At 33.0% G+C, this 144,179-nt stretch overlaps 11 protein-coding genes across 22 annotated transcripts; 4 read left to right on the forward strand and 7 right to left on the reverse strand.

Moving 5' to 3' along the window:
* Positions 1-6,505: 6,505 nt before the first annotated feature.
* On the reverse strand, positions 6,506-37,567 carry LOC148626056 (cohesin subunit SA-1-like). Of its 5 annotated transcripts, none has more exons than XM_088569669.1 (33): positions 37,466-37,567; positions 36,576-36,674; positions 34,309-34,390; positions 33,924-34,052; positions 33,202-33,375; positions 32,302-32,506; positions 31,291-31,442; positions 31,077-31,150; positions 30,532-30,655; positions 29,990-30,088; positions 29,475-29,554; positions 28,901-29,123; positions 28,162-28,276; positions 27,411-27,514; positions 27,059-27,148; positions 26,274-26,363; positions 25,855-25,914; positions 25,238-25,381; positions 24,745-24,815; positions 24,383-24,470; positions 23,741-23,821; positions 22,896-23,142; positions 22,450-22,583; positions 21,970-22,071; positions 21,571-21,639; positions 20,562-20,638; positions 20,020-20,151; positions 18,970-19,139; positions 18,330-18,495; positions 10,242-10,340; positions 9,864-10,005; positions 9,395-9,443; positions 6,506-7,836 (listed from the first exon to the last, which is right to left on the reverse strand). In XM_088569669.1, the coding sequence occupies exons 2-32, from the start codon at positions 36,650-36,652 to the stop codon at positions 9,408-9,410; spliced, it is 3,636 nt and encodes a 1,211-aa protein (XP_088425795.1). In that variant the 5' UTR covers positions 36,653-36,674; positions 37,466-37,567; the 3' UTR covers positions 6,506-7,836; positions 9,395-9,407. The 5 variants fall into 5 exon arrangements, with proteins under 5 accessions (XP_088425795.1, XP_088425799.1, XP_088425797.1 ...); XM_088569671.1 differs by having other exon boundaries at positions 7,697-7,836; positions 9,395-9,440; XM_088569670.1 differs by having other exon boundaries at positions 7,700-7,836; positions 9,408-9,443.
* A 1,167-nt stretch (positions 37,568-38,734) lies between these two features.
* Positions 38,735-40,002, forward strand: LOC148626057 (lipopolysaccharide-induced tumor necrosis factor-alpha factor homolog). The gene is made up of 3 exons (XM_088571208.1): positions 38,735-38,836; positions 39,122-39,311; positions 39,839-40,002. Exons 1-3 carry the CDS (start codon positions 38,824-38,826, stop codon positions 39,945-39,947), a joined length of 312 nt encoding a protein of 103 aa, XP_088427334.1. The 5' UTR covers positions 38,735-38,823; the 3' UTR covers positions 39,948-40,002.
* Positions 40,003-40,904: 902 nt separating this feature from the next.
* Positions 40,905-49,904, forward strand: LOC148626058 (LITAF domain-containing protein-like). 2 transcript variants are annotated; one of them, XR_015919981.1, is made up of 5 exons: positions 40,905-41,244; positions 42,055-42,104; positions 43,037-43,304; positions 44,191-46,752; positions 49,768-49,904. XR_015919981.1 is itself a non-coding variant. In XM_088569679.1 (3 exons), exons 1-3 carry the CDS (start codon positions 41,232-41,234, stop codon positions 44,321-44,323), a joined length of 414 nt encoding a protein of 137 aa, XP_088425805.1. In that variant the 5' UTR covers positions 41,108-41,231; the 3' UTR covers positions 44,324-44,430. The 2 variants fall into 2 exon arrangements, 1 of the variants encoding a protein (XP_088425805.1); XM_088569679.1 differs by lacking the exons at positions 42,055-42,104; positions 49,768-49,904 and having other exon boundaries at positions 41,108-41,244; positions 44,191-44,430.
* LOC148626059 (uncharacterized) lies at positions 49,898-60,192 on the forward strand. Of its 5 annotated transcripts, none has more exons than XM_088569675.1 (4): positions 49,926-49,958; positions 52,539-52,601; positions 55,468-55,768; positions 56,137-60,192. In XM_088569675.1, exons 2-4 carry the CDS (start codon positions 52,571-52,573, stop codon positions 56,288-56,290), a joined length of 486 nt encoding a protein of 161 aa, XP_088425801.1. In that variant the 5' UTR covers positions 49,926-49,958; positions 52,539-52,570; the 3' UTR covers positions 56,291-60,192. The 5 variants fall into 5 exon arrangements, 3 of the variants coding, with proteins under 3 accessions (XP_088425802.1, XP_088425801.1, XP_088425803.1); XM_088569677.1 differs by having other exon boundaries at positions 55,468-55,725; XR_015919980.1 differs by lacking the exon at positions 49,926-49,958 and adding an exon at positions 52,984-53,172.
* A 9-nt stretch (positions 60,193-60,201) lies between these two features.
* On the reverse strand, positions 60,202-62,488 carry LOC148626060 (LITAF domain-containing protein-like). The gene is made up of 3 exons (XM_088569678.1): positions 62,231-62,488; positions 61,681-61,912; positions 60,202-60,608 (listed from the first exon to the last, which is right to left on the reverse strand). The coding sequence occupies exons 1-3, from the start codon at positions 62,298-62,300 to the stop codon at positions 60,491-60,493; spliced, it is 420 nt and encodes a 139-aa protein (XP_088425804.1). The 5' UTR covers positions 62,301-62,488; the 3' UTR covers positions 60,202-60,490.
* Positions 62,489-62,638: 150 nt separating this feature from the next.
* LOC148626061 (lipopolysaccharide-induced tumor necrosis factor-alpha factor homolog) lies at positions 62,639-66,932 on the reverse strand. Its single transcript, XM_088569682.1, has 3 exons — positions 66,774-66,932; positions 63,336-63,513; positions 62,639-62,952 (listed from the first exon to the last, which is right to left on the reverse strand). Exons 1-3 carry the CDS (start codon positions 66,853-66,855, stop codon positions 62,844-62,846), a joined length of 369 nt encoding a protein of 122 aa, XP_088425808.1. The 5' UTR covers positions 66,856-66,932; the 3' UTR covers positions 62,639-62,843.
* Positions 66,933-68,140: 1,208 nt separating this feature from the next.
* On the reverse strand, positions 68,141-73,767 carry LOC148626062 (LITAF domain-containing protein-like). 2 transcript variants are annotated; one of them, XM_088569681.1, is made up of 4 exons: positions 73,749-73,767; positions 71,940-72,002; positions 69,144-69,387; positions 68,141-68,619 (listed from the first exon to the last, which is right to left on the reverse strand). In XM_088569681.1, exons 2-4 carry the CDS (start codon positions 71,986-71,988, stop codon positions 68,511-68,513), a joined length of 402 nt encoding a protein of 133 aa, XP_088425807.1. In that variant the 5' UTR covers positions 71,989-72,002; positions 73,749-73,767; the 3' UTR covers positions 68,141-68,510. The 2 variants fall into 2 exon arrangements, with proteins under 2 accessions (XP_088425807.1, XP_088425806.1); XM_088569680.1 differs by lacking the exon at positions 73,749-73,767 and having other exon boundaries at positions 71,940-72,068.
* Positions 73,768-77,656: 3,889 nt separating this feature from the next.
* On the reverse strand, positions 77,657-80,641 carry LOC148626063 (lipopolysaccharide-induced tumor necrosis factor-alpha factor homolog). Its single transcript, XM_088569683.1, has 3 exons — positions 80,483-80,641; positions 79,138-79,315; positions 77,657-78,105 (listed from the first exon to the last, which is right to left on the reverse strand). The coding sequence occupies exons 1-3, from the start codon at positions 80,556-80,558 to the stop codon at positions 77,994-77,996; spliced, it is 366 nt and encodes a 121-aa protein (XP_088425809.1). The 5' UTR covers positions 80,559-80,641; the 3' UTR covers positions 77,657-77,993.
* A 6,136-nt stretch (positions 80,642-86,777) lies between these two features.
* On the reverse strand, positions 86,778-88,082 carry LOC148626064 (LITAF domain-containing protein-like). Its single transcript, XM_088571209.1, has 3 exons — positions 87,913-88,082; positions 87,333-87,516; positions 86,778-87,051 (listed from the first exon to the last, which is right to left on the reverse strand). The coding sequence occupies exons 1-3, from the start codon at positions 88,013-88,015 to the stop codon at positions 86,943-86,945; spliced, it is 396 nt and encodes a 131-aa protein (XP_088427335.1). The 5' UTR covers positions 88,016-88,082; the 3' UTR covers positions 86,778-86,942.
* A 10,693-nt stretch (positions 88,083-98,775) lies between these two features.
* LOC148626065 (zinc finger protein ZIC 1-like) lies at positions 98,776-101,639 on the forward strand. The gene is made up of 2 exons (XM_088569685.1): positions 98,776-99,890; positions 100,850-101,639. Exons 1-2 carry the CDS (start codon positions 99,044-99,046, stop codon positions 101,368-101,370), a joined length of 1,368 nt encoding a protein of 455 aa, XP_088425811.1. The 5' UTR covers positions 98,776-99,043; the 3' UTR covers positions 101,371-101,639.
* Positions 101,640-132,195: 30,556 nt separating this feature from the next.
* Positions 132,196-139,720, reverse strand: LOC148626066 (zinc finger protein ZIC 3-like). Of its 2 annotated transcripts, XR_015919982.1 has the most exons (3): positions 138,679-139,720; positions 134,869-135,467; positions 132,196-134,195 (listed from the first exon to the last, which is right to left on the reverse strand). XR_015919982.1 is itself a non-coding variant. In XM_088569686.1 (2 exons), the coding sequence occupies exons 1-2, from the start codon at positions 139,541-139,543 to the stop codon at positions 134,920-134,922; spliced, it is 1,413 nt and encodes a 470-aa protein (XP_088425812.1). In that variant the 5' UTR covers positions 139,544-139,720; the 3' UTR covers positions 134,815-134,919. The 2 variants fall into 2 exon arrangements, 1 of the variants encoding a protein (XP_088425812.1); XM_088569686.1 differs by lacking the exon at positions 132,196-134,195 and having other exon boundaries at positions 134,815-135,467.
* Positions 139,721-144,179: the final 4,459 nt, after the last annotated feature.

Below are 144,179 nucleotides of genomic sequence, written 5' to 3' on the forward strand. Positions count from 1 at the left end.
ATCTTATGTTACTTATGTAATAGCGGTACGTTGTGCGATTCTTTTTAAGATATTTAGATAAACATTGGTTAAAATATTAAGCATGCATATAAATACATCTTCGGTTGAAGACTTTGCACTTTGAAAGAATGATTACAGGTTGAATATAACACATTTCCTTTCTACGACCAGAAAGCTGTAATTTACATGAGTTTCCTTGTTACTGCTGAATCTAATGATTAAATCACGCATTTGATAATTGATTTCAGCTAGCAATTATATTCATAAAGGAAATGCAAGAATTACACAGTTGCCATATTAATCGGTTAAGTAATCTACGTAAACGGACAGTTGTCTGCATGAATTCATTGAACAATAGATGAAGCACGTGAGCCTTACAATATTAGCTCGCTAATACAGAATTTGTAAAAACAGCATATCTGCCATGTCTTACTTTTGATTTTGAAGAATTGTCGTGGATTTTATTACTTTGTTGTTGGGTCTTCCAGAGCTTACGTAAAGATGTGTTTACAATTTGGTAATCTGTGAAAGTATTTACTATTTTGTATTTAGGCAATACGCCGATGCATTTGTTACGTTTCACCATATCCGTTCTTTTCTCTATTGGTTCTGTGTAACCGTAGAGTATACATTTGTTGTTACTGTAAAATCCAATGCTTTTCGGAACAGGGTTATGTTGCTACAAGATTGAAGTCATCATTGCAGAAGTTTTATGGTCGTCATCATGAATTCGTGGATCGTTAAGGTGTATCCATCTGCACCATGAAAACTGATTTATTCAACAGGTCATAGTTTTCCTTTCCTCGTTTGTCTACCCCGGACTTGACTTTTTATGAGCAAGAAAAGCAGAGGACATTTACTCTACCGGTGCACTTGGTCCATGCTCCCGGTTTTTAGTGGAGTCAAGAGTTGCTCATTTGCTTTTGTTACTTTGTATGTATGATTTTAGTTACTTTATGTTCTTCGTTGTGTATGCCTGTTTTCCATTTCTGGTCTTTGTAATTCAAGTAAAAGTAACCCCTTGAAACGACTAATCGAAGAATTCTGCAAAACAAACGAAAACAAAAAACAAAACACACACACACACACACACACACACACACACACACACACACACACACACATTGTTTTGGTTTTGGTCAAACTGTAAGTTTCCCTGTTCAGGTCATGTAGTATGTTAAAAGGTTAATCGAAGTTCTTTTTTTTGCTTATTCCATGCAATCATTTTACCAGAGCAAAACGTGATGTACACAAGCATCAATACTTAATGATAAATCCATCCTATCGAAAAGCAACTTTAATTTTTAGATGACGTTGAGACTTCGGAATAAATGTCTGATGTCTGAACTTCTTGGCGTCTTCTGTTATATCTTTTATATTCGTAATATTAAGTTGCTTTAAATCTAACTGTATATTGTCAAAATCTGGTGATCCCACTTGGTTTGGATTTCCTAATAAAGATAAGTTGAAATAAAATGTCAAGATAGTTTACTACTCAATAAGTACCGATCCATTTAAAATTCAAACAATGCAAATTGTTGAAATGATTATTGGTGCAAATAATCCACCAAAATCTTTTTTTTTCAATCTACTTACGAATTATTTATACGTCACTACAGTCTCTTATGTATAGATCTGTATTTTTAGAAAAACCGTACATTCATCAACCACTTAAATCAACAAAATGAAGAAAGATAACTCAAGGAAAAATGCTAATATCATACACAACCTAAATAAAAGAACCTTAGTGAATGCGTTCACATACCCCACGTGTCCTAATGTTGGATACTCAAGTAAATTTGTTCGTAAGAGAATTACATATAGAAGGACCCGATAAAAAAGGAATAAGAGTGTTTTATAGGCTTTAGACCTTCATCTTCTGACTAAATTCGGTTACTCAGAATGGTAGTTTCAAACTTCAGACTGTGATTTCTTTGGGTTTTAGTTAATCCAAAGTAAATATCATCGCAGCGGAACAAAACGTACACCTGACCTGTAACTTATCATGGTGAACTTATATACCAAAAATCATGTCATAATCTACAAGTAATTAGGAAAAAAAGTCCGAAAAACGGTTATTTTTGAGAATTTTGCTAAGTTCAAGGCCCGTAATTTCAGTAAAAATCATCAGAGAGGAACAAAACGTGAACTTGACTTGTAACTTATCATGGTGAACTTATATACCAAAAAGCATGTCAATATCTACAAGCGTTTAGGAAAAAAAAGTCCGGAAAACTGAAGATGGACTGACGGACGGTATGACAGACGAAATGACGGACGGTCAAAAACAATATACCCTACACAACTTCGTTGCGTGGGGTATAATAAGTATTATCTTTAAAATCCAACAACTCAATGACTAATCAAGACTCGTTGACAAGTTCCAACTTCTCCTGTCTCGTTTTTCTTTTCTCTCAAAAAACCAACCAATCAAAAAATGACTGATAGATCTTATGGTAAAAAAGTCACGGTAAACCATTGATTTTAAAATTGCGATTTCAAAAGATTTGTTACAAAAATAGAAGGTCAATATACTAAATACTCACGGAACTTTAGGTAAGTTGCAACAAAGATTAATATCAATATCACTATACCAAACCCACTTCCAACGGCAATGCCGATTATATCACTACAAAAAAATTAAAAACATAACAAACAAACAAACAAACAAACAAACGTAATGTTGAACATTATACTTTAATACATATAAATAATAACATGAGGAAAGTGAAATTTTCCCGAAGAAACATCTGAATTTTAAACACATAAGTCCTTTCATAATTTTTGTAATCGGTTAAATGTGTAATGATATACGGTTTTTATTATCTTTATGCAATCTCCTATTGTCATGGTCTGAAATATATATGGGCAGAAATGTCCAGCTTTGGTTAGGAATTGTGGGTTGTCATGGTCTGAAATGTCTTTAAGTCGAATTGTCGTATTGATTAGTTTTCGTAAACATTCCGATGCCATGTTTTGACCATTCCTATCTTATCATGCACAAACGGGATACTGATGCTTTTTCTGTCCATAATATGCTGGACCAAGTTGATAATACAGCCATTTACACTTCCATCGGGGGCGTCCAAAAATATGATATATCGTATAATTGCAAATGAGATGGTCATTCATCGATCAACGAACAATTAAACTTCTACAGGTCACCATACGGTCTTCAATGAGCGAAACTCATACCATAAAACAAGCTGGAAAGGGCCCAAAATAAACGGTGTGAAACTATTCAAAAAGACAAAAATCGACCTAATCTACAGAAAACACGTAAAATGCAGTTTACGCGCAAACAATATCCTATTAATATTGCATATATGAAAGATTAATCCCCTACCGGCTACAAAACTGAAGTGAAAGAATTTTTTTGGTGTAAAATATAAACCCATCCGACCATTTTGAACACACTAAACAGGTTGTAAGAGTCATAGGACCACGAGTAGAAAATAAATAACTGGCGATTATCCGATCAGTTTCAACAATGCATATGTGACGTACATAATTATACTCGCATACACAATATCAGCTAAGCAAATGTAAGTATTTTCGCAAAGTTTCTTGTCACAAATTGATACGTCACCTATAGGGGTATCACCCCCCCTTTCTAGTCCAAAGTACACTCCATATTTTGGGTGAAGTCCCAAGTACAATTGTACTTTTTGGTTAAGTTAAAATTCCATGAAATTTGAAGTACAAAGTACGGTTGTTTTGAAATGTTAAGTCCATGGGCTTATGTGCCTAAGTCTAAATGACACTCAAAATCCCAAGTCCAAAAAGGAGGGTGATACCCTCACCTATTCCTACATGCATCCATACAGTATTAAGAAAAGAAAAAAATTAGGTTGCACATAACAAACCGTATACTTTCGTCAAATATCATTAAATTTGAATCAAACGTAAACTTGATATGTAATCTGTAAAGATACACTCAAATATAAAAATATGTTATGTTGCTGTTCCATAGACGACAGTTAAGTTTAAAAAGGACTCCAGACGAAGGCAGAAAAGTAAAGTCAGTAGCTCACATGTACCAAGCTAAAGTCCGTAAAATATATACATATATATACAGCAGGATCTGAAAAATTCCCAACTATGTTAGAACTGTCAAGTTTGCAAATTTTGGTCGTTCCCGCCGCGGGACTCGAACTCGTACTGCTGTGACATCTATGGCAACATGACCCGGCCAGCGAAAGCTATATTTTATATAGCCTAGCTGGCCGAGTGGTCTAGAGCTCTGGACTTTGTGCAGGCGGTGTTGCAATTACTCTGACGTTATATTTAGGAAATATGATAAAGATTTAAGTGGGCTTTAACCACAAGCACAAGACGCTAATCAAGATGGCACACAGCTTGTTCTTTTATTTATCTTTTAAGAAGGTAGACTATAATAAGGACATAATTCTTACAAATCATTGGAACGCTTGTGTAAACCATTTTACATCAATCTCATATAAGCATCAAGGTAACTTAGATTTATTTCATTCAATGTCAAATGAATGGTTGGTAGGTTTGGTTGAAATAGAATATGATGCAAACAAATCATTGATTTCAGGAGTTATGTCCCTTAACCGCAGGTTTACAAACTTATTTATTTTCAGTTTCGACGTTACAAAGAAATTATTTAATTATTACATTGTTTTCATAATTTAGGTAACGCGTTATATGACGCGTGTAAAATAAACTGTTGACAATAAAAAAAATTTAGCCATTACAAAATGAAATGGTTTTAACTAATATCACTATCACAGGTTTCTAATTTCTATGCTGCAGCACAAAAAGTATTGATACTTCAGACGGTCTAGGGGGTATTTTGTTTTTAATTCACGTTACCAGTTGTTTCAGCCATTGGTCGATCGGTTTTCCTTTGATATAAGAATAAACTTACTTTATATCCAGACATGCAGGCCAAGCTCCTCCACAAAACATACCGTTCTTGCAACACCAATTGGTACACGTGAAATATCCCAGAGGACATGACATCTCAGTATATATTGCTTCATAGAAAATTCTCAGATAAAGCAGTGTTTTGTCAATTCATAGCTTTGAACAAATGTACAAACATGTTATAATGAGAAATTTAAGTCCTTATACTGACAGAGTAATCAAACGAACCAAGATTCTAGCGGAAATGAAAAGACAACCCAGGGACAAAGATACAGACAAAAAACAAAATATCAAAAATAATACGTACAAAGAAACAAAAGCAAATGAGCACTTTGAACGCTAATAAAAACTGGAAGAAGTGACCAGTCATCATACTACTTAACCATGTTAAACTTTTGGGATATTCAAAAAATGCCAGAATCAATGTACTACAATGTATTACACGCGGAAAGGAAGGATATTTGAAGAATTAAATGGAAATCGAAAACTCGGTTTTGACTAAAGCAGTCAACTTGATATCCGATGTATTTTTAAAGGTTTACGTGCGATACCTTAGGTCCCCGAGAGTATTCATCAGCCCAGTAGTCGGACTTGTCTAAACACGAAGTATATATCATATTATGTAACAAAATATGCTGTAGCACAAAAACAGTGAGGCTTTGTTCCATGGGCTACACTAATGTGGCTCATTTGACATACTGCGGTAAAGGTAAAAACTTGGCGCTGGAATAGGCTGTTGCGATATTTTTTTTGTGTTGAGTATTTGTATACAAATCTATTAATGCTGCTGAGCGGTTATTCATAAAAAAACATCTACAACATACAAAATTTTGTAATATCTATAGGATTGGTATTGAATTTGTTCCTCTTCTAACAATATTGGATATGGATTTGAGATTAGTAGGCTTTTCTTGACATCAGAAGACGCTATTTTCGATATCAACATATAACGTTCTTTCTTTTTAAGCATTTGAGTGCAGTTTTGATTCCCTTGATTACTCTTTGACACCAGACTACATGTAGATCTCCATTCTTACTTTTATCACTAAGTAAAGGCGCCGCTTCCCATCTGAGTTTTTCCTGAACTCGTAAGTAATTATTAAAGTTTAGGAGAATACACGCTACCTTAGAAATTATAACTTTATTATTTTCATTCTTATGGTTCTTTTTTAATGAACTATTTGCATTAAATAACTACCACTGTCAGTTCCTACCTTGAACATATCATTTCCTCGTGAGATCTAAATGACAATAGTTTTCAAAGAAAGTAAAACATACTGCATTATATATTCATAACATCATAAATTATTCATACTCATACAAAGCTATAATTCTTTAAATCGATGAAGTATCATTTTGACTTTCATAGGTATAACTTAACATTAAAAGTGTCAGATGTAAAATCTAAATGTAGCGACTGACAAGAATTTCTTTTTCTTTGCTTTTGTTATGTTTTGTTTCGTTTGTGTGTGTGTGTGTGTTTTCTTTCTACATGGCTATTTATTTTGTTTTTCTTTAATTTTGTCCATAACTTGCATGTTTGTTCGAACTTGACATCCAAATATTATTGACACTAGAAGTGCACATTAAAGTATTCATTATTTTCAAGGCATCGTATATCATACGTTTTATTTGTAGGAAACAATGTACAACATACAGAAATAAAAACAGCAACATCATATAAAATATAATAAATAAAACTAAACAAATAATTTGTAAAAAATATGACAATAGAAAGTATCACTACCTCATCGCAAGATTCAATTAATTCAAGAACCAGATTTTTCAATTATTGCGATAAAAAGACCGTTTTAAAATTTATTTTATTCTATTTTCGCATAAAAACAACACTTTAAACAAATCTTGAAAAACCCAAGAGAAAATTATGCATGTAATGATGTTCAACTTGCGAACTTGCTAAATCATACGATAGGTCTTTCATAGAGAATAAGTCGCTAGAAGAAATTCCATAATGCTGACTTTAAAATGCATTTAATTAATGTGTTGCATACCCTGAAGGGCTATAAATATTTACCAAACATTATTTAAAAACCGTTATTTACTTAGAGAGGTAAACAAAAACTACAATTGTCACTCACGATTAACATCAATGTGAAAAGGTTAACAGCAGGACTAAAAGTAAAATATTTGCAACCGTTTTTCATTTGATCAAAATTAACATGAAGTTCACCGCATTTTCGTTTAAGGTATACCCCCATTCGTAAAGAAAGTTGATATCGGGCAGCATCCAAAATCGCTTACAATATATGTCCCATTTATATAATATAGAGCCACACATTTCAAATCAATCCAACCATTGGGAGTCGATATAATTGCGACAAAAACGGCAAATGTGATTTCAAAATGCCACCCAATTAAATGGAAGTATAATTTGGCGTATTGGAAAAAAACATGTAAACTTTGTTAAATCATAAATATATAGCACGATTGAAACGGTACCAATAATTTAGACTTTCAAATCATAATTTATACATTAGACCATGACGTCTAAGCCAGAAAAGGCAAAAAAAGGAATTACCATAATTTCTAATAAATTTCATCTTCAAATGAACATTACAAGGTTAACTGTACATAATTATTTAGGAAATAGCTCAATGATCTAAAAAAATACATTATTGTATTTCCGCTTGTTAAAGACAGTAATGTGTAAAAAAAAACAAGTTTAAAAATTCTATAGAAATGGTTTATAGCAATCGAGGCATCCGGAGTTTAATTTTGTACATAGGATATTCGCCTTCCTTAAGAGTATATCGGCAGAATTATTAATACATGTATAATTGAAACAAGTTCAATTGTGATACGACAACGATCATATGTATGCCTCATAAATATAATTACATAAAAGATATGTGCATATTTGAATGTTTCATTCTGTAACCTTATAACTGTGGTGCTTTAATATCCAGGATGGCTGAAGTCGGACTGAAATATAACAATATGTGGTTACTGCAGTAGATTATATTATTGATACGTGACCTATCTTATATTAAGAAACCAATTTCTCCTTTCACTTTACCACAATCTTATTTTACCAATTTATTTGGTAATTTTATGATGGCCGAAAATTGAACATATATTTGGCGCACAAATAAAAGCAACACCAAGTTGAAACAATTGAAACAATACTTTGACTCAAAAAATGCAGGAACACACACACAGTTGGAAACATGTATAAGATAAGATAAACTATTAAATCGAAATTACTGACAATGAAAAATAGATTCATTGAAATTAAAACTAACCAGATGCGAAATAAATTTGAATGGTATTGTCTAAATGTTGTTTTGAATCTAATATATAATTAAACAGACACCAGTTTTCCTTGGTATAAAATTAATTTAAATATTCTCATTAAAACTAAAGGCTCAAGAAAGCCTGATTCTCAGTTGAAAGACAACGTGTCAAAACTGTTTTCCATAAAATTATATGTCTTCTTTGTCCATAATTCATAAGCAGCACATTCCAGTCAGCGAAAATTAATTATTTGAAAAAAATAAAACACGATAAAAAATTAATTCATGTAGGAGTAAAAAGTCCAAGTTACCATTCTAATACAACCACACACTTCATATCAATGGTCTATGACAAAAGGCAAAAAAAAATGGAATGATCTACTTTTTCATGAAAAGTGCAAAAGCTGAACAACTCTATATCATGGTCACATAAAGGCCATCATGGTATTGGATAAACTGCTTAAAAGTGGTACTAAGATCTAAAGCCTAGGTCAAATTGAAGTTATCAAGGTAAGGACAAACTATTTCGAAATGAATACAATACTTGAGTCCTATCAAAATGTTAATTTTGCATAGTCAACTCCTTTTAAGCGAATTCACCGAGCATGATTGTGACAATGTTTTTTTTAATAATTCAATCGCTTGTTTCAGAGATGTTCGCGGGTATATTTATAACTAACAAAGATTTCAAAGCGTTGTTTAACCTGTAAAGACATTTCGTGCCAGAAATATAAAAAGAAAAAACAGATGGATCAGAATTTCCGTTTTCTGAGATATAAGCATTTGAAATTTTGACCGGGAAATGACTTTTCTCGATTTTCCACAGGTTTTGTCTTAGTATATTTTACCTATTAAAAACATTGAAGAAATAACAAAGATTTCATTAAAACTTCCAAGATATCATTTTAAGGTGTATTTTCAAAAGAAAAGTAGGGGTCATTAGGGGGGGATATTAATGGAATGAAATAGACAAATCCGGAAAAATCTGACAAAAATGAGTAAATATGACCAGCGAGTACGTCAACGGACACAAAGTAAGAGGATAAACCCCGATGAACATTCGGTCCCGTTGAACTAACAAAAGCCTAAGCAATATTACACAACATACCCATGCTTCTTGCATGCATGCCAATGAATATACTGATGTTATGTAAAATCCAAGAGGCGTGTGTGGGTTAAAACTAGGACCTAAGCGGTAACACTTGCAAATGGTTAAGAAAAGCGTTTCGTCACTTCAACATACATACATTTGAAAATCACCTATAGTGTTGGCATTTGTTGAGCTGGTTGTTGCTGCTTCAAACAACAAATTATAATTACTATTATTTATTTCTTGAACACTGATAGTTTGCTTAACAATAAGAATCATTCGACATTAATCATAACATAATACAAATATAGAAAAAGAGTCTTAACAATTACCATTACATATCAAAATTTGTTGATCAGAGAGCATCACTTAAGACCTCGTAACTTCGAGTAGCTGTGTATAAAAATGAAGACAAAAACCTTTTTTTTTTCTCTTTTAAATCAACGACTCCTAATGAAAAAGCCAAGAAAATAGACTGATCTGTAAAAAGATTTTTTTCACCTTAGTATTTCACCAAGCTAAGAATATGGTTTCTTTAGTTCGAAACACTATTTTCCAAAACAAGAACTATAAATACAAGTAGACAAAGAAGACTATTCATCAAAATCTTGCTTTAAGATACTTACAGAAGCATCATCAATATTCTGAGAGCCATTATCAAAGTAGCTTTGTTGGAAATGTTGGTATTGTTGTGGAAGAACTTGCTGGGGACTCTCAAACTCACTGATAGCCCTCTCCTCACTACCCTCGCTCTCCATTTGCTGCTGTCTTTAATCGGGGAGAAAACACAGAAAAAAAAGAAAATTGTGAGAAAATTCACAAAAATGACTCCACAAATATATAGCCTTGCTTTCCATCATAGAAAATTGAACTTATCATTATGTATATATTATCAATTTGAATATAAATTTCTGTACAAGCAAGGTTTTCAATAATGAGTGGTGCGTCTCATTTATCTCGACGATTGTTTCAAGCCGTTTTAGTCAATGATACACTACACTTACAAGCTGGCTGCCTGTCTCATTCTTTGAAATGTAGCCTCTAGATGTTCTCTCTTTTGAGCATTTAGCCAAGAAACTTGTGACATCTGCTGCATGTTTCCCCTGAATATAGTTCAATTGAAGTCACTTCAGACATGTTTTATAGTTCAGTTATATTGCAATTAAAAAATATAAAAGCTGTGCCTTAAGCACGAAATACGCCAATCCCAACCAAGAAATCGAACTGACCAAATGTCAGGAACATAAAAAAAATGTTAAAGAACACTGTAATTAACAGTTTGAAGCAATACCAACAAATCGTTATCAAGATATGATGCAATATGTGAAAAACTACCTTTTAAAGTGTACCCCAAAAAGCATACAGATATGATATTCTCATATTACACAACATTGTTAAGTAAAGTAATAAGGATAACATTTTCTCGAGTTATGGTGCAAACCGAACTGATATCACAATTCGTTTGTTTTAAGGTCTAAAACAGAATAATTTTACTGCCTGGATCAGTTTTCAAACGTAAGGCACCAACAGTTCATAAATTCTTAAAAGTTACATACATGGTATGCATTATCCTTTTAGACAAACATTATACATTTTGGGAAGGTATGCCTGAAATCATATAAAATAGATTTGTGGTTTAATATATAAAACAGCATGGGTTTCTGGATAAGATCTGATGTAGTCAAAGAAATCTAAAATCTAAACGCACGGTTATATTCAGCAGGTCATAGAACCCTAATGACTATTTTCAACCAACGCTCCCACTTCAAAATCTAGTTACTGTGGGAAAAAATAAAATTCAACACCTAAATATCAGTTCAAATGAATCAAGAGTCCCTTGTAAGAACGGAAATCAAGACACTGAATACAAAAGTACAAACTAAGGACTATAAGCAGTTAACAGCTCCAGGCAAGTTTAAACCTACAAAAAGTTATGTCCCCATCGTATGATCAAAAATGCTTTTTAAAGTAAACAGAACTTTCATATCATTATAAAGTTATTTCAACCTAATCGCTCATGATGCACAATGTTCTATTTATTTCAAATGTTGAAATCTTTCCGCTAAAATATTGGTACTTAAAAATTTTGTTTTTTTGCATACTATTTCCGTGTAAAAACGTTTTATGACATACATGAAAAGTATATGAAGTTTCATGAAAAGATTCGTGCATTTTGTACCATTTAGGTACATTGCAATGAAGGGTAGTAAGTTTCTGGTAAATTCTATCATCATGAGCTTAGTGGTGAATTACTTGCATGGGCACATGTGCACAATCACGACAAGAAACAAAGAAGTGTCAGCTAATTGTCGAGATCGAGTTGTCGAAAGTGCTTGAATTAAAATTTGATGTTAAGGATTTAAAGGGGCTAGATACGAGAATTTCATGAACCATTATTTTTTTTACCAAATATAGGGAGTTGAATAGAAACTCGTTTAATCTAATGGTGTACTTTTCCTCATTAATCAACACCGAGTTCAAAGGATCCTAAGTAAATAAAATTACTTTGATATTTTTTGGGGGGAGGTGTGTGGGGGTAATTCTCAATTCTATAATTGGACTGAATTCAACGCAAGTTGATATGATAGTAGTTTAGATATTAATGTTAAGAATTTTTTATCCAAGAAAACACATGGCCGCTTTTACGAAAAATGGGATGTAGGTGAGCGGTTCAGGCTCTTTACAGCTTCTAGTTTTAAAATAAATGACCGTTTCTTGTCTTCAATTGAATAATCTAGACTGAAACGAAAAATTTGCTTACATTTGTATTGAGGCCACATCTTCACTCAATATTTTTTAAACATTTACTCCATTTAAATGGGTTTAGAAAGAAGAAACGTAGAACAGATTTGTTATGCTCGTTTTGGTACAAAATTAAAACATTCCTGTGGCGAAAACCATAAAATAAATCCCGACATGTCTTTTCTGATTTTGTCCTTGTATGTATTTACATGTATAGAGACTAATTTATAATTAATTGATCTAATACCGAATGTTTATGGATGACATCACCGCAATAACATCATTCCTCTGAAATTCTTCAGCGGTAACTAAAAATGTTCTAATCATAGCAACTACAGATTTAGTAGATAATTCTGGGATTGAGTAACTAGCATTATATATTATGTATACAGAAACGAGGCTCTTAGTAGATCATCTTCCTAGTGAATTTTCGTTGTATGCACAGTATGTGAAATCAGCCGAACTCCTTATTTAAATTTTACACTCATCAATTATTTTCTTTTGTGTATCAATATGACATGAGCAACTCATTGAATATTTCTAGAAAGGCATAGAATATTAACCATTTTGGTACATCGGGTTCACGCTCTTAACTTTTTATGAAATGATGGTTGTGTGTGTGTATATATATAAGGGTCTGAAAAATTCCCAACGATGTTAGAATTGTCAAATTTGCGAAGCAAATTTTTGTCGTTCCCTCCGCCGGACTCGAACTCGTACCGCTGTGACATCTATGGCAACACCGCCGGCACTAAGTCCAGCGCCCTAGACCACTCGGCCAGCTAAGCTATATAAAAATATAGCTTTCGCTGGCCGGGTGATTCCTCCTCGTAGGATTAATCTAGGGCTGTAACTTAGTACACGATGTATGGTAGTACGGCACAGTTCATCTAGGTGTTATTAATCCTACTAAGTTTACGTTATCTTCCCTATATCAATTTGATCCGATGGAGCAGTGTAGTGAATAGAGTCGTCACATTCTGAGACGTTGTATATATGTATATATACACACACACACACTGTATTTCAATTTAGTCTCATTTTATCGGTTTCAATTTTCTGTTTTGATTTTCGGAATTTCGCTTGCAACAGATTGTTCTTGATGTTACATTGTGCTCAGTATACATTGAAAACAAAACTTAGATTAGCCCCTAAATCCCAACAGAAACGGAGTGTAAACCAGATGCGCCTGAAAGTTAGTCATTTTCAAATCACCTAGACTAATACACCATTTCCTTCCAATTTACGTTATTAATGAGAGTGTCCTCCAGTGACCAAACGGTCTCTTGTTACAGTAAGTATTCTATTAATTGAGATATAGAATTCAACTTGGCTGGTAGACTGAAGAAGGGATCTTGTCACAAGAAATGACAGGCTATTGAGGCTATGTTTAAAGAGAAAAAAAACATCAACATTGCAAATTACTTAATTGTCCTATTTCTATGGTGAATTGCTTATAATTCAGTAATAGGTATCCTCTCTTTTCCTGAAAATGCGGATAATAACTGCGAGAAAATTGTATATTATGGAAAGTTTTAAAATATAAAGCGAAAAAATACTAACAATTATAATAACAAAAACAAAAAAAACAAAACAACACAACAAAAAAACAACTTGATACATAACTAATGTTCAATATAGATCCAAATTGTATACCCAGCATTAGTAATTATTCGTGCTCTCCTCCCTCAGAAACCGAAGAGGAAATCCAAATCATTCAGATTGGGTAAAAAGGAAGTGCAAACTGCCACCCTGCGATATGGGATGGGAGAATGTTTCATTAAATTCCATTCAGCGGTTTCAGAAAAGATGAGGTTGGGAAGATTATCCCCTACGTTAAGTTTTGCATCAGGAATTTCAGATGTAAAAAAAACAAATATAAGGCGCATAATGGCATCGTGTGATAAAGAATTTGTGAAAGTTTCCTTCAGCTTTTTAAGAGTTGTGGATGGGAACTGGGACAGATGGATGAATGGTAGGCATGATCCTTCCACTTTGGACAGACTGACGAAGTCAAGCTGTGAAGACACCTGCTTTCAAAGTCAGTGAGGCAGGTATAAGAGGGAATAAAGTTAGAAGTTCACTATGAATACCAAAGTGAAAACTGAAGTAGTAAGGGAGAATACAGGCCTAATGCTTTAACTTATTGGGCATATTCAAATATGGAAAAGTCTACATTGAATATAATATACCCACCAGTACTATTTAGCCTTATAAAGCCAACAGCAGTGTGTATATTGTTCTACCTCTGATTATGTCAATAGCTGAACTGATGTACCACACCTACCCCATTGATAAAGTCTACAGCAGTACTGTGATACTAATTCAAAAATTCTGATACTAGTATTCCACATCAGTCAACAGCAGTATACTGTACAGGTCTTAATTTTTGCAGTGTTTAAGTTTTGGCTATTTTTACGGTGGACAAATAAGCGTGAAAAATAAGACTCCCACTACCTTCACTCCCCATTAGTTGCTGTCTTCTATCAAAGTTGACCAGAAAGAGAATAAATCATTTTGTTTACTGCTACACAGGACAAAATGTACCATAAACCTTTTTTTTTTAAACTGTAAAAATTGATACAGGCAAATTTGTTCAGCTGACATTATCCAAGACAAATATATCATTCTAGTATAACCTTGATAAAAGTCAACTGGAACGGTTTGTTTACTTATCTCATATATTATTCATGTGTTTTACTGGGCAATACAAAATCCCTATTAAAATCTACCTATAAAAGTTGAACTATTAATGTTATTGTTACAGAAAAAAAGGTCAGCTGGGTAGGTGGAAAGGCAAAAGAAAAACATCAGAACACAAACATATATCAATGATATATTTACTTATCATTTATTTGAATTTTTTTGTTTACATTTATCTGTAATGTCCATTTTTCAAGTGTTTGCAAATCTAGAGGCAGACCTCTACAGATCACAACTCCATGCTTATGAAAGCAGATGAAAAAAGGCACTTAATCCACCTGAGTGAGAGATAGCAAGAAGTCATCCATATAAAATAAAGAATATACAACCTATGGAATCAACACATATACTGTAAACCAACTTATTAAACGTGTTTCAGGATATCAGGTCAAGAAAAAATCTTGTTTCTTGCTGGAAAAAAAAATAGGGTAGGTAGGTTGAGAAATTATTTCAACAGTGCTTGAGCCTAAATGGCCATAAAAATGTTGAAGGAAGTGGAGTAGCATCAAACAGACATTTTTTTTTTAATTTGGGCCTCTGTTCAATTTTGCCTCTACACTCTATAACATGCATTTTAGGTTGAGAAATTATATTATTTTACACAAGCATTTTACATTGAGATAATGGGGAAAATCTACACTTTAACAGTGCTTGAGCCAAAATAGCCAAAAAATGTTTAGGGAAGTGGGGTAGCAGGAAACAGACATTTTTTAACTTTGGGCCTCGGTTCAATTTTGCCAGTAACCATCTTTAACTTATATTACACAATGAAGGGACGTGTTCATAGCTACTTTCTTTCACAATATTTTCCTGCTGGTGAAATCATCAAAAGAAGTGGGTTTACAGTATATAGAATTGGTCATGATTTATTATCTAAATCTATCTATTGTTGGAGAACCTTAAGTAAGAACCGTTTTATTGAAACTAGAATTCTTGACCCAAGTAATCTCCAAAACAGACTACTTTATACTAATTTAGCTATATATAAACAGTATGGGAGTTTTAAGTTTTATCCTAACAACTTGCATTCTCAGTAGATTATAACCTTAGTCATATTTCATTGGCTAAAATCAAAATGTAGTAAAATGAGAAAAATGTATAAAAAATAGAACTTCTGACATAACATAACATTGTTTCATACATGTATATCAATAAAAAGTTGTTAAAACTCATTGTAGTAAAAGTTTCAGATCTGTAATTGCACTCTACTAGTACTATACCATATCTACATACTACACCTAGTATCATAGAAAACTTCAGGAAATTGAGTTGGTCCTCCTTTGAATATTTGACAACTCAACTTGAGTAGTCAACAGGGCAATTAACAAAATTATTTAAACTTCCTATCAGACTTAGATCAATTCTCCAGTTGACTACCTAAGACATGCCATCAGGTAATCATCATTTAATCAAAGTAGGACTTACTATATTACCTGAAATTAACTATATCACTGGCTGTAACATAATAATATTTTATGAACAGTAAATCCTCACAAGAAATCTTAAAATCAGTTTTAAAAATGATTGAAAGATGTATGCCCTAAAACTGTCAACATAACACAAGACCAACTGTCGTTGTTTCCTGACAAGTTCTCTTCCCATCATGCACCGGTCATGATTTATGTAGTTGTGACATTTGATATTGTATGAATCATCGTCAAGTCAACATCACCAAAGTCTATATAAAGAAAAGAAACAAAACAAAAAGAAGCTTTAACTAAAAATAGAAACAAAGCAAAATAATAACATTGAAAGCAAATCAAAGAACACATTTCTCAAAATCAAATGTATCTTTGTCCATAGTAAATTGTACGCAGGAAGTATTAAACCAATCAGAAATAGACCAAAAAAATGAACTAAATAGAAAAACAAATGAATTTCCTCAGGGCTGTACTAGTAAAACACATGAGGGATGGGGGAAAGGCACTTTTATTCTCTGTTTATCGGTGGGTGTTCAGGTCTCTTGACAAGATATAAAGTTTAATACAAAACATCAATAGAATTTCTATGGGTGGCTCCCCTGGTGAAAAAGTGCCTTCCCTGTGTACCTCATATCTTTTTAATGGAACAGCCCTCAGCCATTCACAGCTTTTTACACCTCCTGAAATGTAGGATTTTCTGATGCACCTTCATTATATCAAAAGTATGAAGAAAAAAAATAGAAAGATGGTTTCAATAGTCATTTAACAATAAATTAAGCAAAATGTTGAATACAAAAATTTCAGGATCCATGATAAATGTGTTGAACCAAAATTGATTTGCAAGACACCTGCATTTATATTACATCAACCTGAACAATATGCACAGTGCAACTTAAAAGTAATTTAATTCAGGAGATGTAAAAGATATTGAGTCCAATGATGCAATTTAAACTGAAAAATAGCAAAGTAACAAACTACCAGTCAACTCTGCTGGTAGAATTAAGTAGCAGTCTTTAAAAAAATCCGACAGGAGGTGATTCATGCATATTAAAAACCCACCAAATTCAGTTTTATTTCTTGTTCAAAAATTATTATAGGTCACACAACTAGTCTTAGTTTTTCATTTGGAGGTTTCACTTTTGACATAAAATTTATATAGATTGCACATGCAATTAGCAATTTCCAAGAGTTATCCTTCTTGATTGTTTGATTTGGTTGATTTTAGTGAGAGGTTAAAGTGTATTTTTCTCAAAAGTACAGATCTAAATACTGAAAGGACTCTTGTCACATTAAAATATAGCATATGTAGACTGAAGCATCATCTGATCCATGGGTTTTTCTACACCATCAATCAACTTACCATAGGCTGTGTCTGAATTTTATATGGACTGGTACTTAAGTCCATAGGCTTAAATATGCCAATTAGTCCTCTCTTTTCTTAAAGTAATTATTACATGTCAAACTAAGAAATAAATTAATATTAGCCTGTGGCCATTGTCACAACTGGATTAATTCAATCAATGAAAATACCTCTTGGAATTGCGTTAACACTTCATCATCAATTGAAAATTTTCTCTGTATAAAACAGAAAATAATCAGTATATGAAAGCAATAAAACTATGCAACTAATCATTGAAACATGAAAAAAAACATTGCCTTAAAATAAATAATTCTGCCTGTTTCACATGTACATATAATGTGCATTCAATGTAAATTAAATAGGAATTAAATTTCACAGATGTGTTCACACAAAACTGAGATTACAAAGTGAATTTATTTATATTGTAAGTTAAACTAATGCACATTGTTCAATTCTTATTGGTGGTATGTCTTTCAATAATGCACATTAAGCATTGGAATTCACATTCCACGGTCGTGTGAAAGCAGCATTATCTGCACTAAAATATTGTATCAAAGCTCTGCTGTTAGTGAATTTAAATGGAATGTCTTCATGTGTGAATACTAAGAAAAATTTGAATTAAAATGTGCTTTCAAGATACATTGTGAATGCTAGCAACATTTCTAAACAATAGTCATCTACTGCTGATTAAGCAATGAAAATCAAATGCATGTTACATTGTGAATGCTAGAAACATCCCTAAACTGTAGTCATCTATTGCTGATTAAGCAATAAAAATAAAATGCATGTTACATGTGAACTAGGCTAATTATCAACTAACAACAAATAGATTACATTATCAACCAAACCAACATATCTTTACTTACGATCCTTCAAAGTCTTGTTCTGATCCTGGCTCTGATGCTCCTCCTAGACTTTCCTCATCCATACGCCTTCTCTTGACTGCTGTTGAAGTTAACTGAGGTCCGCCAACACCAGGAGCAGGAGTCATGGCTTCCTGCCAATCTCCTGTGTTGGAATCATGGTCAGAAACTGTCAAGAAAAAAGATAAATGTTGAACATTGTCAGATGATTATTTCTCTAATCCTATTGATTATGAAGAATCTTATCAATTAATATCATGTATGGAGTACATACTGAAAGAGAGTTCTTTTTAACAAAAAATATATATTAACTAAAAAAACTGTAAGCAAAGTTCCCTTACAGAAAGCATTAACTCCCCACCACAGTTATCACAGTCAAAATGTAAACAAAGTCATCAAATAGAAGTTGATCTTGCCTTAGCCTAAAATCAAATCCTTCACTATGGCATGCATACATTATAACAAACAGTACTATCAAAATATCAAGTGGCTGTATTAAGTAGTAGAAGAGAAAGATATTACCAAAAAGTTGTGAACTGTAAGGGCAGAGGGACATCGTCATCAAACTGCGTCCTACAATGTAGGGGATATAAAAAAAAAAAGTTATTTTAATTATTACTTATCTTAAATCATGAAAACCTACCATCCTGTTGTTGTTTTCTCTTGCCGTATCTTCTTGCTGCTGCCTGTTTTAGTGTGACTGGATGGATCTCTCCATCTCCTTGCATCAGACTGTTTCTGTAAGCTATCAGGGACTGTACATCACCAGACTGTATACCACCATCAGGGATATGTTTGTCCAAAAAGGCTAACCTGTTAGGTTAAGCAAATTTAAATAATGCTTAAGTGCCATTCTGTTTAAGAATCAGACAATGGGTGACACATCATTTTTCTCAATTTATTCTTTTTTGCTTCAAATACATTCAATACATCTAGAAAAAATTTAAAAGCTTTTCGAATTTCTCCTGAAGCATATGTGATAAAGAAATTTTTTGACTGCTTAAATATGGAAAAAGTGCCAGAAAATTTTCAACTAAATTTGACCTATCAATAATTTCAAAAGGCAAACTTTACAAGTACTTTGATGGTTATTTCTGGAGGTAATGAGATATAAATACTTAGAGACTTAGAATGCCAAAAAAATCTTCATTTTTTTCTCTTCATGTGCCATACCTTACACACATTTTGCCTGATTCTTAGACAGAGTAGTACTTAAATCAATCCTTCAAAAGCCATATTTAATTACCCTAAAAGGTAAGAACCATGATTTTAAATGATAAAAGGCCTTCTAGTTGTTTTATAATCTATAATTAGATTAAATCTGACTGCATGGATTGTTCATGTAATATTCATAATTCAATTCCCATCATCTACCATAATATGTTTGATATCCTGGCCTGGGTTTCATAAAAAAAAATCTGAAATTGAGATTTTCCTCAAATTTTTTCTAAGTTTTTCAGCAAATCTTCATTTTAAAGTGATTTGATTGGTGGACATTTGAGTTGCGGAAGGATTTGAAAAAAGTCTAAACTTGAGATTCTTAATGAAACCAGACCGTGAATAACTTGTTTTCTCGATCAAGTTAAATGAACACAGAGAATTAGTATGCATTAAAATAAACAAAGGGTTTTTTAACATGTTCCATAAAATACTACAATGATAAAAATAAAACCAATAGTTCCCTGTTACATACACAACCCTCCTATCTGGTTTCATCAGTTTATTAGTGAATTCAGACAGAATTTCCAGAAATGTAAGATATGGTGGTGGTCCTCCCCTATCTCCTGCTTCATCAGGTTTGGATAAACTAAAAAGGATACCTTCCCTGTAAATATAACAGAAAATGCTGCCAAAATATCAAGATAAGTACAAAAGTAATACTATACTATACACAATATTACATAAATCAATTGAAAGCAACTGAAACACAGATGAGAGTTTAAACTGTAAAGATCCTTTACTACAGAAATCGGAAAACATAACGAGTAGAAACCCTAATCTGACATCAAGGAGAACAAGCCTTGAATCCCTTGAAAGATTAAATGGTCTATCGGGTAAAAATTAACCTTATTTTTTATGTTTTTGTCAAGGCAGAAATTGGCAAAATCAGAAGTAAATATACAGTAAAAAAAGAATTATAGGGGTAAAATACAAAACAGAAAAAGCAGAATTCCCTTTCAAAGGATAGGAAAATCATCTCAGCATAAATTCTATATACACTTTCAGAAAACATACTTGTGCATGGCTGCAACTGCTTCTCTGATTCTGACAGCATCCAATCCAAATGACAGGGCAAATCTTCTAGCTAACTCCTGTTAACAATAAATTTATGTTGTTAAGATGAAATAGTTATATTGTAATATAAACAAGCCAACAATAAATATATTCCACTTTAATAAGACTTTAAAACTCGTTTAACTCTTAAGAGTTATAACTGTATCTCTAAACCCTCAAGTATTACTATCTTCACTGGCCGAAATTAATAATCATTATCTTCCTTCTTGCACTTCTACATACAATATGTATGATGCAAAATCTTTTTGTCTAACTGCAGTGAGAAGTTCAGGAAGAATTAGATGAACACAATGTTACCCTTTTATGTACTGCATGCATCTTCTTTCACAGGCATCTAACTTAATGTGCATCTTCATATAATCCCAAACCTTCCTATCAATTCATCAAAAGTTTAGGCACAGATGCAGTTAAGTAAATAACTAAGTAAATAAGTAAAACCCTTTTATTGGAATATCTCCCTAAACAAGCATCTGACAATAACTCTCTCTCTTCATGCACAATTACATATTAAGCTTAACTTTAACAAAATTCATAGAGAGATTTAAGAATAGTTGCACTTTTGAGATATACAGACGGACAGGATAATTTCTTTATACCCCCAAGAACTTTGTTTGCTGGGTATAAAAGACTACCATTAAATTATAATGTCCTAAAATGCAGGTCCTATCAATTTACTGAAATACGTGAATTCAGGAACAAAAAATTATATCCAGATAAGAGAAGCCCCCTTTGCATAACAGAAGAAAGGACAGATGCCCCTATCAATTTATACCCCCTCTCTGCAAGTGGGCATTAAAATTCTGAACATTGCTTACTACAGCAGACTTTAGAAATATAATTATTTTTAGTCTTTCATTTCCATCTGATATTATATAACGTTGATAAACATTTTTGGGGTTCACCAATCATTCCAATCATTGTGCAAATTAAAATTTATTAATAAAATTACCTTAAGCGACTGGAATCCATCAGATGACCTGTCTATTGGTCCTCCTTCTGGAAACATTTCTTTGTATAACTACAATTTTAAAAAAAACATAACATTTAGGCCTATACAAATAGTTTTACTTAAGACTCTGGGCTAATGAACATTTGTTAAATTTACTGTTAAAGTTTTACATAGCCAGCAAATTTTTAGACTACTTAATAAGCAACAGTCTTTTACTTTTTATGCTGGGACCTAAAATTGACCGCGATCAACAAAAACGGAAGTAAACATCACACAATTTAGACAGACAGTTTATAGAGCACATCCAATTTTGTTGCTGCAATGAAATAAAAAATGCCAACATGGGAGTGTTTATGGGGATACAGTGGTGCCTGAGAACCTAGACTATTTTTTTGTTACCTGTGTAAGACTGAGTGCCAATGTTTTAGCAGTTGTTACTTTGTTGATTTCTCTGGCTTTACTCAAGGTTGCTTTGATTATATCTCCGTAATCATTATAAAACTGTAAACAAGGGAAAATGGCAGATTCAATAACATTTGTTTTCTTTGGAAAACAGTAATACCAGCACAACAGATTACTTAAAAGATGTGCAAACTCATTCAAAATAACTTATTACTTTAATATTCAGTCCAAATTATGAATAAACAGCCATGTATGATACATCTTGTGCCCATCCCCCTTTTATTGGGTTTTTTAAAGTCAAATAACTCCGAAATGAAAAATCTGAAAATGATCTAAAATGAAAAGGAGCTTACTTCAATAAGAGTAACGTACCAAAACAAAAATTACTTCTGTTAAAACTGTTTCATTTATTCAGATTGAGTTTGACTATTTAAGAGCAGATACTTCATGTTTAGCTTAAGTTTTTATTGATCATACCTTCATATAATGTTTGAACATATCAGCAGCTACCCGGATTCCAACAACATTATAAACTATCAATTTACAGAAACAAGCTAAGAAATTTCTTCTTTTATGAAGCTCCTCAATTTTCACATTTTCATCAACATCATCTGAAATTTCAGGAACAAAATGACAGGATGTATAATGAAAGTTTTCAGTACATTTCTTTTTCTAAGTATAAATGAGATAATTTTTAACATATTCTGAGTGAGCTATACAACTCATTATGGAAATTCTGAAAACCTTGTTTAATATATTATTGCAATATTTTTTAATTGTTTAAAATGTGACGGACTAAAATCACAATACTTAAAACTGGTATAATGAAATTTTACTATGACAAGTTTGACTCAAAACTGCACTTTGACCTTTAATTGAAAATTCCCAGTAATTTCTGAAACTACAACAGTTATCATGCCTACCATCTTCATCATCAACAAAAACTTTATCACTGAGGAAGTTACTCAGCTGCTGTTGTAAATTCTTATCAGGTTCATACACCAGTGGTTTCATCACCTCGTTAGAGGCCATGTTTTTACTAAACACAATTAACAAGTCACAAATAGTGATAAAAGCTTCCTCATTCACTCTATCTTTAGGGTGATACATCAACTCATGACAGTATTTCAATAAATCACTCAAACGTTTCTTCAAACTTCTCATTTCATCCTAAAATTGAAAAAACAAGAACATTTTGAGTTTTTTTTTATCTTGGGACTGATTTGAATAGGTTTGGTGTAAATATCAAAGAGACAACAACCCCAATGGGATAAAAATGTCTGCCAAAGGCCACCCATTGGTCTCAATGAACAATGAGGAAACCCTAATACCAAAGGACAGGTTGCAGCTGACCCAAAACATCACTAATCACAGGTACAGCAAAAGAGTTGCCTCTATATACACAAGTAACATAAAAATAAACTAACAATGAATACAAAACAAGACATACAGAGGCCGGAAATTCCTGACTTGAGACAAGCGTAAAAAATGTGGCAGGGTTAAAGTACTTTGGTGTGATCACAACCCTCCCCTTTTGAAATCTGGCCACGGTGGAAAAAAAATAGTGTATATATTTCTGATAATTTTTTATTAACTTTCCATTTGTACTACCATTATCAACTCTCAGGAGGATGTCCCATTCAGACTTAATAGCACTAATGATCACCAATTATAAAAATAAAATAAAATCTGGCTAATTAAAAATGAAGTGCTTTTAGGCAGTGGGTCACAAACTGTTGACTACAAACTACTGTCATTGTAGATTTACCTTATTAGGGTTATTTTCATCCAGTTTCTGTAAATACCATAGAACTGACCTGGATGCTGATGCCATAGCTTTACTTACAATCTACAAAAGCAAAAAAAAACATCTTGTTGAAAACATCAGCTTATTTCCATTACATTTCCTATTACAATAATTTCTAAAAAAAAAAAACCCAAAAAAAACCAAACATTTTCCTTTTTGCTAACAATATCTAAAGTTATAGAACTGCAAAGACATAAGAAAATAAGCATTTAATATAAAGAATTTAATATCCTTCAAAGAGAAAATGAATTCATTAAACTCAAAATTTCTTTTTCTTCACAAATGGTGTTCACATACCTACCTCTTTTGGAATAGTTTGAATCGTATTCCCTACCTCTTCAGAAATGGTTTGATTCATTTACCTTACCTCTTCAGAAATGGTTTGATTCATTTACCCTACCTCTTCAGAAATGAATTGATTCATTTACCTTACCTCTCCAAGTTCAAGCATGATTCTCATAACCAATTGCATCAGGAATGGGTGGATTCACATACCATACTGATTCAGAAATGCTTTGATTTTTACACCCTACCTCTTTATGAATGGGTCAATACATGTACCCCACTTCAAATATTCAGAATGAGCTAATTCATATACCCTACCTCTTCTGGAATTGTTTGATTTTCATTTCCATTCTTCACTATATTGAATATGTCATCCCATAAATCCCAACTGGTCAGATCATGGCAACTGAAAGAGGAATATAAATGCAAAATACATTGCTGTAAAAATGAAGTTTTTCTTGTGTATAAAAAAAAATGCAGTCCCACTCTTACAGGCATCCATACAGAATAATCTGTCATGCAGATTTGGTTTTCAAAAGCCAATAAAAGCCAGAAATTGATGCAATCAGAAGTAAACATACAATAAAAGAGATACAGAACGGTAAATTTCAGATTAAAAAAAAAAAAGAAGCCGAAATTCCTTTATGAAGTGCAGTTATGGCTTTAAGGCAGATATTTACCTGTAGAATGCATAAATCCTCTTCAAAGACGCTGTAAGAGCAAAAATCTCATCTTCATCTGGCTCCTCTCCCTGTAATAAATATTCTATACATAATGCAGGCACTATACATGCACAGAGGAGTAAAACATAGCTTTATTCAAAATGAAATCATAATACTTGCCATTGTCTCCCGACTCATAAATGACACGAAGAATTTAATGATTAAGTTCAAATTCACTTATATCCAAGGTTGAGCTATGTATGGGTATGGATTATAATTAAATGGAAAAGACCACTATATATTGATGTATCAGTCTGTTCTCATTCAGCTAATCACTTTTGACAAGGTATGATTCATTGGTTATTTTGCATTCTTGGCTTTTCAATTTTTAGGGGTTTTTTTCTACATGAATATTGCAGCTTTCTATCTCCACAAAGCATGGCAAATGTAAAAGGCCCTTAATTAGCAAACCAGGTATTAAAAGTAATACCATAATAGTAGACATATATACCTCAGCAAAGAAATCCTGCATTGCTTCTTTGAACTTGACAACAAGACTGTCTATTAGGGTCTTTCTGGCAACGTCACATTTACCAGCAATAGCATATTCTTCATAACACAAACATTCATAGCACTTTGAACAAGCTTCTAAGACCTGCAATAGAATAGGCATTACTTTTTTTTATAATACAAAAAAAGGACATGGTTGATTAGCCTAACCTGAAAACATTCAAAGGACAATGGTTAATTCCAAGTTATATTACTTCTCTTTAAAGCATTTATCCAGGATATTGCAGAATGATAACTGCATCAAATGCATGAAAAAAACAAACCAAATGCCTGCACATTGAATTCCCAGATGACAGGAGAATTATTTTATTCTCGACAAGCAGGTGAAGAAGACTTGTTTATGATACTTTTTGGTAATTCATACTCCTTTACTGTACAAATGTATATTATTAAGACGGTCTAGAGAATCTTGACTTCTGTGGTTTTTTAACATAGCTATGGATTGATTCACAATTTGTAGTACATAATTTTCAATCAAAACTCGTAGAAATTACATATTATCTGTGAAAGCAAAAATCCCTGCAAGTGTAGAAGTGAGTTCCACATATTTAAGCTTACCTCAGTGTCAGTGTGCTTTTCCACTACTTCATGTAAATATCGCAGTAATGATTCCAAGTTCTGAAAAAAAGTTAATTGAAATGCTATTATAAGTAAGGGAAGAGTGATTGACTCTCACTGCAAATTTCCCATATTTTAATAACATTTGTTTTATGTGTATCCAGGGAAAAAGTTATGCAGTTAGCTAGTAGCCAATATTACCAATTTTGTTGTTGTTTTCTACACAAAATTTTTTTTTTAAAAATCATTTTGGAACTCAGTACATGTGTACCTGAAAGGTCATGACTACTTAAACATCATTTTTTAACAAGACAAAAAAGTACGCTAGCGTAACCAAACCCATACAAAATGAGAAGAATGGTATATTGATGTAACTCAAACAATACTAATAATTTTATGCTAATGTAATTGTACGTTACCTTTTCCTGTCGACTGGCTGTATAGATATCCAAATCAAAATATTGTGGAATCAATAAAAGGTTAGCTACTTTCTCAGGGTCCATCAAATACTGAAATCAAATCATTTGTTTCTTGAATATTTCCACTAAATTATCTCACATTTTTAAAGACAAAAGAATCATGCATATATTTACAGACATAAAAATCATGTTTACAATATAACAAGATTAATACAGTTTTCACTAATTTGTTTTTGTTCTTTACTGATACATTGATTTTCATAAACAGATGCAGCCAAAGAGTTATTTTTTTAACAATGAAAGAGGTGACTAAATATCCTTCAGTGAATTGAATTTGTAAAATTATTGCAACTCAATTCAAGATTACCCTTAAAAACATCAGTTTTCGTTTGCTGTACCAAACACATGAAAAGATCTATCACACTGGTCAGAGGAAAGAACATGTGAGTTATTTATTTCAATATACCACTTAAAATTTAAAGACCCATTGCATTCTATTACTGATGTATCCTGCGTGTCAGAAATGCATTTATTTTAAACATTCATTTAGCAGCGAATTTTTTAAAATGTGAACATTACATACTTTGATGTCCTTTACTTTCTGAAATAAGTTGGACTTTACAGAAACCTTTCAGTACAAAGGCAAATCCTAAATGCAGTTGTTCTTTTATTACTGCCAGTACAACAAAACTATTCAAGAGTTTCTATATGCCCTAATCAATAACAATGGATATAGTAGGAATATAAGGGAAATCAGTACATCACAAGTTAGATTGGTACCATACCTTTAACAATAACTGTGGTAAGGATGAGATAAAATGTTCTGTTAATCTGGTTTTATCTTCTGTTACACTCTTAGATTCTTTTACTGTTAACTGAAAAAATAATAATACGACAATGAAAAAGCACATCTATTTCAACAAATACATGTCTTGTTTAATTAAAGTACAAGCATACTTAAATAAATTACTACATGTATTTAAGACATCAAAATAATAAAATACAAGAACAACAAAGAACCACTACCACATTTCCTGAAGAAATTCTTAAAACCAAACACACTCATTGAACAACAATGCAATAATTTAAATATTTGAAGATCAGTGCAAAACTATTTAATTTTTTTTAGAGGTATACCTTTTTATTATGTCCCCTTCCAACAGGTGATTCTCCAGTAGCTGCCTGTTTTACACAACATACCATAATTTCAATTAAACTTGTTTCCTGTCTGTCATCAAGAGCTGAAAATAGGACACAATTCAAATAAATATAAGCATCATTTTGATTTATCACATAGGTTTATAAAATTTATGAGACTTTTTACAAATTTTTACCCCCCCCCCTGCTTTGCATGAGACAGTGTCCGTCTGTTCGTCAATAACAGTTTTCTCTGCAACTAATTCCTGGCACCTGATATTTTGACAGAAACTTTTTTAAAGATATGGCATATTGAGGGATTTGATTTAAAACATGCTACGGAAAGGTGAGAAGTTCCTGCTTCTTGCAAGGTATCAGCTGTGATGTTCATTGAAGATCAAGTCCAATGACTTGATGTACTACGTGTATATAATGTCAAGCTTTTCGCTATTTTGATAGAAGCTTTTTTAAAGGTAAGGCAGACTGAGTGGTTTGATTTAAAACTGAAGGGATTGATTGATTGATTATTGGGGTTTAAACTGAAGGAATATCAACTTCCCTTGGACTGACAACTTTATATTTTGAACATATGGTTACTAAGGTGTGGATCTAGTTGTATCCTTTCGTATGCTTTGCTAACAGTGTTTCTGGATTAGTTTGTGTTTCTGGATTAGTTTTAAGTTAAGGACATATAGACTTTATCATTCCTCATATTTTAATTGAATTAGTTCTATAGTAAAAATACACATACGTTCTTCCCCTTTCTGAGGTTCATCCAATAACAAATCAGTCATACAATCCCAATCCTTCATCATATCATTGATATCCCACAAACTGTCCACGAGATAGGCAGCATGTTCATGTAACTGAAATATATATATACGATGTATGAATATTCCACCAACTGTCCAAAAGATAACGGAAATGTATGTAAAAATACGAAACATCTACCATACAAAGATGACGTTTCTCTGAAGATGTTACTTTCTTAAATGTAAGCTGTGTCTCGTTATTATCATAACTGTAAAATGAATTGTAGGAATAGTGTTGAAGATTGGTTTCATATCAGTTCAGTATTCACCAGTCATCATGAAAAAAAGAAGTATTAAAATACAAAAGATTTTTTTAACCTAATTAATATTTTATTCTACCTAGAGATACACTGCAATTTTATTTATGTGTATTTTTGAGATCAATGGTTCTAAAAAATGTTTGCCAGCATATTAAGTTTACATTCTGTTTGAAGTTGCCATATGTGATACACTAAATGTGCATATTCAGGGTACTTGATTTCATGAATAATCACTGACCTTAAAATGACTGAAAATAAGTACAATTACAGTTTATAGGAACCATCAATCATACATGTACATGTATTATGCTGTTAAAATATACATGTAAGTATCTACTGAAAAAAAATTCAAGTAATTGCATAAAAAAGCACAGCATATCTTCATAAATTACACATAACTACACTGACGAAATCTTACTTCACTTTCTATAAAGAACTGAACTAAATCCCTAATCAGTGGTGCATTCAGGCTCTGTTTCTTCCCTTTATGGATCTTCAGTGTTTTTGGCCCTTCATCATCCCTAAGGAAAAGTTTAGTGTTGAGAAATTCTCCTGCTGCCTGTGCCACTTGTCTATTAGATGAGTACACTAATTCATACACATTTTCACAGTCTTTGTCTGATAAAATAGTCTCGTTAAATCTGCCAAAAATAAAATGAAATAATTATTTTTTTTATTATCAAGTTGTATTAATTAAATTGGTTTTCTCACATATCTCTTATAAATTTATTAATCCTAAAAAAAAATCATTTGTTCACATAAAGTTCTGCGTAGTGTATCTGCATGCTAAAACAAAGCAACTTTTCAATGAAGAGTAGAAACTGGGAAGTGTAAAATACCTACATATATGTACATGTTTGTCAGAAAATGCTTGTTGACCCATAACCCATGCTCCACATGAGAACAGAGAAAAAAACACTAATATAGTTGAAAAAACTATGTTAAAGAAAAAACATATTTTTTAACCTACTGATTAATTGAAGTCATTTTACCTGAGAATACTAATGACCAATTTGATTCCTTGCACAGCTACGTCATATTCTTTGTCCAAAGTCATCTCTACTATGCGATCCTAGAAAAAGACCAAAACACTACATTTATAAACATCTACATTGTAAGTTGATGAGACAATCAGGCTATTACATGTATTTGGTTTTAAAATGAATTAAATGGTTTCCATAGTAACATTGAACAATGTCATGTGGGAAGGTATATATCAATAACTTTCAGTGGTTTTTTTTGTGGGATTTTCATAAGTTTTTGGGTTTGTTTTTCTTAAACTTTTCCTACAGAAAAATATTTCTATATCTATAGAAGAGACTTATAATTGGTATAAATGGGAAAAGTGCACTCAAACAGCAGAGAACCCCAAACGCTTAAGAATTCTTACCCAAATAATATAACTCAAGATAAAATCGAGTGTGGCATACATAAATGTGTTCATCAAATCCTTCTTTGAAACATTATTGTTTACTATTGAAAATTATTGTTTACTATTGAAACAAACCTTAAATCTGTTGGTGAACAGTTCTAATTTTGGTGATAAATCCTCTGTTTCATACAATGGATAGAGGGCACGAAGACAACATGATCTTACATCTCCAATCTAGAAATTTGTAAAAAATAATATCTCTAGCAATAAAAAAATCTTAGAAAATATATATTTACATTTACAGTGAAACTTGTCTCAAGTGACCTTCCAAGGGAGAGTAAATTCAAGCTACATAAGACATATGGTCTTCATATAGAATTGTTATCCTGGTCTATAATGACAGGTTATTGCTAAATACAGGTGGTTGCTGGACCAGGTTTCACTGAAACTGTTTATCAAATAAATTGATAATCTTTATGAGCTTGTTAAAATCTTAATTTTAGATGGAGTGGAGAAATAATTTAGATTAAGAATAGACTTGAGAGCCATGAAATTTGACGAAACCTTGGAAAATGTAAAATGACAGGAAAACTCGGAAAATGTCACATGCATTTTTAACCACGGATCAAAATGGAAGAACATTTAAAAAAATTTGCCCTACATTGTTCTATATATACCTTGTCATACAAAGTCCATCCGACATATTTAAGATAAGCATCATCCAAGAACATGTTCGGATACTTTTTCATCCATACACCTATTTCAGTCATACAAATTGAACGAATTTCTGGCTGGGTGTCCCTGAAATAATTACATTTCTCTAAGCCATGCACATTTGATAATTTCTGTAAGAATTAGCTCCCATTAACAGCTAGGAGCTTTTAGTTTTCTCTTGCATATATGGTAAGTTCACTTATTATGTTAAACATAAGCACTGTCCAACAGTAAAACTGCCTTTTTCAGACCTGACCTACATCAGCAAATTTGCAAAATTGGACATCAATATACAGTAAAAGAAAAATAATAACTATAAAATCTGTATTTGAACAAGCAAAATTTCACTTTGAAACAAAAGAAAAGCAGGTCTATTTCTTTGAATTTTGATATAGGCATTTTCTATTTTAAATTTTCTTCTTTAGTGAACATACAAAGAACTATATAGGATAGATTCTAAAAATCTGTCCTCTGCAAAACATGTAGTAAGTATTGAAAAGTTCTATACCTGTATCTGTGTACAAAAACACCTCGAAATATGTAAGTCAACATGTTTCTGATTTCAGCTTGGTTTTCTTCCAACTGTAAATAAACAAGCAGGTGTATAAAACTAGTATTACATAAATTAGTAAGCACTGACACAATTATAGTTACATTGTAAATATGTTTATACATGCCAAAACACACACATTTTCTGACAACATTGTTTTAAAAGATTGTACCTCTTGTCTTCTCGTAAGTAACATATCCAATCTATCATTAGCTCTCTTCATCTGTTGTTTTTGTCTTTCAGATTCATATTGTCTCTGTGTGTTGTCTAAGTTGATACTGAGATTCAGGGCTACATCTACTAAAGCTGTCATCAACTTCATGGCTGCAAAACCAATATATCATTGAATTACAATGTAATTCATTAAAGCAATGTTTACATAACAAGTTAAGTCTTGAATTCCACTATCACCAAGGATTTTCCAGGATCTGTCATAATTTTTAAGTACCTTTTCTCAAGATTTCTCAGTAGCATAAATCACTAACAAAAGCAATCAAATTTATCATTTCATTTCTTAATCTATCCTTTCAACTAGCTCCATACAATGTAGAATTACACTTATCCAACCATCAAATTCTGTGGAGCAAGGGAAGTAATCCAATTTGGGAAAAACTTTCAGGAAGATAAAATTTCAGGGATTATAACCAGACATTTTTTTTTATTCTATGTCTCACAACAATGGATGATACAAAATTCCCAGGGCCTATTTTCCTTTTTTAGAGTGTTATATAATTCTTTTTTCACTTCCTGACAATATTCCTTCAAGCCCAGACAAGTAAGCTCGCATTTTTACAACTGAAATTTAAAATCACCAGACCTGTAGTTCCACATACATGTACACACACAATGTACAATAACTGATTTTTTTTACAAGTACAAAGAAAAGGTTTTAGTGCTGCCTGCAAAATAAAAAGCTATTTATGCTTTCTTTTACAACGAAATCTGTCTAAGCTGAACCCTTCTTTTGGACTGGAGAATTTGTTTGGTTTGCCAAGGTTTAAATACCTCAAAATTGATACATTTGTATAAAAGGACTTCAAAAGTGGTTTGTTTCACTGTATTCAAAACAACAGAATTTACAACTTAGCTCTTTAGTAAAGCCGTTTTTTTGTAATATTAGAATTTCAATTCAGTTAAAGCTGACATTTCATATTATCATCTTTTACATGTACTTATCACCTACCTGCCAATGTACTTGTATGACGGAAGGCTCTGACTTGAGAATCAGTTAATCCTGTCAACAATGATATAATATTATCCATCATGTACTGGTCATATATAATGCTGTACTGGCACTGACGAACTAACACTTGAACAAACTCACAAAAATTGGATCGGAATCTTTTCCAAATCGGTCCTGACATGATTAATGGATAATCTCCACTTTCCTATTAAAGCATAGAAGAAAATAATAAGTTTAAAAGTAGCCATTTATATTTAAGACCTAAAATACTCTCAGGAACAAATGGAGACTTCAGACTTCAGGCCATAAAAAATGACACTCATTGACCAAAGACCAATGATATTGACTGATCAAATTTCTGGAACATTGGAAAGAATATTGGATTACAGATTTTAATTTAGTCTTGGTCTATCACATGGTCTGGCAAAATGACATGAAAATCCTGATTTTCAAAACTAATAGAACAAATACTTTCCAACAAGTCTGATGGGTAGGAGAAATTAATAATTCATCTTCTTCATTACAGTGTTCTCTCCATAATTTTTAAATAACACAGCTCTTTTGGCCTTCATCCAAAATTATAGTACAGTGCTAAGAAATCATAGTGCTGCAAAGCCTGGGAAGAACACTGCAGTGAAAGTTTCTTGCAAAACTCACCAACCAGACCTATTTATGCTACAATATGATATAAATTTTTTTTTTGATACTGTAGAATCATTAATTTTCTTATTTTTAACCAATAACAATATGAAAAGATTCACAATCTATAGTGAGTATGTAGTTGAAATTGGTAGAAACTCTGGAGAACCTCTTATCAACAATCACTATAAAGCTAAAATGAAGACTGATAAAAATAATACATAACCATGAAGATATTTTGATCATGAAAGTAAAATTAACCTCATCAAACTCCTCTGTCATTCTCCTAATGATTTCAGCATGCTCTTGGTTGGCATACATGTACGGAGTTATCTTCCCTTTACAGCCTGACGCTTGAATGAAGAACTGTATCAACTCAAGTAAAGCAGTGTCACGGTCATTTTTGTAACTTTCAATCCAATCATCCACAAGTGTCTGCGAAATATAGAATGTTTCATTAATTTCAATATAATTATTTCAACATATCTAGATGGTTTTAAAAAAGAAAACTTCATAGTAACTACAGTGCAGAAATTTACAGTCAGGAGTCACAAAGACAACATGTAAATCACCCATTAACATAAATCACAATTTTTTTCAAATCACAAATTTAAATACCAAACGAACAATTATTGCAATAATTTCATATAACAATTCTAAAAAATAATTTTCAGAGAATAAAGGACAAAAAATGTGGAAAAAAATGGAAGGAGTGAATGGTGGATGAAATGAAGAACACCAGACTTATATACTTCGCCACCTAGCACCTCAGGCTTTCAAAAGTTCAAAACAAAAAAAATTGATGAAGTAGGCAAAAATGTTTTAGATGTGGTAGTTGACAATTACTACCTACTTTTGAAAACACTGGCCATCATATTAAAAATAAGTATATCATGAATAGCTGAAGTAAAGAACATTATTCTGTCCTTACTCTGATATTCTATAGATGAAAACACCAGCAAAAAAAACAAATGAAGCGAAACCTGTAATGAAGATCTGCCTCCCTTCACCACATCGAACATGGTCCCTGTTAAGTTTTCAAAGTCTTCCTCTCCTCCCCCACTCTTCTTCCGACCTCGTCCTCGACCAGCTCCTCCTCCTCTTTTTGCTCCCTAGAAATGACAGAAACAAGTTTTTAGCTGGCATATGTGATTCTAGCTGCGAAACTTAGCTCTAACTATTTTTTTTGTATTTTCTCAATGTTAGATCACAAAATCAAAAAAAAAAAAAAGATCAAGAGCTACGATTTCCCAGCATATGTGATTCAATAGTGTTTTCAAATGACAATCAAGTTCAATGTTTTATTTATAGACTACATAAAAAATAACATGTGACATGAATTGATTTAGAGTCCAAATCCATACTTACTGGACCATCTCCTCTTTTCTGTCTCTTCCTTCCTTTGGTTACTGGCTGTTCTTCAAAGTCACTGTCTTCATCATTTTCTGGTCTTAAAAATGAAAATAAACATGCCTTTACTACTTTCCAATAAAAAAAAATGGAATATGCTTTTTTTTAAGTTTATATCATGATCTACTTGTTTTATGTTATACACATTAAATGAAGAACTTATTTTCAAGAACAAAAGTTTGAACATTTTACTATTTTTGTGAAACAGTCATATGGACTGGCATACTTTAAGAAAATCAATACATTTGTATGTTCTTTAATTCTGTTAAGGGGGTATCAGATATCTGTAGAGAAATACATTTGTAGAACAGTAAGTGATTCCACATCAAATAATGGTGAAAAAGGAGGATGGTAAATGTTCAAAATGGCCTAACATCAAAACCTTGGATTTTGTGCCGAAAATTGAACATAACTTGTATTAGAGTTAAAAATAGTAGTCTGTCCGTGAGCCCGAGACTGGCTATTTTTTGGCAGGGCTGGCTAATTATAGTAAAAATTTATACAGCCATATAGTAAATATATTGAAAAATTGTATTCAGGGCTGCAGGGCTCATGCTACTGGGCAATTTGGGTGAAATAGTCACCCTGCAGTTGCTCACTTTGCCTTCAGACGACACCAAAAGCGAAGTGAAGTCGCCCTCTCATTTTCAGACATCGCCCATGATTGGGAGTGTACTCTGTCCTTTAGCAGTATTTTGACCAGAGTTATCTCTCTTCTGATAACAATTCAAACAAAAATGGCGCCCGTTTGAGAAAATAAATTGTAAAATTTTTCAAAATCTTTCGAATTATCGGTTACAAGCAAGTATTTTAATCAACTTTTGGTTTCAAACTTTTAAGGCAGGATATGGAATGAACATTCTTCACTTCAGCTTATGATAATTCATGTTTTACCGTTCACATTTCGTTACAAAACATGCAAATTTGTCGTGCAGGTTCTTTGGACTTAAGCTAAATTTATCTCAATTGATAATTCGGTAGAAAACCCCAAAGTGTTTCTTTTGATCTTCATGTTTCAGAACAGAACAGTTAATTCTCCATTTCGATGGAACATTCCTTAAGCTTGAGACGAGTTCGCACCGACCGCTACAATACATGTGTATGTGTCAATAAAGTTTCAGTCTTGACTTGTCAGTAAAAGATGTTTAACATGATTATTGAATATTTATTGATACTGTTGGTCAACTTATATTTATATCAAGAGACTGGATACTTGGAACAAGAAATCATTACGGGTTAAGTGGGATCAGGAAAACAAAAACAACAAAATGAAAATTCCAACAGAATGTCACTGCCTGAAATTTTCTATTCCAATGCTGCTAAAAAGGACAAAATCATTAGGACAATGCAATGCAAGAAGCTTTGCTTTGCTCAATTATATATTAATTTTGCTGTAATAAATTTGGTGAGGGGTACAGGTATAGATTGGAAATTCAATTTCATGAATAATATTATACAGTTAATCATTCAGTCAGCAGGCTGATTTCATTTTGTGCAAAATATTTACTTACATATGTAGCTTAAAGAAAAAAGTAACAATTATCTCAATAAAAGAAAAAGAATATACGAAAATGCTTGCTGATATTGTGTGCATGTAAGCAACAAATAACACATGATTTTAAAAAGCATTAGTAAATGATACACGTACACATTCACTTCACCTTGTTCATCCCCACTTCTCCCTATTTTTTTCAAGTAGCTTGAGCCCTGGGATTGGCTAGAATATGGGTGAGTTTCTTACCCTGCTTGTATTCCAAGGTATCTAACAAATGAGCAAAGTTTGAAGAAAGATCATAGATCTGTTCTCAAGTTATCATCTGGAAACCATAAACGGACAGATATACGGTCACATAACTATTTTATGGGTATCCTGTAATACCTCGCAACCTTGTGTTGTGGGATATATAAATTGTCGAACATTAAATGTTTTTCTCTACTTGAGATAACAACTATCTTCATGTTACATAAACATTTATGGCTCACAGCTTCATGTTTATTTCACTGTCCATGATGTCCAATATCAATTTAACCACAATAATAAACAAACAAATGATTTTATACAGCAGACAAAAAAAGTGTACTTGGCAAAATCAGATTGTGAGCATACAAAAAAAGAAATGGAAACAGTAAAATGATTAAATCTGTCTGAAAGAGCAGAATTATATTTCAAAGCTGAAAAAAAATTACGTCTGAACATATGACATGATGAAGAAATGCAGTCTTACACATTTATTTCTGAAGAAGGCTCTGCCATTGAAATCGACTCTGCTGCAGCCTTGGCTTTTCTCGGCCGTCCAACCATCTTGAATATTCAACTGTGTTACCTGTATTAAATATTCAGCATAATTAATTTATTCTTTACGATATATGTAGGAATCTTAGTAGTGGTGTTTTGATGATTTGATTAAAATCTCAAATTGGTTAGTTTACTTTCTAGATTTCATTAACAGATTGAGGTTTTCAGTAACCGATTACCTGTCAAAAATCATTGGTCAAACTTTATGTTAACTTTGGTTTGTATTTTCCTTCATATAAAACATCAACATTTAGTCACAAATCATTCACCAGGAGTTTTCATCATTACTACTCACTTGATCCAAAAGGGATTTGAAGAGGAAATGTTGATCAATGGAGCGGTGATAAAAAAATTATTATTTACAACACGTTTTATTCTTTTAAAATGAGATTTTAATTGTTCTATTTTCAAATAAACAAAGACACTACAGTACACTAAGAAAACTATATATAATGTAATTCACACTTTATGTACTTCATGTAAATGCTTAACAAGATAATGAACACAAAAATCTTAATCCAGGCAGTGACGTTTGAGTTGTCTCCCTTATGCCATTTATAAACACGTTTCTGAGGCTGTATTTTGGGACTAAATGTGTTACTACCACTACAATGAAGAATATGTAGATGTAGAAACTGCGGAATAACATTAAGAAATTGAAGAACAGTCATTTCAGTGTGTAAACAATGAGTGTCAGTGGAAGGGACAAAGCCATTCACATCGAGAACAAAAGTAGTGAAGATGCCGGTGATTTTGTCGGTGCAAACAGGTTGCATTTGATGCATAGACTAACGCTACTTCGATAAAACTATAACATACCTATTAAAAAGGATGATTTCCAATATATTCCATAGATTTCTTCAGATCTTGGCGGGTTCCCCTCGGTATAAACAGATGTCACGTGACTTATCAGTAATGCGCGAACATGTTCAAAGGGAGACAATTCAATCTACGAGAAATATTCCCGCGGAATTTTGTATTCTAGATAGGTATGGACTGAAAAATATAACATGACGTGTGTTTTGTAGGTAGCGTCAATTGTATTTCTTTAAAAACTTCACGCAGGGAAATGTAGACACACTTTTCATACCTCAAAACTAAACCAAGTAAGGAAATTCATTTAATACACTCCATGAAAACGTTTTTACTTATGTCGGAAAGGGTCCACCGGCATAAAAATCTGACAGCTGGACAATGAAGAACTCGGAAATTTGAAAGAAAGCAAACTTGAGTTTCGAAATGGGAAACTATGAAAACCTATACTGCATCTGACCATGTCAGAAAACTTAACTTTCAGATTGTCAACAAAAATGCAAGGAATGTCCGCATAATCAATTAAATTATTATACACATAATTGATCTTAAAAAGACTAACGGATTTACAATGTGACAAAATGTTTATAAGCTTATCTAGCTGCTAAATAATGCATGTAATGTGTTAACCTATCAATCATCTTTATTTTTTAAAAATAAACTTAATTCTGGTATAACTTTCCAAGGTGTAAATTTAAAAAGTTATTTAAATTGTGTGTACAATAACTAGCGTTAATTTTTCTAGGCATGTACCATGAAATTTGACTCCCCAGTATCCTTTGGGACTAGTTCATTGTATACTGTAACGAATTTTCCTGGCAGATCAAAGAATATCATTATAGTCTGTTTCAGGTTACTCAGTGTTTAGAATTGTGCTTATTTCATATTCGGTTTATCCAAAACTGCCCACACTCACAATACTGTGTGTCTCTTAGAGTTTTCTGTGTGTGTGCTTTACTTATTATTGCATAATTTTATATACTTCGTATATTTCTCATTTTTTTCAATGAATATGCTCATGCATGTGTGTTTTTAAGCATGAGTTCCCGAGAGCTTAAATAAATTGCATTTTTTTCTTGATATGCTACACAATGTTATATCAGCTGGTTTTTTTTCATTGCCCATATATTCATTTTGCAGTCGATTGTACTGCCCTAGTTTTTATCAACTGTAAACTCGTTAAATGTTTCTAAATAATTAAATAAATGTTTTCAGTCTTATTAAAATGTTTTGATTAAATAAAAGCTATTTTCCGAAGATCATTTCTGTCTTTTATTTTACAGACTTAGTGGCGTTTCAATTTGAATCTGCTATAAGTATAAAAGCCAATGGCGTCATTATAGTTATTTCAATAAGGAAGCCAGATGACCAATATGGGTAAGTGTACAACTGAGAAATGTGAATAACTTTAGGCTTCATTTATTCGTTATTATGTCCAATCAAAGTTTATTCAAATGCATACCTTAACTTTCACGAAATTAGGACCTCAATTAAGATTTTTATTATAAAAATACTTCAATTTGACAATATGTAATTTGGCAAATCTACACTAAAACTGTAAACAAAATGCTTATGAACTTTATCTATCTGATACTCTAATAGTCAATATTACATAAAAAAGGTAACGGTTATGTTATAAAGTGGTATATTTTTTATTGGTAGATTATACCAGAAGTTTAATAGACAATCGAAGAACATCTTTCTCTGAACTACCAACTACAGAGTTACTTATATTTTCAAAGTACTCTATCCATACAAAATGTAGATTTTGTCATTCTGAAATCATGACATCTCTAAAATACCAACCTGGGAAATTTTCGTGGCTTTTAGCGACGCTATTTTGTTTTTCGGGGTAAGTATATGTACACCACCTCTGTTAATATTCAATTTCAGTACTTAGAGCATACTAAGTTATCAGTTGTACTAAGAGTTGTTAACCATAACTAAATCAGTATCAAATTAAGAACTAATTTAAACACTCAAAAACAAATCGAAAAAAGAGGAACAAATACACCCACATAATTTGACATTAGAGTTGTATTGTCCATGACCCTCAGGCATTGACCTTGCATTTGTAGGTACTACATGCTGAAAACATGATAATGAAAAAAGTTTTGATAGAATTTTACATCAATTAAGTACAAAATTGTTTCTATCAAATCAAATGGACAGGATATCACTGAATTATAATGGACTATAGAGAGTACAGAGGTGGATCCATGATGTGTAGGGGGGGGGGGTTTGGGGTTGGAACCCCATATTGTAGAAAACTAATGTTAATTCCCTGGAACCTCCACTGGAACCCCCTTTCAGAATCTCTGGATCCGTCCTGAAAGTACAACTTATAAAACTCTATATTGTTCTATATGTGATCTTCAGATTCTGCCTGGGATGCTGCATTATTCCATGCTGTGTGGACGGATTCAAAGATGTAATACACGTATGCCCAGAGTGTAACAATGTGATTGGAAGGTACCGGAAATTATAGCAACTTTTTTGGAATTACTAGCAGTTAATGGGAAAATAGGACCGTAAAACTTATATGAGCGCTGTATTTTGAAAATTGACGTGAATTCAAGCGCATAAAGGCTGGTACATATACCCGCTGGGTACAAGTTCTAAATAAGACATCAGCACGGTTCTTTATTTAAATATTTTCTGTTATTTTGCATACTATTTGTAAGATACTATGTCAATAAACATTGAACTTGAAACACTTGGAATGATTGTAATGTAATATTGACTTTTAACATATTACGCACGAGACAAATAAAACAAGAACAAAAAGGTGCATGTGTGTATGGTGTTCACCAAGAGCTACAGTCAGTTAATGATTTAAGTAACCTTTTTTGCTGATATTAAAAACAGGAACCGCAAAAATTGGTCACGATATATCTTATATTAAAATTTACACACCCAATAGCTTATGACAGTTTACGACTGAAAGATTCAAACATAACCATGTAATAACTGAATCGGCCAATTAACAGAAGTATTTTTAAGGAGCTAAATTGGCGAACAAATAAGAAGATTGATGGCCGTTTATAGGGAATATAATGCGGAAAAGAATGTAGAGTATTAACTATTACTCTAGCTAAAAAAACATGCAAAATGTGATACATGGGTGGAAAGCCTACATATTTTTATTTTTGATATTTTGTTTAAAATGCTATAGTAAACAGAAATTAACATGTGGTTTTCCATATAACGCATGCTCTTAGGAGATAAAAAATTATATAGAATGTACTCTAGAATATAATACAAAATTCAGGGATAAAATAGAAAAGAAACTGTTGGATTTTAATGTAAATTATTTACTATGAAAAGACAGATTGGAATGAATAATTATACATTTCATCATGTACACATATAAGTCGACTTAATAACAACAATAAAAATGTGTAGCCTTTTTTGGGGTGTATCACATATCACAGAATTTGCACGAGTCTTACAAGGACTGATACTTAATATCAAATGAGAATTAAGATGAAAATCGTATGCCTACATATTTATTGTATTTTTATTCATAAGGAGGTGGTTGCAAAGTTGTAAATCGCGAAATGACAATTCATCGACATTGGGATTTTGCAGGCCTCTAAATCACCAATTGACGACTCCTTGGCGTTGGGATTTTTTACGCATTTGAATTTAAATTTTCATCTATTAATAGTTTAAATGTCTATATAATTGGAGTTTAAGGTCTTTGACAAATGGTATTATGTATATGGCCTTGGTGTGAAAAAATTCTCATTTATCTCCAAAGGTTTTCAGTATGTTACAACCAGGTAAGTCAATATATTAATAGAAAAAAACGCATTTTTTTCAATTATTTTCATATACATAAATTTATATCCTGTGTCATTATATGAAACTAATTGAAATTAAGATTAGAAGTTCGTATATTGACATATACCGAAGCCTTTCCTTTTTTTTATGTATTTTTTACATCAATTAAATTGCAGTCATGGCTAATATACATGTGTATATATACAAAAAAATTAAGTAAAATAAAATAGCAATCATATTTGGTGTAAATTTCGGTATGCTGGTGTTACACTTATATGATAAAGTTTAAAAATCAAATGTTTGGTGATGTGACTTTTTTATTTTCAAATACCGTCAATTTAACGTGAGGCGGTTAAATATGAAAATTGAAAAGTTGGAAGACCTAAAAACAATAGAAGAATTATAAACCATATCTGAAATAATGATATCACCACCTTCTATGTTAAACAATCTGCTGTTTGATATACAACAGTACAGAAGTGTTTTAATCATAAGATTTGACAATGTAACAAACAAAGTGAGCCGTTTTGAAAAAAAAAAGTTTCACCAATATCTTGCGTCAATGGACCGTTGTAGTCAATATTTATTTATTTGTTTACATATGAATGTATAATAGAACTACGTTTAATAAGATTTTGATTTAAATTTTGATATATATTTTTATAGGAACTAGGTTAAGTTTGTATATTTAAATTCTTCTCATTTGGCTTGGAATAATATTGAAACTATTTATTAAATTATAATCTTGTATAGTATTGCCTGTATATCAAGTTGATTAATACGTATTACGAATCAATATTTTTCAAAAGGACCATATCAATATTGAATGACAACACGAGAGCATGCAATGTACAGAACGGTAAGCCTGATTTGTAGCATTGCTGCTTATTTGTGTCTGTGTTTTTCAAATTTGATTTCTTCGTGCTGTTTGTCATGTTACCTTCATTTGATTAATTTTGGAGTCGGAGCAGTGATTGAACAATGCTCCACACTGTATATACCACTAGTTGATAACAATATTTACCAAGGATATGAACCGGGTTTCACCATTGGACCAAGGATGCTAGACCTATTGCTTTTATAACAATATCTTCTACTTTATATAACATTCACTTTCAGCTTTTGGAAACAAATGAGAAACACAATTAAATGAACCCCTGAAACACTTGGTAGTACTTCTCGGTGCTGGATTCGGCTTTCTATATCGTTATTATTGGGTTTTAGTATTTCTTGTGCACAATTCATTTTTTGATAATGATCTTTTGCATGTATTGACTTCTAATGTTGCTGATGAGAGGTTATACCTTGAAAAACGTTTACAGCTTACCGAAATTTCTCAATACTTTTAAAAATGGTATTTTGGTATTTATGTGCCTAAAATAGGCTAATCACAAGTATATGGTATACAATACGACAATGTAAATAAAGTCAAACATCCTACTAATCATCACAAGATTTGCTTAGTAGTGAAGTCTACTTGATTGACCAACAGAATATAGGTTCTTTTAGCTTTTGAAGCTTAGTTTTATATCACACAAAACCGCTAATCTACGGGCGTTTTTAAAAGGCACAATTGCTCAATGTTAAGAAAAACATCAGGAACTTTATATATATTGTAAGCAACAAAATCATACTAAGTATAGATGCAGCATAGTGGTGACATGGCGATATCTGCATAAACTGCGTAAAAAACAGGCAGGAAAACAGAAGGAAAAGTAACGTTAGATTCACTGTAGAAAAATCTCAAATCAAACTTGTATTTTTTATATTAATTTTTTTTTATTGGTACAGAATCTAAACACCCACCGAAAAATACCTTTGAAACAGCTAACGTTACCTCAGAACAACCTCACTCGACAAGCCATCACCACCATACCAATCACAGTGATAATGGGCACCATGAACATCACGAACATCATGATCCCTTCAAGATACACATTGCTAATTTTGAGCCGAAAGAAATGACATGTTCACATTGTAAACGTCTTGTGACTACCCAACTGAGATACGACGTTGGAGACAATTCATATTCCTGGTGTTGTTGTTGCATACTCCTCGGGTTGGTTTATTTACTCTACTTAAGGAGGTAGACATCGAGTAATGGACACAATTCTTATAAATCATTGGAACGTTTGTATTCAGTATTTTACATCAATCTTATGTAAGCATCAAAGTAACTAGGACTGATTTTATTCTGTTTCGAATGAAAGCTTGATAGGTTTTGGTGAAATTGAATATGATACAAACATATCACTGATTTCAAGAGTTATGTCCCTTACCCTAGGTCTACTTCCTTAATTAAAATCAGGAAAGCGAGAAAAATGATTTTTAACGATCCTACAAGTTGAATAATAGACCCAGTGCTAACGTGGGATAGTCGATGAGCATGCGCAGAGCATGCTCAATATTCATTTCCGCGAGGAATATTCTTTTGTTCTACCCAAGGCCTACCTCGCGGAAGTGTATATTGAGCATGCTAATCAACGTATCACAAAAGAGTCATTTATTCAAATTAAATTAATTAAATAATATGAGGTATAATTTTGGAAAATTCGATTAAAGATACGTGTTTGTAGTTATCGTTCAGACTTTTTACAACTAGATATCAGTATTGGATTTAACGTGTTGCTTCAAATGCTAAAGAAACTTCGCTCACTTCAAAACTTTATCTTTATCATATATTTCAAACTTTCAGAGTTATTTTTCAAATTATGATCATTTTGTTGTCACTGAAAAGTAAACAAAAAAGGGACAAAATCTGACGTGCAGTTGCAAGATAAATTTGAGTCACTTTTTTTTTTAAATTTGATCATTTTTATTAAATTCAATAGATATTAAAACTACCATTCGGATTTCTAAACTCAGTCACGTGAAATGAAAATTGAGAAACAGGTAACATTAGTAATTTGACTTTACATTAATTGTATTATTTATTTCAATTGCAGATGTGTTTTAGGCTGCTGTCTTCTCCCATTTTGTTTGAATAAATTCAAAGACGTTACCCACATTTGTCCGGATTGTGGTCATGTGATTGCTACTTTTAAACGAAATGACCCAACCAATCATAGACGTATTTAAAGCGCGGCATATATTTTGTCTACGATAAGAGAAAACCTTTGTGAATGTGGTTAAAAAGATGTCAGGTTGTGCAAATTGTGTTTCAAATTTAATGATGGTATCATCAGCTTGTTGCATTTTCAATAATCGTTCCCACCCTGGTGAATTAAACATACAACTCATTATAACAAAGAGTAATCAAGGGAACCAAGGTTATAGTGGTAATCAAAGAGTAATCAAGGGAACCAAGGTTCTAAGGGTAATCAAAAGAATGTAATCCAGGGACAAAGACCAGACATGGAAAACAGACATACACAACAAAGAATATAAAGTAACTAAAATCATACACACAAAGCAACAAAAGCAAATGAGCAACTCGGACTCCACTAAACACTGGGAGCATGGACCAGGTGCACCGGTAGGGTAAGCGTCCTCTACTTTTCTAGAAACACCCGCCGAGTTGCTCATAAAAAGTTGAGTCCGGGGTAGTCGAAAGAGGAATGGAAAACTATGACACGCACATTGAACAAATCAGTTTTCATTGCACAATCACGTGACATGAAGACGTTGTTAAATATGCATTGACTCATGTGAAGAAAATAAATGACGTGTATTATACACAAAAATGCGAGTTTGTTTCATATCCAAAATATTTATTCTGTATTAGACTATCCAAATTAAAAAGTACCAGTCGTATTAATTATGCAAATTTCGGTACGCTCCACAAGTGTTCCATGAAGCAAACTCGAATCATCTGCATTAGAACCAAATACAACAGAAGATCGTGCCTGGACGCATTATGGCAAAACCATCTCTCTTATTTACTTTCTGTTTACCGCTTTTTTTAAAATTTTTGGCAATATAGTTTATAAAGTTTATCTGTTTAGGAAAAAAATCATCTAAACTAAACGGATCACATCTCATATAATACAATTCCTAAGATTACAAAAAAGGGAAAATCCTAGCAACTGATTTCAAGTTTTGAGGTATCCATATATTTCATTATTTTCTAAAAAAATAAAAAAAATAAAAAAAAAATAACAACAACAACAACAACTACTACCATTTTTATTTTCAATATCGTTAAACTGTGCCATGTCTTTTACGACAGAGGCCAAAGAATGGAGAATCAAAATAAAACAGTTTTCACAGAATGTAATTCAGTGAAACAAGCCATCTGAGATATTTAAGTAGTAGTCTTTGTAAGAATCATGCGAATTCTGTAATATGTGGTACAACCTAAAAAGGTTACATTTGTTATTTTTGTTATTAAGTTGCTTAAAAGGTCTTTATGACGAATTTAATAATTATTCATTCCAATCTGTTTGCTCTTAGGAGTTAATTCACATTGAAAATCCAATCGTTTCTTAGATATTTTTATGTATATTTTATGTGTCCTTTACAGAGTTATCTCCCTTAATTTTTAATTAAACAGTGCGTTCTATATAATTTTTACCTCTTATGAATAAGGGATCTATGAAAGACACGTTACCTTCTGTTTACTATGACATTTTAAACAAAATATCAAAAATAAAAAATAAATAGGCTTTCCAACCATGAACTACCAACATTTTGCCTGATTCTTATGTGTAGTGCTATTTAAAATGCTTTACACTTACCTGTTGTATTCTCTACACTGCAGAATGAATTTCAGTGAACGACCAGGAACAATCACACCACAAGGCAGGCCGCATCCGACCTAAACAACGTCATACACAGTTGCAGTGAAATAGTTGCCCTTATATAGACTCCAGAAACATAAAAGTAAACTGAAAGTGAAAACAAAAGAGATACAGAGGCCTGAAATTCTTGACTAGGGACAAATGCAAAACATGCGGTGGGGTTATAGCGTGATCACAACCCTCCTCATTTCATACATGCCAAAAACCCATCAAATCCACATTTGACGGTTACAGACCGCGTAAACAGTTTTAGTTTTTCTTTCGGTAATTGCACTTTACATGAAATCGGAACCTTTCGATAGTTATTGTTCTTGATTTTGGTAGATGAATGAACGACTTTCTCCCAAATAGAGATCTGCAGCACTTTCGTAAGAGTAATATGACGTCACTATACTATGATTTATTATTGCGTCATAATTTACGACTAATTTTACAATTACGATTTTTGTGAAAAGAATTGTATATGTTTAAATGCCAGAAAGTCTCCTTTTTCAGAGGTTTTCTTGCATCTTGTATCATCTCTAATTGGCATTTCATGAATTTTATATGTATTGATACTTTAATTAGGAAGTATGAAAGATATCATCAAAATGTTTTGATCCAGTAAACAGAACGAATACGACTGAGGTTTATACATAACATCAGATAATGAATAACATATCTTTTAATTATCTTTACTGTCATAAATGTATATCAAGCATGCATTGTTTAAAATCTAGATATTGAGTTAGTTTTACAATACATTCACAAAGGATAAGTAGTCATACCGTAAGTTACATATCAATTAAGTTTTCCTGCACAGATTTTGCAGTTACTTTGTTTCTTCCTATTTTTGAAATTCGTTGTAAAATTCGTCGTTTTGTTTTTGTTTTTGTTTTTGTTTTTGTTTTTGTGTGTGGGATAACTTGTTTTCCTCGTGTACAATTTTATATTTAATTCTATGTTATCTCCATCATTGTCTAAGTAAAACGGCTGTGTTTTCTGTTAATGTACTGTAAACATTGGAAATTTTCGCGCCGTCTTTTTTCTCTGTTTCTGATACAAATTTGTTTTCGGACAGTTTTGAATTCGCGATATTTTAATTGTTTGTACTGTAATGTTTTTCGGAAAAAATATTTGCGACAGTGTATATTTTTTACGTTACGGATCTTGGCGTGAAAATAACGAAAACAAAACTACCGCCATAATTTGGCGGTTTACAATACTTGTGATCTGTCCTACTTTTGATTGATTGATTGATTGATTGATTGTTGGCGTGTAACGCCCGAGCAGCAATATTTCAGCTATATTCAGGCGATGAACATGAAATGAATGATAATATGAATATGAAATTGTCCTACATTTGACGCTCCGATATTTATTATCGATATGTTTAGTTTGTGGGGGAGGGGGGAGCAGCTATACATACACCAACTTATGGATTTAACAAAATAAAGGTTATAACAAAAAAAACTTAAGTTTGGCTCGAGAAGCTAGATTTAACACACAAATACAATTCAAGGAAAAACATATCAATGTGTTGGATCTTGCAGCGAGAAATCATAAGTTTGGGAAATAGTATACTATTGTACGACTGTTTGAAAAAAATTCTTACCAAGGGTATTCCTAAATGTGGTGCAATGTAGATATTCCAACATTAAACCATGTTTAGTGGATACTATCTTAACTGTAGTATGTGGTCTTTGAGGATCATATAATATGAATGAGATATTCGCACTTTCTCTTGATATTGTTAACAAAAAAAACCGTAATTTTTGAAAATTATAGATGTCATTCTACATGATACACCACCGACGCACGACAAAAATATTAGTTAAAACACAAGTTTAATATTTAAAAAAATATTCATCAATATCCATTATATTTTTTTTTCACTTATAAAAGTTTCATTTAACTAGACTTGGAAATATGTCGGAGACAAGACGAGGAGGGCAAGTGGTATTTGTAAACTTCCAGTCAAAACAAATGACATGCCCACACTGTAATGATTACATAACAACAAAACTGAATTTTGTCCGAGGAACGACGAACATATTTTATTCAGCCGTGTTAGCTGTACTTGGGTACGATAAAGTGTAGAATAAGTAACAAAATAAATGAGGTAGTTGTAAATTCTAAGATGACAATGCCATGCAGTGAAGTAAGATAATAATCAAGGACATTTTAACAGTTTGGAAATTACTAGGAGTGTTTTCAGTATGGTTTTTGTCTTAAAAACAGGCAGGGTGATTCATCATATCACAAAATAATTAATGAAACTGGTAAAATACATTTGTAACGTCCAAACAAAACCTTTCGTATGTTCATTTCCATGAATCTGATATTATCATATTTCGTGAAATATTTTTTTTACATTGTGAATTTTTTTCCCGTTCTTTTCTGTAGTAGAACGTAACAAATTTGTTTTATCATGTGCACTATTATTTATTAATACATTTTCTATGAGGCCTGCTGAAGAATTTTAAAAAAATGGGGATTAAGAAATGCACGCATCACTAATTACTGGTATTTAGGCAAAGTTGTACTTAAATGTGCAGGACAGTTTCGTTCATTTCTCAGTTATCAAATTGCGTCACATCTCCGATAGTGATGGTAATGCGTAGTGTCCTGGTTACTCCAACTTCGCTTTCGCTGCTAATACCAGTAGCCTGATACCATTTTGCAAGTCTAGTTAAATCCGCATTTCTTTCTCCATTATCTGACATTCTGGACCAACCACTTATTGGTTCATAGGTCAAAATACATATTATTCCCTATATGAGGACTTCGTTCTTTATATATTGAGTCATAAAGGTTTGATTAACTTCTTCGTTATAAGATTGACTCATAATAATCGTCATATGATATCTAACCTGTGCCATGGCAGTAACCTACATGCAACAATGTTGGCTTTTCAGGTACATCGTGTATTTTGTCGCTATTATATGTGAACAAAGTATGTGCTTGTTATTTACTTCTGCGATAAAATAATAAGGAAAAGATAGTATCCCCAAGGTTGATACACAGCAACAATACTTTATACAAACGAACTATATATTTTGCCGAGATTTACATGAATGACAACTATACAGTATTTACACAAAATTTATATAAATCGGAAGCGTTCCACGTTGATGTTACAAAATTACTGCTTCTGAACGGCCAAAACAAACGATGCTTTTGAGATTATTTGGGAGAGGAGAGTCGGTTGTCAATTTCATGCAAGAATATGGTGTCTGATTTTTTTTAAAATTCAGACACCATTTACTTAAAGTAAGCAAATACAACAAGAATGTTAAAATTTAACAATGCAGCATATTGAAACACAAAACACCAATCACATTTATTGCACATTTTGATATAAAAGACTTAGACTTAAAAAGAAATCACACGATAGAGTACAAGCCTTACGTGCTTCTAAAATGGTGAAATCATTGTATATTATCAATATATCAATTTATCCTGAATACGCCAGGAAAGTTTCTAAGAATTGCATCTTAAAAATATGAAGGAAGGAACCCGATCGCATATTAAACTTTAATAGATGTTAAAAACGAAATAGCTCGCGTTTGTGATTGGCGAAGTAACTGCTCAATTTAGGTTTTTACCCCAAAAAATTGAAACAACTGGTTAGGCTGAAAAATCAATGACATGCACAACTATGTCCGTACACTTCTACTAATAAAAGAATGTCTGAAACAGTATTGCAACGCTTCTATTCATTTTAAATGCAATTTCGTGATTATAGAATTTTTTTACGAAATCATCAGTGCATTAATTCAAGCAATTATAGTTTTTTTCCAGTTGTGGCCTTGGATGTTGGTTAATCCCATGCTTCATGGACAGATTTAAGGATGTTATTCATAACTGTCCTAAATGCAACAAGGAAATAGCTAGATACAAAAGAAACGACCCGAGAAACCAAATGACTTCATAGCTTATTACGAAATCATAAACCATCAGTATATAGCAGATACTACGTCATTACTCAGATTGTATGTTTAAATGTACCATTATTAGAATCGTGTGATATAATATATCATATTTTGATTACCGCTATAACCTTGGTTCCCTTGATTACTCTTTGACCTCTACATACACGATTTCTACAACAATAATATAGTATACAATGTTTACATTGGAAGACCCATATGTGCTGGATTTGGCTTCTTACCATTGTTTTGATCACTTCTTGTATATTATTATTTTTTAAATCTGGAACTTCTCAAGTATTTGTTTCTAAGGCTGCTGATGATGACTGTTCATTTCTTAAAAATTGAGAGTACAACATACAGAAATTTGCACTTTTTATATAATTGGTATTTTTAAGCTTTACTTTGCTTGTTCTAGAATCGTCTTGTTATATCATCTTAAATTTTACAACACATTAGACCCCCTTTAACATATTTTTTTTTTGGGGGGGGGATCTTATATTTTGTATCTGTACAAGGAAAAAAAATAAAAATAAAAGCTCACCAATACTGTATACACTCAATAACCTGAAAGTGAAATACACTATACCCTTTCTTGAAAATGAAATACACTGAATTCTGTGGATGAAATATCATTACATGTAAACTTATGATAGGTATAAAGCGCGTATATAGCTGTATCATGTAAACCACACTGTCAAGTGACAGCCATTGCAGCTTTGATCTACATATTTGGAAGGGTATTATAGCCGACCGTGTTACTGAAGACTGTCCCAAAAAAGAAATAAAATACTTGGATGCAAAATTCAACAATAGTGTAAACAAAGAAAAGATTCCCGTTCAACAGTTTTCTTCGTCATCGACATTATCTGGCCCGGGCATATCGACACACGTGCTTTAAAAATAGACATTGTAAAAACCAACATCGACGATACAAGGAACCATACAATCACTGACAATACCTTCAAACTCGCGTTACCTCTGATCCACCCAATCTACTAAAGTTATCTTCTAAAGCCACAAATGGAACTTGTTTAAGGGTTGTTCATATGGAACCTATAAGGACAGTTAGTGCGTTAAAAACCACGAGTCAGTGAAAAAATAGTGTATGAAACATACAAAAAATAAATCAAGTTTTGACGGTTTCGCTATTCGCTTGAATGTTTATTTTTATTATTTTGTCGATTTTTTTTTCGGGTTGATCGTGATACAGACAAGAGAAGCGTTCGTTATCTGAAGTTCAGGGAAAGGTGCGATAGCATAATAATCTAATTCGTTATTATTAAGGTGATTAAGGTGCCTTTCTATTTTAAAAATGGTTTTAAAATGCGGGGAAACAGATTTGTGATCATTGCACACAATACTTACCATTGGTTATGTCGAGTGTTTAAAATAAAGAAGTGCACCATATCTGATAAAAAAAAATTCAAAGATTTTATTTGATGTTGTTCTTACAAAATTAAGTATCTTCAAACTTTTTTCAAATACATTTGTGTTTTATTTTATTTGAGAATAATAACCATAACAACATGTTATTTATCTGTATTTTAAATAGTACAATATGAGGAATATTTGTTGGTATATAAGAATAAAATCAAAGGACTTGAAAACATTTCCAATACCGCTACTTAATCGATTAAAAACCAAAACAATCCTGTTATATAAATATTCCAAACTTCGCTATACTTAAAAACAAAAACAAAAAGAGATACCTCGGTGTAGATCGTAATTAAGCTAAGACAATATAGTATCTGTTCCTCATTATTAATTGTATAAACATTGCTACCTTATTTTTCGTTTCATAAAATTTAATCAATAATTGCATTGAAAAAAAAAAACAAGATCAACATTTTGTATATTAGTATTTCTTTTTTGTGCATTGTGTTATCATATTCTGGTTTTTAGTTTTGCCGCAACTGCGTTTTGATTTTGTATGTTGCAATAGGGTATGCAAGTCTCGTTCTAGTTTCATTTTCTTTACCGGAATTTCTGATGTAGAACGTATTGAAAACCGAAGTATTGTTTACTTCCGGGTACTCGAAACGCTGTAAAACATTATAAAATCTCCCATTTTATGTTTTATCTTCATTCCTTTATCATGTAGAGATAGATATTTGTCATTTTTTATCGGTATTTTTTTTTTACACAAAAAGATGCTTTGTCCTTATAACTTAACTAAATGCTCTCTAAATGGCAAATCTCCATGCTTTTGAATGGCAGACTAGGACCCATTCTAGTGAAATCACGGGGTCACATGACGAGACTTACCTATCCTATTGGTTCAAATGCTAACTTCGATTGTAGTTCAATTTATTATTTAACATAGTCAATTTCATGCAATTATTTGTTTATTTTACTCTTTACTGTATGAGAATATAAGAAACATTTTATTGAGATTGTAAATTTACTTTCTTAACGTACTTAAAAAAAATCGAAGAAGGCTTTGTTTGAGTCCTGACTGTAAAGAAATGTAAGAACCGTGTTCTGGAAGATATGTATAAAGGGCCTGCTTTTTAAGACAGTTGGGAAGATGTCACAATTTAATAACGGTAAGATAATTTTAATCGCCTTAAATCTAAGATCTTGTTGAAATGCTTTCTTTCTTCAATAAGATATATAGATGTATGAAACTACGAATTTCAGAGTTTTGATCCTTCAGTGGGAAAATTAAAAATATGTCAACGGATATAAACCAAAAACATATTGGTAAGTATTTAATTTGTATTTTTCAAACAGTAATACCACCCCCTTATATTTGTATTTATTACGCAAATCCTGGTCGCCGCACTGAACTTTCATTTGATCTTATGAAAAAAAAACATGATTTTCCATACAATAGTGAGATGTTTATGCTAGGAAGTTGTCTACGATCTGATGTTTTTAACTTGTCTAAAATCCTCCACCACATAACCGTCACGAACAAATTTCCTTCGTGTAACAAAGATAAATCCATGCCGATTATTTCACATTCCTATACTTCAGCAATGGCATAAAAAATACAAAAGAGTATTTTTAAGGACATCAATATTGAGTACTTCAAGGCTTAACTACCTGACTGTTCTTGTCACAATTATTCATTCAAATGCAGCATTTACGGTTGCGCCATTAGAGAAGATTTAGACATCGAAGAAAACGAGTCTATCCTTGCTAAAGATCCTAAACAGAATGAATCACTCTCCATATGGAACTTTTAAATTCCTATGGATGTGGCTGTTCCAGAAAATGTATAAAACAAGACCGCAAAGACCTTGACTTGTTGTCAAAATTGATGAAATAGGTGAGCTCTTTAACTTTGAAAAGAATAAGTAGGTCAATGGGTGACAATGATACACCAATTTTTAAAGACCCCGTTAAGGTTGTCTACTATACATGAAAAATATTTTGTTGTACCAGCAAACAAAGCCAAACACAACATTGTTTTTGTATGCAAGACGTAGTACATCAAATGTTTAATATCGGAAGTGGAGGTAGAAAGTACTGGCGGTAGTAAGACATATGCTGCTACCACAGAGAGCGAATAATAGTAATAATAATTTTATAATTGTATAACTCTTTATATGACTACATTTGTCATGACAGCTAATTTTTTAGCAATCTTTTGAGCGCGGAGGTCGGCAATGACATCTTTATACTGATTTCCTTATTCATAAACGTTTTTAAACGTTTCTCATAACTGATAAGGTAATTAGGAGACGATATTATGCAGTGGAGGAAAAAAGCTTTGCGTAATTCGACTCCTATAAATTTTATAGTAGAAAGTTTACTTGCAGGATAAATTATAGACAAAATCCATATAATTAATGAGATAACCAAGTAGTAATCATAGAGAGAACGCTTGAGAATAAGAATCATGCAAAATGTGATTCATGGTTAAAAAGCCTACATATTTTTATTTTGGATATTTTGTTTAAAATGTCATAGTAAACAGATGGTAGCATGTGGTTATTTATATAACCCATGATCTTTAGATATGAAAAATTATACGGGATGTACTGCAGAATTAAAAATTAAGGGAGATAACTCTGTAAATGACCCTAAAAAAGCAATGTACGATAGAAACTATTGGGTTTTCCATTTGGATCAATCCGTAAGAGCTGACAGATTGGAATGAATAATTATACATTTCATCATAAAGATCTATAAAGCAACTTAATAACAGAATTAAAAATATGTAGCTTTTTGGGGGGTGTATCACATTTTGCAGAATTTGCATGATTCAAAAAAAAAGACTGCTACTTATCACGTGCGGGGAACAAGTTTCGCGCATTCGTTGTTATATTTTTGTTATTTACTCTCTCCAATTACAATTCATTCCTGTTATACTCTATTTTCATTGTAACTATCATGTGATTTGGGCTGAAGCAATTACAGTTATTATGTTATAGAAAATATGGTTTTGACTGTCAAGTTATCTCTATATATGCGAAAATAAACACAAATTTTCGCGGGATAGTCTTGCTTCATGAATGGGTCCCTATCCACGAAAAGGGCAGGCATATGTTCATTTTATATTACTTTACGTAAGATGCTATATTTCTTATTTGCTATCTATATTTTGTCTCGTAACAAAAAAAAATTCTTCTATTCGGTCACTTATAAATTTAATTTGATGTATCGCGACACTTTTAATTTTGACTTTCATGCTACGATCATACTAAAACCTAGACAACACATCAGAAGTATTGGATCAATTAAAAGCCTTTCATCAATTGAATTCTGAAAATGGATATTTGTTATCCGAAATACTAGTATTTTTATCATTGTTTAGGAATGTAAAACATTTTAAGACGTGTGTATATGCCCGAGTATTCTATTGTGTTCAAAAATGAACTCTAACATTTTTTTTATTTCTCGAGTACATAATGGACAACAGTTTGCAGTGTTTATTTGTTTATAAAGCCAACCACTTATCTAAAGGAATTTACAAGACATTTACACTTTCTTCAGCTATAATATATTTATTCACACAACGTATTTCCAAAATGCCCTTTTATGCTAACTGTGGGATAGTCGATGAACATGCGTAGAGCATGCTCAATATACACTTCCACGAGTTAAATTCTGTTGTTTTTCCCAAGCCCTACCTTGCGGAATTGAGCATGCTCATCAAGTTACCATAAAAGGGTCTATATTGTTGTAAGCGTAAGAAGATAGTTAACGTTGTTATTTATGTAAACGTCCCAATGTTGTGATGCCATTTTTTCAATGCTATTTTGATTCTACTTAATGTGGGGTATCCATTAGCGTTACCTATTCTTTACCTTTTACTCAAATTTTACTGTGATTTATTTTCGTTTCTTGTGGGGAATGTCTTTTTGTTTTATTTTTTTCCCTTTTGGGTCTAAAAACCTGAAGTTACTTTCACTTTTTTATATATCATATTTTTTAAGTATAATCATTTGCTTTTTTTGTAGAATCATTTATAATAGAATTAGTTTATACTTCCACCTTAAATTTTCGAAAATTTTATGATAATTTTTATCTTCCAAATGCAATATTTACCAAAAATCTAGGCAACTAATACGCTTTTCAAAGAGGAAATTCTGATTTAATATCATTTTCGTTATTATAGATCCAGTTGCCCTTTACAGCTTGTGTGACTTCCGTATACCACACACTATTGAACCACCTCCAGTTGCCAAACAACCAATAACTAATTTCGTTCAGCCTCAACTTAAACCTTTTTGTGTAAACGTTGAAGACAAGACAGAAATACCAGATAACAAAGAACCAGATCCGAAAGAAGATATTAAAAAGAAACGCAAGACAAGAAAGACCGAATGTCCTTCATGTAACAGAGAGATAAAAACAAAAGTAAAGAATGTCCCAAGTGAGTGTGGTCAGGCGTGCTGTGTCTGTTGCATTCTGCTGGGGTAAGCATTTGGCATGATTTTCGAAAATAACACAGTGAAATAATAAATACAGTTTCATGTGTGCATTAATGCTTAAAAGCAGTCTTATTTCATACTCATATAATTACGCAAGGCAACGCAGAATAATTCTTGAAATGAATGCCATAAAAAGTGTAGAACGCATAAGAATAACCTTAGATGGCAGATTATATGTTCATTAAATCATCCAAGATGCTCATATTTAGTCTGCTCCGAAACCATTTTATCAAATAATCAGGACGGTTTGATGATAAGATTTAGATGTTCATGTTTCATAACTTTAGTTTTTCGTGCATTAAATTATTCTGTATTAAAATAAACGACATGACGTGTGTGATTGTCTTTTGCAGTGGTTTTCTTGGCTGCTGTTTGATACCTTACTGTTTCTGTCGCGATTTCATCCATGTTTGCCCAGAGTGCAACCACGTGGTGTACGAAAGGAATGATCCAAAACTTGAAAAAGAAGAAGACGAAAGTCAAAATACTCAGCATCAATACTGTTAATAAACATGTTATAATTATCCTACTTTGGTGAACACTTAAGTACCAATCTGTATTAGAATCGGGCAATTGGTTGCGCATAATTTATTTCACTTTGAATGTATTTTGTCTTAAATATATTCAATATATCTAGAAAACAACAGAAAAGCTTTTAAATTTTTCTTGAAGCATCTGTGGCGTAAATATGTTTTGATTGTTTATATAGGCACAAAGTACGACAACATTTTCTTACCATTTTCCATCGTTCATTTACATTAAATTTGACCCATCAATATCTTAAGAAGGTAAGCTTTTCAAACACATTGATGGTCATTTCTGGAGGTTATGAGGTATGAATACTTGGATAATGCAATAAAATCTCTGCGGTTTTTTTTATGTACTACAGCTTATATACATTTTGCCTACAATTCATAGACAGGGAAGTACTTGAATTTTTGTTCACTAGACTTTATTCAGACTAGTGACCAATCAGATCGTGACCAATGGTAACACTCGAGTGAGTTTTTTTTATCAATTTAGATTGAAGATCAGAATTGATATAACAGTCGCCAGAGCCTTTAGAATTGTAAAGCCTGTTAGCATCTGAAATTATCTTATATAACCGCAAGAAAATAGTCCCACTCTCATACCCCATTAAGGTTCAAATGCAGATAATTACAACAGTGTAGGTCCACTTTATATGTATTTTTATTCTGTCATATTTAATTCTATGCTATTTACGCCATTAAACGAACTCAATAAACAGCGTTTACTGCGAACTAAATATGATGATTAATTTGGTTTGTATTAACAGCGATCCAAATAAAAAATAGTTGACCTCTAACATCACCAGTACCTGTTTTTTTATGCATTTACCAGAATAAAAAACAAATCGTTCATTATATCATATTCAATAAGGCGCCTACAAATACAATACTTTTAGACGCATAATAAACCATTTGATATTTAGAAATAAAAATCCTGCGAGATTATTAATAGCCATCGCTCATAGAAATGAAAAAGAGCAATGGTGAATGTCGATTGGAAGGGTTGTCTTTAAGAAATTTCATGCAGGACCTGGTGGATCCATATACTAGTATTTACAGAAAGGGGGCATTGATTACGATCAAAACACTTATATAAAGAAAGAGGTTCCATGAGGTAGGCAAGGACTACACGCATTTTTAATTTATATTAAATTTTTATTACGGTTACCGCCTCGTAACACTGGAAGTCCAGAGGTGACAAATAAAAATGAAAATTTGCTTATAGATGATGGTACAGGAATTTCGATAATGCATTTCTCAGGAATGGTATTAGTCTGTCGTCTGGTGATATTGGTTTTTTGTAATAATAATTCTGTTTGGCCATGTGTTATAATGATAGAGCTGTAGGTGCTTCAAGGCCTTAAAAGTGCATGGCGAGTGTTTCCTGCACCAGACATAATTGTTGAAATTGTATTCTAAGACTTTGGTGTTTATGTTACTGTACGTGTCTCTGGAACTAGGTGCCCAGAAACTAAGCGCTTTTACATGACACACATGTGTCTGTGCGATAACTTGTGGGACTTGAGCTCTATAGCTTATCAACTGAGAAATGTAGCTAGTTGAGAGGGACGTGTATCTAAGGGCATGGTTTATTTTCAATGATTGTGACTTAAGTTTGAATTATTTGACAGACAGTTTCGACCTGAAAATCTTTAAACTGAATTTCGAATTAAATATTTAGAAACTGGGAAAGGCAAACTAGTAGTTTGTAGTTCAATCAAGCAGTGTGTTGGATGTTTTGTATTAATTCATCTAGGTGTTCCATGTACACCGTCATCGAACCTGAATATTTCGGAAACTAGTAAACTGCATCATACGATGCATCGCGAATTTTGTTGTGCGTTTATTAAATGTCCTTCGTAATCAGAATGGTGAATTTAAAAATAAGTCAAAGAGTTCAATATTAACCATTTAAAACAATAATGATACGTTTGAATTCGATTCCTGTACTTTCCTTTTATCCCTGCTTTTATCCCATATTTTTGCAATTTGACGATTATTTGAGGCGTAAAAATTCAAGCGATCGATATAATTTGATTCAGTACATGAGTACTTTGATTTACATTACATGGCGTTATTGATTCCTTGTTACGTAAAACACATGAATAAACAATCGATCTATAAGTAGTTGTCATGTGACAAATCGATTTCTAAACCACACTAAACTTCTAAAGTTTACTATTAGCTTAATATGTATTATAGTCGATAGCTAAAAGTTATATGGTACATGTATTATTCACCTGTAGATAATTATCGGCTGTAAGGATTTTATTCTTGCACAAGGAAGCTGTGTTTTGCTAAGGCACCAATCCATATGAAATTCAGACATTGCCTTTAATGTTATAAGTATCCTTTATAGGTTAAACTAGGCGTAGAAAAACTCATCGAACACACGATATTTTTACTTAATAATAATCATTTTATATTTTTACGTAACTATAGATTTTCTTCATTTCATGTTTTTAATCTAGCAACCATCATGTTTACTTAGACAAAGATACATTTCTTTTTGTTTACAAAGTCTTAAATATAATGTTTGCTTTTTATATTTGGTTCGCTTATTTTCGCATGTTTTTTTGTTTTTGTTTTTTATCATTTTATGATTTTCAAGTTTACGACCATCTGTTCAACAATTGAATTGAGGTTTCAGTAAATGATGATTTTTAAATTTTTCATTTGATATGAATTGCATATGTATTTGCCTTCGTTATTATTGATGGGACTTCTTATTGACTTATTCTTGACAGAGTGTATATGGAAGTTTCATTATTGCAACTAGTTTAATCAAATGCAATGTGACGGATGCCACTGACTTCCCATTCCGGATCACCAGACGTTGCTTACATTTTTTGTTAGAGTTTATATGAAATGCTAGTGCTTTAAATGTTTATGTGATGTCGGTTTACACATTTATGACATGTAGTTGTATTTTGATTTATCTGATTTGTCCCATTATTGACTTCGGTATTTTTTTTGCCGATATCTTTCCTGAAAACAAATCCGTATTTTGGAGTAAATCATACATTCATCTCCCGCTAATATCAACAAAATCAAGAACAGTAACTCTTGTAATACACCAATACCCTAATCAAGTTATGTTTTTATTGTATCAAAAGGGCAGCACCCGAGTGCCGACTTAAGGAGGTAGACCTAAGGTAAGGGACATAACTCATGAAATCAGTGATATGTTTGTATCATATTCAATTTCACCAAAGCCTCTCACGCTTTCGTTTGATGCAGAATAAAATGAATCCAAGTTAATTAGATGCTTACATAAGATTGATGTAAAATGCTGAATACAAACGTACCAATGATTTTTAAGAGTTGTGTCCTTTATCCTAGGTCTACCTCCTTACGACTGATTATAGGGCATGCAACTTAGTGTCTGACTTAGAAATAGTTGATTTTCTGGGTTTCTGACATGAATGTTTCATATTCTGTCTTATTTTACAAAGACAGCTTCAATAATGAACAGATTTTTTTATTATTGAAATGTGAGGATTCACGACACTTCACAAATCAAAGATATTTTTCAATACTGTTGTATTAGCTTGAAAAAATAAATTTCGAATACTTTCAAAACAAACTGAAGTAGATAATAGGTAAACTTTACCTTAATAAGGAGATGATGTTGAAATAAGAAATCATTGTAAATGTAATACAGTTTTTTTTTTGTCATTAGTAGCCACAATATCAGTTTACAATATCTAGATGTGCTTATGAAGTTGCATGTCCTAAAAGTACCGACTGCATTATTATATTGTCATAAATCCAATGCAATGATATTGTATTTTTCCTTTGCAACTTTATAGTCTTAATTTTATAATGCTATTTTCTTCCGTAGTTCTTGAAACATATTCGTCTTGAAATAAAACATGAAAATACGACTTTAGTAATTATTTAAATATATTTATTTTGATACTTTTTATATAAACCTTTTATGCACATCGACAGATGGTGATAAGAATGACAATTGCATTGGCAATAAAATAGACTAAGTACTGTCTTCCGTCTTCTTGTTAAGTTGCCTTGCTCTTTGTTCGAGAATACAATATAACTGAACAACACATTCATGTCCGAATCAATCTCTTGAATTTTGATAATGTGATGGAACTTGTCGCATCTGGGCTGATGCTTTTCAATGTACGTTTCATATAACTAAGTTACACTGACGTCCTCAATCGTCACCAAGCCGTGAGTATCTTCCAATCTCTGTCTTACATTTTGGGCAACTGTGAACAACGTCTTTACAGCCTTTCAGGCAAAATGGAAGCAAACAGCATCCAAGATACATCCTGAAAACAATATATAACATTTTAGGAGAGTGTTTTTTTGTTTTGTTTTTGCTTATTCTTGTTACATCAATTAAAAATAATTACACTTCCGGTATATTTACGCTTTCTTTGTAAATTGTATTATAAGAGAGAGTAAAGCACCAACGTGTTGTTCTTTTTTAGATTACAGTAATATCGTTTCCATATATTTTATTCCTTTATATTATATAGGGATGGCAAAGAATACACGAGTCCTCGCTCCGAAGACAGAATGTTCGAGTACAATTTCAGTACTCGCTCGGAAGGCCGAATACTCGAGTACAATTTCAGTACTCGCACGGAAGGCCGAGTATACTCGAGTACTATTTATTACTCGCTCTGAAGGCCGAGCACTCGACTACAATTTTAGTATTCGCAGTTATTCATTTGCGTTCAAAACATCTTGATATAGTTTTCCAATAAAGTTCCTTTCGCAAAATGTCCCTTTGTTTTGTTTGTTTGTTTGTTGGGGTTTAACGTCCGAGCAGCAATATTTCAGCTATATTCAGACAATGAACATGAAATGAAAAAAAAAGGATGGGTCACAAGGATAATAGGGTCGACAAATTTTGATTGCCATTGGAAAAAGGGGTGATGGGTAAGGTCGGGTAATTTACCCTCCAGTGGCGGAGCGCAAAGGTTCTTACTCCTATCGAATACCACAGCAGGGTTCTTTAACGTGCGAGGAACGTGGCATCTTTCCCAACACGGTGCACCACTATGGTTTGCGGTCAGGTTTTCCGTATTATAGCCTGACAACCCCAGCATGCAACACGCCAGGGGTACCCCATTCCACCACCTGGGGCACACATCCCAGTTGCTCTGTGGGCAGAGCGCCTAGCCCCCGGCTAGGTTTCTGAGCACTGTTTAGTCGCCTTTTACGACAAGCTTAGCGCTGCTGTAGGCCTATTCTTTTAACACCCGGACCTGCACGGGGCAAAATGTCCCTTTGTAATATTAAATATACATGCATATAAATTTCTTATGAAAAGATCTGAAAAGGGTGATACAATTACCCGGACTTATTTCAAATCAATTTACATTCAAAACTTACCCTATACAGCACATAACAGCTGATGCTAACCATGTTCCAGACCCATTCTTATATTTGGTAGAAGTGACAATATCAGCCTGACAATAAGGACATCTCATTTGCACAGGATCTTCATGTAGCACCCGTTTCAGTAAGACCGTAGGACTGCCATATGTCAATACTTGTGTTGGGGTCAAATTGCCCTTTCCACAGTATTGGTTTTGCAGGTTGGATGGCTCATGACCAGGGTAGGCTGTACATAAAATATGCAAAATAAGCATTTACACAATCAGCATTAAACAGACTTACTACTGAAGGATGTATGTATATTACAAAATATTGTATTGTTGTATTTGTAAGCATACATAATTACAAATGTATATGAAAATACAAAGGTCAAGAACAGCTTACATTAACAAAACGATTAAATCCGTACCGATTAAATTATATAAATATATATAAACAAACATAATGTCAGCCAAATAAAATTATATTTAAATCTGAATTATAATTCTGATTTTATTACTTTTCTCCAAAAAGATGTTCTCTAATGAAAAAAATATGTACTTACGGGGTGGGGGCTCATCGTATAAATCGTTGTCTTTGTTAATATTTCTGTGGTGTAATGCATTAGTGTTCATTGTGAGGAATAAAACTGATTTGCTGGCACTTCGAAATTTATACACTTGCTACGTATTAAGAATGCTCACGAGGTTACGATGCAAATACATTGTACACATCATATGACCATGTATTTCAAAATAACAAATGACCCTGATCTATTTTTGAAATACCCAATACGTCATCAGTACGTAATAAAACCGGGTATTTATAGCTTAATCATATGATCAATCTGTTAAATGACTCTCTTCGTAAATAGACGTGGACAAAATAAATATATCCATGTATACCTACATTCTATGTATAATTTACCTACATTCTGAACTCTTTTTAAAGGGAATATTTAAATCGATACGAATTCATGTTGTTATTAATTTATTTGCAAACCTTAACAAATCCAAGAAATGTCTATGTACAATTACGTATGGTATAACGATACAACAAAATTGCATTACAAATGGTCACGAGATGAAAACATTTATAATATTTGCATATTTTCAGTTATCTTGTTTGTTGTTTATTTATGTGTTTGACTGTCAGTTTCGCTCTAGATACAGTCTACATCACATCCTAGTATAGCGTCCTACCACGTTACCACAACTTGGACAATAGTGTACAACGTCCTTTGCACCCTTTAAACAAAACGGTACCAGACAACAACCTGCCCATAATCTGAAACAAACACCAAATGTTTGCATTACGAATTAGAGAATGTTTGTTTTTTTGTTTTTTTGTTTTTTGTTTTTTTGGTCGGCTTATTACAAGTGTATGAAAAATTGGTAACTGTCGTTTAATATTTAATCATTGGTGTCTTTCAGAATTTCTAACGTATCGGGAAGTTAAGTATAAGTATTAATGACAAACTTTTTTTTAACATTTTTGTTATTGATTAATTTAAAGATTACAATATTAATTCGAAAGCGTTTCGTCAATAGAATAAAATAAAGAGACTAACATACACAACAATAGATACATGTAATTCATGTAGTTTAACTTCTCAAAGTGTAAGAAATATTGTTTGAAAACTTTATTCAATTTTATTTGAAGCAACCAACCCTATTAGACACATTATCCCAGAGGCTAGCCATGTCACTGTGCCTGTCTCATAATCCAACTTCGTTATGATGTTTGCTCCACAAGAGGTACATTTCGTGGACACAGGATCTTCATAAAATCTCTGCTGCAATACGACCACGGGATGGCCAGGGATGTAGGGCTGTGTACCAGGATAAGCTACAATGAAAGACAAGAATAACTATACTTTTATTATTATTGTTGGCGTTTAACGCCCGAGCAGCAATATTCCACCTATATTCAGACGATGAACATGAAATTGATGATAAAATGAACAACTATCCTTTTTAATCACCGCAACATTGATTCGATTATATATTTTGCTATGTAAATAACTAATCCGGAGACAAATACACGCGCTTAGGTGTAATACGCATGATTATGTGACCTTCAGTTCGAATTAGTTATTGTGTATTGAATAATTGATCATGCAGCTTCATAACTTCTTAGGAAAACTCATCTGAATCAATTCAATCTGGATGTACGCATGTTTGTGATTTGACAACTGGATAAAGTTTTGTAAAATAAATAGGTTCAGGTGGTAATAATCTGCGCGTCTACCTAAAATAAAATATACCGCGTGATGTGGTTTGTATTAGAGACGTTTTTTTTTTATGTTTGTCAATAGCTGAATCTTTATTTTTTTTTAATACTTGTATTGAAATTTGTCCGATGTCTTCCTCTCCAGACTATCACGTGAATAGGTTGGTATCTAATTTTACATCTTCTGAAAAATGTTTTGTTCAAGTTTAAATACACAATATAAATGCACCTTTCCGAATCAAAGATTTTTGATAAATAACGTAACAATTAAAAAGATTTTTTTATTTTAATGTCTTCATCGTTATATCATGAAAAGACGCATCAAATATAAATACTTCAATGAAAGCTAAATAAAATTGTGAAACTACATATTTCCTTGAACATAAGTCCACTTAATTGATCATGTAGAAATTCCCCTTAAGTATGAAAATGAATCAGTATAAATTGATTTAACAGTTTTCTTAAAGAAAACAATATGTTAATATGAAATAAGACTGTCATATATTGTATAAATTTTATATAAACCTGTAGTAACTGATTTAGCTCTACCAGGCATCGTGGCAGGGAGAATGTAACTTACCAGGTGTTAGGATTGTGGAAGTGCGGCCTTTGTTTACCCATCCTATTCATATGTACGGAAAGTCTAATATTGGAACTTATTTATATTTATGTAATGCATTTATTTAATCTTTGTTCGAGTTGAAATCATTTTCATTCGTTAAATGAGATGAGTTATTTACACTATTAATCTAACTGTTTTAAGTGTAAGTGTTTGTAAGAATTAGGCTGATTGATTCTGATTGTAGAGATTTAACGTCCGAGCAGCAATATTTCAGCTATATTCAGGCGATGTACATGAAATGGATGATTAAATGAATATGAAATGATGATGATTAAATGAAAAAATTGGATTTGGACACAAAGATAAAAGGGTCGACAAATTTTGATTGCCACTAGAAAAAGGGAGGGATAAGTAGGGTCGGGTAATTTACCCTCCTGTGACAGAGCGCAAAGGTTCCTACTCCTATCGAATACCAAAGCAGGGTTCTTTAACGTGCGAGGAACGAGGCATCTTTCCCAACACGGTGCACCACTATGGTTTGTGATAAGATTTTCCGTATTATAGCCTGACGACCCCAGCATGTAACAACCCAGTTGCTCTGTGGGCAGAGCGCCCTAGCCCCCGACTAGGGTTCTGAGCACTATTTAGTCGCCTTTTACGACAAGCTTAGCACTGCTGCAGGCAAATTCGTAAGAATCAGGCGAAAGGGAAAAATCAGAAACATGCATGTCCAAACCATATGACAATATATTATCACTCAAGGATACTTTCTCTATTTAAAAAAAACATTATTTGACCTTTGCATCACTGGCTTTGCTCAGAAATTGTTCAATAGAATGTTAGAAAAATGAGGTTTTTTACAGAGTTATCTGCCCTTGAAATGTTCATTTTCAGTGCATTCAATGAAATTGTAACTCAAATAGCCAAAATGATATGGAAAATATTATCTTTTTCCTTGATTCTGACGGTGCAAATAGCCAAATTACACTATATTTTTTTTTTTCATTTGGAAAATATTGTCTTTTTTCCTTGATTCTGGCGGTGAAAATAATCAAATTAAACTGTCAAAATGGTGGTTTTTATTCATACCATGTTTCACCCACTGCCTGATCCTTACACATACTGCCACTTAATTCATTAATCCTTTATTTAGTGCGGTCACGATCCATGGTTTTATTCATTAATAATATTTATAACAAATGCAATACTCGTCGTCTCCAGATGATTAATGATTATTAATATTAAATGCCTTGTGTAATGCAAGTACATGTATGCCAGCACTCCTTAAAATGAATATATTTACACAGCTATGATCTATCGACTCAGATAATATTGAAATTTTAAACTTGACATACAATAAAGAACGGAACATTGGAAAATTTAAAAATGGGTCGCATGAGAAATAGAGTATTGACGTTTTTTCACTGTGGATGAATTTCGTACACTGATTCAAAAAACGAATAGGTGGTTCTAAGAAAATCATTGTTGTCACAAACAATGTCTTATTTTAAAAACCTGACTGTCCTCGTCCATGACAGATAAGTTGTTGTTCATGTAGGGTAAAGCAAACAATAACACAATGATGATTGGGCTAACTTCATCAAAACTTAATACAGAATTATGAACGCTAATTGGCTCAGCCCGTGAAGTTTAATTTTCCGAAAGACTTGTTATTAGAGATATTACAGATAAGAGTAGAACTTTGATTCTCACCATTGCTCTCCTTTGGCATAGGAAATAAGTGGAATCGTATAATTAAGTCCTATAACAAGTGCACAAGTTGACGACTTTGACAGTATTGATAAATATCTACTCCTCATTGGTAAAATTTCAGCTGCTCTAGTATAAGTAGTAACAGAGGTGGATCCAGAGATTTTAAAGGGGTTCCCAGACTATGATGTACTCACTTTTGCCCAAATTTTTAACATTTCCAAAACATCCAACCCCAGCAACCCCCATAAATTCGCCACTGGCTTGATAGTATCGTTTAGTGAAGAGTTTGGATAAAACAATGTTTCTTTTTTCAGTTTAAGTAAGAAGTGCAATGTGGCACGATATAAATCAATGCATTACAGTGTATAAACTGTATTAATTATTGAAACATCATATTGATAAAGTATATTAGAGATCTAAATAGTTCTAATTTCCCAAGCAGGCCGAGTAGTACTTCTGCCAGGTATGTGCAACGCTTTCCTGTAAAAAATTGTTGAAAACTGTTAGAATTTTTACTGGATGGTGTAGCATTTACTCTCAGATGTATCAACGGAAACAGTTCGTAAAACTTGCACATAAGTGTCTATATGAACAGCCTTACCGGGAGGAGGTTCGCCGTACGTTGTGTTAATCTGGTTGGTTGTTGTCAAACGGATTTGTTCCTCTGCCGTCTTACTATCCATTGTTTATGATATACATTGAAATAATTTGTGTTACTTAAATATGTGTATAAACCTAGTTTTATCAGATGATATGATCATTACCAAATATTATTTTATCTGGTTATCATTTAATATCTGTAAATAAATATATCTTGCAGTGTTTAGACAACCAACGAACTCAACGCTTAATAGATACAGTGGTGTAGCTCCTGTACACATACGGTTTTTTTGTTTTTTTGTTTCTGTTTCTGTTTTTGTTTTTTTTTTGTTGTTTTTTTTTTGGGGGGGGGGCTACAGAACTGAGTCATATGAACTACAGCGGTGATATTGCAAGTCTTAAATCACACTAGCCGTGTGTAAGGATGTTAAAATTAGACAGAAATACATTTCATCCCCTTTAAAAATCTTAAATAAAGTTCATCTTGTCAGTTTATTTTCGAATGAGTTATTATATGTAATTATCAAGTTCAAGATCAATGGATCAGCGTTTAAATGTTGAACTTTTGTATGTATTAGTTTTTCTAGGTGATTTATTCTCTAACATTTAATTATGGATTTTATTCCAACATTAAATATTCTTTGCATCACGAAACTTTGATGAATTAATTAACATCCCACTTGGAAGTTGCCCCGTTGTTTATGGTAGAATCTCTTTTAAAATCGCATTTACAAAATGTGTCGGAGAGGTACATTTAATATTGTAGCTTGTCTCTTAGAGGATTTTACACACTTGTAATGTTATGGAGCAGAACATGTTTACTCTTCTATAGAACACATGATGTCACTCCAGGTTATTTGTGAGAATTGCTACTACAAGTGTTATGGTTTTTTTTCCTGATCATCAATTTGTGTGTGTAATTTCATTTTATTCTGTTATATGCATTGTGTATGTAATTTGTCTCCGTTTTTCTGTATTCATTGGCTTCCATTTTTGACGCTCCGAAGTTTTTTTTCGATTTTTAGACATTTCAAAATTTGTTTAGAAAACCCTCTCGTGAATTGTTTAACTGCAAACAGTTCGTGATATTCAACATTATTGTTTATATTGCAGATTAAGAGTTGGTAGTTTCATTTTAATTGTTTGGTGTGGGTTATTATTATTATTTTTTTTTTTCTGTTTTTTTTTATTTTCTATGTTGGTATGATTTCATTTATTGCTTTTTTAAAATATTTTTTCTTGTTTTTTGTTGTTGTTGTTTCCACAATGTTTTCCATCTAGGCATTCTTGTGACTGTATGTTTTGTCATAGTTGTCGAAGTTTATAAATTTCTTGGAATATTTCAGACATTATAGCAGATGCAAAAACTATAACAAATGGCACTTTATTTAGTTTACATCGTAAACAGGTTCAGATGAAATAGTTGAGAAAATTTCAAAACTAAAAAAAAATAAACAACAGTAAATTATGAATTTACAAAAAAAAGTGAGCATACATAAACACAAAAATAGTTTTATATTAACATCAAAACAGGTGTATCTTCTTAACAACATATAAATTACATTAAAAATTACATTAAAAATTACATTTGAAAGTAACGAATTATCACAGTAAATAGTGAAGCTCTACTTTGATACATTATAATATATGTTACAAATGTTCACATTATGTAGATACCCTCGGTAGATGCGTCTGTTGTAAATCAGACCGAACTTCATATTCACAACAACATCTGTAACTACATACGGTTGTAACGGCCAATGGTATGGCGACACTGTGGACAGCTATGGACTACATCTTTGCAGCCATCAATACAGAATGGGATAAGACAGCATCCGAGCCAAAGCCTGAAAAGACATAAAAAATGTTTTGTTGTTTAATTTGATTTGTTAACTGATCAAATACCTCAAGTTCGAGTAACAGTAAGACCATTGTCTTGATTCACCCATTATTCCGCGGGTGTGTTAAGTTTATACCTAAATTGTGTTTCCCATTTTATTCTGGTGTGTGTGTAGCGGTGGGGAGGGTAGTTTCCAATTTTAGCGCTGGTGGTTTAAGTTTAAAATTAAATTGTGTTTTGCTTCTGCTTCAACAATAGCCCTTTTAAATTATAATACAGCACATGCGTAGTATTAAGCTACGCCAAAAGATGCCTCAGTGATATCAAATTAATATAAAGTAGACAAATTCATACAATTGCAAATACAACTCACGGATGCAGACAACACAAAAAGCGCATTAAGCAGTTCATCAAAAAGGAATGGTTAACAATGGTTAAGGAAGAACGATATACTTCTACACACTTTCATTAAAAATTGCTTAGAAAAAAACGCCATACAACAAAAATAAATTTTATTAACAAAATACTTACCCAACGAAACACAGCACGCCTGCAACAACCCAAGTCATTGTTCCTGTTTCATAGTGCGTAGAGGTCAAGATATCTGCCCTACAGCTTGGACATTGTGTTCTGACAGAGGTCTCCCGGAACTGCTGGATGAGAACTGTTGGTTGTCCAGTTATTACAACTGATGAAGATTGCTGTCCCATTCCATACTGCTGAGGATAGCCACTGGTTGGTTGTGCTGGGTAGCCGCCAGGTTGCGCTGGGTAGGCTACAATTCATTTAAAGAAACTTCAAACATTGTTGAACATAGAGTGATACATATAAAGTAAAATTAAAAACTCTTTCATAAAGGTGGATGGTTAACATAGCATTCTCAGTACAAAAGTAAGACTATACAATCATAACGAAGAAAGATAACTTAGAGTTTAGTTGACTTTTCATCGATTTCTCTTTGTACGAACGGAGCGTCAACGACGTTATATACATGTAGAATGTAAGACCAGAACTACGAATGGCTAAACAATATTCTGACGGAAGTTGATCTTTTTAAACGGAAGTAGACGTTCGCGTGATTGCGGAGGCGCTGTTTTGTCTTTTGATACGTCGGTGCGATGGATACGATTTTTATACTTATTTATCTATTTAATAATGATTTGGAAATTATTGGCTGTGTAGAAATGTATTAAGCATTCCCAGAAGAAAGTCTCATACGTACATATTCTCCTCACCGAATGAGACTTCGACTATAGCAATATGCGGTGAGCAGACGTACAGACCAGACGTCAAAATAGGGGGAAATACACGTTTTAATATTTTTTTTTGTATTTATTTCAACTTGAATAGTGCACCGTTAACAAAGAATGAACTCCGCCCATCATAGGCATAGCCTAAAATCATAATATAAACAACTTGAAAATCTATAATGGGCGTACCATTTATAGTGAGTAAAATTATTGTTCAAAAGGTACATGTTAACTGATGGCTAATAATACAATGCACTGTTGACTCCTTAGTCATACTTCGGTAGAACTAATTGGTGCCGAATTTGACTTCCTGTTTCGATATTCTTGGTTTTAACAGTTTATTGTGTACAATAAATCTTGTACTCCCTTAGTAATGGGTTTTTGTGCTACCGGTGAGAGAGGCTACTCCTTGAAACAGGTGCACAGCCGAAAATTCCAATATTCATATCATTGGTATTTATGCATTTTAAGCGTCAGTCTCGGTAAGAATCAGGCAGTGGGTGAAACATGACATGAAAAAAAAAATCATTTTGAAAGTTTTGTTTAGCTATTTACACCATCAGAATCAAGGGGAAAAAATAAGATTTTCCATATCACTTCGGTAAAATGAGTTATAGTTTCGCTGAAATGCCCTAAAATGAACATTTCAGTGGCAGATAACTCTGTCAAAAACTTCATTTTTATTACATTCTATTAAAAGAATTACTAGTATGAGCGAATCCAGTGATGCAGAGATCAAATAATGATCTTTTTTTTCAAACAGTGAAAGCATCCTTGAGTGAAATTATATAGTCAGTTCGGTGGGTGTTTGATATGCATGCTTTGATTTTCTTTCCATTTTGCCTGATTTTTACAGAAACGTACACTTAAGTATGTAAAACCAATACATATAATAATGAATGGGTTTTTTTGTTTGTTGGAGTTTAACGTCCGAGCAGCAATATTTCAGCTATATTCAGACAATGAACATGAAATGGATGATAAAATGAACATGAAATGAAAAAAAAAAAGGATGGGTCAGAAGGATAATAGGGCCGACAAATTTTGATTGCCACTGGAAACAGGGGTGGGGTGGGTAAGGTCGGGCAATTTAGCCTCCTGTGGCGGAGCGCAAAGGTTCCTACTTCTATCGAATACCCCAGCAGGGTTCTTTAACGTGCGAGGAACATGGCATCTTTCCCAACACGGTGCGCCACTATGGTTTGCGGTCAGGTTTTCCGTATTATAGCCTGACAACCCCAGCATGTAACACGCCAGGGGTACCCCATTCCACCACCTGGGGCACACATCCCAGTTGCTCTGTGGGCATGAATGGGGAAAAGTCTCTTATTTAATCTATACTAAATGTCACATACTTTACTTGTTACGGAAATGTTGATTAAAAAGGAAATTCATAGTAGTACTTTCGTCACAATTTTTAACTTCAAAAATTTTGTACATGTGTTTTATACCCAATATGCAAATAACAATAATTAACAATGCACACGTATGTAAAATCAAGTCATAGCTTTTCTTTGTAGTTTATAAATACAAACAATTCAAATATATATCATGATATGCAAATGTTTATCTGTTTCCATGAAAATGACCTCAGGTATATTGACTTTGACGAGGAAGTCCCTGATAATGGTGACGAGTTGTACACGATATATACCCGAACGGTCTTGTTAACAGTTTGCTTCTAAATACGACGAAATTCGAGTAGAATAAAAGACCGTTTTAAATGCACATTTTGAATGGATTATTTTTATGGTCACAATCCTATCATTTAAAGTTAAATGTTTTCGTTTCTAGTTATGTCATCCACAATGTTAACTGCGTTTTAGTTCTACACAGTTTCCCTTATTTAATATGTTATCTTTTTGACCTTACTACTAACACCTTCTTTCATTTTTTTTTAAATTAAAGATTGAATCAATTGATTGCAATTTGGAATTTCCAATAATTGTAAATAGAGGATCGATTCGTTTTAAAATAATAAATCACCGACAAGTTTAAACCGATAATAATATCTCATATTTTTTTCTATCATTATATCAACATTATTTTCTTATTTAAGAAGAAAAATGTCACCTACCTGGTGGTGGTGGGTTATAGGCTGGTGGCGGTCCTGCTTTGTCTCCCATTTTACGTTATAATGCTAAAATATTTATTGCAAAGGTAAATAAAGATGTGTGTTTCAAAATACCTGGACTACAGCCAATAGCTGTCGTTAACTTACATTGACACCGGGGAACGCGGATCTGTTTAAAATAGTGACAGCTTTAATTTGTTTCTTATAGCTTCGGAAGCAAATATTTTTATGTCATTTACAAAAAGGTAGAGCAAAGAGGATGGAGTTTTTTTTTAGACCGTTATGTCATTACATTGTATACTACTTAAGTACTTCTCTGTTTAAGAATCAGGCAATATGTGCATAAAGTGTGGCACATGAAGAAAAAACGCAGATATTTAATTGGATTAATCAAGTATTTATACCTGATAACTTTCAGAAATAACCATCGAAGTGTTTGTAAAATTTGTATTTTTAAGATATTGATAGATCAAATTTAGTTGAAATGCACTATGGAAAAATGGGGGGGGGGCATTTTCCCGCACTTCTTCCTTACATAAGCAGTTACAGATGCTTCAGGATAAATTTAAATAAATTTTCAGTTGTTTTCTAGATGTATTGAATATATTTGAGGCAAAAATACCAAATTGAGAAATATGATGTGCCACCTATTGTCTAATCCTTACATAGAATGGTACTTAAATATATTAAACGATTCATGCGTAATATGAAATTTTGTGGCTCTACATATACGCTTAAAAATCTGACCTTAGGTGTGTCCGTCAGAAGAAGAAGACGTGTTTGTATCTAATTTGTTTTGTTCATGCTTATTATAAAAAAGGCCAAATTTTATCGGTTGTTGAATGAAATTCGAATATTTAACAATGACACCTTTCCATACTCAGTGATTCCAGTGTGAGTGGATGTCTCACCCGGTGAGTGCCGATTTACATATCCATGATAGAAAAAAAGGTATAAAGGTGCATGCACAATCCCTCTACCGAACAATATCATACAGTTAGGACGCTGTAAACATAGTAATATACAAGTCGTGTAAGACTTTATTTGTACATAATTCTGTTTTATATTATACACGATGTACAATCAAAATATTATATTTGTTGAATAATTTTCAATGGATTTACCTCAGTAAAAAAAACACAATAAAACATTAAGTAGCACTCCAGCTAGAATCATGCAAAATGTGATTCATGGGTAAAAAGCCTACATATTTTTATTTTTGACATTTTTTTTGAAATGTCATGGTAAACAGAAATAAACATGTGGTTTTTCATATGACCCGTGCTCTTAGGAGATATAAATTATGTAGAATGCACTGTAGATTTCAAAATTAAGGGAGATAACTCTGTAAATGTTGTTCAAATACAATAGAATCTACTGTATTTTCAATGTCGATTATCTTCTAAGAGCAGGCAGATTTGAATGAATAATTACACATTTCATGGTATAGACCCATAAAACAACTTAATTACAAAAATAAAAAATATGTAGCCTTTTTTGGGGTGTATCACATTTTTCAGATTTTGCATGATTCTTACAAAGACTGCTACTTGTGATATTTTATTGTTTAACGTGGTGTTTAAACTTAATTTTCTACTGAAAAAAAAATTAGCACAAAATATTTGTACTTTTCTACGAATACAATATTCCATTTTTTTTTATTGATTAGACGCTAACAATAAAACGCCGTTTTTCCCGTTGTAACAAATTTGCTTTACTTTTTGTAGTAAATGTAATTGCCGTCGGTAAAAGATTTCAGTAAACGAGAACAAATGTTTTGAACAACTGTTTAAAAACATTTAATGTACTTACCGTTTCGCAAGGCCATTGCATTGTCCGGTTATAAAAATTGAAACATGAATTTGGCTTGTATTTCGAGACATTTTCAAACAGCCATCCGAATGGTCCAAATTTTGCTCCACATCCGTTAATATTTGTTCACGTCATAATAGGAATAGCATACATCATATCGACGCCAAGATTCACGACGTTTGAAACAGAAGTTTTGGCAATCAGCCCCAAAAGTTTTGCGTTTTTACGAACCAAACACGAAACGTTGGACAAGACGTTTTTTTTTAATACAAATTTGGAACTACTAATGCTTAAACTAAAGGTATTTTTAAGTTAACCAATATTTTTTTCGGCATATCCACGATTATTACGCTCGTGGTAAATATTAATATCAAAAACATATGGGCTTGTCTAAGTAATTGTGCGCAATAGAAAATGTTGCAAATACTTTTAAAAATCAGAAAATGGTATCATTAACGCGCTAGTCTAGTCTAGTCATTCAAAATGACATTTAAAAGAGTAATCAAGGGATCCGTGATTCGGGCTAAAATGAAAAGAACATTAAACTTTTGTAGTCATGACTTTAATCTTGTAGCAACATAACCATATTCATTACAGCCCCGTGCAGGTCCGGGTGTTAAAAGAATAGGCCTGCAACAGCACTAAGCTTGTCGTAAAAGGCGACTAAATAGTGCTCAGAACACTAGCCGGGGGTGAGGGCGCTCTGCTCACAGAGCAACTGGGATGCGTGCCCCAGGTGGTGGAATGGGGTACCCCTGGCGTGTGACATGCTGGGGTTGTCAGGCTATAATACGGAAAACCTGACCGCAAACCATAGTGGTGCACCGTGTTGGGAAAGATTCCACGTTCCTTGCACGTTAAAGAACCCTCCTGTGGTATTCTCCCGGAGTAGGAACCATAGGGCTCCACCACAGGAGGCTAAATTGCCCGACCATACCCACCTCTCCCTATTTCCAGTGGCAATCAAAATTTGTCGACCCCATTGTCCTTGTGTCCCTCCCCTTTTTCATTTCATCATCATTTCATGTTCATTTTATCATCAATTTCATGTTCATCGTCTGAATATAGCTGAAATATTGCTGCTCGGACGTTAAACCCCAACAAACAAACAAACAAACAAATATTCATTACAAGAAGTTACTGCAAAATCCATTCTGTTTTTCTTTGACGGTTTTACTGTATTTTAAATGCAAATTATATTCGGAAATATATTACAGAAAATTTGATATTACTAATCATAATGCTCATACATTACAAGTAACCTGGCTACGTTTCCTCTTTCCTCTACCCTGGACATTACTCTTTATGAGCAACTCGGCGGGTGTTTCTAGAAAAGCAGAGGACGCCGACCCTACCGGTGCACCTGGTCCATGCTCCCAGTTTTTAGTAAAGTCCGAGTTGCTCATTTACTTTTATTAATTTGTATGTATTATTTTAGTTGCTTTATGTTCGTTGTCGAGTTTGTCTGTTTTCCAGGTCTGGTCATTGTCCCTGGATTATATTCTTTTGATTCCCGCTAGAGTCTTGGTTCCCTTGATTACTATTTCATATTAAAAAAGATATGCCTTTGTTGTATTTATTAGATTTTCGGTTTTGAATTGTTTTATCAGTAAAAAAATAGAAATTCTTAAATTCAGTAATCTGTTTCCAAACACTCAGATCGGAGTTCTTTTTTTTTCTCTGAAGGCTTTAGTTAAAAAGATATAAACAGGAATAATCGAAGGTGAGGCTGTTCTTTAGGGCTGTAAGTGATGTGCCTGAGATTTAAATTAAACCCCTCTCTAAGTGTTTTGAAAGAACTTATCTTTTTGTTTAGTCGTGTTCTCAACAATAACACTTGTTAAAAATAACTTACCGATTGAATTTATAAATAATGTGAAAATTTAAGCTCATGTAAAAGCCGGTTGCTATATTATCAGATTTTCTTGAATGTTGGACGCGACAGCATCTGTAAAAAAAATGGGACCATCGCCAATCTTCCTCGTGACTGAAGAGTCAATATACACTAGTTACCTGAGAATTTAAATTCATGCTACAATAAATTAATTTGAGATAAATACTGTAAGCTGATTGGTTAAAATAATTTTGTTATATACAATGGATAAAAAAAAATGGACACGCTCTTATTCAGTTAAATTCAGAGCTACTTTTCTCATGTTTAAAGATAAAAATATGTTTTAAAATTAATTTATAAGAATTTGGCTATGATAAAAAATTCGTCTATTGAAAAATAACATAAATTGTCCATGTGCATATTTTGTTTATTGCACTACGCACAATAAACAATATGCACATGGAAAATTTGTTATTTTTCAATAGACAATTTTTTTTTATCTTATAGTCAATTCTTAAATGTAGCACAATTATAATGACGAAACATCTTATAAAAAGGAAAATTCTGTGATTTGTAGATAGAAAAAAAGATCTTTTTCATTCTTGTATACTCCGTTCATTATCTTTGAAAGACACTGAGTTGGTTCACGTCGGTTTACTACATTGCACAACCGCAAATTACACTAAGCTCATCTAAGCTTTAAACAGCAGGGACAAGCTTTCTTGAATGACGAATGCAAAAATATATGTATGAAATTCAACAGTCCCCAATTTTTCTGGGTTTGTTTTGTTTTGTTTTTGTTTTTGTTGTTTTTTTTTGTTTTTGTTTTTGTGTGTGTCTGTTTTTTTTTTTGTTTTTTTTTTCGATTTCAGTATAGATATTGATATATTGCTATTTACCCAGCATATAGACTGTTAAGTCGGTTAAACGCCCCTTAGAGCTCATGTTGTCCTACTTATAAAAAAGACAACAAAACGCTTTGAGACTTTACCGGGACACGGTGTACTGACCCATTAACATACCACAATTTTCGATCATTGAAACATGCTTATCCTAGCAATGTATATTTGAGTTCATGGTAGTCAAAATCTATCTTTTTTGGCCACTTTGTAACTAGCTGACATCTTTTTATTGACTACTTCCGCTTCCGATATAAGCTGTTATGTCCAGATAATTGGTAAGTGGGTACTTGGGTGTCTTCTCGATTGTCCAACATTAGAATATTACAGGTAAAAAAGGGTAAATAGATGTTGGACAATTGGGTATGTCTTGATAAGAAATATACATGTTGGTTAATTAGAAAATGTTTTGATAAAGATAGTTTTGAGGTTCTATAAAGAAAAAAATATACTAGTGTTGATTAAGGTTTGTGATATTAGTGTGTATTCTGTTTGTCTTAGTTTTTATTCCTTTTTTGTTGCATGTTTGTATTATATTCAGTACGATATACATACGAAAAGTCCATCACGCAGAGTTCTACAGGCGCATTAGTAGCAGTCTTCATTGAAATCAGACAGGACCCAGAGTTTTAGGTAGGGGGGAATTCTTGACAGGATCATCGGTGAGGATCACGAGGTGACCCAAATTTTCTAGGGGGTTTGGAGGCATGCCCCAAGAAAATTTTGAAATATTAGACCTCAAATCCTACACTCTGGGGGTATCTTGAACAATTTTTCAACAATTTTAAAAATTTCAATTTTCTAAGGGGGACACGGCCTCCCGGTGCCCACTGGATTCACCACTGGCTAGTTGACTTATCGGTACTCACTTTTCTTTCTTATTATGAAATAGTTACAGACCACTTTACCAGCCTAAGTCTTTCTTCGGTTGTTGCACTTTGGAGATAAAAAATTATTGATTTCACACGAAACCGGCAATATGTAAGTGTTGTCGTTCTTGATTGGGTTGATTTAAGTGGGAGATGGGTGTATAGTTTTCTCAAAAACACAAATCTGTGCCTAAGAAATGTTTATGAAGTAGGCTAGCGTAAACCTAAGAACAAACTAATAAATACACACACACACACACACACAAACAAAGTGTTGGCATGTGGTACCAGTGGAAATATAATACATAATAGTTCTAGATTTATTCAACAGTTTATCAACAATTTAAAATAAGTAAGTACATTGTGAAAGACATTAGCATGATTTTATCGAGAATGAAGAAGAAAAATAATGGAATGGTTTTTTTTTAAAGTGCTCATGTATGAAGTTGAAATTTCTTAAAATTTAAGGCACATTGGTATAAAAAAATAAAAATGCATATTATATTAATGTTTCTGCATAATACTAAAACGTGGGACAAATAAAAAATGATCACTGGAAATAATCAGCAGGTAGTCATCTTCAGAAGATTCTAACTAGTACTAAATCCCATGGTTATGCATACATGTAAGTATCACAGTATCATCATCCTGCTCTGTTAAAGCGCCCCACAGTGTGTTTACAGTTTGGACAAGTGTGCACCACATCTTTGCAGGCATTGACACAGAATGGTATCAAGCAACACAGAAGCCACAATCTAAAAAAGATCGTATTGATATTCCATGAAGTACTGTATTCCGTCTTTCATATTCTGTTTATAACTTTTATCAACAGTTTAAAAATATTCCAGCTTAAGTACATCTGCAGTTGCGGATTCAGAGGGGTGCAGGGAGTCGGCAGCCCCTTTTTATTGGAAAATTTGTCAATTGACAAAAAATTGCAAATAATGTCCTATCAATCCCCCATTCTGAGGAACCCCGGCTGGCACCCCTCCTTTTCAAAATGACTGGATCCGCCCCTGATTTGGTGGTCGTTTTTGTTGTGTTTTAAGGAGATGTAGCAATACGGAAAGACAAGACAACACTTTGATTTTGTCTAACTACCCCGGACTTAACTTTTTATGAGCAACTCGGCTGGTGTTTCTAGAAAAGCAGAGGACGCCGACCCTACCGGTGCACCTGGTCCATGCTCCCAGTTTTTAGTGGTGTCCGAGTTGCTCATTTGCTTTTGTTACTTTGTATGTATGATTTTAATTACTTCACGTTCTTTGTTGTGTATATATGTTTTCCATGTCTAGTCTTTGTCCTTGGATTACATTCTTTTGACTCTTATAAAATCTTGGTTCCCTTGATTACTATTTGGAAGGGTTACTTGTACACGAATTCAATTGCTGAAATAAAGAATTTAAGTGTAAGTATTTGTAGTATTCAGGCAAAATGGGATAAATAAGCAAAATGCATATCAAAACCTCACCGATCTGACAAGGTAATATCACTCAAGGATTTTCTATTTGAAAAGACCATTACTTAATCACTGCATCACTGGCTTTGCTCTGAAATTTTTCACCAGAATGTTAGAAAAATGAGGTATTTGAAAGACTTATCTGCCCTTGAATGTTCATTTTCAGTGCATTTCAATGAAATTATAACTCAATCCAAGAACAGTCAAATAACACTTTCAAAATGATGAGATTTTTTATACCATGTTTCATCCACTGCCTGATTCTTACATAGACTGACACTTAACCTATCAATTCGATAAAAAATATTTTTATTAGTATTAGAATTACCCAACAAATGCCATAACAAGGCAGGCAACCCATGTAAATGTTCCGGTCTCATAATGTGTTGATGTCAGTACCTCTGACTGACAGGAAGGGCAGATAATTCTTACTGGTGTCTCCTGGAAAACCTTGAATGTCATCAAAGGAGGTTGAGTAACCACAACTACATTTTGTTGAGAGTAACCTACAAATCATCATAATAAATTAAAAAAACACTGATCATATCAATTTTGCAACTTTCGGTATGCTGTACACGTGTTTCAAGGAGCAACCTCTAATTAGCAGTTTTAGGACCAACTTTGTGGGAAGTTCAGGATTAAAAAGTAATTTGTTTCAATTTATATTGAAAAGAAAGCCGAATCCAGCACTGGTACGTTCGATCAGAGTTTGCCAAATGTAAAACATCAATTAAAAGTGGTATCAGATATAAGAGGACACGCGTCAGGCCTGCTTGGTCGTCATAACCATGACGACAGAGAGAGGCTTGTATGATAAAAAAAAAGTTCCTGTACAACTTTCAATGGGAAAACACCTCTTTGGTAAAATGTCTACTCCAACAGTGATATATCTTTGGATTGTTTAAAGACACGATGATAATTTTATAACGAATATTTCAAGTTATCAGTAATTTCTAAATGGTGCGAGTATTTTATTTTTTGAATCGGTATGTTTTAAAGTCACGTTTTTTATCACTTGAAACATTTAGATTTATGTTTTTAATCTCCACAAACTTCAATGATTATGACCTCATTTAAATGACGACAAACTATTGATTTTTTAGTTCGAAAACAGTTATCAAAGAGTACATGCAAGTGAATAACTGATAACAAGTAATACATGTTGACGTCCTGGTTTCTGTCCATGGTTTCTTTATTTTATCAAGAATTTACTCTCAGGAATTTAAATTAATCTCATAAGCGACATTACAATGGACTCACTTGTTAAGTACCAATCCATATAAAATTCAGAAACTGCTAATGGTAGGTGCGATTCATGGTGCAGAATAAACTATCGAGCAAACGATGCTTTTTTGACCTACACACACCATGATTATATAACTTACAATTTTTCTACAGGTATGTATTTGAAGAAAATTATGCATTCATATCCCACTTAAGTCAATCAAATCAAGAACATTAACTCTTGCAAAGGGACAATTTCAGAAGCATTCTATATATTATTATCTCAAAAGTGCGACCACTGAATGCCAAACTATATATAAGGCTGATTATGTGTTATAAATCAGACATAGAAGTGAATGTGGTTGGTTCTTAACATACAAGTATATCATCTATTGTCGGATTTTTAATAAAAATTAAAACAATTATTTTAACTATAAAATTGACTTTACCTGGTGGAGGTTCATTATTTGGCACTGCAGGCGCTGTTGTTCCCTTTTCGCTGTAGGGTGGAGGTGCCACGGACATTGTGTTGTCCTCAAATGGCGATCTCCGTTTGTTTCAAGTAAGCGGTAACGATAATATTAGTAAATATAGATTTCTACCTGTTGTTGAACTAACTACCTGTATAAAGGGATTCCTCGTGTGTTAAAAGTCTTTTAATAGATTTTGGCTCGTCTTCAACTTCGGATGTGGTATAAATAGAATGTAAGGTCGTGTTCCTGTTTTTAAACTTATAGATATACTTGCTATGGAGTGTTCATATCACAGCTCATACGTTATGCCAGAGCTTGTCGAAATTACGCAGACTTTTTGTATCGCGCTAAAACTCTAACAAATAGGCTTCTGGAACAGGGTTATGTTGCTACAAGATTGAAGTCATCACTACAGAAGTTTTATGGTCGTCATCATGAACTCGTGGATCGTTATGGTGTATCCATCAGCACCATGAAAACTGATTTATTCAACGGGTCATAGTTTTCCTTTCCTCGTTTGTCTACCCTGGACTTGACTTTTTATGAGCAACTCGGCTGGTGTTTCTAGAAAAGCAGAGGACGCTTACCCTACCGGTGCACCTGGTCCATGGTCCCAGTTTTTAGTGGAATCGGAGTTGCTCAATTACTTTTGTTACTTTGTATGTATGATTTTAGTTACTTTATGTTCTTTGCTCCCTTGATTACTCTTAGTATTTTACACGACTATATCCGCGTTCTAAATAAATCTTCAAACATTTTGATTATTATTTTATAAACTATTTATTTTTTTCAACTATATAGTGTTATCGTTTACTGTTAAAGTATTGTTGTTCGTTGGGTACCAAAAATTTTCGTGGTTTTCATGTATTAAGTCAATCACGAAATTTGGTTCGCAAACAAAAAGGAAATTTCCGATTCATATGTATGACAGCGTTGTAAAATCCACGAATTTAAGAATTTTCGAACTGATAGTTTTCCCTATATCACGAAAATGACACAAATGATCTCATCAACTTGCACTTGAAACGTTTTTTTAAAAAAAAAACAACATATACTAGTACCATACCGTGTTTCTGGCTGTTGGGAACTACATGTAATTTGATAATCGTATATTCTGCTGCTGTTACTCGTGACTATGATATGCACAAATATTTCAATTAGCAAGGGGTTGGTTGGGTTTTTTTTTCGGGAAAATTAAAAACTTCAGCATTTTTTTCCCTCAATGGAAACATTTTTACAACCTGTGTATGGAACGTCATATCATAATTCATACGTTGAGCCAGAGCCTGCTGAAACTACGTGGACTTTTTGTTCCGTGCTTAGGCTTTTGGGACTGGTTATGTTGCTACAAGCTTAAAGTCATCACTTGAAAGTTTTACCATATAGGGGCACCTGGTCCATGCTCCGTTTTTAGTGGAGTCCAGATTGGTCGTTTAATTTTACCTTTGCTGCTATTTATGACATGTATGCAAAAAATTGATTAACCTCTTGTACATGTACACCTCGGTATCTGATAATAAATAAAGTGTTTGTTGTTGTTGTTGTTTTGTTTACATCATGTTCTTTGTTGTTTGTGTAACATGTATAGTCGTTATCCCTGGATTATATTCGTTTGATTACCGTGCGTTTCCCTTTCTGGGATAATGTTCTCAACAGTTTATAAGACATATTCTAAGATCGATTTTAGAAACTCTTAAGTTGTTGTCGAAGCTACCTCCGACACATTTTAAGCAACTTAACTAATCCTAAAAATTTAAAATCTCTTTAGTAATTTTTGAGAAGACATTTATCAACGACGAAGCCAATTAATAAATTGTTTACGAATTTTATCTACTAATAATCAAGCGTATTTAAAAAAAAAAATATTAAAAAATAATTGATATTTAAAAAGGAAAATAACTTGTTTCGTAGTGAGACTTGAATTTATAGTGTTATTTTGTTGTGAAGTATGAAGTTCAAAACTTAAAATCATGCACAATTTATTTAAATACGAGCTAACCGATGAGTGTTTTTTGTTTCATGTTCTTCTTAACGTACAATAATGAGCAAAAATGCGAAATCCAGACTTCACGGAGAGGAATTACACATACATGTAAGATGAAGTAGAGAAACTATTTTATGTACCAAGCACAGCACAGTAAAGTAAGGATAAAAAATACGACATATCTTAAGGTAAGAGAGCGTCTAAGACACGACATAGGACAAAGATTTGTGACGTAAGACTGTCTCAGAATATGTCCTAATCCGGAGGTGTCTTGATTCATGTAAAGGCTCATTTTTCATTGTTATTTCATGGTGTCTTTTTGTTCGTCTAGCGGGTACACAAATGTCTGTATATGGCTTTCATAAATATTCTATCCGTATCTTTCTTGTGATCACCAATAAGGGAGCCTTTTTGTTTCGTCTGTTCTTCTTTTAACTGCGTCACCAACGTTGAAAGCAGGTTAAATGGTCGCTCGGCAAAATACATAAAGAGCAATGGTTTTAGGATTATGACTTCGTCCTGTAAGTAACAAGTTAAACCTGCCTCGTATTAAGGAGGTAGACCTACGGTAAGGGATATAACCCTTGAAATCATTGATACGTTTGTTTCATATTCAATTTCACCAGACTTTCAACCTTTCATTTGAAAAAGAATTAAATCAATCGAAGTAACTTGAAGCTAATTGATGCTGACATGAGACTGATATAAAAAGCCTGGATACAAACGTTCCATTGATTTGTTAGAATTGTTTCCCCTACCTTGGTCAACCTCTTTAAATATGCATGTTGTATGACTTATACTTCATTCGTTGTGTGGTTGGTTTTTTTTAACATATCCAAAATTTTTCATTCCATAAAGAAAAGCCGGTCGGTCCGAATTAACGTTTATAGTGATAACTACAAGAACATTACACATGATACACATAGGCGGCTCCAAAGGGGCGCCCCGATAGGTCGGAAAAAATTAGCTAATTATATATAAATATATATACGAAATCACTGACCTATGACACCGTCGTGCCCCATCATCCTCCAGTCAAGAGGTCCCCTCTTTTTTAAAAAAATATGCTTACTTTTTTATGCATACAATTAAGTCCTCGCGTCATCATTTAACTTTGATCCAGTAAACGTTTGAATCAAACGCGAAACAGAAAACAGAAACAATCAGTAGGATGTGTGTTAGGAATACGCTATTTTTTTTCTGATAGAGTTATCTCTCCTGCTTCCACATACATGCATATTGACTTTAATTAATGTATAAGTAGCATTGGTTGGTTCATTGTCTTTATTTTCTTCATTTGATGAAGATTTACAAAGCATATTTAACTACATGTACTTGTATTCATCAAAAATCATATATACATAAAATTAACACATTTTTCATATTCCACACAAGTTGCTTGTAGCTAGGTTGGCAGCCTAGTATGTAAAACACACTAAATTAATAACCAATATATATATATATATCTTTTGAGTAAAACGACAGCACAAAAATACAACCACATAAACAGTTATTTTACATATACAATAGACAGCAAAGGGAATTATATCAAACATGATCTTGTCGGTTCTAATCACTTACAGACAGACATTTCAAGATCTATTACCTCTCGTTTCAAGCATTTCGTTATTACGGCGATATTTACACCATAAGAAGGCTATTATAATAGCAAAATTTATGATGAATGTTTCACGAGATTCTTAGTAAGACTGCTATTTTCTTGCACTTAGTGCACCAGCGCATGTGACATTAAACCTGGTTTAACCCACCTACCGAGTCATGACCATTGCGGTGGTTTCCAACTTTCTGGTCATTACCCTGATAATGCCTTTTGTTATACAGTTTTTCCTTTTAGACTGTTCCATTTGACTACTGCCAAGAATTTATCAGTTCGGTAATTTTGTTATTACCTTTCATCAAAGAAAATTTTTGACAGATTCAGTTGTGCAATAAGAATACTCTTAAATCGGATAACTATCCGAATCCTGGAAAGCTGATGTTCTATACTACTAATCAAGCTCCACACAGCGGCATTGGGCGATAAGAAGGAACCACAACATTCTACACAGACGAGAAAAGTCAAATGACCTTGGGGTAAAAAAAGTATATATAAAGATCTTTTTGGGGGAAATGTGCCAAGTTCAAGATCAAACTTAACTGATAGAAAAAATTAGAACAGACACCGATACATAAGTGTTAGAGAAAATATGTGCGGACTGTGACCAAACAGATGGGCTGTTCAAAGAAAATCTAAGGAACTGTCTTGTTTTGTTTTCTAAGGTGCATGTGAAACGTTGACTGTCCCGTTGACCTCATCGTTTTGTCAAGTAAACGTTCATGTCGAACAGTGTGATCCCTTTCAGTGACGCGTTTTTACAGCGCGCATGAGGACATAGTGTTTTTGGGAGAGCTTGTAGCACGGTACACTTTTACACTCTTCCCTTTCTTGAAGTCAGTAATAGGGAGCGAATCTGGAAAGCTGATCCCATGTATTCATCTTTCAGGATTATAAGTATGTAGTTGAGAATAGCCTTGTCATGATAGTATGTCAAATCGAAAAAGATGCGATCGACCTCTTTGTCAAAATTTGATATTTTAGCCTTTGTTGACAAAGAATAATTGCATTATGTCACGTTTTGGTCATTCCTGCAAATACGGCGATTTCTCAGAAATTTTGACTGACAGAAAACTTTAGTTTATTCATCGATGGTGACAGTTTGTTGTTAATTGTTTTCCTTGGTTTTTGTGTTACTTCATTTGATACTGATAATTTAGAATCTTATGTATAAGAATGTATATTTGTTGATAATTGTTTTGTTAGTTTTGCTTCAAAAGATATAGTGCAAGAGGGAAATCAAAAGAATGTAATCAAGGAACAGAGACCAGATCAATCTCCGAAATAGAGGTTGGTAGCTCCTTCGTCCTTGTACTAACGTAGGAGATACAAGGACCTCTGTTTCGGAGATTGAGACCAGATATGGAAAACAGTCAGACACAACAAAGAACATAAAGTAACTAAAATAATAAATACAAATTAACAAAAGTAAATGAGCAACTCGGACTTCACTAAAAACTGGGAGCATGGACCAGGTGCAGTGGTAGGGTAAACGTCCTCTGCTTTTCTAGAAACAACCGCCGAGTTGCTCATAAAAAATCAAGTCCGGGATAGACGAAAGAGGAAAGGAAACCAATGACATGGTGCAGATAGATACACCGTGATGATCAACCGAGTATTTAATAGTATTCCATCTAAAAATCATGCAAATTTGATTAATTGTTGGAAAACCTACATATTTTCATTTTTGATTTTTTCTGTTTAAATTATTAGAGTAAACAGAAATTAATATGTGGCTTTTTATATAACGTTGTTCTTATGAGATAAAAGGTAAATAGAGTGTGTTGTAAAGTTTAAAATTAGGGGGGATAACTCTGCAAATTATACTGAAATGTGGTAGAAACAATGTAATTTTCAACGTAGATTATTTCTAAGAACAGACTGATTGGAATGAATAATTATGCATTTCGTCATATAGACCCATAATGCAACTTACTAACAAAAAAGTGTAGCTTTTTTGGGGGTTGTATCACATATTACAGAATTTGCATGATCTTACATAAACTGCTACTTAAATATTATCGTTGATATCTTCGTGTTCCTCGTGGGTTATTTCTATTGTACTGGAAATACGCGGTGGTGGCATTGATTTTCCATGGTGGAATACCTCTCTTTAAATCACAGCAACCACTCGCAGTATGAATTGACAACTCCGGTTAAAAAAATGTCCACTACTGTTACTGATTAAGGTACCTTGTAGCTTTATTATCGACATAATGGCCTCATAACATTGTTCTAAAATTATAGAAACTTGACAATATTTCATATGCACATTTTAAATTGGCGGCGCACCATTTGATCATGCAATTTCAAGTCTTTATATCTGTAGTATATCAAAACGACCCACTTAAGGAGGTATATCTAGGGTAAGGGACATAATTCTCGAAATCAGTGATATATTTGTATCATATTCAATTTCACCAAAGCCTTTCAAGCTTTCCTTTGAAACAGAATGAAATTACATTGATGCTTACACAAGATTGATGTAAAATGCTGAATAAAAACGTTGCAATAATTTTTAAGAGTTGTGCCCCTTACCCTAGGTCTACCTCCTTAAAAGATATCCATCAACACAGCAAAACAAGACAAAAGCTCTGATACACACTGAGTCTGTACACTAAAAAATGCTATAACAACTAGTACTTCGTATATATATAAAGCATTAAATAAGCAACCAATCACAGAAATTTTATTTTCGAAGAAATGTCTTTTACATTCAGATATACTACTTAATGCGGTCTGTAGGGGGTAAAACAGTAATCAAGTACCAAAATTTGTTATATGTATGTAGATAGTCTGCCGAGAAAATGGAACCCTGGACCTGCCCAGGAGTAAATTCACATCCGGTTGTAGCGACCGACCACGTGACGACAACTGGGGCAGGAATGCACCACGTCTTTACAGGAGTCAATACAGAATGGTATGAGACAGCAAAATAACCACAGCCTGAAAAACAAATAGGTTTTGTTGAAGTGGTCATCATGGTGTTGCAGAGGAACATGCAAACTAATGTTTTTGACAATTTTGTTTGTTTGTTTTTCATTTTGTGTTGTACTTTTTACGTGTTCAGATGATATGGTGCGACTCGGCTTTTCTTTGTGCTATATATATAGACCATTTTGTTCACGTCATTTCTCGTAATCTCAGTTCTGTTTTCAAGGAAATTATGTCAAATTTTGCTGGGTGTACCTCTGTCCATGTGATATTGTTGAATATGTAAAACTTACCCCAAAAATACAAGGAAAGCACAAACAACGAATGTGAAAGTTCCTGTTTCGAAATGTGTGTTGGTCAGTATCTCAGCGCTGCAACTCGGGCATTGCATTCTAACTGGAGTCTCATTAAAACTGATGACGTGAGTAATGGGTTGTTGGGCAATCACTACATTGGTATGTTGGGCAACTGGATACGCTGCGTGAAATATAGAAAAGCTATATAATCAGTGGACTTACGAGCATGAATAATGGCACAATAAAAATTAGTATGTTCAAGTGCCTGTCCAATACATACATCGATGACTGAATGAACTATTTACCCCTAACCACATTACCAAGGTAATTTATAAAAAACGGATCATTCTAGCTAATGACTGTCTCCTTATGCTTAGGGGACGACCAGTTCATTTTAGTGGTAGCTTGGAAGGATTCAAAAATAAATATTTTGACTCGGACCTTTTTGAAGAAGAATATTTCGAGTTGCCCATGCATGTTGGTTGTTAGTTAATTATCGATATGTATCTACTTTCTTTATGATATTAAGATAGTTGTATGTTGGAAAAAATATATTTATGTTTACATATGTACTTACGTGGTGGGGGTCCCGATGGTCCCGATTGTTGGTGTCCGGGAGGAGGAGGTCCCTGGTATGAGAAAGCTTGTGGGGGTGGTCCTCCGGCAGTCTTGTCAGCCATTTTTATTTGTACATGTACTTTTGTATAAACAAAACTGTTATGTTGGGAAATAGGTCTGGTCAACCATGTCTAAAATTCGTTTGTTCTGTTTGATTATTGGCATTTAATTTATAATCCGGTCTTTAAAGTTTGTATGGACAATATTGTTTAATTGGATATTTTAATATGTCGTTCATGTGTTTGCAAATTTACTATTTAATGTTATGGCAACTCTAATGCAATAGAAAATATACAATCAAACCGTTAAAATTAATTACTACTTCAGTGTACAACTGATCATATTTTTTTTCTCAAAAATATCGATTAATGATCAAAGCTTTTGCAAGATATAGGCATGAAATTACGAAAAGTCATCATGCCAAAGACAGCCGTTGATAAATACCCTTCAGAAGCCAAAGCAGATATACCAATTATTGTAAATTTTAAAATTATTGCGTGCATTTATTATTGCGAATTTGACATATGAATTGAGAATGTTACTTTTCCGAACGTGAGAAAAAAAATCCCCTTTCAGTATTGCTAAAAGTCCAACAACGCAAGTCGTTCCTTTCGAGATTTATAGCCAGTCGCATTTTTTTTTCGCAATAATTTCGAATTTTTTTATTAAAGTATAAAGTTAACGAATCTAAATCAGCTTGGTAAAGCGCATCCGAAGTAAGCATTTTACACATAAATAAAAGAAAAAAATATTTTCATACAACCAAGTTTGTTTAACTCTGGTTAGACTAAACAACAAACTACATGTTTTTTTTATACCAACGAAGTTTTTTCGTCATTTCGTGATATCTGTCTTTTCCTTATCTTTTTTACTTCAGTTTGGCTTAAAAAGTACCACGAATGAACAGTAGATTACAGGTACGAGTTGATCATGTCAAAGCTACTTACCTTTTATGCCGTTGTTGTAATTTCTTTGCATATTTTTCATATTTCTCATCGACAGAATACATGATTTTTGTCTTTAAACTAATTACATTTAGTTTAATTTTTATGGAAAAAAAACTTAACTAAAGTATAAAAACAGTAGTTATTGAGTTACCTCTCTTAGATTATCGACTTATTTTAATGAACAGCTTATTGTACATTGGGTTATCGGACTTTGATCGTTAGTACATTGCTTACATTCGATTTCTAACACAAACCATTTTCAAAGACAAAAATAATTACAATTGAAAAGACGGTTGATTACTAAAATGTCAAATCCTTGTGCTTGATATGTGATTTCCAAAAATTTTCACTACTTGTCATTAATACAAACGAAACAAAAAAAAAAGGCGGAAATGAAAATCAAAAAGAAAAAACATCCTTAAGACCCTGTTCACCTTAAAGACTGTTCACGCAAAAAAAATGACTAAACGTTTAATTTTTCTCACGTACGTATTCCGGTACATGTGTAACATGAGGGAGATAAGATGTGTTGTTTTATTAAAATACTTATTTGGACGTGTTCCATTCCTGCGTTGCTTATTTGACTTGGATGGAAATCATATAACGAATGAATTTTAACAAATGCTCTTGACTAAGTTTTAGTCACGGAGACGGGATACCATTTTGTTCTTTGTTTGTTCAGAAGATTGACTTTAGATAAATAACGTATGAAAAATTATTCACGATTGTCATAAAATTCCAACTTTTTAAGCTGCATCTCCCCATGTTGTGCATTTATGGAGAAGAAATAGCTTTATATAGTCTTCTTATCGCACATTAAAGGGGATAAAAAGATTACATTTGTGTAATTTTCACACTCTTTTGGTTGCTAACATCCCCTGCCGCGAATTTAAAACATCTCCAAATTTTACTTCGATAGAAGCCTTTATTTGATTGTTCAAAAATTAAAATGATCATGATACTTAAATGGAGGGCTCGTCAGGAATAAAATTGAGGATGGGTTAAGAAACTTCGTTGACATGGCCTCTGTTCGTTTTCGATAATTGAAAATGGGTTATCTACATGGTGGTGGATCCAGAAACTCAAAATAGGGGAAGACGCGCTGACTATCCGAAGGAGAGCACACAAAGTGATTTTCAGTTTTTCATATAATCAATTAAAAGTTTTGAGCAGGGGGAACCCCCTTGGACCCGTCTATGGTAAATAGCTACTGAAATCGGATTCATTACACGTCTCGCCTTACTTTGTTAACTATAGGCAACACTAATAAGTCGATTTGTTTATCCGGCCGTCCGTCCGTCCGTCCGGTACAACTTTTAGATTGTTGACCTTATACTGTTTAAATGTCGAGTTAGTGTTTGTTTCATTAAAACTGTTTTCTGCCTACCATAGACAACACGGTGTTCGTCAAAGTACAGAAAAAATATAGAGGACGGATAGAGTATATGGTGGAAGAACAGTGACACAGGGCTGGGTTCATGAAGTGATTTTGAAAATGGAATCCAGAAAAGGGGGATCCAGGCTATTATTTGCTCATTTTTGCCCAATTTTTGTACAAAATTAACGAAGATGTCCAACAAAAAGGTGATTTTTCAACCCCCGTAAGACCCCTTCCCCATTCCCAAGCTGATCCACCACTGCGAGTTATATCTTTGTCTTACATTACAATGAAACCATGAGCCGGGAATTCAAGCATTTGTCTCAACAGTTATTGTACAAAATGTTATCATTCGAATAATTCATTCGTTGCTATTTTCATCACTTTTGATTTATTGTTTAAAGATGTACAGTGATGGGTTCCAGAAATTCCGAAAAGCGGGTCACTGACTGGTCAAAGGTGGGGGGAGTGGCTTCAGTATTTTTCCTATATAAACAATTGAACCTTTTGAGCACTGGATACCGCCTATATACATAAAGCCTAAACGAATTTATAAAAAGATGAGTAGTCATCCTATATAGCTCAGATTAAATGATGAAATATTCTTTTTTTCTCCCTGCGAAATGAACATAAATATATAATAGAAATATATTTTATAAATGCTCAAAATTGTAGTGAATGAAAAAAAAATAGTCGCTTTTCTCAAGAAGTCAAAAGGGGTCGCGTACTTTGAATAAAAAAAGGAACGACGTTGCAAAAATTCCTTTCTGAAGTTTTAATTCTTGTTGTCAATATTTTAACAGCACATCATAAAGACTAACATTGAACATGTTAAACTACTTCCAGAAAAAATATGTTCGTTATTTGTAGATGTAAACCTATAGAAAAAATATATAAATAAGTTTCATTTTGTTAATTAATAATAAAACCAAGCATTTTCAAACTCATTAAGGTGTTGGTCATTTTACTACCATTTCTTTTGAAACGATATCCCTGTAAATGACCACATAAATGTAACTTGACATTCTCTTTGATAAACACAATTTTATATTCTGGTAACTGGTGTTTCCATCCCTTTCATCTACCAAAGAAGACATAAAGTATAGCATAAAAATACCAGCGTGCGCTGTGAAATATATTATCTTCACTACAACATTAATCAAGGCTCCAGCTGAGATGGGGACGTCATATTCTGTGGAACGGTCTGGTTTAGATAATGTATGCAAATTTATTCATCAACATGACGGTAGTGGCCGTCTAAATACATATGTTTCTTTTTTATCTAATAATTAATGCAATGATAAACAAATAAAGTATGATTAAATCAATTATGATGCTTGTTATTTGAGTAATAAAACATCCAATGTATAGTTCCATGTCGTAGAAGTGCATCCAAACTGCTTCCGTATATGCAGGGACAGATCTAATCAAAGGCGTGTCGGGTGTACACCCTCCCCCCTAAGATTGAGGATTTTTTTTTGGTTTTTGGGGGGCGGGGTTGCATAAAAACTTTATTTTTCACAGTTTCCAACACCTATAAATGTTCTTGCCTCCATTTGCTTGGCCTTTAATTCTAACTACCCACATCCTAACATGAAATCATGAATCCGCACCAGATATTATCATTCAAGAACATTGTTATAACAGTGAAACTCAGAAGGGATATGGTATATGGAAATTTTTTTCTAATGTTTATTTTATGCCCAAACTCCAGTAGTACTTTTCAGTGTGACATGGGTTCTCTAAACATGACGGTTGTATTTTGGATAAACCGTGGGCGTTAACTTTATTGTGACGGAACAAAAAAAATATGATGGATTAAATCTGACAATGCCCAGTACCTCTGCCCTGTTTACAGTTAAGATGGAAATGTAATGCGTTGTCTTTGGCTTGTTCATCATGTCGTCGGCTATTTCTAGGATAATGTCACGGGCGTTTTCACAAGTATATCCTGTTCCTATCCCTCTGTCAATTAAGTTATTTGATTACACACTTGGTTAAAAACTTTTTTTATATCACAAAAAGGCCAAAATCAAACGGGCTATGTGTACACATTTTTAGAAGAAAAAAAAAACAAAGTCATCAATAATACTGATGGTGCAAGTGACACCGGTTTCAGTGGCGTAGTCAGAACAAAATCAACGTGGAAGCTTTTTCGCACTGAATAAAATGGTGAGGGATTTATTTAGGTCGGTTTTTATTGGAAGCATGTTGAAGCCCTGGCTTCTTGAAATACACTGTAGCTACGCCATTTCCGGTTTGTATGGAGCAGAAACACATAGAGGCGCCGAGTGAATCGTTATAAAATAGGGGACAGTGCGAACTTGTCGTTAATTTTAAAGCACCTCGGCAAATGAAACCTTTTTCTGAAGATGATCACAGTATGAGAACATAAAATTGTCGAGAAATAGCTAGGCACATTACGAAATAACCATATCAAAATAATATTAACTGCTATCACAGTTTCTTAGGTGAAGGACGTCACCAAAAAATGGCAGTTCTGGTGTTGGTGACATATCACAACATTTATTTGAGGTGATATCGTCATGGATAACTTTAAAGATTTTTAAAACTTCATTACTGGAAAAGATAAAGAGTTAATGTGTTAAAAGCTTGTATTTTTATAATGTCTTTACTTTACTTTGTGTTTTAAAACATATATCTGATATTTCAAAAAGTCAAAATGTTAAAACAGAAATGTGGGTGTTACAACGCGTAGCTAACTGACCATGGGAATTCTTATGCAATGCAGTAAACAGAAAAAAAGTCACAGAAAAAATGTCAAATTAACCTGTACGATGGTTATCATTTTTTTAGCGTAGACTGCAGAGGTCTCGTGGAACTGTTTGCCCTTTTGTAAAGTGGATGAAGTAAGTCAGCAATTTTACATATGCATAAAAAATTGAACGATACAATAACGTCACGTAGAAAACCCTTTAAAAATGGTATGAAAACAGATAAATATACATGTACAACGGTGTTAACCCAAACATTTTCTACGTTTCATTCATCAGATGTTCTTTTTCACAGCATTTATTCTATTTTTATTGATAAATATAGTCATTGTGTTAAATGTTTCTGGGGAATAACATGGATTTAGCAAGAAAGTAGACTAAAAAAGAAGTGTTAATATTTTATTCAAGGCGCAATGAAAAAGAGAGGTGTTATACAAATACTAATTAACACCAAGATAAAACCGTTACTTTCGGGTTCTGTGATGCTGTCTGCAAACACCCACCCTGCTGTGGCCTTCCTCGGGGGTAATAATTAGTTATACATTGTAATATTAACATTTGGTACCAAATATTTAAGCCATAAATTAATTGTACCTCTTCTGATCGTTCTCTATTAATTAGCACAATAATTCACAAATTACACATTACTTTTTACGGCTTCTTATCAAAACATTTTAAAGATGCCGATTTCATTGCCCCAATGTACCGCCCCTTGTGGTTTAAGCAGGGGCAGTATACATGTATTACAATATACACTCCATGGTTTAAGTAAGTTGAGTCGAACGCTTTATCTTGTAATAAAGGAAACAAAGGAAAACCATTGCAGAAATATTTTCTCGTTTCCTAAACAATAAAAAAAACTTTTGAAAGCATACTGATTTAATTTGTTGCTTAACATAAATTATCATGAAACATGTACTGAGAAATTGACTTTATTTAATTTATTTTAATGCATTTAAACATGTATGCGCTTATTTTACATGTGTTAAAATTTCAGGTCTGCTATATGACTTCTATCTATCTATGAACCAATACAAATATATGCTGTAAACATTTTGGCCTGTAAATAATTATAGGTCTCTGATTTTTGGCATAATAAAGATTATAGCTCATTAAGAATTATAAACTTTTATATTAATTCAATTACGGATGTGTATTTCAAATATTTTGTATGCGTGTCAGAGCGCAGAATCTTTCAATTAATACTAATTAGAAATAAACATCCGGATTGTGACATTTTGCACAGTAGCATCTTTTTTTGGCAATTCACTTCCGCGGTTCATTTAATACTTTCTGTAATTTGAATTTCCGCGCGCGTCACGGTCTTGTAAATAAGTGGGTCATAAAAATGTCATGCAACGTCTAGTAATACACAAGCCCTGATGTACAGTACCGTCTCTTTAAACGAAAATAATATGATTTAAAATTACACTAATTTGATGGTTTTAGTTTTTTGTTATATTTTGTTGTTTTTTTAAAACATCATACGTCTAAAGAAATGAAAATGTAGATATACCTATGTAGTTTTATTTCATATCCTTATAAGCTGTTAACTTTTAGTATGTAGTTTCATAAAAAATGAAATGAAATATGAAAAAAAATATTTCATATAGGCGATAAACCATTTTATCATATTATATTATAGAACTCGTAATAAATGTATTCACTATAGTCATGGAGAGAAAGGAAGGCAAAAAGTTGGTTATATTGACAGAGTTCGGGGAATTTGATTTATTTTACTATTTTCCGGGCATGATAAATTGCAAAATATTATAAACTGGAAGGTTGAAAAGAATGTCAAAACTATGTAATAAACGATAGTGTTTTCAAAGTCAATACATGGTATTATATATTAATGTACTAAAGGAGATCCCAATCACTATTTTTTAGATTCTTTTAAAAGTTTTTTAAATATAATTTGTGTGAAAGTATTTCTTATATTGTGATTACCCCAATGTATCACGGCTCTGAATTTGACTGGTGCGAATTTGATTGATGCTTACAGTGCAGGCCGGGGTTTCATTATTTTTTGCAATGCAGGTACCTTTGGTTTTGTAGGAGGTACTTTTCATCATTTTGTTCAATAAAAATGTATGAAATTTTAAAATTCTGGAGGTACCTTTCAGTAGTTTCGAAGGGTAAAAGTACCTGGTCCTGTCTCTTAATGAAAGGCCTGACAGTGGCTATGTGGTATTATTTATCGATGCTGTGTACTTTGGAAAATATTTGAAAAAAAATTCTATTCTATTCAGACGCTTTTTTATTCTATATCATTATGATATTTACCACAGAAACCAACTAAAATTAAGCGGGCAATAAATTCTCATATTGCACCCGCGCAAACATAACAATCGAGTTTTTTTTATTTATTTCATTTAAAAAAGATATTGTAAACCAATTTTGAAAAGAACGATTATTAGAAGTGGTAGATGTATACAAAATTGCATACGGAGCTCGTACGATATATGATACCACGCAGGACAAAGTTTCTCAACATTCACGCTAAAACCCTCGAAAGTCTGCCCGTGACAATATTCATCAAAATAAAAGCAACGACCCTTTCATTTATATTGTTAGTGGTTGTTTTTAATGGAGTTTCAATTCAGCAGGCAAAGACTGAACAAATATTATATTCCCGGCGATTAGAACAAACAAACAAACAATCGAAACAGACTTGAACATGTAAAAAATAAAAAGAAAGAAAAAAGAAAGCAAAATAAAGAACGACCGTTTTTATGTTCCTTGTTATCTGACCCATGATGCCCAAATAAAGATAAACGAGAAAATTTAAAAAAATAATAATAAAATTATGATTTTACAGGATAATATGGTTTGCATTCTTCATTATTTTCACATCAAGGTCAAAGTTGACTTATCTAAGTGCTCGATTTTGAAATGATTATTTGTTAGCATTAATTATTGAACAACAATTAGTGGTATGATTTTGATAAGCCGTGACTGATCAGATTTTATCCCAAATCTGACAGATTCACTAACGATCAGATCAATGTTCAAAATGTCTGACAATATGAAAGATATTAATTCATAACGACCTGACAATCCTGATTTAATCCGCTTTTACTTTTCATCGTGTACGATTTGACAGCGCGATGCGCTCAGACCGTTATGACACTGTTACAGAACTAACGAAGTGGGAACGTTAAATCGGGGATAAGGACAAGATTTGGGGGGATTATCGCAGTTCTTAATCTTTATTTTACACTTGGATTGATAAAATAACAGTTATGTTTAATGCAAAGTTAATATTTGTTGATGATTATTGTCATAAAAATCTGATTATGATCAAAATAATATTTAGAAAGGATAGGGTTTTGGCACACGAACATGCTAGCTAGTCCTTGACTGACACTGATTAGCGCTATAGTTTTAGTAACTACGACTCACACCCTACATATCACTTCCGGTAAATCGTTAGTTAAACATACTTGACATGGATATTAGAAATTAACAACATACCTTGAAAAAAGATGTATCATTTTATAATCTATAGATGAAATCAATATTTCAGTGCTATTTTAGATTTTATATATATCAATAGTAAAAACAAATAATTTCTTCTGAAATACGTTTAGACTTTTTAAAACTTAATGGCCGCAATTATTTCATTTCGCTTTTTGGGATGGTACTATTATTCTAAGTTTTTGAATTTTTATCTGAAGTTAAGGCATTTCGCTTTTTGAAATGCTAAAAAAAAAGAACGAAAACAAACTGTGAAAGATGCCATTATCTATATGCTAATAATAAATTAAAACATTGGCGGCTCCAAAAAATAAAAAAGGGGCACCCTCTGCCCTAAGCGGGACCGCTCAAATGATTTCAAATTTTACCCTAAATAACCAACCAAGTTGTTGTCCCCCTTTGACCCGCCTATGATTAAGAATAGGCTGGTTTTTTTATTTGTTGTGACAGTCGTTGATGTGGTTGCAATAGTGATAATTATCATAACACTGAGTTGTTTCTAGTTCGTCTGACAGAAGGCTTGTGTAACTCATTTGTTAGAAACATGATGCTGGTTAGATAAACTGAGAAAAGAAAAATTGTACGAGACAGAATCGCAAAGAGAAAATAGGTATACATGAACTTATCAATTTTATATGGAAACTGCCATAATGACCAGACAGTGCTTCAGTGCGGAAATAATCTGTACACTGGGAGTAAGCATTTTTCCATATGAGTTCATTACTAGACAAGTTCTCTTAAGATTCATTGTCTGTCAGGACAAAATAAAAAAAATATGTATAAACGATGTTTTACGGACAACGAAAACTTTCCTAATTCGTAACCCTTATATGCATAGTACAATTAAAAGAAATGTTTACGTGCATTTTTGCAAATAATAAGATAATAAGATTGTGAACTTGTGAAGTCTATATCTGTATATAGATGTCGTCTTTTGATATTAAATTCAAACAAAAATATTTGTAACATTGAAGTTAGACCTAGCATATTCATATCATTCCATATAGCAGAATTCACATCAAGAGACAACTTAAAAAAATATGATAGTATGTGAGGTATTTCTATCCGTTTTTTTTATATTGCCAATGTTTTTATATGAACTTTCCTTCTTTTAACTTTTCTTTTTTATCATTGCCTGGTGTTCACCTGTATCAGTTCGGAAATTTTGTTATTACCCTTGATTATATTCGACCTTTTCTGATGGTACCATAGCGAACAGTAAAGCCTATTTGGCAGACCGAAGATGTTAAAAAGAGTAATCAAGGGAACCAAGGTTATAGCGGTAATCAAAAGAATGTAATCCAGGGACAAAGATCCGACATAGAAAACAGACATACACAACAAAGAGCATAAAGTAACTAAAATCATACATACAAAGTAACAAAAGTAAATGAGCAACTCCGACTCCACTAAAAACTGGGAGCATGGACCAGGTGCACCGGTAGGGTAAGCGTCCTCTGCATATGTACATGTAATAATGTTAATTGATGTTGTATTTTATCAAATAATTCTTCTTTTTCATAGAGAACGATCCAGAATGTAAAATTAATTACAAATTTTGTTTTCTTTATTTTCTAAAAATATTTTCAACACTCACAACACATCTCCACAATTCGATAAATAGGTTACAGAAATATATACGGATACTTAATTCCATCTTCAAAATAAATTACGAAGTACTAATTTAATATTTAAAATCAGTTTTTAATGCTGTAATATCCCCAAAACAATACAAAACTTAAAAAAAAGATGTATAAAATGTATAAAAATCCTTTTTAAATATACATACATGTACATAAAACAAAAAGTTCAATCACTAAAAAAATTATTGTTTATTTAAAAAAAAAATGTTATATTCCGTTGTTACAAAGCCGAAATATTTGTTTATCTATCTTTCTTTCTTTTAGAAAAATCTGTAATAAAAATTGACGAAATAAAAAAATATAAACAGAATGTGTATTGTTTCCCTACCTTCGTAATTCATAATTATAAAATTGATTATCCAAAAAACTATATCAATTTGATATTTATTTTCAAAATTATCATTTTCTTTTTTTTCATAAAAACCTTCTTGTAAACGATTCCTAATGAAATTCCTTTAAATGTCAAAAATCAAAAACAGATGTTATTAAAAATCTTTCATAACGTGTCAAAAAATGGGCGGAGTACGAATTAATGAAGGCGATTTTCAAGCGGTCCAATCAAATGATCTTTTTGTTAAGCCACGCCTCTTTTACAACTTAATCTAGAAAAGAATCAATAAATACCACTGTTATCCACATGAAACTATCATCATATGACTGAAATTGAAATGATCATTGGAGTTATAATATTTAACTGTTATTTTTGACAATTAAGATTTCTGGGACTGCCGTTGAGATCTGACTGTGTTTTTATCTTCAAAACTTCTCGGAGAGCAACGTAGCGCAGCTGCTTTTCTGGAACTCCACTGTGAGAGAAGAAGTGAAACATAAACTTTTGCGGACTTTATTAGTCAACAACAACTACCACTGCTGAGATTACTGAAACAGATAGGATTTTCAACGCCGTATGATTTTCCCTACGACCAACAATATGCTTGCTCCGTACGTGGACACATCTCACAACCCGCATCTACCGCCTGGTGCCCTTAAGTTGAGCCCACCAAATCCGATGACCGAAACAAACATACATAGCCAGTCCAGCCCACCATACAGTTCATCTACCACAGGATATAGTCTACCTCATCATGCCAGCAATTACAACTCCAGGGATTTGTTTTTCCGCCGACCCGATATGGGCTTTACAGACACTAGTGCTTCAAGTATTTTCCCTTCTACTGGTAGCTTTTCGCATGCAGATGGAACAAACCGTGTGTTGTTTCCAAACTATCATGATCCGCAAATGCATTCCGGCCATTTCAATGAACAGATGAGGTTTACACCAGAGTTTTACCCCAGAGCTGATCAGTTCAACCAGTTTGGTAGACCCGAACACTTCGGACACTCGCATAATTTTGGAATGGGACATATGAACTCTATGAATGCTATGAATCTCTCATCGCAGCCAGGTGCATTCTTCCGCTACATGAGACCCCAGATTAAGCAGGAACATACGTGCCTATGGGTTGACAAGGATCAGCAAGAACCAAAGAAACCCTGCAACAAAGTGTTCAATACAATGCATGAGATCGTTACACACATAACTGTGGACCATGTCGGAGGACCTGAACAAGCTGACCATTCCTGTTATTGGCAAGAGTGTGCCAGAGAGGGGAAGCCGTTCAAGGCAAAATACAAGTTAGTCAACCACATCAGAGTCCACACAGGAGAGAAGCCGTTCCCCTGCCCATTTCCCGGATGTGGAAAAGTTTTCGCCAGATCTGAAAACCTGAAAATCCATAAAAGAACACACACAGGTACGTTTTTTTAACGAAATTCCACGTCATGCATCATAGTTAAAATATTTACTACATTATTTATCTGTACATTAAGATAAAAGTCCATGATTTTTCATTTATTGTCTAATATTCAAATAAAAAGCATGAAAATATTTAACTATTTTTAACTAAATTTATAAATATATTAAGTGACTTAGTATTTAGCATTTTTAAAACTATTTTTAAAACTGATTTTAAATGTTAAAGGTGGGGAAATGAAATATAAAGAATAAATATTGAATAAATAATTTTTTTTAAAGTATTAGCGGCGATATTATTTTAGTTATCATATGTTATAATATTTGTCGATATTTTCTCACGCTGTTTGAACAATTTATGTATTTTTCTGGTAGTAAAAGTCACAGATTATGAGAACTGAATATCTTAATTACTTAAACAGCAATGCTTAACCGAACCAACAAGTTGCAAAAGTCATTTGGTTAAAATTTCTACAGTATTATGTATGGGAAATGTTCTCGTGGACATTTATAACTGCCTTCTGATTTTAAAGACACACGAGAACTCTTCAAAAGAAAATTTTATGCGAATAACACATGAGAAATTTAAGCAAGAAAAATCTGAATCACATTCAAGTAATTTCATTCACACTCGATATGGAATTTCATCCACGGAAATTCACACCTTTGTAAAGTTGAAGAAGGGTGTCTGACTTGTGTTTCATGAATTTTAATTTTTTTTATTCGAGTTTTAATAAGTAGAACATTCTCTAGAAAAAAGATAGAGAAAAATTGAAATAATCAATGAAAATTACGTAAAGCATGTTACGCTTGTTAAACTTGTCTAATTTTCGTACACTTTAAAAGTCGTATGCTGGGATGGTACACAAAAATATTCGGCCTAGAATTAAATCATAACATAACGTTTTACTGTCTTTTTGTGTGTTATCCTTCAGATGAATATCTTCTTTTTTATTTCAGGTGAAAAACCATTTCCATGCGAATTCCCCGGCTGTGATCGTCGATTTGCAAATAGTTCTGACAGAAAGAAACATTCACACGTTCACACCAGCGACAAACCATACATCTGCCGTATCCGTGGTTGCGAAAAAACCTACACTCACCCAAGCTCACTTAGGAAACACATGAAAACTCACGGTAACATTTCACCACTACCAGACAACGATTTCTCCACCACAGACGAAAACAGTGAACTCAGTGACTCAAGCCACAGCCCGAATCCTTTGAAGTCAACTCAACCGATCTCTTCGCCATGCAGTAGTGATTCTGATAGTCAGATTCACGAACTTTCATCATCGTCTGCAACTAGTCCATCACTCCCAGTACATCCAACTCCGACACTTCCACAGTCCAGTTTCTCGCAGCTGAACGAATGGTATGTGTGTCAGAACTCAACAGTTTCACCGAACAGTGACAATTTGTCAATGAACAATTTTGGCAGTCTTGCCATGCACTCACAACCGCTCGTGCAGTTTTCGTGATATCTTCCGTAATGATCTGATTTGAAATAGTGCATAGTGTCTTCGACATGACATGTTATTGAAATTCTGTTTTTGATTATTTTGTTATGTGATATTTATGAGTCAGTTTTGTTGAATCTCTATAATTTTAAATGTTTAAGAGATGGTAGTGCTTGATGAGCACGGTTTGTTGTATATACAATTTGAAATGTTTCAGACATTAAGACGGTTAAAATACCTCATTTTTGTGCAATATTGAATTATGAAAAACAATAAACTGATACATAATTTTTCGAAGTTAATGATCAAGATAAATATGTCACGCTAGAAAGCTTCTGGGACGATAATTTGATTCCGAAGAGGGTTTTTTTTATTAAAATAAATACTCAGCACGTCATTTTTGGGGAACAAATTATTGACCTATATGCAGCAGTTGGTAAGGCAAAGTTTGTAACCAATATTCTTTTTTCCATTAATTTTCTGAAAAAGGAATTGACTGACCTGCTAACCAGAAAAATAGTATTGTTACAAAGGACAAAGTTTTATACTCTCATTCGAATCAAATAATCGTCACTTATGCTAAATTTACACATTTCCAGTAACTTGTTTATTTGACACCAACTCCACTCGAAAAAGTTATTAGAACTTAAAAGTAGGTAAAATGCATCAAGATGGAGTAATAACATTTTAAACATCAGTCGTCCATCTGATGTCTATAAAAGGACCAGCCAAAAAAAAAAAAAAACAAAAAAAAAAAAAAACAAAAAAAACAAAAAAAAACAAAAAAAAAAACAAAAAAATGGACACTTCTTCACAATAACCAAACACCTAAAAGGAAATCGAAAATAATGTAAACCAGAACCAACTTCACATTTCATGATATTTCATCTTAACACCAAACTATCCAGATGTACTTACCAAATACTCCTGGACAGTGCGAAAATACCAAGACCCGAACAAAATTCATAAGAAGACACTCATGACCAGTCAAATTGCAATAGGCAGCCATATCAGGCAAAGAGTAGTTCTACACTGTGCAATAAAAGGGATAAAGCCTTTGTGTTTAAGTTTTTTTATCATGCAAATTTCGGTAAACATTCAAGGTCTGGTGGATACCTTTAGAGACTTCTGGGCATCGATTTAGTTGTTTCAAATACGAAAAGACACCCGAGAACACTGAATCTGGTATATTTTGATACACTTTATTTTAACCGTACAGTTGTCTCTTTTTTAAAAAAAACAAAAACAAAAAAACAGATAAATCCTATCTCTACCGTGAATAATGGATTAAACCTAACATGATAATGTAAATCAGTTTTAAGGATAAATCATTTGTAATAATATAAATACATGGGTGTCTAATCATTAAATACGCTATATACCAGGCGACTCTTTCAAGACCTACATAAGTAGACATGCAGCAGCAGATCCAGATATTTTGAAAGAGGCTATTATTTGCTCCTATTGCGCACATTTTGCACAAAATTAACAAAATTTTTTAACAAAAGGGTTCGCCACTTACTTGAACCGTGTATATTTCGACATTAAAATGTCATTCATCAACCTTTATGTTTTGAGAAACTAAATATTTTGTGTGAAATGAACAAACGATGCTACTAAGGTCTTGCTTAGACTTTCCTCATAGCTAATTGAATATTTAACCAACGTAAAATCATGGATTGTGATATACGACTATATGGCAGTGCAAGGGGTCAGTGTGAAAAGGGACTAAGAAATAGCCTCTGAGATATAAAAACTCAGAGTCATTGACCCAATGAGTGACAGAAAAGTGCTTGAGCGGCTAAAATATTTTAAATTGATGAACTTTTAAAATATTTAAGAGAATATGCAGGGTAGAATTCAAACTGTTTTATAGTTTGCTACATCAGTTAGAAATCAAGCATAATAGATAATATTTTAATCGATAGGAAAGTTGCTTCAATTATCTGCCGTTTTGTTAAGAAAGTGTTGACTTAGAATTATTCAACATTATTCAAAACACAAGTGCAACAAAGCGGTTTTGTCTTCCTTTTATTTTCACATGTTTTATACTCTTAAACGAATCTTAGTCCCATTGTGATAGATTTGAGAAGCTGAATGGTATATTGACATAGCTAACAAGTTTCCGCTAAAGTTAGACTTTGAGTTCTATTCCAAATAACCCTTTTGTATCTTTTTTACCACTTTTAAATACATCAGTCACTAAAACTAAATAGACATATTTTACGGACCCTCCTATCTAATTTTTTAGACGTTCTGTCAACAAAGCTACTCATTGAACAATTATACGAAACTAACATTATAATAATTTTACTATGTCTACTTTTTTAAAAATTGGTAAAATGGTATATCAGTGAACAATACCTCATGTGTCATGCAGAGACATTCTTCAACTAACCCCAGTCTAGCAGTGGAACAAAACGCTATTAAAATGATTAAATTGTGGGAGGATCTGTATTATCCATTATTCACCATTTTATAAACCTTAAATCTAACTTCTTATTGTTGGGTCAATAAGATAAATGAGTCTTGGTTTTGAACTCATGAAAAAATAATTGTAAAGCGCATATTATTTTCTAACAAAGGCAGACTGTATATTTTCTGTTCAGTTTGAGTTGTCTACCCTGATTTACTCGTTTATAAAAGGTAACGGATTAAAATCGATTTTCAAATCAAGTGTGTAATGCACATACTTACACAATTGTTGCAATCACTGTAGTTTCTGGTAAAAATTGTTTGTATCTAAACTTCATAGATCAAAATAAGCAAATTTGATTCTGGAATGATTCCGTTATTTCAGTGAAATAAGTAATTGTATATCATTCATAATGAAAAGGGGGGTGCAGGGTTTGAGCCCCCTTTCGTAGGAGAACGTTGTTAATTTTGTGCAATTTTGCCAAAAAAAATGAGCAAATAAAAGCCTGGAACGCCTTTTTATTGCAACCCTCTTTTCAAATTCTCTGGATCCACCCATGATTCTTAGATCTCCGTTGAAGTAAGTATATGTCCATGCAGTTAATATCCCATTGCGTATGCGATCAACTACTTATCATAAGAGCATTGAGATTTTTTAGAAGACTGTCTGTTGCTATTGCATATTTTTTCGTATTGCAAAAGCATTAATGTATCTGGATTTTATATTGAATTTTATATACTCCGATGGCCATACTTTTAATCATTTCCACTACTTATAAGCACCTGTTACAAAATCATGCGAAGATATGAATTAACAATTAATGCATATCACACTGAAGTGTTATTAAAGTCTTGACATGCGGTAAGTCTCTAAAGCATGTCAAATCAATCCAAATTCATTTCAAAGACGACAAATTCATCTTGAAATTAAACAGATAATTTTTTTTTATCAAATATTAAATACAATTAAACCATATAAAACTGTGTTTAGATAGATTTTCCTATAGTGTTACAAACTATCAATCTCATAGAGACCCCTGATGAGATGTACAAAAACCTTAAAACTTTGGCAAAATTGTTTAGTTTATTCAGAATCTGTATCCCCGCTGGGATATCTTTATACGGACAAAATAGAAACCCAACGAAAATCTTTTAATCCTTTCTTTGTATTGTTATGGGAATGTTCCTTAAATGAACTGTTTTTCGACTTTCCGTGGTTATAATTGGTCTGCCAATAATAGCAAGTATGCTTTAGACCCTTTCAAATTTTCATTACATAACACCATTTTAAAGTTTTTGACCAGCCCTATATTGTTGAAGCATAATAGACCGTGTGGACTCCCGTGGAGCTGGAGGATTATAATGAGGTTAAATTATTTAGCGCTCTAAGGGGACATAATCAACTCTCCATTCAAAGCAATTTGTAAACAAAACTACTACACGTTTGGAACACGCTAAAATGAAGTAGATAATATTGTGCCTTCGCAAGATAAAGGTTGATACCTCGTGACGAATGCAAAGGTTAAATGTTGTTACATTTGTGCACAATTTGGGCAAGAATTAGCAAATGATAGCCTAGAACCCCTTTTTATATTTCTAAATATGAACCCACCCCTCTTAAGTTTCCTGATTTTTTAATCAGCCCCTCTACTTTGTCTAAATGTGAAGGTGGTTTAAATCAGACTGTTTACTGTCAAACCAAATGAAAAGTACAAATATATGGCGCGGATATGTCTTGAGGAAATAAAAAAAGAGACTATAACGTAGGTTGGAATAGGGTCAGACAAAACCCGGAGTAAAATTGTGGAAACGACTTTCATTGATGTAAAGGAATTTGAATTTATTTACATGATCGATTTCAGGACGTTTAACTCACAATGAAATTAATCTTTTGCAATTTATCTTTCCTGTTACTTAGCTCGTAACATAATATCTGTTTTGTTAAAGAGAAAAATTTCAACAAAATGAAATCGGCTTAGTTTGCTTAATTTGAATATTTATAAAAGATTTCTCAAATTTGGACAATGGAAAAGATGACACACATGAACGAGAAAATATTATCGAAAATTTGTCGGTAATTGTCATATAAGTACCATTCACGTGAACGGAAAGGTTGTTTTTCGATGAGGCAAGGTAATGGAATTCGCGCATTATCAAAACGGGAAAACATACACCAATTTGTATAGATGATATTACATAGCATTACAGCCCACTTTCGAATGACAAATGGCTACTTGTGTGCGATTTATTATCATCTAAATGTCAAAATAGTTTGCACCCTATGGCACTTAAGATATCTACCTGAGGCAAACTCAGGTAAAATATATAATTAAGATAAGATTGATATCAGTTGAGCACCTGTGCGATCTCCTGAGCCCCCTCAGTATCCCGGGTAACTCATGGTGTTGCAAAAATGATCAGGGTTCAAGTGGATTAAATGTAGGGAACTCTAAAAACACAGGTGTTTGAGGGTTTATCTTCTTTATAAGTTCTTTGATATCTTTTTCGAAAAAATAATTAAAACATATGAAATTGTTTCGTCAGAGGACTTCGAACCTCTAAGGAGGTACTGTTTGAAAACATCTGATCTCATTTTCTAAGCCTTAGTAATCACTTACAATACTAAATATTAACTGCGCGTCCCATCACGTGACCATGCTAACTAACAACACTTGGAAGAAACAACACGGGCGTAAAAGATAACGGGAAAACTATCAAGTATACTATGTGATAACAAAGTGCTAAGGTTTTTTTTAATTTTCACGTGACATCACCTTTCAGGCACTAAACTTTAGACAGGCCGCTTTGTACGAGTAAGACGGAGATGAAAGGTAGATGAAAAATAACAAGAGCAACGAAAATGAAAAAAAAATTATGAGAGGGGTGGTATTGAAAAGCAACAAATTAGATATGATGAAAAATGAAATAAGAGCAATGAGATGAAAATAGCAAGAGTGATGACAATGGAATATAAAAGAAAGATGTAGATGGCCTTTAAAAATAACCCGAAAGATGTAATGAGATGAAACATTATAGCAAGAGGGATGAAAGGTAAAACAAAAAGAACGATGAAGTTGAAAACTTGAAATTTAAGAACGATGAAATTAGATGAAAAATAAAAAAAAGATGATATGAAAAAAATACTGATGAAGTACGATGAAGATAAAGAAGAAATAAAAACAGCTAAGGTGGGGGGCGATTTGGAGTTGAGATGAAAAATAATCAAACGGTTACATGTATATATGAAAAAAATAAGAAGAACGATGAAAATAAAATCTTGACGAGAGGAATGGAGATGAAAACTAATAAGAGTATGAAAATAAAAAAAAACAAAAACATATGAATGTTAGCGAGAATAATATACATCAAGAGGTGAGATAAAAAATGACAAGATGGGCAGACATGTAAAATAGCCAGGGCGAAGGTAATTAAAAAAAGAAGAGCGATGCAAATGACTAATAAAAAGGGATATGCATGAACACTATCATAAAAATAACAAGACCAATGGAGATAAAAAATTTGAAGTGGGATGGAGACGAAAAATAAGAAGACCGATGATGATAAAAATTAGAAGTGGGATGAAGACGAAAAATAACAAGACCGATGGAGATAAAAAACTAGAATTGGGATGGAGACGAAAATAACAAGACCGATGGAGATAAAAAAAATTAGAAGTGGGATGGAGACGAAAAATGAACTGTTGTCTAGATTTTCTATATATGCATAATATTGAATAGTAAAGATAATTAGCTTTAATGTATATGCTATTGAGTTCTGTAGCTATAATAAATGATATGCAACTCGAATCTTACATTATAAGCAAATAAACAAATATTTAAGCTTCGCCGAAGTATCACTGGTCACGGTATTGCTTCAGGTCATATCGACCACTTGTAATATTTCAAATGTAAATTGTTCCGTTTATTGCAAGGACTGCTCAACAAAAGAACTGAATGCAGTTGGTTTCTTTAGTTGGCATGACCTTTGCTTCAGCATAGTTAGTCAACTTTGACAGATGTTGTGTTAGAAACTTAAGTTAATTGTAATTTTCTGCAGCAAGACGTTCAGGTCACAAGCCCTTGGGACCAGATTTAAAAAAAAAATTTATCGCAAAAAATATGATTGAATCAGTGCCACATTTCCCCTTTTTTCTTAACGATTGGACTGCTTTATTTGTTTGTTTGTTTGTTGGGGTTTAACGTCCGAGCAGCAATATTTCAGCTATATTCAGACGAGACTGCTTTATAAATTACAAAGAACTTCCCAGTACCTGCTTGTTCAGATAAGCAAATATTGTGACCTTTTAGAATTAAATCATATGCATACATATAATTGATTTTCGTCCATTTACTGGTTAAAAAACTAAGACAGCTTACAGTTTCACGTATTACCAACCTGTCTGTGCTTAGTCATTATCCGAACTTCTTATGCCTTTTCGTTCAATCTAGTTATTTCGGAACGCCTCGGGAGTCAGTCTATGTTACTCCCCCTGTAAATTCAAAGAAGCTTGCGGGCACGGAAACATTTTCTATTCATTGGAATTTTAAAAGTTTTTATTCTGGAGACAAATACGTGCCGGAAATAAGAATTGTGCAAGGAGGCAATTACAAGAAACGAACGATTCGTCGATACCGACCGGGAAATGAGTTCTAAGAGAAAAACGATGCGGAGTTACCGATGGGCTAAAATGTTCTATTTTTAGAATTTATATAGTTTCTAGCTTTGTTAGAGAAGGAGATAGACGAAAAACTGGGTATAGGGTAGACAGCATTAAATAGAAGCGGACATGTCTGAGAACACCATAATAAATCAAACATGGAAACAAAATGATTTAATAATATTTTTTAATAAAAAAAATATAAAATGCTGGGACACAAGGGCTTGTGGTTCAGGTATCAAAGATAACACGGACGATTATGATCAGAACGCCATGGTAACAATGATTGTGTATCGGCATTTTATAAACTTTTGAATGTTTGAAACCTATCCCGTTCTTCACCTAAAATGCGATGCTAGTAAATGAAACCTCAATGTAAATATATCAAACGAACAAATGTCGCTTATGCACTTTCATAGTTACAAAAGTAGTGATAAGGACCGACGAGCTAAATATCTGCAATCTTCCTTCCGGTCGCACACCCAATCACACTAGGAGCACATAATCAAGACGTCTCAGGGTTGCAAGGTCAGAGTAAAGTTTGAACTATCATATGAACCAGGCTTTAATGTTCAAAACCACAGTTTTCAAAACGTTTTGTATATTATAAAATGTACAAAATTTAGGTGCATTAAATCCGGACAAGTTTGTTTAAGATTAGGGCTGGTCTTTGCCACAAAGGAAAGACCTGCATGTCATTGTGCGAACCCCTGATGTGTCATGAGCTATAAATAGCCATATCTGTCTCAAAAGATGTATCTTAACATCTCCTGAAGATGACATCAGTCAGTTTTAAGCCAGTTCAAATTTTCTGGTGGCAATTATGGAGTAAATTATTCCCCAAATACGACCAAGTTAGACGATTACGATTCTTTAGTGTTATCCTTTGTAATATCTATTAACCTTCCTCCCTGTGTGTCGTCTTTATATGTCAATTGTGTACCCTGTTAATTTGTAAAAGCCACAATTAAGTGATGTGTCTGTTGTTCTGTCTGTCAGAGACGTTGCATTATTTAATGGAAGTCTTTCAAGATAATTTGTCTTGGAATAAAAGAGTGGCGGATGACTGTAGGCGAAGTTTGTCTGTACAATTTACACTGCCTCAGCGCACCTGTGTGGAGGGGATATCTTTCTCAATTAGCCGAGACATTTAGCATGCATTTCTATTCCGGTCTGACTCCCGCCCTATAATTTATTTTAAATTCCAGAAGAATTCATTAACTTCCTAAGACAAGCCTTTCCGCCCCAAACGAAAAACGAATATCTTTCAAATATGAAAGAATTCTATTACTACTATATTAACGTGAAGATTGAAAGATAACACATTATCGTTAAAATGTGAAAATTTCGGTATTCGCAATTAAAGATTTGTGAAACCTGATTCGGATTATATTTCAAACTAATATGGATTTTAATGCAAATATTGTAAGCGAAATATTGAGTGTGACTTTGATGTTTTTCTCTTGGATTAAATTAGGACTAATACACATTAACTCCACGTATAAAAATAGTAGGAAAGGATGGGACAAAAACATGCTAAGAGTAGATAGAACGAATATCTAACAATTTTTCATATAAATTGCATTGCATGATAGGCCATGTTTCATAGAAGGACATTTGTGTTTTTTTGTATTACCACCACTTGTAGCGACATACATAAAACCAACAAAATAATTCTTTAAGTACAAAAAGTTATTATGCGCATATCAAATTATATTATGCGGACCACTTCAGTTCATACTGTGCGCAGAAAATAATCATGATAAGCGAACAAAAATACGATATGTGCACAATGAATCATGAGATGCATACGCTATAATTATTTCATCCGCATATTATGATTAATTCAGCGCAAAATATCTTTCTGTGCGCATTATACACAGTTTTCTGACGCGCTTCGTAGTATAAAGCTTTCGAGGAAATACTATTTAGACTTGCAATTTCAACGATAATGTTTAAAAATTTAAAACTAGAAAGGTTAATTCATAGAATTTCTGAAGCAAAAAATATGTTCCACAATAACCCACATTACACGGAGGTCAATCATGGTAATGAATAAATTACTCGCGTATTCTGTAATTTCTTATGCATAAGATTCTATGATTGTTATGATATTATTTTCATATTTTTCTATGCGAAATAAAATTCATAGACCTTATAGAGCGTAACATTATATTTGCATAAAACTCCTTTTCTCAGTATAGTTTCATTTAAATGTATTTGACAATTAATCCTGGAACCCGCGAAGAGGCAATGGCCCTCGTGTTTAAATACAGCTGAGTGCTTTATTAATGTTTATGTACAGACATGAACCTCTTGTAAAAGATATGTCAAATTTAATCCTCAATTTATCATCTGTTCCCGTATTTAGAATAACATTAGAATTATTTTTAATTGATTTATCAACTTCCATATGCAATTTGTGTCCCTTCATCTTCGAAGCCATCGGTGCGAGTCCTTCCCTCCATAGGATCCAACGATTCTAACGTTACAACAACACGACACCTTTTGTGCCTTCCCAGCACTTGAAAAAGATACGGTTATAATCATGTATCAAGTCTTTGACAACGCTGTTATCGCTCTAATCAAAATAATACCTGGGATTATTTTTGATATTTATTCCGAACCTAAACTGCGCGGAGACGTTTCCGTTTTGGTTGTACACTGTCATAAAGCCATCCGTCACTGCAGGAAGCACGGCTAACTTGAACTTAGCTGACAGTTTAACAATAGGTAACGAATTCAAAAATAAATGTGTTGAGTTATTTAATATTAGAAGAGGACATTATAATTTAATTTACTGTACAATAAATTGGGATACTTTATACTTTGTCATTCATACGATACTACATCCCTATATTCAAATCTACTTCTAAATTGAAATTTCCTGATTTTGTCAAATTAAACAAAACATGATGAATAAGAGATTTTGTAGGTTCTATTGTATTAACATTTGCGCCTTTTAAAAACAAACAAGAGTTTAATTGTATTTGACTTACTTCACAATTATTGTTCATTTAAGTAGCAGTTGCATCTAGTTGAAAATAATTACAGACCGCATAACCAGCCTTAAATGTAGTTTGCCATTCGGTTCTTGCACTTCTGAGATAAAAATCTTATAGATTGCGCATGAAATTCGGAATTTGCAAGAGTTATCGTTCTTGATTTGGTTGATTTATATGTGATTTTCTTAAAAATGCAGATCTGTATATTGAAAGTACTATAGTTACATATAAAACGGCGTAAGAAGTTAAAAACATGTCATAATTTGTTCTGTGGGGTTTCTGCACCATGAATCACCGCTACGATCGATGACGTGTCTGAATTTTATATGGATTGATTTATTTTATCATAAAATATGCAAGGTAAATAAAGTTTAAGGACGTAGACCTAGGGTAAGGGACACGACTTTTACAAATCATTGGAACGTTTTTATTCACCATTTTACATCAATCTCATGTAAGCATGGGCTGATTTCATTCTATTTCAAAGGAAAGCTTGAAAGGCTTAGGTGAAATTGAATATGATACAAACATATCACTGATTTCAAGAGTTACGTCCCTTACCATAGGTCTTTCTCCTTAAGCAGCAAATGAATGAAGTCTTAGGTCTATCCCACTTTATTGAAACAAAACTTATCCTTGAAGCTGATATCTAAATAAGCATTTTCAAAAGATTTTTACCATTTCTACATTGCGCTGCGGGAGGTCTGTTCAATACTCTGGAACTACCATTTCTGTAAAAAAAATATTATCCAGTTTTCATTAATGCTTCATTTCATTAGAAATGTAGATTCATAACTACTAACATTTGTTTTTCACTGTGTCTGTATTTAAATATTACATACACGCAAAAAGAAACACGATGCTCGAAAAAGGTTAAACCGGGAAATGCGACAGTACGGTAGAGGAAGTATATAAATCAGTACACACAATAACACAATTATCTTAACGACTGGTTTAAAAATGTATGTCCTCTTTTGAATGCTTCGACTTACGAACAAAAAAAAAAAAATTCATGATGTAAGCACGTGCGACAATTTGCTCGGTGGAAATGAAAAAAAAAGTTCATATGTATTACTTGTTTCATGATAAAGTCTTTAAAAACATATCCACATTCGCATGATGAATATTGTCAATATTAGTTGGGTATTAACGAAAGCTTTTTACATTCTATGATGTAGTGTCAAATTAAGAAATTGAAAAGAGTGAAAAATACCGAAAGATCACATCAAATTAACACTGTTGTAACTTAAGGCAATATTCAGATATTAACTTAATAAATGTGAATTAAATAATTGCATGTGTTAAATCTAGTCTTTTCATTACAATGTCATTATTTAATGGGTAATTCTGAAAAACGAAGTTGTCGTTGAAAGAAGTTTTCGCTAGAACACAGACCCGCTCAGAATTAGGGTTAATTTACCGGCAAATGACAGGGAAAGCATGCTAGGACAGGGAAACTTTTCCGCACGCTAATGCTCTTCCGGAACCTGTTTCCTGAAATGTTTTTGTTCTTGAATGGATTAATGAACAAATTCTTTATTTTATCAATTAGGCCAATTTTACACGAAAGAGAGAATTATTTCGACCTCACGCAAACTATGAATTCTGGTATGAGAATAACATTAATAAAGAAATAAAGTGTGAATTGATAAAACAGATAATCCATCATTGGGAGTAAATATAAATTGATCTACGCCAGAAATATGTACAAATTCTAAAATAAACCTCCTACAAAAATATATTGGTAAATGCAAATACTGTACAACAGCAAAACAAAGCAAAGCAAAACAACAAGAACAAATAACCCCTACACAAACAAAAAAATAAACAAAAACAATACAAAATAAAAAAAAAATAAAATAAAAAAATAAATAAATAAATAAACCAAGACAAACAAACAAACAATACAAAATAAAATATTTTGACAAAACCACGGATTTCTGTAGTACCTCAAAACCCTTGATAAAACCACGTAAGTTCACAAATTTTCATCAAATGTCAAAACAGAGCTTCATTATTTCAATGAATTGTTTTAAATCTACATTGTTTTGAACGCTCGAATAGAAGAAGAAAATTTAAATAATACGCCAGATCACTATCGATAGCATTTTGAATTATTCATAATCTAGAGTAAGGAATAATAATCCACATGATGGTTACTTAAGACTCATTCAAAATAAAGTGAGTTACCATCATACACCGACTACAACAAAGATTCGCCTTATTTACAATTGTCACTTAATTCACATTGTTGTAGGTTCGCGATAGGGTCGGAGTGATGTGTATTATTTTCTCTGCTGTTTCACGGCGTGGGTTACGTTAAATAGGATTAGTGTCAGCATTGGTCAATACTGGTGTCAGGACAAAGCATGCTGGGATAATAAGGTATTATGGGATGCCCGCGGTTAGTACAACTTCCGGCAATACTTGCATACAAACAAATAATGTTTTGTACTAATTCTGGTAAAACAAAGTGTTAATAAACTATTCAATGCTTTTATTATTATGGTATTATAATGGTATGATGATTCAAAACCAGAAAGTGAAATGACGTTATGTAAACTGACCGATAATAGATTGAGACCAGTGATAGAGACTTCATAGGATCTCAATACTTACAAAATTTTTACTTTTATATATCTACAAATTTTGTAGAGATAATAATCTACTGAAAGTAAAAACATCGAAAGCAGAACAAAAATAAATATTTAATAATGATTAATAAGGCTTTCGACAAGTCTAATATAATTTTCAGAATCTAGAAAAGTTTGGCATGTAGTTTTAAAGTGATGGTTATTTTGAAATAAACAGATACCAGCAGTGTCGGTTCCAGAGAAGAAAAACCTAATGAGGGGGCCGCATAATAAAATCCTTGATAAACACATTTTAATGCACTCATTTACAAACACAAATACCCTATTTTCACTTTTGCAAATTACCCCCTTCCCCCTCTTTTAGATCCGCCTATGTTGTCACTTTTTTAATTTATATTTGCTTTTATTTTGTAAAAAAAATCATTCGCGTGAATTACAAGGTTACTGCATCAATAGATCTCTTACTAATTTAAAAAGTACAGCGTATAACTTTCTTTCCTCCAAAACTGATTATTTCAATTTTAGTGAAAGGAAGCCAGACTCAGAAACATGTGCAGTGCCCTAAATCCGATTTATTTCGTATTTCGTATTGTCTATTCCCCTTCTTGCTATTATCTTGGACATCCATTCGAAGATTGCATTCGCCAGTTTATGGAATGCAATATGTATAATGAACATACAAATTACCTGCTGTTACAGTGAGGCGGTTTTAACGTAACGATAGAATTTCTGTTGGCTTGTGACGAAATTATTACATTTGATGAAAACACAAATACTTTTGCTTGTGTTCATCACTTCATCAAACGAACAAAAATATTAGAATATCACTTTAAATAGAATGAATACTTCGCACCTTACACCTTTGACCCGATTCCCCCTTTATTTTATTCCTAAGTAATAGTTTAATATCGTTCATGTTGATGATAATTGCCTTTTCCCATTTATTTATCATTGTTTTTTCAGTTACTTTAATTGCAGTCTGATGTATCTTTTGTAAATTATTGTTTGTATGTAAGGGACCTCCATTATTCTGTTATTACTTGAGTTCAATCCCTTCACTTCTGAGCAAAGGTGTTTAAACTGTAAACATTGTATAGTTTTAAAATTTTAATTTTAAAATAGCGGATTAATTCATACAGGTCAGATATGCTTTAAACAACTCGACATGTTTCTTTTATCATCGGATACACATAATGAGATATAACTATAAATCAAAGTACTTATGTACTGTTTCAGTTGATGTATAGAATAAAAACTAATACACACAAATCTCACTTCGGAGTTATTTATAGCAAAAAGGTGAAAACCATTGACAGGGTAAATGTTAAAAAGCACGACTTGACAATGAAACATCTATAAACCAGGTCATTAATGCACATATTCTGCAATACACACACACACACATATATATATACAAAGTCTCAGAATGTGACGACTCTATTCTCTACACTGCTCCATCGGATCAAATTGATACAGGGAAGATAACGTAAACTTATAGAAGGGTCTGAAAAATTCCCAACGATGTTAGAACTGTCAAATTTGCGAAGCAAATTTTTGTCGTTCCCCCCGCGGGACTCGAACTCATACCGCTGTGACATCTATGGCAACACCACCTGCACTAAGTCCAGCGCCCTAGACCACTCGGCCAGCTAGGCTATATAAAATATAGCTTTCGCTGGCCGGGTGATTCCTCCTCGTAGTATTAATCTAGGGCTGTAACTTAGTACACGATGTACATGTAACATCTTTATTAAATCGCATGATGTACTGTGGCTGAATAGAGTATTAAGATTAATCAAATTGATGGTCAATATTTTCTTAAATTTGATAAAAAAAAACAAAAAAAAAACAGCACATTACTCTTCTATACTAGTTGCTTCGATTTGTTCACATAAGCTTAAATGTTCCAATGCCATTTACAATTTCAATCAAATTTCGGGGTATCCCCTATCGGGACTACTCGACCATTTCCGCGACTCTTCTGTGTAACGAGAAAGGCTGAGGAATTCTGATTAAGGGTATCCCATATACAAATTTAAAACGTTAAAGATAGATAACATGAGTTAGCCTTGTTGAGCTAGTACATATCAATACAAAATTTTTGACATGTGAAAAAGCAAATTGGAGAAAAGATATTCGGAGCAGTACAGTATCTCTTTTCTACAGTCTCTGTTATAGAAGTACGAATATCCTCTGACTGTGAAGGAAGATTCTATTCTTAAGCTTACTCCTTTGTAGGAATAATTTAGGTCACTTCATATTTAGAAGATGTTTCAACACTATAGTGAAAGTGCGTCAAGACCAGGATCTCCATCGACGGTGTTAATTCCATTAGCAATAGTTTATTATGCATTTTCACGTTCATTGAAACACACATCATTGACCTGCATCGGTAAAAAAAATTATTCCAATTGTTTCGCATTCATGAGACAATTCACACACCGTGTTTCCTGTTAATTATATTTTGTTACTTCACTTGAGGTACTGGGCCAACTTTCCCAGGATTCTGACCACAAGTTGTGCCAATTCCAAAAGCAGTTTTGAAAATAATTGATTGTCGTAAATCTTTATTGAGACCTCTAGAAAATAATATATATTGTATTTTATTTTTATTTAAGCCTGACTCCGGTTTTTTTTTTGTTAACAGGTTTTGGGTTTTGGTTAAAACCCTATTATTATTCTGTCATATCTCAGTTAACGAAAATGCATTAAGATTCAAATTATTTAGTTCACCTTTAAATGTAAGTGTATTGCACGTATCTTAAACTTTTTTTTCAATGATAAATTAAACACCATCGAAAGTATTCTAAGATTCGTCTTACGACTTATCATATGACAGTCGTTAGTCGGTTTCATGACATTTCTCAGAGTGTCCTAAGAAAATCGCATCAAAGACGCATTAACGTGTGTCCAAATTGGTATGTTTAATCTTGCTTATGTAATTGGTTTCTGTATAGATCAATTTTTGTAACAATAACATGCAAAGTTAGGGGTTGATCCATAGATGATGAAAGGGGGGTCTTTCAAAAAGAGGTTTTCGGCTCCTTCTTGTCTCAATTTTGCACGAAATAAAAATTTTACAACTGAAAGGTGTATTCGAACCTTGGAACCTCCTGGATTCATCCACCCTTGCAAAAACAGTGAGCTTTTGATAACCTTAGTACATTAGGTCTGTACATATATATGCTTAATCTTGAGTAAGTGTTTTGTTCATATGATTAGTTGTGTCATATTTTTGAAGAAAACAAAACAAAAACAAAAACAAAAAAAACAAGGAGATGGGGCTTTATATGACAATCTCATTTATTTCAAACTTGTGTCGTTTAAATGTATAATTCACGAATTACACGTGTAGTAATAAGTAATTGTTATATAAAAATGTCGTTACATTTGAATTTTCAATTATTAATTTTTTTTTATAAAACAATTGTGACGAAGTACTTTTTTGTTAAGACTTTCTACTTTAAATTGGAATCTATTGTTATCTTGCATAAAAAGGCTAAACATGTTTAATTCTTTTCCATTGCTTAAAAAAGGGAGTCAAAATTTTACATACCGTGAAGAGCAATTTCTACTTGATGAATCAAGAGCAATATACTGCAATACAAAAATAAGACGACTCAATACTAGTTCTAAAGTCTAGGGCACCATAAGCACGGATTATTAAGAAGCCTCTTTTGCTTTAAAAGTTTGATTGTATAGTAAAAACTGGAAATCACTGGAACACCCCCGTTTTTCAGCCAGTCAGCGCCCTTTTCAAATTTCATTTCCGATAAATTGACTAAGAGTATCCTTCGATTGTTTATGGATATTTTTAAAGTTTTAAATATATTCAAAATATATACCAAAAACATCAAACATCAAGGGCCATTCTTAGACATTAAAATCAAAATACCGGAACATTGGTCTCTTCCATGCCACAACTACTTTTGCAAGTCCAGAATACGTGGAGGAACGTCAACTGTACGGATCCAGAATTGTTTTGGAGTTTGATTAAAATCCAAGAACATGACAAATGCTTGACAATAGGATACAGGCGATCTACATATACAATGTAGCTAAGTTAGTGATGTCAAGGCCCAAATTAATGTTTAAAAGATGAATAAATCTAAACCGGGATCCTGAACCCATGTAAGATATCTACTGTGACATTTGTATAGCTGCATTAGAAATAACAAGTCATAGTACAGTGAGATCTGTCTAAACCGAACCCTGCAAAAACCGGAAACCTGTGTAAACAAAAATCTTCTAAAGCCCATTCATATCAGTTTCAATGCGGATCAGTTGAACCTGTGTTAATCGAACACTTGACTTGACTGAACAAATCCCTCAGTAGAAGAAGGTTCACTTTAGAGAGGTTTCACTGTATAGTAGTAGTAAACGATGAGAAGTATTTTGCTAAAAATGGGTAGCCTTTACTTCTTGACGTCATTAACCTTTTTATTATCCCGAAAATAAGCTTAATATATTCACACACATTTTTTTAAAGACAGAAGGTTAAATTTTATATACTACAGTGGCATGGACTGTAATCATTTGAAACTAAGTTCTTGAAAAATATGAAGAATTCTGATATGTGAAATATTCGTTACAATGTCCATGCATGAAGTTTAAACCTACATTTAATACGAAACGATAATTGTATGCGTACATTTAGTCGGGATTTAGTCATAGAACAAGTGAAGGAAACCATTCACACATAACTTCATGAATATACCACATTCGCTGCTTCGACAAGAAATGTGCCATGCTCCTTTTCATTTAATGAACTCGCACGATGGGTTTTTGCTCTACTTATAAAATCAGATGAATTAACACTACAATTAGCACTATATATATTAACCTTGTTTTAATTGAATGCGTTGACGCGTTCTCACACATGTATTACATGTCCAGGTACCATGGCAGATCCAACAAAGGGGGGAGGCGTCTGCGGGTTGTAGATCCTCCTTTTTGATAGAAAGTTTTGTTAATTTTGTGCAAAATGCGGGCAAAATTGAGCAAATAATAACCTGGATCACCTTCTTTCAGATACTCTCTTTTATGTTTTATTGAACCTCTTGAACGCGGAGGTTTAAAATGATATGCTTTTAATTTAATTTTAAGAAACCACCCATAACTAAGATACCTAAAGAATGAATATGCGAAATGTGAGTCTTCCTTTTAGCATGCCCCCTAGTACCGGAAGTTGTACCGGATACCGTGAATCATGAATCAACTTTTAGCACGACCTCATAACCGATTTAAAATTTATAAACTACAAAATTGACACAACCTACAGACACACTGACATAAATAATCAATAAATTATCGAATTCAAAATTAAAATAACACAATGTAAAAACGTGTGGAAATGAAGTACAATAAAAAGTATTTAGGTCGATTGACTACAAATATATAAAGACAAAATATGTTCATATATCGTAATAAAACTAATATAAAAATGACAAACAGAAAAGCATGACTAACGATAACAAGTTTCGAAAAAAAAGCCGAAGACGCTTACCCTACCGGTTCACCTGCTCAAACTTTTCATTGGAGTCTAAATTGCGCACTTACTTTTGTTTCTTTGTACGTGGTATTTTGCTTATTCCATGTTGTTTGTTGTGTGTGTCTTTTTTCTCCTGTCTAGATTTCATCTTTGGAAAATATTCTTTTGAACACTGCTGTAATCTTAGTTCCCTTGATTAATCTTTCAACGATTTTATAATTCCTACCTAGGAATTTGAAGAAACCAAACAAATCTATTTTTGTAGATCTATCCCGGAAATAACTTCATTTTTTTTTTACAAATTTGCAACCTGTGCTTTCTAGCAACATATGTTTATAATTTGTACTAAGGTTATGCAGTAAAATCTGATGCTTTTTCATAAAAAGTAAATACTGGACCAGGCTTGCGTGTCGAAAATATAATTACTGCAGTAACGTTTGGGAACATAAAGTTCGATCTCATTGCCGATATTTCATAAGATGTGATATCGTTTTTATTGTCGACGTAATATATATAGATCTAAAATGTTTGGATATTTTGTTAAAAAGAAAAGATAATCAATGGACTGAAGTGTCAGACACAAATTGATAAGGAAGATTTTCTTTGGGGGGGAAAGGGTCATTCTTTGTTGGTGTCATCCCAATCTAATTGCCAAAATGGCCCAGTCTACATAGCGAGTAATATAATAGTAAATTTCAGGGAATGAGGTTGGTCTTCCCTTGATTAGATGCCAATCACCCGATTAACTGCCTTGAGTTTTATACTGGATAATTGAAGAAGAGATTTAAATTTTCTATCAATTTTAATACATTAAAGTACATTGGAAAGGATAGAAAATTTAAATCTCATTGTTGATATCCGGTTTAACTACAAGGCTTTCAACCAGAGGAAGATTTACCCTGCTCCCTGAAGGTATCTATATTACTCGCTGTGAGTAAAAATTTCTTGAGAGTCAAGATGCCAAACCAAACTTAGAAAATGGAAACAGAACCAATTAGTCAACATACACATTAAAAAAGAAGCAATCTGGAGACCCTTAAAAACGTGGCAGGAAGAACCAGGTGTATTTCAACTTTAATCCCGGATCATGCAGAATAAACATTTTTTCATGTGAAAACGAAGCAGTCCAAATAATATTCCATATAATCAATCTATAAACCGCATGATTAGTGAAGAAAACCAACATTACAATTAAAATCGGTAAGTTAGATACATATTCACAAAACAAATCTAGTTTAGAAAGTTGAGGGATAGAATTTTCCCATAATATATTCGACCGGACACGTGATTATACGACAGTCGGGACACTGTGATAATAATAGATTTCTAAAAATGGTTGATGAATGATACTACATGATATATATATTTTGACAATTTCTAACATTCTTTTCCTGAACGATTCTCTATATATAAAGTGAATATGTAAAAGAGACAACAACCCACCGTTATGGAATATGTCAGCATAAGGCCTGCCGTGGTTCTTACTGAACGACAATGAAACCCTCGCGTCCCTAGGCAATGAATTCATACATGTAATTTATTTATTTTAAAGGGTAATTGCCACGTAATAATGTAGCAGTCTTTCTAAAAATCTGACATGAAGTGATTCAAAAACCCATCGAATTCACTTTTATTTCTTGTTCAGAAACAGTCACAGATCACATAACCAGTCTTAGTATTTTTCATTTGGCTGTTGCTCGTCTGAGATAAAAATTATATAGATTGTACATGAAATTGGTACTTTGCGAGTATACTTGATCTAGTTTAATTTAGTTGATTTTAGTGGGAGATGAATGTACGATTTCCTAAAAAGTGCAGATTTGAGTGCAGAAATGATTATTGATATGTGAAAGTATCACATATGTAGACTTAAAAACATCTTTTTTCAGTTGGTCTTTCTTCACTATGAATCACTTTACCATTGGTAGTGCCTGAATTTTATGTGGACTGGTACTTAATTAGAAATATATAAAGGTCAACTTAGCCTATTTATTATCAAATCTATTATATATGAAATACAAAAGTACAAATCATATTAATATTACCAATTTCGGTATGCTGTACATTCACAACTGTTTCAATAAGTAACCTTTTATCAGCGGCATTAAAATCAAATACTTAGACCAAATATCTCAAACCAATATCGAGAACATATGTACTTTTATTATTACATTGTAATAACAATTCTTCCAGTTGGTCTTTTTCACATCTTTTTCATCCAGAATATATATATATAAATGTTTGAATTATCATATTTAAAAAATCGAATGTGTTTTTTTCTTTCTTTTAAACGAAATTATAACAACTTTGTAAAATTTCAACCTTAGAATAATAGTTATGACTATACTCACAACACCATATTATTAGAAGCACAATCATATCTTTTTTTTTTATGGAGGGACACCTTTCTTCTTCTATAAGCATGCGGACTATTATAAGATAATTAATCGGAAAGAGTGAATAACCAAAATATGATAACGAGTGCCGAAGAACTCCTAGACTTAACGAGTGTGCGGAACTTGTTCCGTGCACGAGTTAAATGTAAATGCGTTCTTTGCACGAGGATTATATTTGGGTTATTTATGACAACCATTCGTTGCTATTTCAACATAAATTTTAAATTTAGTGAATGGCGGATTAATATGTTGTTACCTTTGATGGGAGAAAGTCCGAGAGTAAAATTGCCGATTTTACTTCAGTGTGAATTATCAGAAATTTTTACACCGGTAACATTCGGTACTTCACTACTGCATATATATGTATGGTTCTTATCTAATTATTTCTTCCATGTAAGTGTTTTTTTTACCCTTTTGTAAAACTGAAATAAATTTGTAGTCATAATATTAATTATTTGAGTTAAATACAATGAAACCTGTCTAAGACTTTGAATTTTACATTTGAACAAAAAAAAAAGTTCAATGACTTATGCAATCCCTACCCTCGATATCGCTCAGAAATAAGCCGATATATATTTATATTTTAAGGAGGTACACCTGGGGTAAGGGACGTAACTCGTGAAATAAGTGATATGTTTGCAACATATTCAATTTCTCCAAAGCCTATCAAGCTTTCATTTGAAATAGAAAAATATCAATCCAAGTCACTTTGATGTAAAATGGTGAATACAAACGTTCCAATGATTTGTAATTCTTAATTCTTTATATAATCCACATCTGATACAAATAGGAATATGCCATAACAGTACGAATGGATATCAAGTAAGTAAATTCTAACAGTACAAATCGATTTTGTAAGTTTTTTTCTATTATTAGTTTTAATGCCTCTTCTCATGAAACTGGTTCGTGGATATTTTTTTCTTTGCCTGCATCTCACGCTCGGCCTACATACATTTCTATTTTTCAAGTTGTACGTACATATTATACGAAAATCATGTACTTATCACATTTGTATCATCATTGTATAAATGGTTTCTTTGGGTAGTCATTAGCACATTAGCTTCTTTAATTAGTATACAGTTTGTGATCTATATACATATAGATGGAAATGTTATGAATTTTCGCAGCCTACTTTAAAATGTCATACATAAATAAAATGAAGACACACGCTGATGCTCTATAAGGTCACTTCGTAAGATTCCATTCCTACGTGAGTCGGAGCAGGCATGCATGCTCTTTTAGGCTCGTATATAGTATGTCTTTAAGTTCTTCATCGGTGATCCAAAGTAAAATGAGTTTTCATTCCATATTGTTCATTTTGCATTTATTATGGTAATACCCTGTTCAGTCTATATTTTGTGTTCCTCGTCTCGGTTTACAATATGCAATTACATTTAGTCTGTCTATGTAACAAAATAAAGAAACAACTCAATCTCTTTTACTGTATCTATAAATGTTTTAGTTCTTAGAAAATCTATATTCGTTACCTAGAACTAGCCGATTAGTATCATGAACTTGTATCCAATGTACTACCGGAAATGACAAAGAAAGCATGCGCAGAATGGTTGCTTATAGAAGAAAGAGGGCGCATGTCATCCCGACTTGTCGTACAGCGCCTGGCTAATTTAAATCTTTATTATGTTCTCCAATTCCACTGCCACAACTCTTTTTTCTGCAACCCCACCCCCTTTGCCAAATCTCTGGATCCGCACCTGTTAAATTGTACGTGTAGTTCGCGGTGTATGTGTGTTGTTCTTCGATTCTCTCCATGTTTTCTTTATTTTTTTCTTCGTCAGAGTTAAGCTATTATTTTTTAAAAGAACCCTCTCTTATACTCACGTTTGTATATATTGGTGGATGAAATATTACTGTACAACAGGTTAAGATCGCAACCAACTACTTATGAAGAAATACAAGACGCCACATGTTAACAAAAGTGGTTTAAAAGGATTTTGAATGTCAAGTTAACTCATTAAATATATACTTCGATATAACTTCTCGGTAGTGGACAAATTGTCTATATACTACCGGTAATAGATGAATAGTCGTCGTCTGACAAAAATAATAATTTATTAGTTTCGAATTTTTATAAGGTTTGCATATATCTTGGATAGATATATATTTTTTCAGGTTAGTGTTACATAACAGCTATTAAAAAACATTACTCAACAAGGTAGATTTGTCGCTATCTTGAACCAAACTCAGATAAACTCGTTGGTAGGTATTTAAGTAGCTACGTCTGAAGTTTCAGTGACTGTAAAAAGAAAATAAAATGGCGCAACATAATACCAATTTACATTAATAAAAGCATTAACAGTCTATTTTGTAAACGAAAACCGTGAAGAATAGGTCAAACCATATAATCATGGCCACTCTATCAATGGTAAAAATGAGTTTATAAATGCGTCATGCTCGTTTCGTATTGCCAGAGTGGGTGTTTTTAAACACTTATTGTGAGCGCCCCAGGACAAGGGCCATATTCAACTTGAAACCTTCAAATTTGAACAGATTTTGATAAATCTTGTTAAGTTTGAGGTTCATTATGGCTCTGACAATAGTATTTGTGTCTTGAACATGGTTTACATTTTTGAGGCGGTGTAATTTGGCAAGTGACAAATCAGACAAAGTTCACAGAGGTGAGGTTTCGTCTTTAATGATGTCTTATTATTTTTATCGTTCACGCTTCTTCTTTCGCTTATAGAGACATCTTAACAATTAGTGTCTTCCCTAATCTGGGATCGTTTTGGAAAGGGATAATACAAACTGTTCATATGTTAAAACATAAAAGACATTAGGTTACGTACAGAGATGGACCCAGCCGGAGTGGGTGTTGGAATCGGGTTCTGGCTTCCAGAAACCCCTTTCCTTGTAATACCGTTAATTTCGTGCACAATTTGGGCAAATGGTAGTCTTGAAATACCCTTTTAAAAATTTCTATGTCTGCCCCTGAGTTCGTATTATTTCACACACCATTGGTTTGTTGAAATATTTCCTTCACATTATGATATAAGTTACTGACAAATCAGCAGATCAGTAATGTAAATCGTGAAAATAATAAATTGCTATTTAACATTTATTATATAAATGGTGGATTGATTGATTGATTGTCGGGGTTTAACGTCCGAGCAGCAGTATTTCAGCTATATTCAGACGATGAACATGAAATGGATGACAAAATGAACTTGAAATGATGATGAAATGAAAAATGGGAGGGGACACAAGGATAATAGGGTCGACATCTTTTGATTGCCACTAGAAAAAGGGAGGGATGGGTATGGTCGGGCAAGTTAGCCTCCTGTGGCGGAGCGCAAAGGTTCCTACTCATATCGACTACCACATCAGGGTTCTTTAACGTGCGAGGAACATGGCATCTTTCACCACTATGGTTTGCGGTCAGGTTTTCCGTATTATAGCCTGACAAATGGTGTCAGTGCCATTTAGCTGGGGAGGTGTGATATTTACTTCTCTTGTTTGTATACTGATTTGGTCTTTAAAATTGTTCTAGGCATACTGTGATTGTTTACAGTTATGAAAAAATTAAGAACTCCGAAGGATTTTTCCTGCTGTCCAAATGTCTCCTAGACAGCGCATACGTTGAGTTTCTACGTATAGCACTTGAAGTGACGCACAACAATTGTACAACGCCGCTTAGGAATCGATGAGAGTACTGTACTCATCTACATAGAATTAAAATCAGCTGACTGAAATATAAAATATTTGATATCACAATATTTATCAAATAATATGAAACATACATAAATTTATAAGGCTAAAACACCATAGGGGGCCTTTAAACCGTAAAACCGGAAAATGTAAGTTGGAAGTTGTAACACAAAATCTCATCAAAATTTGATATAATTTTATGTGGAAATGTCGGGGAAAATCCGTCAAAAATTACATAATTTTTCTCTCTGTTATATGAAGTTTATCGGCAAAAAGGGAGTTTTCTGGCAAAAAACGACGAGTTTTGTAAGCACATGGAAAAAAAGTGTTTAAAAAAAAAAAAATCAACAAAACACATTTTATTTTTCATAACATGAATGCTCAAATATTTATTTGTATCAGACATTTTTCAAGAAAAGATCACGTCGCAATTATTTTTTTTGTGTAACTCTTTACCCGAGTCTCATGAACTGCCCAACACAACAATTATTTACTTTCGCACGCGTTTTCCAAATACATATTCTTCAGACATGTAATGTGACTAATTATGCACCTTTCCAACCAGTTTTAACTCATAAGATTGCATAAAAGTACCGATTTCTACCGTAAAAAAGTTTTAGGCCATACACACCTAAAAAATTTATAGTGACATTATGTTTTATTAGTCATGAGATCACACTATCTTTTCCACAGAGTTATCGGTCCTTCCTCATTTCTAGGGGAGATAACTTGAAAAAAGGCTTAAACAGGATTTCAGCTTTTAAAACTATTAATAAAACGTTCCGACGACCACACGTTCCTTCAATGATTCGAAACTTGTTAAATGAGTTGTCTTTCAACAATTTACAAACAGTAAATATCAGTTTTAATAAAAGAGAAAAATGAGAAAGTATTTATTATAAATAGGTCTGGTTCAAATCAACGTTTCGCTGCCGATTGAGATCATTTGGTTAATTACACATTCCTTCTCAACACAAAAAAAAATGTGTATACTCATATTTGTGTATCTCGTCCAAGGGGAGACCACGCCAAATTGTCATAATTCAACACATGGCCCACATTTGGATCAAACACTCCCGCGCATCTAAATTTAAAGTATTGTTTGTACCCTTTAAATTGTCCGTAAAGGTTGTTCAGAAATAAAGAAAAGGTATATACATAACACTTTAATTTGACAATGATCATAACATCTTACTTCATTATCCAAGACCATGAGAAAATGTGAGCTTTTCATGACAGGTCGTGACAATTTCGGACTGGATACGAATTCTTTCCGAATGACTCTCCAAACAAACTTGTAATGGTGATTAACAAGCAAGTCGCCGTTGGTCATCTAAAGATCATCGGAGGACTATTTTTGTTTGGTTTTGGATTAATGACTTGTGTAAATCAGGTGGGAAGCATGAAACAATGAAGAAATGATTATCAATAAGTAAATACAAAGAAATTCCAACACTTCATAAATCTTCGATCGATTGTATTGTGATTAAATTTGACTTGATATGTTCACTGCTTCATCGTTGGTAATCAGCTTCGAGACCTAAGATAAGGGACATAACTCTTGAAATCAGTGATATTTTAAAATCATATTCTATTTCACCAAAGACTATCAAGCTTTTATTTGAAACAGAATGATATCAATCCAATTTACTTTATTGCTTACACGAGATTGGTGTAAAATACTGAATACAAACGTTTTGATTTGTAAGAGTTGTGTCACTTGAAGAATGAGTAGAAGTGAATTTTCGAAATATAAACATACTGAACATAGTTTGGTCTTTATATGTTGAGGCATTACAATACCAAACAGTGACATTCAATATATAAAAAGATGCATGTATTACAGACAAAAACTTTTTTTCTTTATACTGAGGTTCGCATCTTTCATGATTTTATTCTTGTTAGTTTATGTAGAAATGCAGTGTAGAAAATGATAGTCTACGTTGCAGTTTCTGGAATCACAATCCCATTCAATTCAGAGATGTGGCCCGAAAAAGATTGTTAAGTAATTCCAGTAAAAAAGTCAAAACAAAAAATTCAGTTACATTTTCAACTACTGTTATACGCGCGTAATGTCAAACTCTATCCAGGCGGGAATTCATAAAGGGCAGACACGGCGTATGCCCCTATCATAAAAATGGAAAATTTATTTTTGCATGAAATTTTGATTATTCACAAACTCTCCATTTCTTAATGTGCTTACATTGTTTCGCTCAGTCTTTAGTTCTTTTTACGGCCAAAACCTGAAATCATCGATCGGCTGGCGTAAGAAAGGTTCGGAAGCTGGAAGTCCTTGACCGGATAGGCAGAAACATCAATGATTTGTCATACAGTCAACTATCAGCTATCAATACATTTGGTAGATATCTGTACTTGCTATGATTCACAATGAATCTGACATTGAGAATAGGTTTATTTGTACATTCATTGATTATTATCTTAAATAAACATCACCTGAAGTGGTTCTATTTTGGCGAATGCTTCCTCTGTCAAACTTTGACACCTGTATAAAAATAAACATGACTGTCATCCGTACTCTGGTCAAAATAGAGAAAATATTTCTGTAAGAAAAATAGTTTTCCACAGTAAGGGTTATTTTAAGTTGATGTACTAAGTCGTAAGTTTTTACGATAAAATGTGTATGTGTTAAATATCTTGCATTGAAGAATTTGAACTCATACTTATAGAACCAGGCGCGGACCCAAGGACTGGCGTACCGGGCGAACGCCCCCCCCTAAATCGGTAAGAAAAAAAATCACCTTAAGTTTCACCCCATAATATTTTTTGCCTTGCTTTGCACGGCATTTAATTCAATTTACGCCCCCTCAAGTCAAATCCTGGATCCGCCCCTGAGAACCGATGTAATCAACTATACATAGTTAAAGAAAAGTGGAAAAACCGACTTGTGCCGATCTAGGGGGGGGGGGGGTCCATGAACAAAATACCTTTTGGGAACACATAAACTGACAAGGACAAACAATAAAGACAAAAATAAAAAAAATAATATACGCAGAGACGAGCAGCACATTCGATACAATGTATGTTTGAATAATACCCTGTTCAAATATTTATTTTTTTTCTTTAAATTATTGATCACCGGGCACAGAATAGAAACTTAAACATAGGGTATAGTATGAAATATCCATTAAGCATAACCACCTAACATTTGGAACAGATTGGGCGGAGGACAATCAATTTTAGCCGGAACCGGAAATAGGACACTTTAACCGGCTGAAATAACAATCGCAAAGTGATGTGATGTATGTTTTAGTGAACTGACTAACAACCTTAACGACCTATTATAAATTACGATCTCTGAGTTTCTGCTTTTTACATTCAAATCTCAAGCAGAAAGAGGAAATTCAAGTCATCAAAGAGAAGTTTACGGATAGATATTATGATTTATTTGATAATGAATTTGTCATATATAATCAGATTAATAAATTTTGCAATGCACATCTAATATGCATCTGGATAGTTAGTAAGCAAATATTATTCCAAATCCATGATAGAAAAAGCAATGCTGTTTAATAGAAAATCATATCTGTTTAGACTATCATGATCAGTCTTCTAATTAAAAGGTAGTTTAGACCATGAAATATTTCCTTAGTACGACCTCTTCTATGACTCTTCTACAATTATCAATCAAAAAAATGTAACTAAGTACAAAAGATTTCTTAATCACTCGCTGTGCTTCCTGTAAGACTCTGCCTACTAACACAGCTTGAAGGATCATAAGAAAAAATTGCCTGTACTTACTTCCCAGTGTTAATTATGCATGTGTCTTTGCTTTGAGATGCGAGCTGCATTTTGATAAATTGTTTGGATCACTTGCTGCTGTACTGATGTCCATGTAGATGTGATCAAAGAAAAGCCATTTGGTGTCACAGAACAGTTCCAGATCCGACTCAATGGAACTATGCTGTTGAAAACTGACACCGATTTAGAAGTGCTTTTAGAGTCGTTTTTAGTAAAGCATAGGACTCTTACCCTACTGATGCACCTGGTCCATGTTCCCAGTTTTTTGTTGAATCCGGGTTGCCATGCATTTTCTTTTGTTTCTTTGTACGTGTCATTTCAGATTTTTCATGTTGTGTGACTTTTTCCCCTGTTTAATCGTTATCTTTGGAATATATTCTTTTGATTTCCACTCGAATCTTGGTTCCCTTGATTACTCCGATAATTTCACTAGAGAGCTGTAGAGCCACTTCCGTTCTCGCGACAGTTTAAGTAGCAGGTTTTGTAATATGGGTCAGAGCAATTCACGGTTATAGAATGTTCTGTATGGGATGGGTCCAGAATTTCAGTTTGGGGACGGTGTAAATAGAAATAAAGGCAGAGCGAACCGAGGTTGGAAAAGCTCTGGCGATATAATTTGTGAAAAATAAAAAAAAAAGATTCCCTAATTTAAGGGGAGTGTACGCCAGTTCTGCCACCCTATGAATCCCCCTATATCAGTGTACAGAACCGAGGATTAGTAACGGTTAGCATACATAAGATACTGAGATTCAATTGACGATGATAACTCTATCACGTTATAAGCACTTCAATTAAAACAAAATAATAATTCTTTCTTTGTTTCACATATTTTTTGTACACCATTACTTGTCGGTCATGTGGACTTTGGACTGACAGCACTGGTCCACCTGGTGGTTTAGATTAATCACATACCTGGTAGAGTGTTCCTTGATAAACTTCTTTACTCAAGTACTTGTAAGAGTGACTATCAGTTGGGGGTCCGGGATGAAGCACTTGGGTTGAAATTCTTATGTGCTGTAACAAGATCTTTTTCAGGCGTTTTCTTCTGGGTCCTAGTTTTAGCGATTGTCAAAAATTAGACCCAAGATGATTTTGTCAAGTCTCTGTTATTTTTCTTACAAAAACCCCGACTCAGCATAACGATTACTGAATGATCTTTTATAATTTTTGAATATAGTCGAGATGTCATAGGGATCATAACATTATTACGGTGTAGTTCCGACATAATAAAACAATCTTCAGAAATGATGGTCCAAATTTTATTTAACGCTTACCTATCTCAAAATAAAAACTAAAACGCATTTTAAGTACGACAGTGCCTTCTAATAGTACTTCAAATCGAATGTACAGCAAATTATGGGGTATTTTGAAAATTCTTTTAATTCCCTTCATTTTAATTTTAACGCAGGTCCCCCAATATCTTTTTTAGATTTAGATTAACGTCCATTTCATAGAAAACATGGCCAGAAAATAATAACATTTAAGATCTTGTCATACATTAAACAAAAATATATTGTAGTTAGAGACTTCGGCAGGCAGAAGCCGTTTAAGTGTGTACCTAACATCTCTTTTAATGTTTATTTGGTTCATTTAAATTTCTTGAAATTTTATACAGTTTATTACTTTGATAAAAAAAGAAAATTATGTAAATTTCAAGACTTTTTAACCAGATGTTCTTAGGAATAATTTCAATGAACATGTTGTAGCGTCATCGACAAAACTTTTGATCACTTAGATGCTTTGAGTTTGATATCAGAATGTCACAAAATAAAACGTTTTGCTGATTTTTACAGTTATTACCCTTAGGTGATGTGTAACCCCCCCTAAGGTAATCAAATATTTTTCTACAATACAACATTTCGTAAAATTTTGGGCTATTTTTTGCAGGGAAACGTAACATGTTTGTGCTTGGTAATCAAGTAATTTTGCTTATGTTTGTTTCTCTTTATGTTTTTTTTTAAATTGAATTCCTTTTGTTGTCTTAGTTGATGGCCGCGTTTCTATATTCGTGGTCTTTCTAGCCGCAGGAGTTTTACAAACTAAAATATCATTTTTGTTATTCTGTGTATACTATCTTAGATTTCTTTTATTTGGAAATACAACAACACATATTTTTCTTCATCAACCGTCGAATAACCTTTAAACTTATCATTAAATATCTAATGACCGAAATATCTATAGTTTTAACGTTAAGTGAACTGTATTTGATTAACATTAAGAAATGTCAAGAAAAATAAGAAAATAATGATTAATTATATCCTTCTGACATTTAATAATACAGCAAATAAAAAAAATCTACTTATACTTATGAATTATATATTACGCCATTGTAATCATGTAACAAAATCTGGCGATAATTGTACGAGAACAAAAGAAACTCGTAAAATTATCGGATTATTTTCTCTGGTAATTGATCCTTTCATGGCGATTTTTTCTTTTGCACAGTTTTCCTCAGCTGGAAGATGTCATCAACAAGAAGAATATGACTTAATACACCGATTATATTCCGTGACAAGTTGAGGACCACCGCTTTTATCGTTATTATAAGGCATGTTTTGTCAGGGACGTGCTGTGTTCTTGCTGTGTTTTTCGGTATTTAGCTATATTCGACGTCCAAATAATGGCGGAAGGAGAATCGCGAGACAGACTGTGGCGATTCGCACCAATCGTAATTCATGAATACCGTCCAATTACTGGTAAATAACAATATGTGTCAGAAAATTATGGTAGTCGTTCATGTTTTGTTAAGTGATAAGTTGACATGCCTATACATGTGATGAAGAAAATGGCATACCTAATATCATTTTTCAACCAAATCTTTCCACTAGGCTACATCTACAAAAATGAAGATTTTGAAAATAGAGTGTTAGTGAATATTTCTGTAATCCTTTATTAAAACACGAATCAAGGACAGAGATTTTTTCTTAAAATAAAAAACCACACACACACACACAAACACACAAATTAAGAAGTCCTTGCTCCATTAGTTCAAAAAGTATTTAACACGTATCATCAATACGCGAATAAAAATGTCATGTTCTTAAATTAGTGTCCCCAAAGGCGGATCGAGAGGGAGGCGGACTCGCTCCTCTTATGCCCGAGATGGTTGGTTGGTTATAATGAATCCGCCATTGGTCTCATTGTTTTTTAGGCGATAGTGTCTCCTCATTTTTAGCATTTCGTTGGGTCTATTATAAGCAGAACTCTTTAAAAGTCCCGCAGAATTTCACAATTTTGCAGCTAAATCACGTGAACTTGATTCAATATTGACTCTAGCCTTCACGGGCATGATCAAAAGGGGAAATTACATAATTCAGATAAACCCCCTGAGTTATTCCCCTTGGAATTCTGTATTCTATGGCATCATTTAATATAATACATTTTAGAATAAGAGGTGTTTTTTTTTGGTTGAAGGGAGAGCTCCAAGTAAAGATATATTTACGGTGACTAAGCATACAGATAATAAGCAGGTTTTTATCTACCATTAGACCTGTAAAGTGGTACATGGATAACCTAGAGAGATAGCATATCTCATGTAATAATATTTTGCTGGATCTGCAACTTATTAGTACTAAAAACCGTTAAAATAAAAATATTAAAAAAAATATAACTAAACTTCGCCCTTTGAAATTTCACATAACTTGTGATAGTAATGCACAAATACTATGGTAAGAAAAATAGTTTAATATCATAATGGATACGTTTATTGTTTTAGTTGTCAGTTGAATTGTCTATAAGCTGAAGGACTTTCATTATTTTCCAAAATGTTAACGTTCTCAGGAAATATAGAACTAAAGATTAACCGTTCAATTTCATTTGCCGAAGGGCTAACTGTCAACCAGCTTTATAAAATTTACATGCATGCCAATTAAATAAATTTGATGTAAGTTCCACTTAGTGAAATAAAAATTGGTTTTTTAGCTGTAAGCTACGGTAATATTACGAATCGCTTTACATGATATCGTTTTAGAAAAGATGATCCTAGACCAACCATGTATCCTCGGACAGTATACATAAAATTTTGAGTGATCAATAATGTGAAAAGAAGAAACACCACTCATATACGGCATATATTCCAGTTATCACAACAAATTTAAATTCTCGTACTTTCCAGCCTAAGGCAAACATGTTTCTGAACTCCACTTAAATTCATTCAATGAAAACAAAAAAAGTTCTCTCGAAGCTTCGCAGGCAAACATGTTACTTGACACCAGTTAAGTAGCAGTCTTTATAAAAATCAGGCAGAAGGTGATTGATGTATGTCAAAAACCCACCAACTTTTATTTCATGCTCAGAAACAGCTATGGACCACGTAACCAGTTTTAGTTTTTCATGTGGATGTCGCGCTTTTGAGATAAAATTTGTATAGATTGTACAAGAAATTAGCTCTTTGCAAGAGTTATCGTTCTTGATTTGGTTTGATTTGGTTGATTTTAGTGGGAGGTTAAAGTGTAGTTTTCTCATAAGTACAGATCTAAATACAGAAAAGACCATTGTCACTTAAAAATACAGCATATGTAGACCAAAAATGCATTTGTTGTTCTGTGGGGTTTTCTACATCATGAATCACCTTACCATAGACAGTGTCTGAATTTTGTATGGACTGGCATTTAAAAACAACATGCATTTTCATGAACACAATGAAGAAAAATTATCTTGAAACTTCGTAGGCAAGCATATTACTGGACACCACTTAAATACAACAGATTTTTCCATGAACACACCAAAACACTCGATCATAAGTCATACATGTTTCTGGAAACATTGTATAACAATTACCATCTCATCAGGCATATTAGATCACCCAAACTCTATTAAATCGTAGTTGTTTCATCACTCAGGAGGCCACACAGAATTTTACATGTTCTGAAGAAAATGATTGACATGAACTGATTAAAATCTGAAAACTTAAGAATCAAATTTATGCAATCTTAAAACAAGAACAAAATCAACTTTAAATCTACAACTCACAAAAATTGAAAATGATTGAAAAAGACGGTTGAAATACAGTTTTTAATAATTTTGATATAAGTTTGTCTAATTTTTGCTATCTAAAAACTCCAACAAAACTCTGATCACTGAAATGGTTAAGTTGCTAATCTTCCGATTTATTGCTTTTTCTATTTTTTGTATAAATTGTCTTTAAGCAAAATTGTTAAAACCCTCTTTAATTTAGGGGCGTGAAAACTCCGATAATGTCACAAAGATATTGGTATCAAATTGCGCATTATTGTGAATTTGATTAATTTAAACGACAAAATGTCTTCTGAATAATTGTAAGCAAATGTAAGTTAATGTAAATACAATCCAAAAATTAGATCCAACATGAATCGTGGTTCGAATTATCTTTACCCTGTTCAAATTTCGTTCATTCAACAAAAAAATAGTCTTAGACAATTTGGTATTTTTTTTTTAAATATGTTAATAAACGTATTAAGAGTTAATGTTTCCTTAGAAAGTTCTAAATTCAGTAATAACAAACTAATTAAATATTTAGAATTTATATATAAGCACTATAAATAACATTTTAATAACGTACAATGATATGCTAATTTCATCTTGCTGTCTCTGTGTTTCGTGTTTGCATTCGTCATGAATATTGCATAATTGGCATGTGATGAAATGATGGCAGGGTTGGAACGGACGGTAGAGTCGGTAATGGTGGAACCGATGCTAGACTTTGGTGGTCTTTGACGACAGATGGCGGTATTGTTGACCTAGAATGACACACGAACCAATCGTTGAGTTTCTGAATTTCTGGTGCTGATGACGGTGGCTCGGAATTCACCAATGGCATGTTTGCAATGTCTGGTTTTTTCTCTACCGGTTTGTCAACAGTAGGTGACACCGGTGTCCAGTTATGTCTAGTTTCATTTTTTGACGGAGATGTCGTTTGAGAGTCATTAGCGCCACATGCAGCCATTTCTTCCGCATCCTTCTCCATTGATGGAGTTATTTCACCATGAACTTTCAAATGTTTTCTTAGAGAACTAGGATGGGTATAGCTCTTATCACAGCCACGAACTCTGCAATAATATGGTTTGTCGCTGGTGTGGACATGCGAGTGCTTCTTTCTGTCTGAGCTATTGGCAAATCGTCTATCACAACCCTCAAATTCACATTTAAATGGTTTCTCACCTGTAAAAATGAAATTAGTAATAAGTTACCACTGCTAGTTCAAGAAATTTTATAAAGCAACTACCAGAACCAAAAGTGGCTTTTCCATCAGTTATAAAATACAGTAGAGAAAACAAAACAAAACAACAAACAAATCACACCACAACACAAATTAAAAACAAAAACAAAACACAGACATACACATCCACACAAACACTTTTGATTGTAGGTTACACGAAATTGGATAATTATCAATAATTCATCTATCTTACAACTAAGAAAAAAAAAACATAGCAATAATTGAATGATCCCAATAAACGCAACAGCAAGAGTAAACCACCAAGTCAAGACCACTGCGTTTGTTTTACGACCTTTCTTTTCTGTTTTTTTTTTTTTTTTTTTTTGGCTATTCCTTCTTGTCTTGAGTTTTTGCATATCAGTTCGGTATTTCTGTTTTTATAATTTATCACCTACTAGCTTCATGAACATGGAAGTGACCGTGATATAAGTTGCTCTCATTTACAATAAGTTCCTTCTAAATTGCTGTAAAAAATGTTTTTTATTTAAATTTTGTTTGTATTTTCAATAACGTGTGTTTTGTTTCCGTCGAGGCACCAATTTATCTCAAAATTAATCTATGTCGCGGTTTCGCCGACGCTGTTTTTTTTACCTTTTAGATTCTCATATTAATGAAAAAAATCAGACCTTCGAATATGTCACATATTGGAACACCCCATGTCTTCAGCTAATGTTTTTACAGAGAAAATGTGTAACATAAATAATAATTAGAGTTATGATAATGTTTATGAAACTGAATATGAAAATGGCATGAAATGGAAATAAACGTAATTGAATTAAACATATGTAATGCATAAAAAATGTATGAAATTGATTTGAAATTGTTAGATTAACTATGTGTATGTAAATCTGTTGGAAACATATGGTAATGCCGGATTAACCCTTTCAGGTCTTTGACGCAAAATTTATCAGAATTTGAGAAGACTTCGATCAGTACAAATATTTATGAAGAGGAAATAGATAACCTTTAAGGCCATTCAGAAATAAATCATATTTTTATTTTTGGGTACTAAGAAATGCTTCGCCCTAGCATTCATAAGGGATAGTTAGGGATAGGTATTAAGCAATCATTACGGTACGCGTAGAATATATAAGTAAATGATGCCCATATTTGTGATGATATATTTATTTTGATACGAAAAAAAATATTTTGCTCATATTCATATGAGTGAAATCATAAACATTGAGCTTTGAAAAAAAGTTGTTAATTGGTGTTCTTTGCTGACAAATTGCGATTTAAAAATTAGGACTCTCAATAATTAAATAAATGAATAATTTAATAGCTTAATAAAGTGGAACCTGCATTATGTGTATGCGCATAAACTAATGGATGTAACTAAGGTTGTTTTACATTTCAGCCGACCATATACCTTACGAAACACTGTCAAAATTAAAATATATCTTAATCATAATAAAGCAAGATCAAACAAATAAACAAAAAGTCAAAACCAACAAAAAAGTTTCAAAATTTATTTCTTAGTTTCTAGTGTATATATCAGGTGCGGATCCAAGGACTGGCGTAGCGGGCGTACACCCCCCTAAATCGGTAAGAAAAAATATTTCACCACAAGTTTCACCCAAATAATATGTTTTGCCTTGCTTTGGACGGCATTTAATGCAATTAACCCCCCCACCTTAAACTAATATCCTGGATCCGCCCATGTATATTTTGCGTTGATTAATCTTCCGTGAAATGCTATTAAATACGTGTTTGCTATTTTGCTCAAATTGTGTAATACATTGTAATTGTTTTGTTTTTCAGTATTATTCTTCAAAATTGTTGATGTTTCTTAATCTGCATGAGAACATCTATTGCTTTTTATTCGTTATTTGTGGCAAAAAAAAAAGAGTTTAATGTGAAACTTCTTCTCTATCAATTCCCATGTTATGAGACTGGGATCAGTTTTCTTAAGCTAAAGAATAGGTTCTGTTGCAAAATTTGCAGTTTTATTTTGACTTGCGCAAATTACACAGCTCAAATTGTCCATGTAGTTCCAAATATTACAATTTAAACATATAAATATGACTAAAATAATTGAAATATAACATTGTTAATTTTGCATAATTTATATGTATATTTTCAATATGCGAAATGTATTTTAATATTTATCTACTACTAAAATTCTTAGCACGAAGTAACCCTTTTTACAGGAAAAAAATATAATTATCACATTTATTTTATAATGTCGAAATAATTGCCCTTCTTATTAATCAAATGAAGAAACTCTGGAAAATATGTTAACTTGAAACCTTTCGTACGATCAAAGCCAAAAACTTTCTCTGTCAAATTCATCTATATCTTTTGCGGGGGAATAATTCAACCCCAGTGCAAACTAATGAAGTATTATGCTAGAGGAATTTTTCTTTCATATTTGAGCAAGGACAGGTTCTCAAATATAATTATTTTTCAATGCATAAAGTGTCGTAATGATTTAGACATCTGTCAAGAAAAAAATAAACGCTATTATTTTCGCTTTTCTCACGAAAATTTAAATAAAAAAATACGTTAAAGAAAGAAAAGGTCCTTTAAATCCAACCAGTTGTTGGACCTAACTAGAAAATCGTACAAAAATTCCTGCATCTTTCAACAAAATGCTCTACCAATCAAGACGTGCTAATTTTCAACGAACCTTGTCACTATGCTTTTTGTCTTTTAGATGGTTTTACAATTACTGGATAACGGTGGGAAATTATAAATATTTATTGTAATATTCGTAGGGGTATTTAGATCATGTGAAACAGGATCCCTTCATGGCTCGGTTGCATTTTGGTACATACATATGTTTCGCACGTTATGAATTTTTGTCTTAATTAATGTATAGTATACTTAGACATATAATAATATCTTCATTTATCCTTTAAAATTTTTATACCCATTGATAAATGACATAAAAATATAATTAAAAACATAAATTTCATTATTTAAATGTTTCAATTTTTCGGCAATTGAAATTTAACAACCCCGGATAAAAACACAATGTTTTAAACGTGTGACAATCCTTTTTACTAAGGTGTATGTTAATTATTGTAGAGTTAAATAAGTAACGCATGTTGGTTGACAGTTTTCAGAGAAATATACCTCTCATGTAAAATGCATGCAGATGAACAGAATTCAGAGAAATTAACCAATTACGAACCATGACAATAACCTTACCCGTATGTATCCGCTTATGAATCTTCAGGTTTTCAGATCTGGCAAAGACTTTTCCACACCCCGGGAACGGACAAGGAAACGGCTTTTCTCCCGTATGTACTCTGATGTGATTGACCAGTTTATATTTGGCTTTGAAGGGTCTTCCTTCACGTGCACATTCCTGCCAAAAACAGGTATGGTTTGTTTGTTCTGGACCTCCGACGTGCTCAATTGTTATATGGTTCACAATTTCATGCATTGTATAAAACACTTTATTGCATGGCTTTTTTGGCTCTTGTTGGTCATTGTCAATCCAGAGACACGTGCGTTCCTGTTTTATTGGAGGTCTTATATATCGAAAAAATGACGAGGATCCGTTTGGAAACATATTCATGTGATTTAAAAAGGATTGTTGTTCATGATATTGTTCAGATCGAGGTAATGAGTTATACCCGAATTGATCCCCACGGGAATAAACATCACTTGCATGCCCAGGAATATTGAAATAGCCAGCTTGTGGAGGCACATTTTGGCGGGAGCTATGGTATGGAGAAGCATCATGTAATCCCTGCAGCAACATGTGCGTGCTAACATCTTGGTGATGATGATGAGAGGGGTATCCTGAAGACGAATGGAATAGCATTCCCGATGTTCTAGATGGCACATTAGATTCGCTCATTGACCCATGTAATCCAAATTCAGATCTCCTTAGAAATAAGTCCCTGGAATTAATATTGTTAGAATAAGCTCCCGTGTATCCGTTTGTTTGAGTATTATAATAATTGTACTGCTGATTTTGGATCATGTTTCCTTCTGGGTGACCGTAGCTGACCCCTGACGGTGAGATATGTTGGGGGTCACTTCTATCCATGAAAGATGCAATCATACTTCGACACAATTATCCAGTTTATTTTTCAGTCCTTACAATGTATACAGCCTAAATCGCAAACAACATGCGGAGCAAGCAGTAACAGAACAGGTGCTTGTTTGTTAAATTTCTACATTTTAACACTTTACACTTGTTATTTGGAGCTGTTAATGCTTAAAATGATATGTTTACAATCTATATGAATCTTCAATCAATTCTTTCAGACAAGCAGATTCATGGTGAGCACCCTGTTATGCTGTCACGCCTTTCTCGCAAGTGATTGGATAAAAATCATCTCTCCCCAAAGCACCAAGTATTGTGACTCGTTAAATCGTATATCATGTTTATTTTCATTTATCAATATATGCATGATATCCCCTTATCCTGCCGAATAATTCATGGACATTTTTTATTTATTATATTTCCACACTGAATATTCATTTTTTTAATTACATTTCTTATATTTCTACTATTATAATTTTAATGATTTTTTGTTTGAGGAAAGAAAGGTGTTTTTATTTGTCGAACTGATCTGTTCTGTCTATATAACTAGAAAAAAACAACTCCAGCTGTTTGATGTTATAAGTTCTTTTAAACTTGTAGTATTTCCTGAATATTTAAAATTTAGTTTTCACCACAGCTCGGATTCGAAAGATATGCAGTTTTACTGTATTTTATATCTTTAGTTTTCATTATGGATTTCTAAAAAAAAGAAAGAAAACAGCATGACTTATACATGTATTTTGTATTTGGTAACTCATGGTGAATAACAGGCACGGGTTTGACAGGCGCAAGCGCCCTCGCCCCAATTTTTTTGCATAAAATCTTGTTTTTTTTCGCAAATTCTACTCCCCAAAAATTTCTTTATTGCCTTGCTCGGCTTTAATTCTATTCATGCCATCCTGGATCCACTCCCAAATAAAATATTTTATCTGGTATCAAATGTGTTTGCAACCGTTTTATTATTCAAATATTATAAAACCAGTTTTGTGCGTCCGGACAAAATGACCAGTTTCGTTCTCTTGGTTAGTATATAAGTTTAAATATTTTATATTTCACATCAACCCAGCGCCCAGTAATGTTTCGGGTAAGTTAATAATTCAGATGATGACAGCGCGTAATGTGGGTTTATTTCATTTTAGCCACATGTCCACAATAACTTTAATCCGTCCCATAGTAAAGAAGGAAACGCCAGATTAACCCAAATTTGACAAATTATATATAAGTATGGTTTTAATTAACCGAGCAAAATAATTCACCAATCATACGCCATATGATAAAATTTGTAATCAGTCCCCTGCAGTTTTAGTCCCCAATATTAACATATATCTGTATTAACCGCGCATGCACGTCATAGGGGGCGATGTATGGATAGCTGATTCAATTAGCAACTCAATTAAAATTGCATATTCAGTGAATTAAGTGTGTTCTGGTATACTGTTTCTTTCACGAATTCGAAAAACCCATAAGATCCAATAATGGCACAGAATGGGAACCATCTGACGATAGAGTGCGTTAATTTCCCATCCAGATTTTACTAATTAAATCCCCGTGATGTTTTAAGACTTTGAATGACAGAGGGCAAGATTAGACAGTGATTAGTATGTATCTGTCACCAGTCCTGGGGTGGCGTTGTGGGTAAGCACTGTTGCATAACTCTGATTTATTTCTAAATGGCGAGCAAAAAGATGGTACAAAAATATAATTAATTCAGAATAAAGAGACATTTTGTGAATTCTTTTAGCGCCTTGTGTTGCATTTGCAATTCTAAATCAGGATGATATTTACCGTGTCCTGAGCTATTTATGGTATTAGCTGTGGTAGGTAGAACTTAACGAGTCCTGGTATTACGCACTCCTTTTTTGCAAAATAGTTTTATTTGTGTGTCAACCAAAATGTAAACAAGGTGGATATCCTATGCAGGGTGAGATTTTGATCTCCTTTTCCATGGAAAAAGTGAAGAATGAAAGCAAACTAAAGGGACGGTCATTTGATATTGAGGGGAGGGGGGAGGCTTGGAAGATTTCAAAATATTTATTTTCACCATATAAACGATTAAAAATATTCATATTTCTACATTTATACATTCATAAAAATGTACAAGCACAATGTTCGGACCACAGTGATTTGAATGTTTCAATTACATCTTCAAGATCAAAATATTAATTTTCAGAAAGGTCTAGTTCAAAACATCTATTTTTAGATAATCCAAGCGCCCCCCCCCCCGAAAAAAAAACACAACATCAACCGATCATCACTTTAGAATGAGCCTGGATAAGAACATTGTTTAGTTATGAGCAATCTGTCTTTGAGGTCTTTTTACTATCCAAATACTTAATTATATATTTAAAACTCGACTCTGATTGTTCTATCATAAAAAAAGTTATTGCATTACAAGGTTCAATACCAGTTTATTAACCTCTATATTTATACGGGCAATATTTCCTATAGCATTGTATACCTGTACTTGTTATTAAAATAAGGACATAGTTTAATATTCCCATTGTTTTAAGGGTCTGTATTGATTAATTTGTATACTTTGAACAAACTGAACGGATTTTGGTGTGAAATACTGTAATTTTTCACGACAGCTATCTCCTATCAAAGAGAAAATCGGCCGAGGATTGTTCGGACGTGACAATTTTACACTAGGGTGTATTTACTATGGCAGATAAAAGAAACTCATCCTTTAATCTCCGAGCGGTTACGGGGCTAGTGGACAGGAATGATGTGACCCGGGGATTCGAATATACTTCTTAAACATGATTTGATAACAAATTTATCGATTTGTGATGATACCGTCCTTTTCCGTAGTACGGATACGGCTTTCCTCTTGTTTTCCAAAACTTTGTTCATGGTTTTCAGTTTTTTCATAAGGTTTAGACATATTATTCCTATTCTGATTCCGTAAAATCTTATCGGTGCAAAGTCTTACACAATTTTCGTAAAAAAACGCATTACATCATCGTAACGACATATTGATTTGAAACTCAATCAATATACAACTCGAAGACCAACTGCAAGGGGTGAGAAAGCTTTTCATGTTTCGCCACCTGACACGAATTTGGATTTAGTGTTTTAAAGTAGACTTTGGTTAACTGAGAAATAAGCTTGCCGCTGTTGGAAAAGTTGTCAATATTCTCTAAAGTCAAAAATACAATGTGTCTTTTGGCATTAACATAATATCTATTTTACCTTTCTAAGGTATTAATAATCGGAGATCCCGAAACATTCCCTGTGAAAATATCAAATATAGGATATAACCAAAGGGAATCACGCGAAGATAGTCTTAAGATATCTGGGATAGAAGAAAATGCAAAGTCAAGGAAAAATATTTTTTCCGAGCCGTTAGAGTGCTTAGAGTGTTCTGTTGTGTATATATGATTCAAAACGTTTTTTTTTTCAATTTATTCTATCAGAAATATTGTTTTTGCCACGTCCGTTCGTATGTCTGTTTCAAAGTTTGTGGTTCATTTACCAATAGTAACGGTTTTGAATGAAACCTTCTAAAGTCATTCAATGCGATGTGTTTTTTTTAATAAGATATAATTATCTTCTTATTTTTTAGGGTTTTTTTTTTGGTGGGTCATGGTTGCATGTTTTTTGGTTGTCTAGTACTGACCCTTTTGTTACTTTGTGTGTTTTATTTTGGCTATTACATGTTCTTTGTTGCGTGTGCCAGTTTTCCATATCTGGTCTTTGCCCCTTGTACATTCTTTTGATTTCCGCTAGAATCTTGGTTCCCTTGATTACTCTTTCATACATAGCTTCCATTTTTGCGTCGATTCTGGTGGAAACACGATTTTATACTAAACAAAAAAAAGGATATTGGATTTGTAGGCCACAAGAACAGTAATAGTTATGTGGAAATACGTCTCCGAACATAAAAAAGTCTGAAATACTACTTTAATAATAAGTTGTTTAAAAATTCTTTGTAATAAATGAATAAAATTTCATTTTTCTTGGCAACGATTGCTACAAGATTGTCTCCCGATCTAACGCCTGTTGACCCAAGTTGACCTCACTATTCCGGAACGGAAGTGAATGTGAAAGTTGTCTATTGTATACTAGCGCATACGGAATGTCAGAAATATCTAATACTATATAATAATAGGGCTCTTACATTTATATAGGTGGATATTATCCCTAATATAGGGTATAATATTGGCACTTGCGATGCCATGCAATATAATATCCACCCGGACAATATTCACCAATATAGATGCAATAAGTATCCCATATAACATTGAAGACATCATTTACATATTCATATAACTCACCGTCAGTCGTCGAATTGTAAATAATAATGATAAAATAATAATAATAATTTAGTTCAATTTAGTCAAAAGCATTTTTGCGTTTAACTGATAATAGTTTTATATTTTTGCAGACCCATATTGGCTGCATAAGAGTCCCGTCAGCCAAGGGCTAAAAGACATTCTACTATACAATTACCGCAACTAAAAGTCAGATTCCGAAGAAAATGAATTATACCCATATTCAAAAAAAATAATGGAAATCAAACATTATTATAAAAAGTAATAGATTTCAGTTTCACGTTTCCCTTGCAGTAGCGAAGAACCATCATCTGTTCGCCCTTCCTATGGAGTTTCAATAACTTAATTCTTTATTATGACTAGCTGGATTTAATTTC

This window comes from Perna viridis, chromosome 2 (genome assembly GCF_037379345.1).
Source record: "Perna viridis isolate PV_CMFRI_1.1 ecotype Kerala chromosome 2, ASM3737934v1, whole genome shotgun sequence".
Classification (NCBI taxonomy): Eukaryota; Metazoa; Mollusca; class Bivalvia; order Mytilida; family Mytilidae; genus Perna; species Perna viridis.

What these genes read in the sequence shown, in the direction of transcription:
- LOC148626056 (XM_088569669.1), bottom strand. Translation starts at nt 36,652, where the DNA reads ATGGTTGGACGGCCGAGAAAAGCCAAGGCTGCAGCAGAGTCGATTTCA. An exon ending in TGCAGGATTTCTTTGCTGAG is followed by an intron (nt 24,816 to 25,237) that starts GTATATATGTCT and finishes TATTTATTACAG; the next exon opens with GGAGAGGAGCCAGATGAAGA. An exon ending in GCAGTTGCAGCCATGCACAA is followed by an intron (nt 20,152 to 20,561) that starts GTATGTTTTCTG and finishes TTATATTTACAG; the next exon opens with GGAAGGTATCCTTTTTAGTT.
- LOC148626057 (XM_088571208.1), top strand. An exon ending in ACGCTATTTTGTTTTTCGGG is followed by an intron (nt 39,312 to 39,838) that starts GTAAGTATATGT and finishes TGTGATCTTCAG; the next exon opens with ATTCTGCCTGGGATGCTGCA.
- LOC148626058 (XM_088569679.1), top strand. An exon ending in TGTTGTTGCATACTCCTCGG is followed by an intron (nt 43,305 to 44,190) that starts GTTGGTTTATTT and finishes TTTCAATTGCAG; the next exon opens with ATGTGTTTTAGGCTGCTGTC.
- LOC148626059 (XM_088569675.1), top strand. Translation starts at nt 52,571, where the DNA reads ATGTCAACGGATATAAACCAAAAACATATTG. An exon ending in TATAAACCAAAAACATATTG is followed by an intron (nt 52,602 to 55,467) that starts GTAAGTATTTAA and finishes TCGTTATTATAG; the next exon opens with ATCCAGTTGCCCTTTACAGC. An exon ending in GTCTGTTGCATTCTGCTGGG is followed by an intron (nt 55,769 to 56,136) that starts GTAAGCATTTGG and finishes TGTCTTTTGCAG; the next exon opens with TGGTTTTCTTGGCTGCTGTT.
- LOC148626060 (XM_088569678.1), bottom strand. Translation starts at nt 62,300, where the DNA reads ATGAACACTAATGCATTACACCACAGAAATATTAACAAAGACAACGAT. An exon ending in ATACGATGAGCCCCCACCCC is followed by an intron (nt 61,913 to 62,230) that starts GTAAGTACATAT and finishes TTTTATGTACAG; the next exon opens with CCTACCCTGGTCATGAGCCA. An exon ending in GCTGTTATGTGCTGTATAGG is followed by an intron (nt 60,609 to 61,680) that starts GTAAGTTTTGAA and finishes TATTGTTTTCAG; the next exon opens with GATGTATCTTGGATGCTGTT.
- LOC148626061 (XM_088569682.1), bottom strand. Translation starts at nt 66,855, where the DNA reads ATGGATAGTAAGACGGCAGAGGAACAAATCCGTTTGACAACAACCAAC. An exon ending in GTACGGCGAACCTCCTCCCG is followed by an intron (nt 63,514 to 66,773) that starts GTAAGGCTGTTC and finishes CTTTCATTGTAG; the next exon opens with CTTATCCTGGTACACAGCCC. An exon ending in GGGATAATGTGTCTAATAGG is followed by an intron (nt 62,953 to 63,335) that starts GTTGGTTGCTTC and finishes TGTTTGTTTCAG; the next exon opens with ATTATGGGCAGGTTGTTGTC.
- LOC148626062 (XM_088569681.1), bottom strand. Translation starts at nt 71,988, where the DNA reads ATGGGAGACAAAGCAGGACCGCCACCAGCCTATAACCCACCACCACCA. An exon ending in CTATAACCCACCACCACCAG is followed by an intron (nt 69,388 to 71,939) that starts GTAGGTGACATT and finishes AATGAATTGTAG; the next exon opens with CCTACCCAGCGCAACCTGGC. An exon ending in GGCGTGCTGTGTTTCGTTGG is followed by an intron (nt 68,620 to 69,143) that starts GTAAGTATTTTG and finishes ATGTCTTTTCAG; the next exon opens with GCTTTGGCTCGGATGCTGTC.
- LOC148626063 (XM_088569683.1), bottom strand. Translation starts at nt 80,558, where the DNA reads ATGTCCGTGGCACCTCCACCCTACAGCGAAAAGGGAACAACAGCGCCT. An exon ending in AAATAATGAACCTCCACCAG is followed by an intron (nt 79,316 to 80,482) that starts GTAAAGTCAATT and finishes GATGATTTGTAG; the next exon opens with GTTACTCTCAACAAAATGTA. An exon ending in CTTGTTATGGCATTTGTTGG is followed by an intron (nt 78,106 to 79,137) that starts GTAATTCTAATA and finishes GATCTTTTTTAG; the next exon opens with ATTGTGGCTTCTGTGTTGCT.
- LOC148626064 (XM_088571209.1), bottom strand. Translation starts at nt 88,015, where the DNA reads ATGGCTGACAAGACTGCCGGAGGACCACCCCCACAAGCTTTCTCATAC. An exon ending in ACCATCGGGACCCCCACCAC is followed by an intron (nt 87,517 to 87,912) that starts GTAAGTACATAT and finishes TATTTCACGCAG; the next exon opens with CGTATCCAGTTGCCCAACAT. An exon ending in GCTTTCCTTGTATTTTTGGG is followed by an intron (nt 87,052 to 87,332) that starts GTAAGTTTTACA and finishes TTTGTTTTTCAG; the next exon opens with GCTGTGGTTATTTTGCTGTC.
- LOC148626065 (XM_088569685.1), top strand. Translation starts at nt 99,044, where the DNA reads ATGATTTTCCCTACGACCAACAATATGCTTGCTCCGTACGTGGACACA. An exon ending in CCATAAAAGAACACACACAG is followed by an intron (nt 99,891 to 100,849) that starts GTACGTTTTTTT and finishes TTTTTATTTCAG; the next exon opens with GTGAAAAACCATTTCCATGC.
- LOC148626066 (XM_088569686.1), bottom strand. Translation starts at nt 139,543, where the DNA reads ATGATTGCATCTTTCATGGATAGAAGTGACCCCCAACATATCTCACCG. An exon ending in TCATAAGCGGATACATACGG is followed by an intron (nt 135,468 to 138,678) that starts GTAAGGTTATTG and finishes TCATTTTTACAG; the next exon opens with GTGAGAAACCATTTAAATGT.